Here is a 143,065-nt window from a genome sequence, read left to right as displayed (position 1 = left end):
GATAAAATATTAATTTCCTCATCCTCAGCCCAGTTTAACATCAAATACAGGAGTATTGACTTGAACCTGAGTTCTCCTGGGTTGAATGAGAGCGACATTACAACTGTTCCTTTGGTATTATTCAGTGTTATTGTTGTAAGATTGTCTTGCATTGTCATCAGTAACCTTCTCAACATGTAAAAAGGGCATTATATCATGTGGATCACAGAACATATTCTGTCTGACATTAGCAAAATGGGGTATTGTATTTAAATGACAGCACATCTTTCCAGAGAAATAAGAAAGAAACCATACTGAAAATAAAACCATCTGGGAAATGGTCCAACCCACACCAGATATTTTTTCCAGGAAGCTCCCAAATGATATTTTACTGCTCACCTTGGAAATTGTGTCATAACAGAAAGAACCGATTCATGCACCACAGCTTTCCAGGTCACAAACACTAGCATGAGGGGAATGCCTGATAATCTGGTGTAATACTATAGCTGACGTGTGTGCCAGCTGTGACTATCTGGGTGACAACGCCCTATCAGTCCCTTCCTGTTGGCCACTGACAAGCAAGTCCTAGTGGTCACATGACAGGCAGCATGGCCAGCTGGACACACCATAATAGAGAGTTAATGTTTCCTTTTCCTGCTGAAGAAAAAAAAGGCCAGTTTCTCCTCTTTATCCTGGGATAGAGTGGAATTTAGCTCAAAATATGTCTCATTATGTATTTACTTTCTGTGTATAAGAATCTGCCAGCCTGTGTGTGTTGATAAAGACTGGGTGCCTGTGTGCATTGCTGAGCTTGGCTTAATAGTAATAATTCATCTGGAAGCAACCAAAAATTGTTTTGTTGACGTACTGAATATAAATGTTTCCAGCACTTTCGTTGACAACAAAGTTCCATTCTTTGAAAGCCATTTTCAATTCTTCAAGAAATTATTGCTAAAGCTATTGCTATAAAATATTCAAGAACCCTAATCATCCAAAGCTCTTTAATAGATGTTCGATTTATGGCCACTGCTAACTCTTTGGCATATACTGTGCTGAGTAATATCACAAGCATTATTTAAATTGTTTAAAGTTTTGTTCTTAATTAAAGTGCTCATACTGTAGAGTGCTGAATCAGTGGCAGTAACTTCTTTTTGCATTGAAACTACAAAGATTTGATGGCCACAGCTTGTCGAATGTGAAGATTTGCTGCTTTTCTCTGTTATAGCACCACGATAGCCTTGGCTTTGAGAGATAATGAGGGGCCTTTATCATATTTTTATAGGCTAATCAATGAATCAATTACCCAAAATCCAAAATTAGTTTAGTAAAGATGTAAACACAATAGATATAGCCTTAATCATTAATTTAAACTTTTTGTGTGGCACCTTTTGTACAAATTCATGCAATTCAAAGTGCTTTATAGAGGATTGACAGGCTGATAAGACAGAGCAACCGAAACAGTGAACACTATTTGAGTCTAATGCACACACAAAAAAAAATGATAAAAATGTAATAAATCAAATATACTGAAATAAAACGGGACCTACATTTTAAAAAGTCAATAGTACAATGACAAATAAAGTAGGTTTTAAGCATGGTCCATAATTCTACTGATGTATAGAAGGTTTTTTTCACCCATTACCATCAAAGTGATTGGATGACTTTCATCATGGATCACCTCACCTGCATGTGTGTGTTAACCCTTTAGGTAAAGGGGAGCAGTCGTACCCAGACCTGCTGGCGCTGCTGATAGCACTGATAGTGACAGTGATAGTGGCTTTGGGGGTGAAGAACTCTGTGGGCTTCAACAACGTGTTGAACGTCATCAACCTCATAGTGTGGGTGTTCATGATGATCGCCGGGCTGTTCTTCGTCAACGGGGAGAACTGGGATGAGGGGAGGTTCCTGCCCTTTGGCTGGTCTGGGGTATGCACACACATGCACATGCAAACACACACACAAAGTTACAAACTCATCTGGTTGTTTCTTTTATCTAGACCATCATTTTTTATGCTTTTTTTCTGTTCCAGGTGATGCAGGGTGCAGCCACATGTTTCTACGCCTTTATTGGATTTGACATCATTGCTACAACAGGGGAAGAGGCCAAGAGTCCAAACACCTCCATCCCCTACGCCATCACTGCCTCGCTCATCACTTGTCTCACTGCTTACGTCTCTGTGAGTTACCCTGGAGACCATTACACACACAAGACCACTGTATGGACAAACATTATATGCTTAATTTGCTTCCAGCTAAATTCAATTATAATTTTTCCTCATTAGCATTTGAGTGGTTACAAGTGGTACAAGTCCACCACTGCTGCAGTGAAGCTAATTTGATTTTTAATTTGTGAGTTTCTAATGCATCGAGGACAGTGATTTCCAGCTGGCCACCACTGTGATACTTATTCTTAATTTATGCTTTGAGACGACAAAAACTGTATCTGTTTTAATATTTAGCTCATCTTCACACCCTGAAACTGAGCCGTATGTTTCAGGTCTTATCGACTTACTTGTGAAAACAGACAGACAGAAATTGTATCGAAAAGTTTGAGAAAGTGTCTGACAGTGAGATGGAAAGATCAAACATAAAGATGCTTCCCTCTGCATTCCAGCTGTGTGGGTGTATATCTTAGCTCTGATCTTTACGTATTCTGCTCGCACTACCTACCATACTTCTTACTTTGACACGTTCGTGCTGGATGGCTGTTGCTATGGGTACAGTGTAACAGCGGCCTATCAGGAATGAGAATTTTTAGGCATTGCCTGAGGCAAAGATTACATCAACTTCAAAACCCAACTACTTATTTTTGAATGTGTTTTTCTCTCTCTATCCATCTGTCTTCTCGTCACATCCATTCCTCCATATTATTTTCTCTTTTTTCTCACCCTCTCTCCATCTGAATACACCTTTGATCTATCTCACTTTGTTGGGATCCTCTAGCTGCTGTTTAACATTCAGAATCCCTTTAATTATAGTGACATTGGTTTTACAGTGCACTCAGTAAGAGAGTGTGACTCTAGCTTTGTTTAAAACTGTCCCTCAATATTGTAGTTGGGTTTCTCACACCAGTGCTCTTAAGTGGGCATTATAGCAGATTTACTAAATATGTTTAATAAAGATTTTTAGGAACACTGAATCACAGTGGGGGGGGGCCCACAAATGTGCAAAGTGAGCACAAACGAAGTTTGTAAGTGAGCTAAAGTGGGCGTAGCTATGAGATGCTCTCTCAAACACAGATTTTTAAACAGGATTGGCTATGGGATTCCCTCTAGATTAGAATAGTCGCTGTAGTCCGGTTCACACACAGTCGGTTAAAGGGCACCAGGCAACTATGGGAAAAATGATCCCTTTGTCTTTTTGTCCGTGAGGGTTAGTCTTTTTATTACTCCTCTCTCCTCCTGTAATCTGTTCATGCAAATCCATCTGTGTGCAGCACAGTATCTGTGACAGATGGCTCTTCATGATTTCACACATCAGATGCAGAGGATCAAAAATAGGCTCACACACACACACACACACACACACACACACACACACACACACACACATACACATATACACACACACACACACATACACACACACACACATGCACAGATAGATTAAACTGAGGCAGGAAAGAAAAGGAAAGAAACAAACATGACTAATGAACGTTTTGAATGTGATGTGATGTGCAGTGTGCTGAACATGCTAACGGTCACAGTTAGGTTGTGAGACTAGCTCAACAGTGGGGTAGAATAATAGAGTGTATGTAGTTTTAATGCAAGGGTAATATAGAGTTTTGATTAAAGATTAGGCTCTGTCAGTATATAAAACTGAATATGAGTAGTATGATTTTATTTGTAGAAAAATCAAGTGGTTTCTTTGAAAATTGGTAGGTATTAGTTTGCATTGGTGCCTACCACAGTGTCTTTTTTGATATTGCCACTGGAGAGCGCCAACATTGGAACTATTCTAAACATAGTGGCTTTGAATAATGCAGCAAAACATTTTTTTAACAGTTCAACTTTGACAATGAAAACAAGTAACTATTTCATAGAGCATGTTCATATGCTATTCATATTTTGTCTATTTTATGGCAGGTTACCATTTTTCTTTTCAAAGTTGCTATTTTTAACATAAAACTCTTTATTGTCAACCAACTCTGTTTGCATTCTTAACAGGTTTCTGTGATCCTGACCCTGATGGTACCGTACAATGAGATTGATGCAGACGCCCCACTTATGGAGATGTTTGCCGTGCACGGCTGTATGTTTGCAAAGTATATCGTGGCAGTTGGCTCCATAGCTGGACTCACCGTCTCCCTCCTGGGGTCCCTGTTCCCCATGCCCAGGGTCATCTATGCCATGGCTGGGGATGGCCTGCTGTTTAAGTCAGTCCCCACTGTTATTTATGGTTCATTTTTCATATCCATCTGGATAATGTGTGACATTGTGTCTTAATCTACTCATCTTTGTGCATGTGTAGGTTCCTGGCCAATGTGTCCTCCTACACAGAAACCCCTGCTGTTGCCTGTGTGGTGTCAGGCTTTTTAGCTGCCCTGCTGTCGCTCCTGGTCAGCCTCAGAGATCTCATTGAGATGATGTCTATAGGAACCTTGCTGGCCTATACCCTGGTGAGTGATGGATAATGATGGTTGAAATGTAACATATAGACTGGAATTTACCTATTTTTGCAAACAGTTACAGATTCAGATTTGATGAGAAAGCCTCTGCTCTTAGAGGGAAATTTTGAATTTTATGCAGCCAGGGACTCTGCTAGGAAGATAAATTCCTCCAACACATGAATTATACAGAATTAATAGATAGCTTTAAACATACATAGACAGTATATCTTACTGTAGCAAAGTCAAGAACACCAAAAGCTATATGGGTTACGGGGATGATGAAAGCTGCAGCAAGTGATGCTGACATGACGGTATCAGCTAGGTAATAGTCTGTCAGGTTGCATTTCTGTAAAATTGGATATTCAGCAGCTGATAACTCACTGATACTGACAGCTGAATAAAATAAATTAACTACTCCAATGCTTAATACGTGTAGTGACTACGAAAAACGAAAATTAAAAATTGTGTAAAATTCTTGTGGGTTTCAGTGAGTACTGAGAAACGAAAAGTATGTTTGAGAGGTATATGCAATACCACTACAGTTTTCTTATATTCTGTGGCATAAGCCTTTCTGCTCTCAAGTAAATTAACTAATTCCTAACAAATTCTTCTTGTAGGTGAGTCTGTGTGTGCTCCTGTTACGTTACCAACCTGAGGGTGACATCCACGGCTTTGTGAACTTCCTCTCTGAGGAGCAGAACAACAAGAGGAAAGAGGGTGTTCTGGCTGAATGTGAGAAAGATGCCTGCTCACCAACTAGTGAAGCCGATGAGTACGGAGGTTTGCCCACAAACACCTGTGGAGCCAAAAACCTGCCGTCATTGGGTGACAACGAGATGCTGATTGGCAAACCAGATAAAACCGCCTACACTGCCAGCCACCCAAACTATGGCACAGTGGACATGACCACTGGCATTGAAGCTGAAGAGTCAGAGAGTGGGATGTCCCGCCGGTTGAAGAAGCTGATTGGGCCACGCTACTACACTTTAAGGATTCGACTGGGCCTCCCAGGAAAGATGGACAGGCCAACTCCAGCGACAGGGAAAACTGTCACTGTGTGTGTGCTGCTCCTTTTCATCTCCATGTTTGCTTTCTGCTCTTTTATCATTTTTGGTGAGAACACATTAACACATTCAGAATTTACAACATAGTGTAACTATAAAATAATTAATTAATGAATTCTTTATTTCTTCTTTTTTTCCCCCAATACCTCTTCTTCCAGGAGCAAGCCCGATTGGTGAAGGTCGCTGGTGGGCGTTGCTGCTATTAATCTTTTTCATTATCTTCATCGCCTTGCTCGTCATCATCATCCTGCAGCAGCCAGAAAACCCTAAGAGGCTGCCCTACATGGCACCCTGTGTACCCTTTGTACCTGCTTCAGCCATGCTGGTCAACATCTACCTCATGCTTAAACTGTCTGCCATTACCTGGATACGATTTTCAATCTGGTGCATCGTTGGTAAGCTACCGTTTTACAGAACAATAGTTTGGTTTTTGTGCATTTTTATTATTCTACTTTTAAGACAGGATTCATTTCTATCATTCTGGACAGATGTTTTAGTTGCAATATCTTAACTGAGCTGACTTTAAATAATGAAGGGATGCATTTCATTCCTTTTCTTTCCTGCCTCAGTTTCATCTATCTGTGCATCTGTGTGTGTGTGTGTGTGCATACGTGCGTGCTTGAATATAGGTAATCTTGCCATTAAAGTATTTTAAATGTTTTTCTGCTTATGTTGAGGCAGAATTAATACTGGCATTTTGTGTTGATACATAGACATCTGTGTGTTTATTTTTACTGTATGAGTAGGATTTCTTCGTTCTTCTGACTCACTCAGAGTGGGATGAATTGTTTTTAAATTGATAGAAAATTTACTCTCTTTCTGTGTGCTTTTCATTTTGTGTGGTCCCTTAGGTGTGCTGATCTACTTCGGCTACGGCATGTGGAATAGTACACTGGAGATCACAGCCAGAGAGAACGAAGTGCACGCCTCCACCTACCAGCGCTATGATCAAGGCGTGGACGAAGGCTTCTGCGGCTTTGATGACGATTTCTACCCACCTACCAGTGACCCCTGGGGTGCGCCAGAGGGGGGATCGGGACTGACCCCACCACCAGAAGCAAAACCAGAAAGTGACGGGACGCCATCCAAAGGGGGAGGCAGGACCGTTGCCAATCATGGCCTCGCAGAGGAGGATCCAATGGATTTCTGAAGGGACTGACTCTGTGTTACCCTGAATGTACTGCCTTGTCTGCTGCCTGGGGGAAGGGAGGGGAACAGTAGTATGAGTGCATGAATGATTGTGTGTGTGTGTGCGTGTGCATGCCTGCATGTGTGTGGGTAGTTGTTTGTGTGTCTAACCCTTGGGCTAGATTGTTTCTTGGCAGTGGAACGGCTTTACTTTCACCTTTTTCTGCCCCGCCTGGCTCCCCCACTAACACAGCAGTGGACATCAAGGTCATGAGTGTCTTGTCACAGTAACTTGTTATTCACTTACTGGAATCCACATCCCACACAAAGAGACGTAAGATAGGAGAGTGCAGACTTAGCAAGAGATACAATTTGATGCAGTTCACAGACTTGTGAACCATGCAACATTATGTACTGTAGCAATCATTCAGCTGGTTATACCGTAGAATTTCACAGGATATGGGATGAGATAGTGATGAGTGAGGGAGGGATGAATCTTCCTGTTTCAGCACAGTCAGACAGGAAAAGTAAAATGACAACATGTTAACCCAAGTTATTTCCCATGCCCAGGTCTGACTCTCTCTTCTTGTTTTACTCTCAACAGGAAAACAGCTACAGATGCTCATAAGAAAACACAAAAATACTTTCTTAAAACTAACTTCCTCTAACCCCAAACATCTAGCCCAAGGGATTTAAGAGTGGAATGGGAAAAGGGTGTTGATGTTTTCTGTCACAAATAGTACTTGGACTTTGCTTGCAATAGTGCCTTCATCTACTGTATGTGTGTTTGGATTATGTCTGTTTTCTACTTTAATTTTGCCTGTGTACGCGTGAGGGTGTACGTGCAATCAAACTCCACCTTTTACATTGATTCTCATGTCTGTGTGTGTAGATATAAAATGTGTTCTTCAGGTTGTTTTGTGTACGTGTAGGTATTTGTTTCGTTTTTCTGTTCCTCCCACTCTTTGCCCCAGCATGAAGCTCAAAAACATCCATCCGCAACAAAGCAGCTCACGGTGCAACATAACACAAGCTCGTCGGCTCATCAGTGTACCTAAAGAGAGGAGAGAGTAGAGGTTGTAATGGAGAGCGAGAGAGACAGAGAGAGAGAGAGAGAGAGAGAGGTTGAATTCAAATTGACAACCTGCATGGTTTACTGTGATGAATGTCATATTTTCTTTTGTGTGCTTGTCTCTTTATTGATGCGGTTCTTGCATGTTAACCAAGGGAATTTATTTTTCAGTTCACTCCCGTTACTTTATTCTTATATAATCTTATTCAGAAGTAAGGTTGTTTGAAAACTAAGTGAACTGAAATCTAATCCCTCTTCTTCTATTTGTCTCCTTTTCCCCCTCCCTTCAGTTGTTTCTTTCTCTTCCACTTTCCTCTACATTTTTTTCATCCTCTACTTCCACCACTTGTTTGCTCTTCCAGCCCAACTCTTCCTTTATCTATTTGCCACCTCACTTTCCTCATGATATCCATGGGGCCATGCCATCAGGGAGAACCCACTTTAAGTCACAAGTGATAGAACCAGGATTGGTTTTCAGTCAGGATTTGAGACAGCAATCCATTCAAGGCCTGAACATCCATTAACTCCTGTTTCACCTCAGGGTGTCTGCTATCGCTCTTTTGATTTCTCACCGAAGCATTTACTCCTCTCCCTGTGGTTCTGCTCCGACCCAGGTCAAAACCAGTCTGAGTGAACCTCCCTGGTGGTCCTTCCCTCTTCAGTTTTTTTATGCATGTAGCTAGTGTTGAAGTCCCACTCTTTACATGCTACCTACATTGTTGCTGCATGCCTGAAGAGGTATTGTGAAAACCAATCAAATCAAATCATGGTCCTTTATAGCTCAATGTGTGACATGTAAGCTAATGCTGCCAAGGTTAAGGGTTTGATTGCATATTAAGATTGTATGAACTCATGGCACTGTAAGGGATTCTGGCATACACCAAATAGCATTTTGCATCATTATGTTGAGGGTGGGGGCACTTCTACAATAGCTGCTGCTGTATGCCCTGATTGTCCTCCTTGTACCTTTTCCTCGTGCCCCCTGTTGCTGCATCAGTCCCTTCCAGGGAAGCCTTATTTGTCTAATGCACTAAATCTAAGGATGCCACGCTAAAACCCCCACCCTACCTCTGCTCCCATCACATGCAGTCACAGTAACAAAAAAAAACTTCCCTCGTGTAGGAGTAGGCCCTGTGATACCCATCCCACCCAAAAATGCATGGTATCTCTAGGAATGATGCTGATATTGGACGATTCTGCTGTGTCCCGGTGACAGGCCAACCACCAAAGATAAGGACAGATTTCTGGGAATTTGGCAGTTTATTAGACCTGGGGTAGTTTAAACTTACCCATGGTGGATCCTTTACAAGCTGACTCTAGAACTTTTATATTCAATGTATCTAAATTTGACCATTTTTAGGCCAATAAAAAAACATCAAAAAAGGATTCAGTATTTCCTGACCCAAAGTCTGTCTTTGGTGGTGTGGAGAAGGCTTTGTCACAGCATTCATATAGATAAAGAAAAATAAGAAATCTGGACATTGTTTTGCTGTCTAAGGGACTTATTCTCACTATTTCTAAAATCCTGGCTACGGCCCAGATCCCAACAGTAAAAATTGCCTTTTTCTTACGTGCTACAATATGCATGGATGTTGCAGAAATAGTTATTTTAAAAATTGTTGGTGTTGATGGTAATCTGATGTGCAGAATTGTCTAATACCAGCATTCGGTCTAAGGAAAGGTTTAGAAAAAACAGAGCACATCCTGAGCCTCACACACATCTACTATATAAACCCATTGTTCTACAATTCAGGCAAAATACCTTACCCGCCTAAATCACCTCCCGACTCAGCCAAACGAATCCAACCGCTTTGCGTTCATAGATCAACCAAAACACAAAGGCGAATTCAGGCGTTGGCCTGCCTCAGACACTGGACTGTACAGTCAACTTACTCTACTATCTGCTCTGAGTGTATGCATAAGAGTGTGTGAGTGCATGTTCAGTATGTGTGTATGACTGATGTGTGTTTGTGGTCTACGCCTGCGCCTCAATGTGAACGTCTGGTGCATGTGTAGCATGCTCTCATGCACGAGGCCCAGACTGTAAATGTTGTACTTGCATGTGGTGACTGATCGCAACGAGACATAATAGAACACTAAACCAAACCAAACGCAGACTTAGCTCTTATACCTGGGAACCTCTGAGCTCCAAGTGGATTAAACAGGTGTATTACAAGAAAACTCAGCTTCAAAAACAACATTGTTCAAGAACCGTACCAGTGAACTGAGCGGTATTGTAGTCATTGGAAACCGCTATCATTTCTATTCAGATTCAAAGCTAAACCTTTCTTATATTTTTCAACTCAATATTATGTTAAATTAGAAATACACTTTATGAGCTAAAAGGAGATTATTTGCTGGATTCAATTCAATTTTTCACATATTCTCTCTGATATTTCAATCAGTAATCTCCCCACCCAGGTATGGGAACCAGGGCTCCGTTGGAAAGGGGAGTAGAACATGTAGCAACACACTGTTATGGGGGTTGATTCCTCTCCGATCCTCCTTCAACTACTTACAGTATATCTACTTTCTGTATATCCCTCTTCTCAATCACAACCTCTGCAAGCCAAAGTCCACAATGTTTGTTTACTTTTCACGTACAGGAGACAATAGTTTCTTCAAAGTGAACACTTAAGATACAACAGAGCTAACGTTTTTTTTCTTGGGGGGTGTCTGCTAATAAGCTACTTGGTTTATCACAAGAAGACTGATTTTGTTTTAGTTTTTTCACAGTGAACAGTGCAATGATCATTTTTAAAATCCAAGTATTTAAATGAAAGAATTGATAGTATTGTTAGCCTAGACTCCGGCGACTACAGCAGACGCGTTCAACCAGCGTGGACATGACGCAGTTAAAAAGTACAACACTGAAGGGAGGAGGGAACGAAAACAAAAGTATTTTTCTACAGCTGTTTCCCATCCACAGGCCCTCCTCGGGTCGGTGTGCACAAGAGAGCTGGGTGGAGTTATCGGCCTTCACTTTCTGTGTTTTTGTTCAATCACAAGGAGGCCTGGGAGAAACTGCTAAAAATCTATTTTTAACGACCGTAGTCTCTCTAGAGTGATAAAGTTCCTTTATAATCCTTAATCCTTTCCTTTGAAGGATTTTGAAATGGTTGCTCTAGACGTCAATAGGACAGTAGAAGGTTTAGGAGTAAGAGTACTACAGAAAACATGCAGAAACTATTTTAATACAATTCTATAAAGGGTAAATTACAAGCATAATGAAATATTGCCACTATTGCTTTTAAAGTCAGCTACTATTTGTTTATTTTGTCTCGGAGAAGGCGCCATGTTCTTCCTGTGCTCTGTGTTTGCAGTGGCCAAGTGTCCAGTCAGTGTGTGTCGGACTTGTTGAGATTGGCTTCTCTCGCAAAACCTAGATATTCCTTTTTCTCTTCTGTATATTTTGGCACAAAGCTGTATAATGTCGTTGTTTTTATGTTCATTTTTTAATGGTTTCTTCCATATGTGTAGTTATTTTGGTCCTGGGTGCACTGTTTTTGCTGAGTTGTTGATATTGCTTCCATGCAACAATGAAAGTTATTTATTGCAAATACCAAAAAAAGGCTTTGTTCATTTTTTGGAAGTTTTCCTCTCTCTGTCTGACTTTCTACACATTACCTTCAATGACATTCACCAGTTAATTTACATTCAATCACAGAGTGACATGCACATTATGCTGTGCCATTATTCATGGTTGTAATATGATAGACAAGAAGAAATATAACCCAGATGTTTTCAATGTTTTACCAGCTAATGAGGGGCTTAGTTTCCCAAATGAAAACGATTTCAGGTACATTTTGGGCTGATTAGCTAATGCTGGTATCCAAAATCTTTTCTTAAACTCCTTGAAGCCTCCTAAAGCTCCTTAAAGGTCACACCAACCAGCAAAATTTTAGAGCCAAATAAATGCATCTCTTTGGAATCAATAGCTGCTTGAAGGGACAAAGTAAATCTCTCATGTCGAGTTCACCTCTGCTGAATTTTGATTTGCCAATTTATGCTATTGACCCACAGCCATCCATCTAAATTGTGCTGACCTTAGATAGAGCAGAGGACAGGATAACAGGAAGTTACCATGACCTATTAGCATATCTTGCATCAACCCTGTTCAGTTGCTGACCCCACAGCTAGCTTGCTAGGGCTACAAGCCCGGAGAGGTATTGTTACTGACTAGTGTGGCATGTGTCCCATGGATGTATAATAGGAACTGGATACTGGTCTCAAAGATGGTGCCTATTGAAATAGCTCGCCTGTCACATGAGCCAAAAATGTGTTCAAGCTTCTGGGTTTGCTTCCATGTTTTACAGAGTGGTGTTTCTCCCGCTGGCCCCGGCCATGGATTCCTTCACTGCCCATAGATGTTACATTGGAATGACACCACTAATTTTAAAACAGCTCTTCTAGCAAAGTTTCACAAATATAAACTTTTCCTGCATTAAAAAATCATAATACAAAGACTAATAATTGGCCTTATTTGCAGTTTGAGGTTTGAGATTTTTTTTCTTTCCTGCAATGCTGTAGGCCAGCCTGAGTGGCTCTCTCAATTTGCTCATTTATGATGTGTCAGTCATTATCTTGCCAAGAAAAGAATTTGCTAAAAGCCCTGCAAGTACTGCCACCACATTTCTAACTCAAACTATCTTGTCACCATCCTTCAAACAAAAAACTCTGCTGATCCATGCACTGCTTTTGTTCATTTTTGTTATTAACCTGGACAAAACATTGTTAATGATGAAACATATTGTGTAGATGATACTGTATGACATCACTTCAAGATATATGCAGCACAGACAGGCTACAAAGGAACTGTAATTTGGAAATATTAAACCTATATCAGTGACTTAAAAATACATACTAATTATTAATAGTAGTTTTAGTGTCTCACTAAGAATTAGAGAACACGTTTCATTCTTCAGCAACATCAATCAGAGTGTGCAAAATCTATCAGATAAAAGACAGAAATACCAATTTGTGCACAAGCAATGTAGCTTCAAAAAGCCTAAACACAAATCAGCCATAGAATATGTTGTGTTTTAACTCACTCACACCCACTCTCAACTGAAACACTCTACTGTATCCACTGTTACATTAATATCACCACCCACACAGAAATACACAGCGGAAGGGGAGAAGTTTATGGTTGTTCTGCTGGGTGTGTCACTAAATGATATTCTGGGAACTGAATCGGAAATTTCAACCGCAATAGAAATAGACAGGTCAGGTTAATGGAGAGTGGATATACGAGAACAGAAAATTAAATACTGAAATAAAAATATTTGGTGGAAAGGATTGAATATCTCAAAGTAATGAAGCAAGTTCATGAGAATATACAAAAACTGAAATTCAAAGTGTCATCCTCTGTTCACACTACCTCTTATTTTATATCATTATTAAGACAGTGTTATATTAGCATAGTAACACTTCCTCTTTGAGCATTTGAGGACAGCTTGGTTGTCCACTGGCCTCCTGTGGACTGGATGGCCCGATGCCTGGAAAAGCATCACATTTCAGGGAACACACAAATACATGATCACACACAGACAAACACCTGCACACATAGGCGTGCCAGGAAATATGCAGAATGTAAAGTGACGGAATGGTAAAAGAGGAAAGAGTAGCTGAGTGGAGATAATTTAGGCCAAATGATTGTCTATATCTGCATGCCTGTTTGAAGATAAGTTGCGGACAATGAAATAGCACAAATTGTTTCCAAAGTATCATGTATTATCTATGATATGACTTCATGACGTTCATATGGACACAGTGGAGCACACAGACGGACACACAATGAACAAACTTATCTTTCTCTGTGGATACTGTGTGTACGTTTATGTGTTTTTGTGCTGAACACCAATCTAAGTCAAGGTCACTGAGTCACATTACAGATAAGATACACTAGTAACAATTTATGTTTTGCACATATTCCCATAAAAGCCGGTGCATAAGACGCATAACGTAGTATTGTGGGTTGTGTCCTTTACACTGGTGAGGTTGGATCTACATATGATGATAGGTATGTAAAAGCCTGTTCACACTAAGAACGATAACTATGACAATAACTCTAAACGTAGCGGTGTCAAGCAGGCTCTGCACACTCCAGCCTTTTCAGCAGCTGATGAAAATAGACTATTGATGACCTGTTAATGCTGTATATTGTATGGAAAATGATTGTGTGTTGATTAGAATTATTTTGGTACACTAGTTGCTGTGATGATTCAGTATTTACAGACCAAACTGTAATAGCTACTGGTGCATTCAAATAAACCAGTCTTTAATAGAAAAGTGTTTTTCCCAGCTTGACACCCCCCAAAAAAGACTGTGTTGTATACACTGGTGTGACTTATACACTGTTTTTTACAGAATATAGACAGCTTGTTCCAGGGCAATGATTACCATACATCATACACAGACACACGTCATATACAGTGGGATGAAAACACCTTATCAACTAAATGTGACATTAGGAGTCACAACTCAAGGCAAAAGGCAGTTTTAATCATTTTGTCTTTATTATAGAAAATCAAACAAAGCACATCAGTAAAACAATAAATAATCATAGCTAACACTGCTTCCACAAGGATCTGAGTGGAAAATATCAGATTCCATCTGGTTGGATAATGTTGTATCAGATTGTCTGTGTTCAGAGCATTTTTGAGATATTGAGCATTCAAGTTATCACTTTCCTTAAAGACAAGCTAATCTACATAACACTGATTTTCTTTTGTACACACTAAGCTACAGATCTGTTTAAGAATTATTCTATGTGAAGATGTTAAATGAAAATGTATAATTCCACAGTTACAGGATTAACTGTTTTTCTTTAATCACTCATTTGTAATTGAAACTTAAGATAGAAGCATATTAGTCACAGAGAAATGTTTCTGTATAATTCATTCGTTTTGCCAAGTCAGTGCACATACCATGACTCTAAAGGAGTGCACCCATGCCACAAGATATAACATTCTGCCACAAATGATAGAGTACACCATTTGGTGTTAATACAGTCTATAACACTGCTGGCTAGAGCTTTCCTGTGAAATGTATGTCCCCATCCTGCAGTGGCTACGTTCTATAATCAAATCTATCACTCAAGAGGCAAATGCACTGGAGGGTTATACAATACAGTCAAAGAAAAAATCAATGTACACAAACAATGTTAGTGAACCCATTTTCATTTCCAAATGTAACACTTTCATACCCTGCTCTTATTAAAATAACAAATCATTATTTCATATGATTTAAAAAAACATTTTTTAACAAAGGCACTCGTAATCTCTATGAGCATTTGCATAGAAAAATATAAGTAATATAAAAGATCAATATCTCAGTCCACAAGCCTGTGGTGATTAGGACCTCAGGCTGCAGTGCAGGCAGTTACTCAGGAGCTGTACTGTATGTAACAACAGGGTGAGTCCATACCACACCCAACATGAGGAGGCTGGAAGATGAGCTCTGCGATATAAAAACAATCCATTGGCTAAAAAGGAGCTCCAACAAAAACAGCCTTTGTGTGTTTGGATGTGTGAACTGTTTGTTTTCTCATTCAAGAATTTGTGTATTTTCCTGCACATAAGCCAACATGGATGATTGCGCACATCTGTCTCTGCCTCTTCCAGTAAAGGTTTCATGTAACTGTAGTTGTATGTGAACATATATGTTTGTGAGTATGTGTGCTTGTGTGTATCTCTCCCTATATACATACAGTCCACTACACATCCACTTGGGATTCAGAATCTGTTCCATGTCAGACATGGGCACTCTTTGCGTGATTGGCAGAAGTAGTGGCTGCCAGACTGTCGCCTCCCGGTTTGGAGCTGTAGAAGCGCTTGTTGTCGTGGTAGGAGCGGGATGAGGAAGAAGGCTCTGAGGAGCAACAGGTGAGAATACACCCACCCACTAGGGTGAAGATGGTGCCCACCCAGCCAGTGTAAAGGGAGAAGCCGAACGACATTAGGCCATACAGATGGTGGGCCCCGGTGGGAAACCACACTGTAGACACCATACCACACATTGCTGTAAGAAGACAGACAGAAATACAGTTAGTGGGAACATAAAATGCCACTGAAAGCAACATAAACACATACAAATACAAGTTACATCAAAAAACACACAAATTCAAAGTATAATTAAATTAGGAGGGCAAAGTGGTGCTGCTGGTTATAATAAACACACACATGTCAAATTACTTAATAAAAATGGGGTGGCAAAATACCTACCTTATAATTATCACACTCAGGGGTTACAAAGAGAGAATAACACATTAAAATGCAATTAAACCAGGGATGCAACATTGTGCAGCTGCACGAATTCACACACATGATTAGGAAGACCAATGGCTATTTGCTGTTGTCAGTTTACATCACAAACACACACTGCAGACACTTCCTGTTAAGACCCACAAGGTCTGAAACTATGAGTAAATGCATTTAGTGCAGTAAAAAGATTTAGCACTTTAATTAACTAGTGCTTTAATACATCTATTCTATATTAGTGCTGCAAGATCTTTGAGAATTTATAGTAACGGAGCACTAAAAAGCACTTATAAATAACGCTGTTGCGGGTTTATCATCTTTATATATTCCACTCACATGCAGGGCACGTGGGAGGGACAGACTGGACAAAAGAATGGGTAGAATAATATTAGTGAGCAGGGAGACTTAATGTTGTTACACATTATAAGCTCTGCCTTGAACTACAGAAGAGCAGCTTAGCTTAACCTCCTCAAAGACCTATACAAATATTGTACAGCTGACAGGGACACATCTAGTATATGTTGGGATCTTGCCAAAATGCACCAGAAGCTAACACAGAATATAAGTGTGAAATCATTGAAGCACCAATGAAATTTGAAAATACTACACCAGAATGGGTAAAAACCAGAAATAATTTGTGGCTTGAAAGCTTGCTGACTGGTACTTCAGAGGACACAGTGAACAAAAATCATTAAAGTTGGACTCAAACTAATTGTTATCGGGATGTTTACTATGGCAGTATGGACGCAGCGATAGACAATATGGCAAGTGGATTTTTACTCAGCTGTCCAACAAGCACGCAAATACTCAAACAAATCCTCCCTGATGGTAAAATATCCCCAATAACAAAATAGAAAATCTACTAACAAAAACAGGGCTTTAACTATTTTGTATGAAAGCAATGATCATTTGGATGATGTTTGTTGATGCTAGTGAAATTGTTTCCATACAGAAAAACATGGAAAATGGAAAAGTCAACTTATGGTCACAGGTACTGAAATTTCATTTGAGGAACACATGTGCTGGAAACACAGCAGCACCAGTCAAATATTTATAAGCACAATAAATTGGGCATTTCAGGGAGTGAGTTTCCATGTGGTTCAGGACAAAAGCAGGGTGTGGATGAGAGTAGGTGGAGGAGAGGAATGTGATGAGATCTGGGGGGAAGGGTTCAATGGAACAGAAACATATAAGTGTGTGTGTGTGTGTGTGTGTGTGTGTGTGTGTGTGTGTGTGTGTGTGTGTGTGTGAGTGTGTGTGAGTGTGTGCGTATGTGACCACCCCAGGGAGGAAGACAGTCGTATTCCACATCCTCTGCTCTGAGCACCTCGTGAGCATTTGAGGTGGGGTTAACAGAGGTCAGAGTCAGGGAGATTGGTGTTTGCATGTGAGCGCAAAACTATTTGACCTGCTCTGATTTTCATTTTTCCTGACCATGGCATTCAGTCTATTTCCTCTAAATTGTTTGGGAATTAAATAAAGTTGAGCCTCTTACCAATAATGAGTATGAGGACTCCTCCCAGGATGGCGCGTTTGTTCTTGGAGCTCTGTGGTTCGCTGCCCAGGTTGATGCAGGGCATGGACATGAGGAGTATCCCCACTGCTGGGAGACCCAGGATCGAACCTGTGACCATCAGGGCACGAGTTACCTGGATGTGGGCTGGAAACATATGAAACACACATGATTAGGCTATCAATAAAAAAAAGTGGGAATAAATATCAACATAGAGCTAATAACTATATTTATAAATCAAAAAATGAATCATTAATGAGGAATAACGTCTAATTTTACATTGTAAAGGAGCAGTTAAGATATGAAAAGAGAAAAGGTGTAATAAAGTTTGTATCACATCAAAGAATCAATTAAGACAACACAATAAATGCATCCGAATGTAATTCTAAACACATCCAACTACTGTCCTATTGTGATATAAACTACACAGAACAATGTTTACCTGGCAGGTCCATAATCTGCGTTAGCACTATGCAGTGGTATTGTCCTGTGGAAAGGACACAGTCCGCCCAGGGTCCCTTGGCTTCCAGCTCATCCATCTTTTTGCAGGTGTTCAACCCGTATTTACACATGTACACCCAGTCATTGGTGGCTGTCGCGATCACGATGCACAGCCAGCCGAGGCAGCTGAGGAGACAGGCGGTCAATTGGAGACATGGGTTCGCCATGGTGCAAACTGTGCGTAAAGACCAGATCTGTCCCGGGTTCAGAGGCCGTTATAAAGCTCAAAAGTAAAGCTGTGTAAAAATTTTAAAAATGAAATAAATGTTGAATGGTAAAACACCAACTCTGACTTTATGATTTATATTCCCGCACACAAATTAATCCAGTGTTAAAGTTGACTCTTTTCTTCCAGTTCAGTAATTCCATCAATTGGGCTCTGTTGCGCACTTCAAAAGACTGAAGCTTTCACTTCATCATAGGTTTTTATAGAGGGACGTTCAGTGGAAAAAATACCCGAAACGGTTCAGCCAATGAAATAGCTGCCTTTAACGAGAGAAAACACACACATCCACTATTTATTGTCTATTCAAAAAGTCGGCGTGCACTGCCCACCTTTTTTTTTTTGCATCAAACGATACAACGTGCCCTGCCTGGTTAAGTAGATTGTTGAGTGAGGAGCTGAGGAAAATTATGTTAGATAATCTGCTGCCATCTACTGGCCACATTACATTTTCGTAAATTAAATGCCATGCATGTGTATCAACGAATTGCCTCTATTGGTTCTCTGAAATCAAATGGCATTGCAGGCAATTCTGAATGCAGTGATGGAAGAAGTAGGCCTATAACTTGAGTAAACTATAATATAATGTAAAATTAAGTCTAAATTCACAACAGTGGTATCAAAAGTAAGAGTGCTTATATATACATATATTATTGTTCTGGTGAACTGCATTAAAATGCTGTTCACACATGGAGTCAAAGTGGAGATGTTACAAATAATTTGAACTACTTTAGATGCTGTTATGAAATTAACAGCATCTTAAGTATAAAAATGTAATTTAATTTTGCCCTTCAATTCAGTAGAGTACAAGTAAAATGTAACATAAATGCAAGTGTAGTGGTAGATTTAATCCCCACCACTGTCTAAACATATCTGAGAAAATTGTAACTTATTTTTTTACCAATTGGTAAAAAACAAAAAACCACCCTGCCCCCCCATCAGTCATGCTCTTTATACTTCTCCCTCTTAGTGATTACCCTCTCATGCATGCAGACATACATACTAATGAACCTGCTATTGCAAAAAGACACAGCCCAGGCAATTAATTTTCTGACCTTTTTGCTCAACCCTTATAGATTAATCTTGTATGTTCGCATTCTGCTTTTGATTGGTGATGTTTTACCATATGGCAATTGCTCCTAGGGGGTCACAGGATAAGTATGAGCGGTCACAAGATGATTAACAAGGGGAGGAAAGCATAAACAATTTCTGAAACACAAATTTTGCCTTTAAAAGAAAAAAGTTTTCCTTTTGAATGACTGGATAGTTTGACCCTTTTAGCTCTGAAAATGTATTCACATAAAACAGGGGCAAATCACTGTCAGACAAACTGGCCGCACACATTATATATATTTAGGAAGGTTGCAACAAGTAGCTATGGCTTTGTTTTAAGGTGTCACATAGAGGTTATGAAGCACTGCTACACGTTACAATGGTCAAACAGTATGTGGTGCAGTCATTAGGAAAGTACTGAATAAGCATGTATGCATACTAGATAAGCACAGAGAGAAACCTCTTATAAAAACAATTACACAATTTCCCATACTTATATTACTTTTCTCTTTTCCCCATATCACCAACTGGGGGCGATAAAGCACAGCAATAGCCGACAGTTGACATTCAAGGTATTGTAGGACATATTGTATCCTTCCCTCCTGTCCTTCGTGGATGGAGTTAAGTAAGTCCTCCATCACTCACATTAGTCCAGTGAGGCGGCAGCAGCATAGCAATCAGTCTGAGAGGAAGACAGACACAGACTGAGACGCGTCACACAGTTCCACAAGGTCACGGACTGTAACATCATGTTTGGCCCACATCCTTCTGTCATGTCCTGCCCTGTGCTGTTGTGTCCGGTTGCTCATCTGATCGTATCAAATTAATTGTTTACAGTGGGACTGACACAGGTGATATATGACCAAGTCTCTTTTTTTCCCCCTGTGATTCAGACAGGTATGTGTTATGAATACCTAAACAGTCAATAGCATGTAATCTGATATTTTCAGGTCTGTTTTCTTTCCTTATATGGACACAGCAACAAACAAACAAAATCCAGACAGGTGAGGTAATATTCATCTGAATGCACCTATCCATATTTTCAGGCCAGTACAATTTATTTGGAGTACCTGCAATTTTTCACTTCAGTGGTATCAGTATTACCTTACCTTGCCTATCACAATCTAACATTGACTTCCTTTTTTTCTAACCAGCTGTACTGAGAAGAAACAGAATAAGGAGAGAAACGAGAGTACTGAGAACCTGTGGAAAACAAAAAGTTGCAGCCAGCTGTTTTAAAGGTATCTTGTTAATAAAAGTCCAATATACCGCTGCTTCAAAGTGAATACGTTGTACTGAAGATAATCAATTATGGCTTATACTGTGGATCCACATTCATTCAGTGTAGCTTTGTTATGTCTTAACAAAGACTACAAACTGTTCTAAATCAATATTTATACTCTTTGACTCTTTTTTTAAAAGTTAGTAGCTAAGGTGAAGTGCTGCAGGCACTTAGTTGAGTTTAGGCAAATACAAAGCTCAAACACACAATCTGCAAGCACCGGACACTTGTCTGCCCTCCAGCTCTTACACCAACCCAAGCTGAAAGTCAGGCATGGATGATTATTTCTGTCTTTTTCTGGTCACTGCAGATGGCAATTTGGCAGTGCTTTTATTAAAGGTAAGTGTCTTGTGTCTTGAGATTATTCATGCATTTATGCAAGGAGTGTTGAGTGTCAGTAAAATAGAATAAAAATAAATAGGAAAGAAAATGAACATTTTGACAGGCCAGTATCACATTTAGGCTAAAAGTAGTAAGAAATAACCACATTATAGATCATTGGGGTAAGTGGTTTGAGTCAATCAGCCATGTAGACAGACAGTGTTGCACTTCATCTCTCCCACCATTACTCTGTATCTCTTTCATATGCTGTATCTCTCTAGACAGACATGTCATGTATGTATGAGAGTGGGTTAGCAAAACGAATAGAGAGAGAGTCACAGAAGAAGTAAAGTCGCTTTGAGCAGGGCACATCCCACTATGATTCCCAGAGCAGTTTGTCTGATACAGGAGGAGTGAGGCGGCAAGGGAATGGGAATATTATGCTAATGGGGTGAGGATTGCAACAGCGATGCTGACATGGAGGGATGATGGGATTTTAGCTCTCCTGGGGAGGGAAAGTGTGTGTATATGTGTGTGTGTGTGTGTGGGTGTGTGTGTGTGTGTCTGTGGGGGTGCATGGGTATTTGAACACAGGGGGAAGTTTAAAGCACAGCGAAGCAGAAGGGAGAGAGGAAGCACGGCAGAGTAACTCTTCTTCTACCCTTCATGCTGTCGGAGCTGTCAGTCAGGAAATTGAAAGAGATGAGAAGCAAGACTAGTGGTCCAGTTCAGAAGTGGAGGGGGGGTGTCGCACTGAATGAATTATGAGCAGGAAGGTGAAGAGGTGCAATGATAGAGTGATTGGAGGAAGAAGGGGACCTTTTTAGGGCCAGCCCACTGTGATGGAGCGGCAGTCACATTGGATGAGTCATCTGGCTGAGAGAAATGATGGGTACTTTTCAAATAGTTGTTAAGTCAGATTTTAGTGATTAACAGGAGGCAGATGCAGAGGAGAGAAGGATCAGTTTATGCTCCTGTGCAGCAGTGACGTTACTGTAACTAATGAGGCTTCTCTCAAAATGCCACATAGTATATCTGTTAAGAAAAAAACATCAATTCACCCTGAAATACACATAACATCATTCAGTCTGCAAATGCAAGCAGGTAGAATATCGGATTTCTTTCTTTAAACAGCTGGCCTATTTACCTTTGTTCCTTCAACTGCTGATTCTCAACATGCCCTCTGGTTTAGTGTTTCTCATTATTATTTGAAACAAGAAAATCAATTCAACTCTCAGGCTCTGATTCTTTTTTCCCCCACAAAAGCCTGTCTCAGTTGGGCTTTAGTGGGTTTGGTGGTCATTTAACACAACACGTAGTTGACAAAGTGTTATTGAGTTGTCAAATTATGTGGAGGTTCTGTTGAATAAAAGAGAAGCTTGCATATTAGGGGAGTTTTGCCATAGTTTTTGCTGACATTTCTATATCTGAGAATGTATGGAATTATCACATATTAAAGTCAAAGTTTGAGCAAGTACATCTCAGAAATATCCTTCCCCACAAATGTACTGTCAGTGATAGTTCCTGTTCCCTCCACTCAACGGTAGTTGCTTCTTAATTAAGCTGGTGAGAACTATTTTGCAGCTATAGCTCTATGCTCGGTGTTATCATGCATCTCTCGTTTGGATTTTGCATAGACATGATTAAGATGGATTACACTTACATCCTCCTTTCTTTTGTAATATGGACATCCATCACTCACACCCGTTCTTGTCATAATGTTGATATCAGAGCTGCCTGCCACCTGTTGGGTTTTCTGGACAGTTATGGATGTGAATAATTGCACATCTTCTTTTTGGTGAAGAGACTGATTTCTTTTTCAAATCTTACAAGAAGAATCTTTTTAGGCATCATATATTTCTGGGATTTTTTTTCAACAGCTAACTTTTCTTGAAAGCCAATGATTTGATGTTAGCCACTAGGTTGTCAAACTGGACGTCACAGTTTGGAAAAAGCCCCTCCAATGAAGCTCACATCTAACGAGTGGCAGAAGTGCTGCTTTATGGTCCCACACAGATCTTTTTTGTTCCAGACTGCACTGTAGATGACAGAGCAGACGGTGCATGTTGCTGCAGTGGGAGCCGAGTCGCAACTTGATTTGTGTCTAATCCTCCAGTTTGTCTGCGGAGTAGCAGCCATCACTCACCACTAACTGTGTTAGCCATTAGTATCAATTAATCTCAACAAATGCTGTTGGCCATTACACTCAATACATCACCACAAGCTCTGCTAACCATATACTGCACAGAATGCTAACAGTGCCGCACAGCCCCTCCACTCTGTGGGAGAGGATGAGAGATACGTGTGTCATTCCCCATATGGCTAAGCGGGAGACAAAGAGAGTTACAACTAGAAACAGAGGCAGGGGGAGAAGAATGAAAAAGAAAGTGATGTATAACTCACTCTGGCCTTCTGGGACTGAGGAGCACAGCCTCTGTCAACACAGTAAATATACTCTTGGTGTTTGTCATAATAGTTCATTAATGCTGAGAAGAGATTTACATAGGTAGCAGGGGCGAGGAGAGTGGATTAGCAAAGGGGCATTTTGTTTCCCAAAATACATGTCTCATCTATAAACATATTTCAGAACTCCTCGACAGTTGGCACCTTACCACACACACTTATTTCCATTAAGCCTTAACTCCCTCCTTTCCACTTACCCCTCGCTCTCCAGCATCTTCAAACTGCTTAAATTAGCCTCCTCATCATTCTACTCTTTATAATCCTCCACCCCTCCCCCTTTCTCCTCTGTTGTCACCAGGAATAGAATAATCTATTGCTCTTTACATGGTGGGCTGTGCATTATCTAATACAGGAGATGGGGATGTGTTGGGCAGTGAGACAGAGAGAGAGAGAGAAAGATGGAGAGATATAAAGAGAGGGGGAGACGTCATGACTCGTACATCATTTTGATGAGAGGCTCTGCAGTCTTGGACTGAGTTGAAGTTGGGCCATATGTGGATCATACACCATAACAAATTTCCCGGTAAAATTACAGTAAACTGCTGGCAGCTGTATTCGTCACTATTTTAACATTTTTTACAGTGTCACTACCATATTTTAACAGATAATTACAGAAAAATTATTATAATGCAATAGTTATAGTTTGATACTGTAGCTAGACCTGCATTGATATACTGTATTTTTACAATGTTGCTATTGCAAACTACATTATCTTACAGTAAACAACGTTTTCATTTATTAATAAAAACAACTATAAATTGTAGACATACTGGAAATTAGAGCCCAGCCAATACTGGATTTTGGGGGCCAATGCCAATAACATTCAGTAAAAAAAAAAAAAAAAAAAATCCAATATCGATATATCCGCTGGTACTTATTTTCATGGGATTATATTCTTATTAAAATATACTTATGAATATTATATTCCATTCATGCCAAGTCCATTCTGCTAGATGCCACTAAATTCTCCACATTGCACCTTTAACTCTCTTTCAGTTGATTGTTTTCATTTTATTGCTTTAACTTTACTGTTTGGTTCACTCTCACTTCTCTCATTTTCAGTCACAGCAGGCAGCTGTTTCCAGCAAATAAGCTTTGATAAACACTCAAAGTGAACATAGTGGAGCATTTATCATCTAAAAAGCCAGATACCTCCCTCAGTGGTCGTTGGTGGAGACCATAAAAGGAGGATAAACATTGAACAACATTAGTTAGGTTGCCAGATACTTGACTCCAAATGCTTGCTAACATTGCCATGTGTTTTCTGGATGTGTAAATAGGCAGGTGGTTGTTGACAAGTTAACCTTATCAAGTTTGTGAAATGATATGTCAATGTTGTGTTTTTAGTTTATTCTGCAGCCCTTTAGTAGCTGAAGAAAATCCATTATTGTAATACTGATTCAAAGACAGGCAGGAAGACTGACGGACACACAAGTTGGCAGGTTGGCTTGCAGGCAGACAGTGATTCTTTGGTCAGTCAGGCACTTAAAACAGCTGGGCCCGGTCCTTATGAATCAACTAGCTTTTCCTGCGTTAAAAGGAAGCAATCGACACTTCTTAGTATGAGTGCTGACACATTGGCACAAGTGCTGGTCCACTCCAGGATTGCCTTATAGGTGAATTTCATTATTTATTTTTCAGATTAGATTAACTATAATGGACGGGGGGTCAATGACCCAAGAAGATCATTACTTATCCACTGACTCAGGCACCTTGCTATTCCTCAATTACCAGCTGACAGACAGGCGTGTAGAAACAGGGTCATGCCAAAGCCCCAGCCTCCCTTCGTACTGTATATTAGGCTAAATCTCCTTCCTCTCACCCCGTACCCCTCTCTGGGACTCTCCAGGGAACGTGGAAGAGATTGAGTGCTCCATTGTTTCTGCTAATGCGGTTTAGCTGCCTGTCAAATAGGCAGTTGGGAACTGCTCCAGTCTTAACCACCGGCTTGTCTCTCACTGTCACTGTGTATACATGTTTGTGTGCATGCATGTGTGTGTCTAGTTGTGTGTAGATGCTAATGCGCTTTAGTGTGGTAGCATGCACTCATACAGTAGATGAAATATATGCATTTCTTTGTGCATGCATGCAGCTATTTATGTCCTTACTTGCAACTATTTATTTCATTACCCACCTTCTTATCACGGTTTTCTTATGGCGCCTTGCTATAAGTTCCTCTGCTTCTGTTATCCTGCTTCAATTCTTTAAAACTTGCATTTACTGGCTTTTATCTAACTTGTAACCCCCCACCCCCATCCCTCCCCCCATTCCATATGTATGCTCAACCATAGAAATGCATTTAAATGTATTTACCCCCTATCTGCCTTTGCTCCTTGACTGCACACCCTGCTTTCCCCTCTTAAATAAACCAATTTAATCATGGAGACTTCTTTGCCCTTGTGCATTTGTGTGTGTGTGTATTTTTGTGTGTGTGTTTGCTTATTGGTGCCTAGAAGTGACAGCATATGTCTATGAGTGTGCACAAGCGATAGAGAGTGAGATCCCCACAGGCATGTGTGTATGTGTTTGCAAGCGTGCCTGTGCATTCCCCTGTCAGTGCTGGGTTCAGTGATGCCCAGTATACTCATCCAAAATCTGCGTGACCTTGCCAGTCAGCTAGTCAGTCAGCCATGGCAGGGCATCTAGTACACCTGCCCTCTTATGCTGTTTCCATGTGTGTGTGCCTCAGTGTGTGCCTCAGTGTGCGCCTCAGTGTGCACCTCAGTGTGTGCGTGTTTGCAGTATGTGCAGTATACAGTATGTGTGAACAATTGTTACTCCTCCGTCCTGTTTTATTTGTGTAGCTTCAACTGTAACAGGCAAACAAGACTCCATTTTGTCCCCTACGATCAGATGATTAGCATCTGATTGGGCCTTTAATCCTAATGACTTTTTCCACCACACGCTTTAAGATCAAACTGGCTTTGTCACTCAGTTCCAGCCAATAAAACATACTCCCCTCAGGCCTGTCCTGAAGTGACTGCAGTGATAGCATAATGTCACATTTTGAATTTACTTGAATACGGAAAATCACCACTTGAGATCAGAAGACAAGCTGGGAGTACCAAGGCAGCAAAAATTAAAAAGTAAATGCTTTCTTATCCCAAAACAACAACTGCTATTAAAATGTCCTGAAACATTTAATCCCCCTTTGTTTCATTTAAACTGTGCAGCAGGTGACAATTTATAACTCTATTGGTTCCCCATATTAATGTTTTAAAATCGCTATATAACTGTGGAGCAGAGTGTTACTTCAAAAAGAGCCTGAGTGCTGAGCAAACCTTCCCTGGATAAATAGAGATTAGAAACACACACACACACACACACACACACACACACACACACACACACACACACACACACACACACACACACACACACACACACACACACACACACACACACACACACACACACAGCCAGAGTTGCCAGCCAGGTCTTATGTGAAATAGACCGGGCCCCAGGCAAATACCAGACAATATAGCAAAGGAGTTGCTATACTGTAATTTTGAGACAGACCTGAGTAATTTTTCCAAAGGAAATCCTGATCTTGCATCTCATCAGTCATTTCTGTAAGAACAGTTGCACCTGCGTCTGTTTTGTTCTCATTCTGTTTAGTTCTATATACTTTCTGCCTCTTGTGAGGGGGGCTCTGAGCTCAATTCATTTTTCTAAAGAAGTAATCTGGCTCCGGGCCCTTCAGTGGAAAACCACAGCAGTGTCTCCATCATCCTTATATTAAAATGGCCTGCATCCCTCCCTCTGCCCCCCATCCACTCTACCACACCCCGGGGCCGTTTGTCACACAAACAGCATCTCATATGAGAGTGCGCTTGACACCGGTCCACCAGGAAAGACAGATGACACATTTCACTACACCTTTATACAATTGCAGAGGCATGTCTGTCAAACCACTGCAGAGATGAGGAATGAGTGAAAACCCAGTGGGTCAAGACAGGATTAAAATAAATATTAGCTCTGATTCTTCATTTTCCCTTTTTCTCTATACTTTACTCAGCTGCCATCTTCCTTCCTCTCTTCTCATTCTGTTGATGTAATGGTTTATGCAGACCGAGCACAAGCACTCCACAGTTGGCTCAAACGTTGTTACATGTTGACGCTTAATGTGTTCTAGGATGAGGCATCAGAGTTCATATTTAATAATAATCCGGTGCTGGAAAATGTAATATTAAAATTACCCTCAACGAATTAGCTCAGTGAACAGTAGTGGCTGGGAATTTGAACTCATCACTACTGATGTCTTAATCAATTAGCCGCCTTGTCAAATATTGTAAATCTGTAATTTTGGAGCCCCAATTGCTCAATAATGCAGGTTATTCACGCACTTTTACACCTGTGAGAAAAACTCTAATTACTGACCTCATTCAATACTATTATGTTTTTGAGTCCAGATTTATAAAGTTCTCATCACTGTCTTACACAACAGGTTACTAAAACTGAGCTGAAATCATTTTTTTTAAAGAAAAAAAGACAAGAATTTGACATTTGCATGACTGTCCCTGGTGTGCACCTGACATGTTTTTTTTTGTTTTTGTAGAAATTCTTTTTTTCCCCTCCTCCTGCAGGCTGAGATAACTGTTGGAGGTGATTTAGCATCAGACGAGCTGGTGGGGAGGAAGAGAAAGAGCAGAGGGGGAGAGATGTCTTGAGGGGGAGTAATAGATGGACGGGCAGGGATCACGAGAGGACGCAGAAGGGCTGCCGAGCTGACATGGAATCGTCTGAATAAGGGATTCTCAAGGACTTTTGTAATTCACAGTTTGCTCTTGGCCTGAGGGATAGTGGTGAAATGAATGGAGGAAAGGTAGAGGGGAGGAAAGTGAAGGAAGGAAGGAAGGGAGGGAGGGTGGGGCCCTTACTGGAGCTGAATAAATTGAGAGAGCAATTTGGTATTTTAGGAAGAGTAGATGGATTAGTATCTGATACGGTGCAACTACGATGACAAATGGGCCCTGTTGTTTTTCAGTACCATTGAAAGCAGCTTGGGTGATACTTGGTGCTTCTCTGTTATAAAAGTGTGTGGAGAGGTGGCCAGTGTTGACAATTAATGAGACCGGGGGGACTGTCCAACACGGGAGATTAATGTTAGATATTCAAGCAAGCAGTGGATAAATCAAGCCTCAAGCTGCCAGCTTGAACCACATAAATTAATGAATGGCAGCAAAATAAACTATTCAGTTAAAAACAGCTCAATTGTTACTTGGCACACCTGTTACAACAGTACTATAAGACCACAGTGACAACAAGTAACCTATCATCATACTAATTCAATAGTGTCTTCTGTTTTAGCTGTGCAGCAGCAACTTTATTGATTGTAAAACAACAGAGAACTAATTGTCTCTTCAATTTGCAGTGTATTTAAGTCTTGAGAGGATCGCATCCTTATCAGCACTGAGCCAGGCACCAGGAAATGGCGCCGGAGTCTCTCACACAGAAGCACACTCCAATGAATGTATATACACATATAAATACACACATGCAAACACAGGCCATGCTCATATGTTTGCATGTACATGCATACACATATGCTTGTATGGACACACACACAAACATTTGTGAATACACACAGCCCTACCTGCAAGTGGAGAGGCTGTTTCATCTGTCCAGTCATGTATGTGTGTGTTTGAATACCTCAAAGACTCGTGCCGTAGCCCGCCACTCCGCTCGCTCTGCAGCCCTAAGCCGTAAGAGTCAGAAGAAAAGGGATTTGTGAGTTCACCACTGACTGCTGAAATGACTGCGATGCTTTGGCGAGTTCTGCTCATGTGGGATTTAAGTGGCTGAGAAATTCGAGGACAGTTTTTACTCCTTTGATTCAATCCACTGACTGATCTGTCTTTGGCAAATTTAATACATGAATGTAAGATTTAAAACCTCAGGGGAGAAAGAGGCACTTGACTACTTCCTTTTCAGCATGTTGTAATAAAAAGTGTCATTGTGAGGGAAAACACTCTTCATAGGCCTGCGGGTGCAATTCACAATATATTTGTATATCATGAACCATGCATACACAGCCAATCCGCAGACTTGGAATCACACATTTCTAACACTGTGTGTTTAAGAGGTAACTACAATGCATTGTGAAATAGCAGAGTTCATCATTTATGGCTTGTTGAAATTCTATATTACAATTTTTTCCTAAATCTATCCAAAGTGTCAGTTCCAGTGGTTTGCTTATCCTTAAGCCAGGACCGGCTTAGACTGATAAGAGGAGTTAGCCGAGGGTCATCAGCTGCTTACCCTGTATAGCCCTGTATGTGTGTATGTGTGTTTGTGTGTGTGTGTGTGTGTCCATATACTGTATGGACATGTGTATCCTTGCATTTCAATATGATAAATGCAACTTTGGTTGCGTACATATGCATGTATTTATGTGTATTGACATTCATTATGTGCCTGCATATATGCACATATGTCAGCAGTGGCGATATGGACTGTATATGTGCAGAGGTGTTCAGGGAGGTTGGGGGTGTGCTTTATCTCAGCCCTTCATTGCTGTAAAAGAAATCCTTTCCTGACCATTTTCAGGGACCAATCCTATATTCAGTACCTGCACCTGCACTGATATATGGCCATGCAGGTAAATAATATTATGCCTGCTCTGCTATGTTAAAATGTACTGATTTGTGCATTCCTCAATATTACTGTGGTTGTATTCTGCAATGTGCTTGAGGACACTTTTTGATTTTCATTTTTACACAGGTTTTCTGTTTCTACTTAAGTCTACTCTCCATCTCCTTGTTTCATCTTCTTCAATATTTCTCAGCTCATCAAAATTAAATTAGGGGGCAAACAGAATGATGAAAACTTTGGAAAAAAATTATAACAAGCTTTACTGGCCAGCTTGTGCACATTGTAGTAATCAAGGCCATAGTCAGCACTTCTATTAGGATTCAAACATTTGTTTTGTCTGTGAGGAGCCATAACATTTTTTTCTTTAGTTTAATTTCGAAAGTTCTGAAGAGAGTTTACCCTAAAAGTTAGTTAGAAAAGGGCAGAGACCTAGTTGGCTGTGTTTGCTTCACACCAATAGAATTATGTGAGGACAGACTTGTTTGAACTCAGTCTTACAAACAACTAGCTATTAGTGCTGTTTTCAGTGATGGAGAATTCAAACTCATAACCAATCAAATGGCTTCTTCTGCGGGTCCAAGTTCTCCATTATTCCCTTTGTTTATGGAACATCTGCTTTCTTACTCTAATATACAGCTGAATATAATCACTTAGTGAAATCATATTTTTCATCTATGGATTGATGCTGTATATTCAAGTCGTAATCCCTTTCTGATATTTAATGAATAGAAATATGTTTCCTTTGAAAGATATCTTGCATTACTTTTAGCTCTACTCACTTATGTCTAACATGAGCTGTACTACGTGCACATATAGAGATGAGATGATAGAGGAGAGGAGAAAGAGCAGGTCCTCATATACTAATGGAGTGCAGCAGAGAAGAGCAGCAATGGCTGTAAGAAAATTATGTGGCTTTTAGATGATTTAGAGTTCTCCCTTTTATAGTTTTTCAGGACTATCAGATTCTTGTGTTAAAGTAGTTTACAGGACACTTGTAAATATCTTGCCTTATTTACTGTGCAAATCCATCTAAGGCTCAAAGTGTCATTATTCTTGGAGGATTATTATCTGAGATGTAACGAGGTCTGAACCAACTTTCCTGTTTGCTGAGCTGAGGCTAAACCTTTCTTTCCCTGCATATGGTAACACAACATAAATTACATCTTGCTCCTCTGTGAACAAAAAACAGGAGCAATAAGCAACACACAACTTTATGGAGCAATGAAGATCATCAGATATGAAAGTTTAATATTGGAATTTATGCCAGTGGTTGATAAACGTGTCTCAAAGTGGTGGTAACTATTTCTGAACTGCAGAAATTAATTGGATTGCTGTAAAAGAGTTAAAAGCACATGTCAGCCAGATAGCTACTTTATATTCCTTACAGTTACAGAAATGTCTGTCTTTGATGTTAGATTTTCCATGGCAGGATTATTGATTCCCTTTAATTCCAGCTGTGAATCAGTCCGGCACGGAGGAATAGTCATGAATGAAATATGACGAACTTTAAGATGCATACAACTCAATCTCATGCTCATTTTTAACATGCACCTCTACACATGTATCTTAAACCTGTTCTATTTAGATTACAAACTTTTTTTTTCCAAAGTCAGGGAGATTCTCAAATTGGATTTACTGGGTCGGAATCATGTTTCTCATTAGATGCAACTTTAATCTATTAGGATCAGTATTTTTTCCTGTCTGTGTGACTGAGTGAGTTCACACCAGTGGATCAATAAATGTCTCTGTTTACTATGTGAAACAAACACACCCAGAGCAGGCCATTATTCTGTCCCTCACTGTGATAGTTAAAATACACCACAAACATCTTCCAACTGGCCTGATGCCTGGAAATTGATTATGGCTTTATTGATGCGCACAGAAGCATGTCATAGCGATGGTAATGATATGGAGGCATATTAGGCCGATAACAATATAATCTTCCACTTGTTGTCCAAATGCTGACCTTGATTTGTGCGTATAGATACACTTTAGATCACAGTAAAAAATGAGTCAGGGTATTGATCTCAGAAATAAGCGTGATGTATTCATGTTGGTCATGAATGGAAAGCATTGACTATTATTCCTCCTGTGAGATCAATATTCATTACTTGTCAGTTTAGAGGTTAATTATGAATGGTTATAATTAATGTTCTGCGTGTGTGATGAATGGTTATCATTGTGTGGGGTAGTGCCATGCGCCGGTGGCAACAGCAGTTTACAATATCATTTTTCCTCTGAGCCCTTGGCAAGTTCATACCCTGTGACCCTGTGCCCCCCATGCATTTTGTGCTCTGCACACTGACAGTTAATCAATTATCTATATAGTCTTATACATAAGAATGATGTGGTAGCACCTTAAGGTGATGTATCACAACTACTTAGGGTTAGAGAATATACAGGTTTTATTAATTATTTTAGGACAAAACAAATCATCCATTCACTGGAAATGTTTTGGTGCTTTTAGCCACATCTTACAGCCTCAGTTGATGGGTTTTAGCACAGTTGTTATGGAGATAGTTCAATGTTGACACATGACCTATGTATGACATTTCAGTCACTTGATAACATGTGGTTCTGATTACCCTTCCTGTCTTTCTACTCTGCGTGCTTTCTTCTCTCCTCTGCTTGGAACATATCCAGCAGAGTTGAGGTCATTGGCGAGAGGAGGTTCACCTCGGCTGCTTGTTTTGAAAGCCTTTAAAGTGCAACTGAAATGAAATTGCCTTTTTTTATCTATTACAGCAAACATATCTACTCTGTAAATCACTTGAAACACGTCATGTGTTCACCTTTATAATTTATATTTTAAATTTTCTCAACACAGCAATTAAATTGGCAATAACTTGGCATTCTGTTGTAGGCAGAGCAGTCGGTCACAGTGAGCCTGATAGCATCCTGCTACCACCCACATTAGCTTTCCTGCAAAAGTCTCCTTATCTAATTTGAAAAACATGAATGTACGTTTCTGCACCTTACTGAACAAGCTGCCAGACAAACATTCACCAGGGAAAAGTGCACTGCTAATGTCACTAACATCACTAATGCATCATCATATAGGCTACATGAAAATGTCACTTCTGACACATTACATGCTGGTTTGGTCATTGCTCTTCAAAATCCCTGTTAGCAACACACTGTCTGCTCTTATCAGTTTACTTAACAGCAGCCAGCTAAAAAGAAGTATTGATATTTCCCCATTCTTCAATCTAATGATACAAATGTACTAACAATACATTTTATAAAAGATGTTGCCATTATTTTTGACTGCATACAGGGATGCTTCAATGTGATCTTCAATGTGATTTCAGTTGGACTTTCAAGCTGGCCAGCTCAGTCTGCTTCTCCCACTCAGATCCCACATACTCTCCTGTGTTGGTTTATTATTGTTTTCATTTATTCTATCACCCAACATCTTCATACTATTCTCCACTCACCCGTGCACTCACCTACATTACCAATTTCTCACACATCATTGACTTGTTTTTATAAATAATTGCACTTACAGTAATAAATTATTTTAGTTTTTGACCTCCAACAATGTGTGTGCTCCCCACCTTCTTTGAACCATGAACCAGCAGATGAGTTATTTTTGGGTAAGATGGTCCATGATGGTGGTCCTTTGATTTAAAAAGTACACATCTATAAAGAAATATATAAGGAGAGAGGTCAACTAAGACTCCCACAAGCAATTCGTCGAACAACATCAGAGAGTAAAATTCTGTTGCTTCTCAGCAAGCTGAAGCTAAAAACCATGCTTTGAAGAAATCTGATAATACATTCAGCAGTTTAAATCAGCTTATTAGGGGGATTCTCAGTGTATTTTGGCTCATGAGTATTTAAAGCATGAATTTATCCATGATTTAAAGCCATTCAAAATATAATTTCTTAGAAACTAAACTGAAATTCTTAAAACCAATGGCCATGATAATATCATACAGCACTGTTCAATTATCCCAGAGACTGCCTTCTTTCTCAGTTAAGGACCATTGAGGTTATCGCCACATCACCACAAATATTAGAAGATTAGATATATTTAAGAAAAGAGATTCAATTAAAAAAGGACAAAGAAGGGACACTATTGCTTTAAAAATGATCTAATATTCATTTCCAAATTGCTGTTTCTAATAATTTAACAAGTGAAAGGGGAAAAAGAACATTTCCTTTAACATTAATCTCAGGATGTTTGTCTAGGCCAAGTATTTGAAAGCCAGGCTTGGGTAAACAAGAAGGTAAACAAGTTAATGGGGTGATGTGGGACTGGCACCATATGTCATGTTTCCTTCTCATTCTACTGCCTTAATGTTTTCCGTTGCTCCAAGTGAAGGGAACCGAAATCATTTGTTTTTCTTGCTTCTACTCATACTACATCTCTCGATGTGCGTTTTCCAAAAGGAAGCTTCATTTAGGATTGTCCAAGGAGATCTCTGTAACTTCTTTGGATTGAACAGAAGCATAGGTTTTCAAATGAACACTGACAGTCCTCCACCTCAGTGAGTTATCAGTCACCATCAGCTTCCCCTCGAGCAATGGGAGGGGTGAAGAGGTCTTTCTGGATCTGTATATGTGTGTCTATGTGTGTGTGTCTGTGTGTGACTGGTTATTGACACCAGCAGAAGGACAGAAATACCCCTAGGTTAAAAGGTGATGCAACCATCCTCTGATTTATTTTCATTTCTAGACAATACCTCACAGGAATATGCTATCACACTTATATACATTTACAAAGACAGCCACACACTGCTCAGTAAACACATATGCACTGAAATTTGAGGATTAAAAGCCTCTTTTTGGTCACAAACTATGAGTGTGCTTTTCTGTGTGTGAAAGAGAGAGAGAAGGGAGGGTGTGTGTGCTGAGCAGAAAGAAGGTTCAAGGCTCTGGGCTTTGTTTCCCCTCCCTGCTTCAGTATGTGTGCCACCAATGACCTCAATTAGCTCAGCGTCTGATAGACAGACACAGTGCATCCTCAGATCACACACACATGCGTACACTTGCAAAATACAGAGATATAGTGTAAAGAGAGAGAGGAGGAGGAGGAGAGATTGGGGACAGTAGTGATGATAGGATTAGTGGAAGGAGACCATTTGAATGTGTGACTCAAACATGTTTATGTACTTCTCTGTTTCATCTGTTTCATCATTAGAGATAAGCCCTGGCTTTCCTGACATGCCTTGCTGTCCGTCGGCCAAAAAGAAAAGGAGTGTGACAGAGAGTGAGAAAGTAACAGAAGAAGACAGAGAATCACAGATCCTGTCAACAATGAGGGAGACAAGACAGTGAGTAGAAGTTGGGTCTGGATCAAAGACAACCCATAAAGAAAGAACAGAAGAGACAGAAGGGAGAATCACTGAGCCAAAAGAAGAAGAAAAAAAAGAAAAAGGATAGGTTTCAGTTCAAAGGCGCTTAAAAAAGTAGGGGGAACAGCATGGGAGAGGAACCAAGGCAAAAAACTTTAAGTGAGGGAAGATGAATGAATGAAAGGCAAAGGAAGGTAGGAAATGAAATAACAAAGAACAAGAAGATGAAGGAAGACGTATCAGCAAAAAGAAGAAGAATAAGAAGAAGCAGGTTGTGCACAGATGTAGATGGAGGAAGCAGGGATCTGTCAAACGGCAGGCATACTGAGAAACAGTGCTCTGACCTTCACGGGACAAGCTGCTCCCACTGACAAGAATTTATGCATGCTCTCACTTTGTATTATTGGCTTAGAACAGTGAGAGTGTATACGTGTGCACATCGATGCATGCATGCTTTTGTATGTGTGAGACTTTGTGTTTGTATTGCATAGCCTAGGAGAGGAGTGTGTACGCTTGCTGTGTGTGGGTGCGTGGCAGCCACAGTGTGAATAAGGTAAAGATTGAGGGTTTTCCCTTCATCACACACATTCTCCGCCCTTCCCTTTCATTTTTGCTCTCTCTTCCTCTTTCTCTCTCTCTGTCTGTAGCCCAATCGCTCTCTGGTCTCCACAGGAACTCCATTAGACCTTCCACTATGTTATCTTATCCTGGAAAAATAGCCAAACCGCCTGTGGTTCAGAGCAATTATTGTACACTGTATCTCTGGAGGTGTTACAAATTAAACATGGTTTGGGTCACGCACATTTAGCTTTGAGCAACAACATACAAGCAAATGTTCATACTGAAACATCCTACTATATTACATAATAATACAGCATTTGATAAAAGTGGCTGAACATCAGAATTTTTTCAATTTGTCGTACAGCACCTGAGGCATAGAATATATGAGAAGGTCACATAATGCTGATGGAGTTACAAAAACTTAATAAGAATTCATCATGAAAACGGGATACTGTTAAATACAAACAAGAGGTTAATATGAGAGGCTGTAGTAGCCTCTGGTTCCCAAACCAGCTGGGAAATGGTAGAGAGGGTGAATAATAGCCTCTTACATCAAAACTCCCAAGGCATTTAGTTAAAAAAAAAAGTGAATGATGAATGTTTTGTCCAAAACTTTTGTTCCTCACAGGGAAAGTGGCTGAATTAATTGTGATGTAGCAGCTGTCTTACATTCCTTCACATCAACGACTAAGGTGAAGCTACATCAGTTGAGCAGCTCAGTGATCCTCTCAGCGGTCAAGTCCACGATTTAAACCATTTATGTTTGAAAATGAATAAAAAATGCACAGTGGGACTGAAGAAACAGCGTGTGTGCTCGCTACAGCTACGATATTTCCTGGTAAAATTATAGCTGGTGGATTAAAGACAGAATGATTTTCTCTCCATAAACAAGTGGTTCACTTGTGATGAAAGCTCAAGATGGTCCAAGATATTTGGGGACTGAACATACATGACTGGTCAAGTTATGTGAATACTCCTTTCTGTGTATTTAATACTGCAGCATTTTTTTAAATTTATGTTCCAAATTCATTCTAGCTTATTCAGCACATTTGCTGGATGTTTTCATTGAGTTTCGAGGTTTATGGACAGTTACTTTACAGCTCAACATTACATAACTGAATTAAATGCAGCCCATGGGGATGAATACAGATGAACTAGGGAAGACATATTTTAGATGCTTTCCGCACCACTGCTGTACTTTCAGGGAATACTGTAACCAAAACAAATTGCTTCCTTGTAGTGATCCTGCAGCACTAATGCAGGATAGCTGCACGCTGAGCGGAATATCTACAATAGCCACCACTGCAGGTTCATTTTCAGCGAATTGAATAAATATTTGCTGTGCAGCTCAAAATGTCAGGGAACTTAAATAAATGTACAGGAGTGAAAAAGTCAGTCTGCAGACTCTGCTTTTTTATTATTTATTCCCCATCTTGTATCTTTTTCTGATCTGAGAGTGCATATGAGCACATGTCTGGATATTTATCATGCCGGAGGACTTGTGTGTATCTGAATCTGTGTGTGTGCATGTGATTTAGGATGTGTTATTCTGATTGCTGGAAGCTGGCACTCACAATCTGGCTACTCGAGAAGCATCTGCATTTATGACGGCAGTCATCCACCTGTTGTGTAAGCCAATGGTGTAGGAGGCTTTCCAAGAGCTTGGAGAGTAGGGGGAATTATCACAAACACAGACTGATAGCTTCTAATGTCTGGCCATGAAGCCAGTTGGAGATTCATGAGATTAGAAAAAAGTGGAGGACAAAACTTTTTGTTTCTTTTAACTTCTTCTCAAACACATGAAAACACACAAAAACACCTGGTGGCTTCAGTTTGATACAGCGATAATTGCACAGACTCAGCTGGGCTTTGAAACATACACACAGAAATAAACTCAACACACACAGGCCAAAGGCTGTCCTCTGACATGTGATTAGTGATGAGTCTCTGATTGCACACACATACACACACATACAGATGAACACACACACTGCACATACAGACAGTTGGGTTAAGTTAAAGAGGTTTTCTACCCTATGGTTGTCCTTGGGCAATATCATCACAGTGAGAATCAATATAGCCATCGCTCAGAGTGAACAGGAAGAAGGAGAGAGACAGAGAGACATTGAGAAATACAAAGGAGGGGAGGAGGGGGGTGCACAGAAAGATGGAGGTAGAGGGAGGATAATAGATGTCAGGCAGGGGAAAGGAAGGAGGTGGGTCGAAAAGCTGCATGGAGCAAGGAAGAGAGAAGTAGAGAGAGAAAAACACAGCAAAGTGGGCAGAAGAGTGTAGAATCAGTAGAAGGAGCGAGTGTAGACTAGTATCACAGAGGGACAAAAACAGGACTGGAGTCAGGTGCTGGCAAGAGTGTTTGAGGCAAAGGAATTCAAAAGGAAGCCAGCGACATAGTGACAAGGATGGATGAGGGAAGCAAGTGAAAGGAGAGCAGATGGAGAAAATGGGGGAGGGAAACAGGGAGTGAGGTAAAGGGGATGAGTGAGTGAGCAAAGCATGTGAGCGAGTAAGTGAGAAAAGAAAGGAAGGTAAGGAGGAAGAATATGCTGTAAGTGCACTGAATGAATGTGTTATTTGTGGAGAAAAAAAAGAGGGGAGGAAGCACAAGGGCAGGGGGGAAAGAAAGGAGAGAATATAGAAGTAAGGAAATTGTCTGAGTGAGCTAGTGATGAAGAAACAGGAAAGGGTGACCCTGCAATCAAGTTTCGTCATATTTATGGTATATTGGGCATGAATGACACTTTATTATGTCTGAGGATCAAAATGTGGTGTAATTGCTCTAATCAACATGACCAATCTGAGTGACACTTTCAGCATGAGCAGTGATGAATTTCATGCAACAGAGAGTAAAACACAGCTACAAATTTAGTACACATAGAAGAAGAAGTCTACGAGAGTGCCACAATTCTGTCTTTCAAAGGGTCTGGTAAGACCGACCCTTTTGATCATTAGCAAGCAATCAACATGACAAATGACAACTTGTAACTTGTTTTTTTCTGTCCTATTATTTTCTTTTGTCTTTGATGAAATACATTCACAAGCCCATGCAGGTTTTTGATCTCACCAGCACAATCCCTGTCAATTATTTATTATACATCTTGGTTTTTTGCGCCTGCGAAAACAAATGAACTAAACTCAAACCATGACAACATTTTGAATTTTTAAAGCTGCATGTATATTAAAGGTGTACAGAAGTATCATGATCTGTGTTTGTTCAACTAATAAAATGATCTGTCTCTGTGTCTGTATTTGGATAAAAGTGGGTGTGGTTCATACTAGAAGTCACATTAAATCAGGCAAATGTATTTTCTAACTTAATACTCATTGGCAATGCGATTGTTGTGCCTTCAAAGCATCAAATTGATTTATTATTGGCATATAAGTTATGATGAAATATATTTCCACATTCTCATACTGTACAAAACACTGCCCACACCCCCGCCCTTTCTTTCAAAGACCCTTCAGAGATTTTCTTAAATTAGAATCTTCCTTTGATAAATGAAGTAAATGACAAACTCTAAAAGCACCCATCTAATATACGGGTACAAATAGAACACATCTTTTTGCAATTACTCAAACTCTGCTGAGTTGTATTTGGTGAAAATCAGCTGCTGCACGGAAGCAGTCTGGAGAGATGAAGAGAAACAACATCTCCTGCTGTGATAAATAGTCTCTCTGATGAAACAGTTGTTCTAGGACAGGTCAAATACTCACAGCCACATACGTCAGTGCTGGATGTGTGACCACTTCACTTGAACAGAAGGTGACCAGTGGACCTGAGGACAGTGAGTCTGTGTTACAGTCTGCTAGGTAGTTATGTATTACACTACTGGAGGAGAAGAGTGTTAACAGAGATATCTCAGATGTCTTTGACATACTTTGAATAGATCAATAACTGCAGCAGCTGTAGCAGCAGGTTCTCAAGTCAGCTGAGTCAACTTATGATCCACCTCAGAAATAACGTCAGACATCAGCCTATAAAGTCTGACTTATTGAGAGTGACTTGGGCATCATCTTGAATCTGGGATCAAAGAGGATGGCCTTGAAGTAGGAGCCAGTGGGGTCATCAAAGACTGGCAGTAGCATTCAACAAACAGTGTCTCTAAGGATGTTGCAAGCCTGTGAGCCTCTGGCAGATCTTGTACTGTTTCATTTGCCATGAAGTTACCCAAGGAAGCTTTGAGAGCCTGCACACACGGGATAACTGATGACTGAGATGTAATGTCCTCACAGACATTATGGGTTGCTTCCTCAAAATGCTACGTCTTCACTGTGGCCTCCACTATGTGCCATCGGTGGTGCGAGAATGAGCCCCCTAAGTCCATTAGTGTCCCCATGGCAATGATTGCCCTTTTCTGCTCTAGCAGCTGCTAAAGCACGTGGAACGGATAATTCCACCTGGTGGACACGTCATTCACCAAGGCATTCACTGGGAGGCCAATCTCCTCCTGGATGCTGAGTTTCACATTGGCGTTTTTTGAGCGATGCACAAAACACTGTGATTTTCCTGCTGATGGTTCACTCCTTGGAACTGTTTCAGGAAGTGAGCCATGCACCTGATGTACACAAAGTCACCATCAGCAATGGCCTTCACCATGCTGGAGTCACTATCTGTTACAAAAACTGCACAAAAAACTGATTATTGACCTTATTTTGCCATGCTTCAACGAGGCTCTAGAGCTGACCTAGTATAGTCACTGCAGTGTGATCCACACATTGATCACGGCCATGTTGCGTAGGGCAGTGACACGTCTGTGTATCACTGCCCCACATCCAATGATCTCACATCATATCCAAGGATGAGTGACATATAGGCATTAGTGGAAAGCTTGCAACATCCAAATGACTGTGGTACAGTATACCATATCACCCTCCATGCTTAACAGGGATTTCCCCACCTTTGCTTTAACATCACTTTTTAGCACAACTGTACTTCAGAAATGACAGCATGTGGGTATCCTTTAATGTGGTGCAGTGACAGTTAGGAGCTTACGGAAACCCACATTTTCCACAATTGAGGAGAGAGAAACACATTTCACCTACAGTTTATGTAATTTACTTGGCAGTTGGGTGGTTGTCTGGATGCAGTGTTTTTTAATTTAAACAGCCAATATTGGTGGCTAAGAAGAATATGGTTGCAGCTGTGCAGTCCTTGCTGTGGAGGTCTGGGCAGACAGTCCCAACACGATGTTTTAAATGTATATGGTTGTGCATTACAGATGTTGATAAGTGGTGATGGTTTCTAAAGTAATTACTACCTGCAGCAGCCAGCTGTTTTCAGCACCAATCTCTGACAAACCCACTGCACACTACCTTTCCACCACCAAAAGACAGACAAAGTTAGAGTTATGAGTTGGTAGTTGGGAATTTAGCAGCTAAAAAGATATTTTTCTCAGGAGTTGAGTGAATAATGGGCTTTCAGTTGTTGGCATAAATTAAGAGTAATGTTGCTCTGTATCTACTGGATTTCTAAGCAGGAAACTGTTTCACCAACTTAAGCTTATAATACACTGTGGCTTGTTCTGCTGTTGCCAAGTTGCCAAAAAGTCCATTAATTACACTTTAAATATCTGGCAAACAAGTACCCAATCCATTGCACTGTACATGGCTGTACTATGACTTGCCAAAGCTCCATCTTTTTACAGTTTTCTGACCATAAAACATGAATGTGAAGAAGTCAGAAGTCCAGACTTCTACAACTCAAGTGTGTTAAAGGGTAAAACAGAGGAGAAGGGGGTTAAGGTACAGAGCAGGTGTGTCTCTGTGAAGACATAATTATATTGGACCAGTCCTGGCCAGGAAGGCAGCCTGTCTGTCATCAACTTCATTAGCGTGTCCCATGTTAATGCAATGATAAATGGCCTACATGGGAAAGAAGCTGATTAGATTGGAATAGATCATAGAAGATACCGATTAGCTCATATTAGCCTCATCCAGGACCTCTCATTATTACCCAGCTGGCCTGTGCTCCTGCTCCGAGGTGAGCTCAGCTACCTAGCCCTCCTCCTCTCTCCCACTCTGCACATTGCAAAGTGCTGTGAACGCTTGGAGAAGGCATAGTGGCCTATATTAATGTAATCCCTTGCACCTAGCACTGCCAGCTCAGCACTGTACAGCCTCCCCTACGACAATGGGAGTAATGGGCACGGCTCTTACCTATTATCACAGCTCACTGTTAGCCAGGGAGACATTAACCTGTGGAACTCAACATGTACATCTTCCTCACCAGGACAGTCTGCTGCAGCTGATTTTCTTTTCCATAGCACAGCGTGAAGAAACTGATCCAAGAATGTTAAATGTAGGCCGCATCTATACTGCTGTTCTAGGGGATTTTCTATCTTAGAGACAGAGTATAGGATACATTTCTCCACAGCTGAGAAAATTGCAGTCGAAAAAAACAGTTGCAATGTATAGATAATCTTTTCACCCTGTATATTAACAAAAAATGCAATTAAACCACACTTCCTTCAGGCATTTGTGCTCACATCACCCTCGTATCACCCTGATCAAGGACAAGTGGCTCTCTGTTTGTTTAGATCTTAAAGATACAAATTTTCTACTGAAGCAATCAAAGCTTAACTTTTAGCTCAATCAGTCTACAAAGATTGTATGGAAATGGGCAAATATTGTGGATCAAAGGCTTGAATGTGATGATGAAATGAAGTGCATTATGATGAAATTAAGAAATTAAGCTTCTTGAGAAATATAAAGCAAGAACTCAAGTTGGACAAACTATTTTGAAAGACTAAACTTGGGGAATTTCAGACTAAGGGGATTCACAAAAAAATAATAAAAGCACAAAATAATAACTTTGCAGTGTATAGGTTTTATTTCAGACATGATCCTATATATGTACAGTCTTTGAATGTTAAACATCATATATTATCTATCAATTACGTCTGGAAGCCCATCGTAATTACCCCACATCTCATCCCATCTCATCCTGGTAGTCGCAGAGCTCTTGTGCTTCTCTAAATTAAGATCACATTTCCCATAAACCTCATTACTTACTAAAGTAAAGCGGCGTTGCTACTTGTCACTCCCTTCCCAGGGTTGTAAATTTTTTAAAACTGTTTTGCTTATGAAGATAAATAAATATAAAGTAATCTAAAAGATTTTCTGTCAGTCTGGCCCAGTGACATGCTGAGCAGCATACAATTTTCTTTTAAATGGTCTGACTGCCTGCTGCTACTGGAAACAAGTTTGATGAGAATGTGAGACTGAACCAAAACAGTAAATTTGTGGCATAGACCTAGAAAATGAGCTAAAAAGATTACTAAAAAAATCTCTGAGGGGAAAAGCAGAAATGCAGAGTGAGGTGATAATTCTCTGGATATAATATATTTTTTACTATATCATGCATATTTCCAGGTTTATATTTATAACCCTAATCTTAACCTTAACTCCTGATGTATCTTGTACTGGCCATTTATGCAGCCCCTCAGTTTAGCCACTGTCTCAAATAAGCCTTTTAGCTCTCTTTAGGGCCCACTTCCTGATGAACGGGTTAGTTCTATAAACAAATAGCAGTTGTTGGATTTCACTACTTCTTCTAGTTCTTTACTTGAAATGAAAACTACAAAACACAAATACTTTGGACATGTTCAAGCCGAAATCCAATCCAAAATGTGCGATTGAACAACATGAACAACCCATGGACCAACATCAGTGACAAAGGCTGAACAACCCTAACCCTCAACTGATATCCTCTTTAATCATATAAATAAAACATATGACCGATCACTATTTTTACAGCTGTATTTGTCTTGTAATTGTTACATTTCCCTGTGAGTGAATAATTCAGTGGCTGTCATACAATCCCACTAGCAATGTCATGATTAAATAAAACATTTAATGACATTAACATTTAATTTAACCGAGCCGGGTCTTTTCACAGCACGGTGATGTGTGCGATTGTCAAAGAGCAGAATCACCATGGGAGTTTTCAGTGGCCAATAAAATTGAGTTTGTGACAAAGAAGGAATGAAACAAAATGTCACCAGCCCAGATGTCAGTTTGGTGTCTAGACAATCTGTGTCATGTTACTGATGGCACAAAACCTGTCACTGATTTGACATGAGGCTTAGTTTTTGAACAATATGACATGTAGCTGTCTCATCACATTATTACAAACATTTCATACAACTCTTTAATACATGGCTCATATGAATTCTGTATTTCCGCCTGTTTTTCTATCTACAGTATATAAAAATGTAAAAACCTCAACTCGCTGTCTATGTTTTGGCTTACTACAACAATGCATCAATCTCTTCTTCTTTTGTGTAAATGAGCAACAGGTGTTATGCGTATGCAGAAACATAAAAGAGAGAGTAAATCTGCAGATGTCACATACATATACACCTTTCATTGTTACCTGCTGTTTGATTAGAACAAGGTTGTAATGTGTCAGAGGTCTTATACTGAGCACACTGCAATCAAAGAACAAGGGCGAGAGTAAGGAAAAAAGGGCTGATAGCAGGCTCAGACTTCCACCTTGGGAAGGTTTTAATGATTAAAGATCACAGTATAACCCCTCCACCATCCTTTTGCTCATTATGCATTGTGTCCTACTATTGGACCTCATCATTTTTTATAATTGCGCCCATTGGCCGCACTCCTATCTGGCCTATTTTGTCCCATTCTGCAAAGAAATTAGAGCATTCCTCTAGTGACCCTGACCTGTCCCAGGCCTCGTCGTTTGACTGACAGCCCATTAGCGGGCCATTGATTGGTTGAATCGTGGAATATGTGAGCCAACCTAATTACGACCGAGTCCCTCCTCTCTGAATGTCAATTGAGACCCTTGGAGGAAGCAAAAGTGCAGGAAAATTGGGCTTTTCTAATCCTCAGAATGTAGACTGTTGTTTTAACACAACAAGATCAGTTTAATTTACAGTATAGGCTGTACAGTATGTTTATTGACACACACACACACACACACACAGTCTTGGATAATATTATGTACAGTATAATATGCATATATTAATCAAATATGAAATAGCGTACTCTCTTGGGTATTGACTGTATATTTCTTATATATTGAGCTTTTTTAATCCTCTGAATGGAGACTGTTGTTTTTATATAACAAGATTATTTTAATTTATATGCTGTGCTGTGTGTTTATGGACACAAATTCACACATACACACACAGTCTTACATCACTTTTGGGGTATTTACATAGTATTATATTAATTTCCTTGAGATTCATCCAAAAACTAACCATAACCACAACTAAACTGAACTTTAACTTAACCCTTACCTGAACCTCTGATCCAAAAAAATCAGCATTTAACCAACTAGGGACACAGATTCTGTCACTGAACAACTGGTGTTAAATCTAGTTTATATCCCTGAAAGTGGCTTAAGTCATACCAACACACACACACACAGTCTTAGATAATGTTATGTACAGCATGATATGTACTAATTAAATAATAAAATACAAATACTCATTTGGGTATTGACTATATATTCGACACACACACATGTTCATTGAAAAATTGCCAGAGGTCCTGATTAACAATTCACCCTAGTCACCTGCACCAACCTTCAATGTCTCATAGGGATGGTGATTGAGCGGACACTCATACACAAGCACACATTTGCATGCATAAAAAAAACCCTCTCTTCTCTATTTCAAACACAGACGCTCAGTTTAGATGTGTGTAAGTGTACTTTGCTGTGTTTAAAACACACACACACACACACACACACACACAAACACACACACACACACACACACACACACACACACACACACACGCACACACACACATACATGCTAAGACACACAGTGGCTCATGGAGATGGAATCTGTGAGTGCCTGCCATTGTTGTTCTGGGAGCTGGTTTTGCCTACAGCATGTTGGGAGACTATTTGGGCTAATCAGTGCGCTTCTCCACCACAGATGGTCCTTCACTAAATCTACTACTATATTGCCATTAGTCATCTCTGCTTCTCCTCTCTGTTCATGCAACAACAACAATGTATTCCTTCCAAAACCTACCTTGACAGTTTGGGTTTTAATGGATTTGTGAATTCAGTCATGACAATGGTACCACTCGTGTGGTCACAGGAGTGCTCGAGAGGAAGTAAGATGCTAATGAGACATGTTGTTGATTATGCTCTTGTTATGAAAAATTGGTAGCAGTGTAGATGACAGTTTAGATTTAGAGTTAGAGTGATATGGATAGGCGATAAGAGAGGACAATCTATTAAACAAATACCAAACTACTGCATATTTCTAGTCATATTAAACCATATTTCTAGTATAAAGTGAATATTTCTGGAATTCATTTCTTTGCGTAGCAGCTGTTGTAGAGCCAGCCAGCACTACATATGAGTGTCTTTTGGTTTTGTATCTCAACACCTAAGATCTTTCTCAGGACACCAGCTTAACTTGATTAGCTGATCAGCTGGAAAACAGGGACAAGTGATCAGGATGTATACCTACACAATGCAAGTGTACTGTAAGTATAATATGATGCTCAAGTGACATGAAATCTTTACACCCTATTTGAAAAATACATACACATACACAAACACCAAGATTCAAGATTACTCATCTTTACTTTGCTACATTTTAATATTTCAGTCCTATATTCAATTATTAAAAAGCTTTTTGCATGAAATAATTTAACCTAAAAAGCATTTCTTTGTTGTGTTTGTCAGTAGTGTTTTAGATTTCTTTCTTGCCAACGTAATAGAGACAAGTTTGATTCAAACTTTAATTTGATGCTTTTTTCACTTAAATGTGTTTCACATTTGTAGCAACCCAGCAATTAAGAAAAGTGAGCTTACACAAGAGAAAACTTTATCAACTTTTTATATAAGATACTTCTAGGTGAGACATGCAACATATTTTACTAACAACTCTGTCAGCTGTGATTCTGGATTTGGGGTCATCTCCTACTGAGGGCAAAATAAAATTGCATGGGCAATACCAAGTAATAAAAAACATGTATTAATCACACCGCAGGGGCAAAATCTGTTCCCAAAATCACTTTAATCCTAACAAGGTTCACTATTGCATTTTACGGGTTAAGACTTGCTTTGGGCTGAGGTTAGGGTAAATCTCACAATAATTGATGTTGATCTATGCACGTGACAAAAAACAAATGTGTATTTGTGAGTCTAGGGAATGGAGCATCGAGACACATGAGTCAACAGCCGCTGGCAGCTCTGTGAAACTGTACTTTGAGTAAAATGTACTGCCAGCATGCAAACATGCACACAATGACTATACTAACATGCTGGTATTTAGCTAGGGGTGTTTACCATGTTCACCGTTTTAGTGTTTGCATGCTAACATTTGCTAATTAGCGTTAAACACGAAGTATAGTTGTGGCTATGGGGAATGTCAATCGTTTTGCAGGTATTTGGTATTTAAACCAAAGTATTGGCCAAATTTGACCTGAGGATGGTGCTACTGTAGATGAAAGATTGAGGGATGATCGAAGTTATGATAATCTGTCTGATCATTTTTGAGACATTTCACTCCAACCCAAGAACTTTGACTTTATGGTGGTGTGAAATGAAAAGTTAGGAGATCCCTTAGGATACATCCTCGGGCAACTATGGCCAAAATTCACATATTTTTCTCGATAAAGAATTAGGAAATGATTTAGCATCTACTGTATAAAACATCTCATCTTAGTAGCCTTCAAAACTCCAACATAGTGCAACTTGTTACCTTCACCTGACTGCTACCTGAGCAGTAGCTGAAAAACAAAACAAGGCCATGCTGGCACTAAAAGCAATGCAGACACACACACACACACACACACCAGCATTAACAATGCATTCAGTTTGCCACACAGACACATGTATGTCACCATAGACAATACACATACATTCCCAAACACACACATACAGTATACCACACACATGCACACACACACACACACACACACACACACACACACACACAGGGTGCTGCTGCTGCTTCCAGATAACTCTCTCTCTCTCTCTCCGAAGACCAGCCTTCTTTGTACATCAGGGGGTGCAGAGGGTGAAAAGAACCGAGAAGAAAGAACTCATGTCATTAATTTGTTTCAACTCTAAAGACACAGTACAAGCCAACGCCAAATCTTCCCTAAACATTCCCACTTCTCCACACTTCTGTACATTCTCCTGCTCCCTACAACCCTTTCTAGTTTTGCTACACTTGATTATTTATCATCCTTTCTTCTCTCCTTTCTTCCCCTCTATCCCCCCCCCCTTCCTCCTCCATCTCTCTTTCTTGTTCCTTGTTAGTGAGCATTGTGCTAAAAGGTGATATTAGTGCCTTTAGCTCTGTGCCAGGAATACTAACTCACAGCTTCCTGGCATTTCAGCAGCCTCTGTGCTACCTGGGTCTGTACTGCCAGATTATTCAGGATTACACTGACACACACGTACAGACAGAAATGTACACATGAATAGACACAGACTATTCCCCCTCATAGAAGAGCCTTTACCCGCACTAAAACTGGCAGTTATTGTTGGCTCACCCCTCAGCTGAACCACTATGTTCTCCAGCAGTCTTTTTACCAGTGTAATTGCAGTTTCGTTTCAAGAATGAATCACTGATGTGGTTTAATGGTGTGGGTTGTATGTTTGGGGGCAAATAGCAAATTTGCTGTCTACCTCAAAGGGACACAAAATATAAAAAGGAAGAATGAGGGAGTACGAAGAAAAAGGATGAGAGGTGGAAAAAAAAGAGATGAGGCTGAAGGCAGAGAGGAGCAGTGGAGGGGGATTGGGGTGGAGCCGTGTAGATAAACAAAAAAGGAAACGGATGAAGAGTATATGTGTGCACATTGAAAATGCAAAGACAGAGGGCAGGTAGAAGGAGGCACGGAACAAACAGGGCAGGAGGTGATGAGTGAACAGGAGAAGGGATCTCACACAGTGAAAAGAGAGACACAGCCCCCGCTAGCAGAGATGAAGGGCTACTTTAATTGGGTTTCTGATGCCTGCTTAATCCTATTCTCCATATTAATCCCTTACAATGTACACAATCAAAACAAATACACCCTTGGGGGGGCGGGGGCTCTTATTAGGAAACTGTAATACAGATAAAGTGTGCATGTGGGACACCTGTATACAACCTTTGGGGACAAACTAAGGACATGTCCCAGTCATCCCTCTCCCTGTGCAGCAACTGAGCGCCAAAAGGGGGATTCGTGATCACACTTGAGACCCATAATAAGCATCCTCCCGGAATGCATTGTGCTGCTGAAACATAATTGTACCAAGGAGCAAGGCTTGATATACACGCAACAGGAGCAACAAGTGGAGAAAAGTCACCTTGCCCAGAAATAAAACTACATCTTCTTCCTTTTTTCAGTTCAGTTTTTTGCCTGCCAATGAAAAATATCTATTCCCAGCGCTCCTGATGCTTCCATTCGTCATGCTGCCACCAACCAGCCTCTGTTGTGTCTGTAGACAATACTACAATGTTTATAATAATGTCATACTTAATTCTTTTCACTCTCATTGTGAACTTGACTTGGATAGATTTTGCTATACTATAATTGTAAGCTTTATTGGATGCCATCTAATTTGATGACAAGTAATGATTTTATTCATGTTATTTGATGATGTTTTGTATTTTCCCAGATACTGTCATGTGGGTTATATTGTTTTGTAAAAGCTGATCCACCTCTATAATAACCAACATATCCTCCAAATTAAACAACCTCATAGGTCATTTGACCATGCACTGTAGACCAACCCATAGGAGTGGTTTCTAATCAGGCGCCTCTATCAGCAGTAATCAAAAGGACAACATCATTTATCAAATCACTGTTCAAAATAATTATGTTTTATGATGTGACAACACTGTGGTTACGGTCTGCTTAGGTATGGGCACAAAAAACACTTGGTTAAGGTTAGGGAAACATCATGGTTTGGGTTAAAATGACGACTTAAAGCATGGTGTTGGTTAGACTTACTATTTCCCTAAAGTTAGGCACCTTTTTCGTCAACACAACAATAATCGTAGATACTTTGTTTTGTTTTTTTAAATTGTCCAAGCTCATGGTTGAAAATGAGACGCAAACAACGGTCTCCTGCAGTAAGGTCTACGTCTTTCAACCTGCACCCAACCTACCAATTCCAAATATGGACATTTTTCAACTTACATTAGTAGACGTCATCCGAACTGCACCACTTCTCTGGGATATCATTACCACAACTGCTAGATGGCGTCTGTCATTCAAATGTAAGTATAGGTGGTTTTTGGCGACTAGCATTACAACCCACTGTGTTGTTTTTCTACAGTTATCATATAATCTACTGAAGTAATAGATTAAAATATTTTGAACAAATTACATATTGTGATTTACATTATTCAACATATATAATGTCCTTTTTACCTTAGTATCAATATACAGTCAAAATAATAATAAGAACACCTTTTAAAATGTAGCTTCAGATTAACATGTAATAATATTATGTCACACCAGAAAAACTGCCTTTAACAATAGGTATTTTCTCTATGGATGTAATGTTTTGGGGAAAAAGGCATTTTAGTTATAGCACGCCTGATACAGCCACAAACTTTCACATTTTCTAAAGTACATTGTGATGAACTTGGCTTGACCTAGTGATCACTACATTCGACGACTTACACAGACAGAAAATATATTTGGAAACACTTAGTTTGTACTCAGTGTTGCCCAACTTTAACAGGTACCTGAGGGAGAGTTGTGAAGAGCCATGCAAGTTTAATGCTGCTGGTTTCTGCAGTAGAACACAGCCCACAGTGTTGGGTTTTCATCTTTTCATCGTATCGAGCAAGTGGAGCATGAGAAGATGGAGGAAAAGTAAGAAAACACTTTCTCTCCCAGCTGTCTTAGATTTGTCAGTAAACCGCACCGGTGTCACACTAGGTCACGCAGCAGGCTGTGAAATGACTTGTTGATCCCAGGAGAAGCGTGTGTGAGAGAGAAAGAGACACACAGACGGAGTGATACCTCTATCGCCTGTTAAACCTTTTAATGTCAAACTACACACTGAAATGGCCCCGCAGCTTCACCCCATGACAAAACCACCAAGGATGAGGAAGAAAGAAACAAAGAGGCTGAAAAAAAACAGGAGAGACAGACATTTGAAGCATGGAGTCTGACAAACAAGACATTTTTCAGAAAGAGTGTTGGGATCCCAAAAACTACACACAGCTGTCCAGATTTCACTCGATGGACAAATACATGTACCAAATTTTCTGTTCTACCGAGAAGTGAGTGCAAAATGAATGAAGGGAGGACTGAGTGCTGTCCCTTGCATGAAGCCAAATTAGCATGCACAGTAGATCTCTTTTATGGCACTGGCGCTGTCCATGGTGCTGAAAAGATGTGGTTACACAACGGATAATGTTCTAGTTGGACAGCAGTAAGGAAGTGGGGATAAATCTCTGAGGAAAATTGAGATTTCAGCAAGCCATTAGCTTTGTGTTGGCCAACCTGGCAAGGACATCAGTGGTCTTAGCTGTAAAGGTGGTTAAAAGCAGCCCATTACTTCACAAAAGAAATGACTAACATTAATAAAAAGACTCTATTTCAGCAAAGACTTATTTATTATATTCATAAAATCAGTCTGTGTTCAACTTACAGCAGTTTAATACTGCTTACTCTTTAAATGTGAGTTTTCTGTCATCATCAGGGCAAAGAAATAAGGAAAGATATGAGTTTGTATGTTCCACTAAAATGTAGAAATACAAAGAAGAAAACTAATTGGATTGTCTTATCTCAAATTAAGATTCATAAAATAATTACAAGCAAACATCTTAGCTTGCTTGTCTCTGAATGAAAACAGCAAATTCTCTTTGCGACCCGGAGAAGCGGAAGGAAATGTTACCCGACGAATTTTCATTAAAATTCAACAAGAGGCAGGCTCCGTGAGAGGTTAGATTATTGGCGGGCAGGCACATGGACACACACACACTCCCTCACACACACATACACACACTCAGAGACACACACATACACAGTCAGACACACACTCACACTAACTCACTCAGAGACACACACACATACACAGTCAGACACACACACACACACACACACACGCACACACACACTTCACAGCTGGTCTGCCTAACCCTTCCTCCAGCAGAGACTGACAGAAGCGGGGCGACCGCTCTAAGCTGTGAGCGCTCATCTCTCCTCTCTTCTTCTCCTCCACCGTGCGTCTTTTACTGTTGACATAAAAACTTTGAAGAGGTGAGAGGCAAAACCGCCAAACCGCCAACAGATCACCGTCGGCAGCGCATCAGCTAAGAAAAAAAAGGGGAGGAAAGAAGAACCATCAAGTCCGAGAAAAGCGGTGGAGCCGGGAGAAAGAGGGAGCTATGCCATCTCCCGCCGAGCTGAGCCCAGTCCTCCTCTGTTGTGTGTCGGAGCTGCAGCATGGTGTCTCTCTCTGGACTCTGGACCTACTGCCTCGCCCCCGGGAGACCTCATCTCCTTTTCCTCTATGCCAGACTGCTCCTGCTGCTTCTCTTATTAACCGTCTTCACTTCCCCCGAGCCCTGCTTACCGCACCCCCAGCCGTGCCACATCCTCGCCCGGATAGGTCATACCGTACGCCTCGGTGCGCTCTTGCCGACCCGCCAGCCGGCACGGATACAAAACGCGCTCAACCGCGCCCTGGCTAGCCTCCGGCACCAGAGCGGAGGGGCAGATTCCTCCACGACACCCTCTCAGGCACTACCCCTGCTGCCCTACAATCTGAGCCTGGAGATGGTGGCTCGATCGCCCGCGGGTGGGGACCCGGAATCGCTGTCCCGCAGCGCCTGTCAAGACCTGGTGGTCAGGGGGGTGTCCGCTATGCTCGCCTTCCCCCGCTCCAGGGAGGAGCTGATCCAGGTGGAGTTCCTCTCCTCTTTCCTGGAGATCCCCTTCATCTCCATCCTGGAGGACACAGAACCTCTTGTGACCAAGGTAAGCATGGGTAGTGTGTGTGTGTGTGGTGTCTGTGCACCTGTAGCAGTCATCTTTAAAGAAACAGAAATGCATAAAACACTACAGGTGATTTGGTGATATTTTATCGTTTTTATGCTGTTCAATAAGCACTAACCCATGGCCAAACATACTTTCATTTGAAGCGTTATCAGAGAGTTGACTCACAAGGAAACTTTGACTGACCCTGAAGCCTGTGGCAAAGATTTTGGTGGTTGAGCTGGTGCAAATCTCTTCACAGACATCTTTTAAGGCTGGCTGAAGGCAAAAGGAATAATGTGAGTAAAAGTAAGTATTACAGGGGATAATAAGAACAATCATTCTTAGGATCAACTTTAAGCATGATGAGAATAACTATCAAGAATAGAAACGATTGAAAAATAGCAGATTGAAATAGCAATTAGCGTCCTATAAGATCCTTAAATACCACTCAATGACTTCTGCAGAGTCTCATGTTCAGATTGATCTCAGCTGAGCTTTGCTGGTGAACCTGCAGGCCCTTCACATGCATGTTTAATATCTGGTAGCTCTGCCTTGGTATCGGACTGAACCCTAAAGCCCTCCGGCAGCAGAGGTTTAAAGTGAAATGCTTTTTTTTCTCCCTTTAAGCTTGCTCCTGTTGTGTGTGTATGTGTTCATGCATGTGTGTGTGTGTGCTTGTTAACAGAGGGTGGCTCTGTTTGAGTGTGTGTGTGTGTGTCTGTATTTGTGTGTGCATGAATGTGTATGATTGAAGACGACTGTTTTGGCACCTTTCAGAGTGAATCATTCAAACAGTTGAGATACTGATAGATTGATACTGTGAGGAGGTGTGGTGCCTGCAGCTCGTGTTATTTGTGTATGTGTGTGTGTGTGCTCATAGTATAAATGTTTATAGGTGTGTGTTACTCTGCACCTGTACAAATTTGTAGTTCGGCAATAAACACGTGTATGTGAGTGCGTGTCATGTTAGTATTCCCAGCAGTAGACGAGCGGTTTGCCAGTCACTCAATCCAGCTCCAGTCACATCCTCCTCTATCCGACTGAGCAGCCAACTGCATCACTTTGTCACACGCACATGCACACACCCATGCAGCCGTGCACGCACACACACACACACACAAGTTCAGATAGGGGTATGTGTAAATAAAAAGGACTTTTAACTTTCGTACAGGTTAAGCTGAGAGACACACACTCCCCTTGCCTACACACGCACACACACACATACAGAGACACACACACACACAGACACAGACACACACACACACACACACACACAGGCTGAACTAAGAGGCTTCATTAAGGAGACAGGGAGGGGAGAAAGAGAGTGGAGGGGGGGAAAGATGTATAGTTTAAGTCTGAAATCTTTGTTCTGTCGCATCTCTTTGTCAACAATGGATTGCTTATTAGATTTCAATAAAGCCTGCATGAATGAGACGATGAGAAGTCACACCACTTGACAAATGTGTCAGCCATGCAAGGAGATAAGCAGAATGAGGGAGAGAGAGAGAGAGAGAGAGAGAGAGAAGAGACGAGGGGAGAAAGAGAAGAAGGGGTGGGCCGGGACGGAGGAGAGGTTTCTTTTTTTTTTAAGCTGTGGGAGGCCTTTCAGTTCTACATAACTGTGCCAAGCAGTCACCGGGCAAAAGAGAAACAACATCACCCTTTTTCTGTGTGTGTCTCTGCCTCAGTCTGTTCAGTATTTTTAGAAAATTATTTTGAAGCAGTATATTCATATAAACACATCTCTGTTTTGAGAAGCTTTTGTTTTTAAAGCAACACAGTGATTCAGCCTCATATAAAATTCATGTAGTCATTTTTCTCTGTGTCAGGCTAGTCTTTTTTTAGGTTCATAAAAGGTGACGTGTCTGGCAGCGGTATTATCTGTTTGCATGTCAGCTGTAGAGCAGGATAGCTGTGATGAGTAGTAATAGCTAACAGGCAAAAGAAAATAATGAAATATGGCAGAAACTCAAAATGAATCAACAGAAAATCCATAGTTAAAGACACAGCATTGAGTGCAGAGTGTGACCATGGAGCAGCTTCTGGAAAAATTAAATGCAGAAAAATTGCAGCCGCTAAGAACATTAAGAGCATTAAGAGCATCACTCATGCTCTCTTTCTGCTCTTTTAACAGTGTATATTAATGCTTGGGCAAATATTTGAGTCAATAAATTGATCAACAGTTTATTAATTGACAAAAAGTGTCATTATCAGTTTGTCTTGTGAGACATTTATTGAACAAAAGTGAAAAACGTTTGTTGTTTCCATCTTCTCATCTTTAAGGATTTGCTAATTTTCTCTGTATATCATTGTAAATGGTCTTTTGGACCGTTGGTTTGACAAAAATTAGCAATTTGAAGACATCTTCTGAAAATTACACAATGAACGAGTGATCAGTTCATCAGAGAGATACTTTATCAAAAATTAGAATACTCATTAGTTATCCGGAGCCTTTAAACAGTATCGATTTTAGTTTATGGCCAGTGAAGGATTTTAATGTGTTCTCCTTCTCTAGCACTCCACTGTGCACCTCCATATAAAGGGAACAATGTGAGAAATAAGATAAAACGAGTCTGGCAGGAGGTGGGACAGGTTCTTAAACACACACAGAGAGGGCAGTGACAAGTGGGCTGGGTAAACAGGGAGGCAAATTGTTAGTTGCAGGGAATTGTACACTGGTTTCTCTGTTGATAGTAAAATATGCAAACAGAAGATAGAATTGTAATTAAAAATGCTATTTACATGTTAGCAGCAAGGGGGAAGGAGTGCTCCTGAGAGGAGGGAAGGAGAGCCGGAGAAATCCAGAGACAAAACAAACCCCTCTGCCAAAAATTTGCTGAATTTGTCACAGATTGATCCAAAAAAAGGAGGCTGAGTATTTTTTTTCTCTTTGTTTTTGGAAGGAGTTTCTTCCCCTGTGTTTTTGAAATTGTGGAGATTTTCTGCGGGGTATTGGGAATTCAGCCCATGTTTTTTTTCTGGTGAACAGATCCCTTCCCTGGACATCAGAGAGAGGTAGATAGACACACACATACACACACACACAGAGGGAAAGAGAGTGATGCTTGCAGATTTAGACAGAGACACAGTTTTCCAACAGGAAAGTGAATTAACAACAACAAAATATTTAAAAAATGTCACTGAAATAAAAAGGGACGTGTGTTTTCATCACAGGCCGAAGGGCGTAAATAGATGTCCTCAAGGTCAAATAATATGACCATGAGAAAAAAAACAAGGAGTCTTTCAAGATTTAATTAAAATTTGCTACAATATGAATTTTTTCTTTCCTGTCATATAATAATTTTCACATTCCATGTTTCATCTGAAGACCAAAAAGAAATGGCAGAGTCATGACTGGAAAATAATACAGCATGTGTGACATTTCTTGAAGGTGGTGATGTTAGAATTTTTCCAGACGACCTTTCAGCACATCCAAAGCTGCTGCATAAGGGTCGTCATCATTATGTACTGTGACAAGTAAATTCCTCTCATAAATTATTAGCTATCGCCAAAATATTTCTGTGTTGCGGTACAGGGGGAAATTCCAGCACCAGTGCAGACTGAGATAGAGAAGGACACAGACAGATGGACAGAGGGACAGAGGGACAGAGGGACAGACAGAGGCAGAGGTCGGTTGTCTCTGCTTAGTCAGACAGAGCTGTGGGACTTGGTGATGTGTCTTAGCAAGGAAGTGCTTATTCCTCCCAACCTACTTAAGCTAATTAGAACCACTGTGTGACCCCTAACTGTAAATCTCTGCCGTCCATCTATAGCAGGGAGGATGGGAGGAGAGGAGAGGGGAAAGGAAGAAGGGATGGTATGGGGAGGAGGGGACAGTAAAAGGAAATGGGCTTCTAATTCCCATTAGGGTCATTACGGGTATTTTGGCAGGTGATTTGTTCATCAGTAGATTTTGTTGAATGAGAAAATTGAAGATATTTGATCTTTAAGCTAAGGAATCCAAAAATAACCCTAATTAACCTAAAAAAAATGAATGAAATTGGTTTTTAGAATTGGTATTCCAGTAGCATGCTAGGGTGTGTTGGTAATATAGCATAGTCATTATAGCATGACATAATTTGGTTGCGCAATTCCAAACAGATATAATTGAAAAGGGACATCTATGCAATCTCAGTTCATTTCTAATGCGTCCGGCATTTTTTAAAGCGTCAGTCTCACCCAACAATTCTGGATTCGCTGATAATATCGCTGAAATTATTTTGTGGATCATGATTTTTTTCTTTTCTCTCTTCTTTTTTTTTTTTTTTTTTTATTCGGGAAATGTATTAGCAGGGGGGAACGGGAGGAAATGGTTTTGCTGATTCTTATATGTGATTAGGTGAGAGGGGTGGTATGGTGTGAATTCATTATTTGTCATTCTTCACAGTGGAAGCTGTGTTCCAGCAGCTCAGTCACTTTATTCCCAGCTTCACTTAATACTGTTGAAATACACCCTGAAAATGGCCCATAAAAGGTACAATATACAAGACTATATTTCACAGTCTCAATTTGAATGACATTCCTATTCTTTTCTCCCTGTGGTTCAATTAGATCACTTACATCCAAATTAAATATTAAATATTCTTTGAATACAGAGAGCATTTTATTCACACTTATGTCTATTTTTTACGTGCCCTATTTCTTAATCAGTCCTCTTCAATATGTATGCAAATTATAGGCACATTTCTTTGAATCCTGTTGCTCAGACCACTTGTAAATGGTGTGCTTTTGTTTGGTTGTAATGCTGATAATCTGATCTGAACTATCTAAATATATGTCTGATTTTGCAGCAGTAATTTGGGCCCCACTGAATAGCAGCATTAGTTGGATCATTGTGTAAACTGCAAATGTTGATGTCATCATTATCATCATCGCTACAATATAATCATTACAATAAACACTGCAAAAATACAAATATATTTATGCAGTGTATTATTCATGAATTTCACCGTCTTGTGATTCAGAATAACCTTTAACGTTCCGGTGGGGAACTATTTTCCCCACTGCAATCAATCCACCCTGCATTCTTTCATTAAGTCACTTCTTTTTTTAATGACATACCTCATTCTGCTTAGTAAAATGAAGATTAGTACAGTAAAAAACCCAATTTGCGACTTTGAATGAAATTACATTTTAATCCAGAGACCCTGCTGAATAAGACGCATTGTGGCTCTGAGCTAGCCCTGCTCTCAGAGGACACACACATATTCACACACGCGCACGCACATTCACGCATGCATGCACACAGAGAATCACCCGCAAACGCTCCACACGAACGTATACCTACATATGATTCACATATGCATACAGTAGAATGTATGCCCTGTCCTCACTAAAGGTTATTAAGCCTAATGAGGCTTTACAAGGCCATGCTGCCTTTAGTGTTTCCTTTGAGATGATGAGGGGATTTGTGCCCCAACCACAGTGGAATAAACGAGTGGAAAGAGAGGGACAAAAACTTGCGCCGAGCCAGAGCCGCAGGCGAACTGACAGTTTGAGACAAGCAGGCCACTTAATGCAAACAGCTCAAAGCTTTTTCTTTATTAGTGTTATGATGACAGTTCAGTGCGGTCTTGACTGAGCCAGATTAATTGAGCACAGCAGCAACAGCAGAGTATGTATTACCAAAAGGACTGTGGGCCTGTTTGAGCTGCTCAGTATGGCATTTGAGTTAGTGTTTTAATGGCTGACTTGTGTTTGGTTTGTGCTTTTGCCTCTAGTGAAATGTGTCCAGTAACTCCTCACCAGCGTTATATTTTGTCTATAGAGAAACAGAATGATGGCCCGTGATGGATAGAAGCTGAAAGGAAAGTAAGGGCTGAGTGTATCGGGGAGCAAAGAAGACGTGGTTATCATTATAACGATATAATTGAGGGATAGAGGGAGATATGTAGGGATCAAGGGAGAAAGAAGGTGTCAGTTGATGGGAAATGCAGGAGGGAGGGATCAAGAAGGAAGGGTGGAAGGAAAATTAGGAATCAGGTGATTGCAAGGCAGGAAGGGGGAACTGAGGAAAAGGAAACGAGGGAAGAAGGAAGGATCGAGGAAGATAATGGTTTTTCCCGTATATGTTGCTCAGAGGTAAGGGATAAAGGACGGAGGAATTAACAGGGGGAATGGGGTAAGGAGTGATCAAGAAAGAAGAAATCAGTAGGGGGGAAAGCGATGGAGGGATTGAGGAAAGAAAGCATGATAGGTAGGTAGTAAAGGACTTGGGAAGAAGGGATCAAGGAAATGAGGAAGAAATCATTAATAATCGAGGTGTGGAGAGATTAAAGAAAAAAGAATCAGGTAGTAGAGACGGAAGGATGTAAAAGGAAAGGAGGGATGATGGGGATGAGGGAAGAAGCCATCGAGAAAAAAAGGGATCAAGGACAAGACAGAAGAATTGGTTGGGAAATAGAAGGAAGGAGTGATCGAGGCAGGAAAGGAGGACTATAGTATGAAACAGAAGAAACTGATTAATCTAGTAAAGGAAATACAAACAGGAAATGAGGGATTAAGAAGGAAACTGTAGCTTTGTTTGATAAGAAACAAGGGAATCAGGGATGGGGTGATACGAAAAAAGAGGAGGACAGGTGGCAATCAAGAGATATGAGAGGAAACGGAAGGATGAAAGAAGAAAAGGAGGAATCAGGGCATAGGGAATGAGGAAAGTAGGGATCGAGAAGAGAAGAAAGAGATTGACGTTTGGAGGCGGGCGTGAGGGGAAGGATATATTGAAGGAAGGCAGGGAAGGATGACAGGAGGCTCGGGCCTTGGGCTTTTTCTTCCATTGAAGAGTTTGATGGAGGCAGTTTTATCTAAACTGTGCCGGTTCATTAGAGGATTAGTGAGTGATAACTTCAAGCTTTCTGTGATTGAAAAACACCCTCACACCTGCATGCACACACACTGATATAGATAGATGATTGCACATACACAGACTTTCCATCTAATGCTTACACACACTGTGCACCTATCGATTAAAGTCATGCAAACTCATTCAAAACTCACAAAGATGAAAAGGCGCACGCTGAAATACACGTCTCTGATTTCTATTCCACGTTTCACATCCACCTAAAGTTTCTTTCATCTTTCCCTTCCATAGATTGTGCAGCAGTCATTTGAGAATGTGTTCTATGGTTTTACAGTAGGTGGCAACTGAGGCAGAACAGCAGAAATCTAGGCCAGATGGGTTTCAGTGATAAGGGTAGGCCTGGAGACAACGCACCCATATGGTCTTATAGATGCTCCCACAGGTCACAGGTGAAAGACAAGCAGGAGGGAGAGGTAGACAGGAGGCGAGACAGGTGAGAGGAGGTGAGAGGAGGTGAGAGAGACGTGTGCTGATGTGAGATTAAACAGATGCTGACAGATGACTGTGGGACAAGGTTGAGTGAGTGCCAAAGCGACAGGTTAGCCAAACACCCAGGGGTGAAGACAAGAAAGTGGGGTAAACATCGAAAAAAGGGGAAGACAAAATTCTTCAAGTAACAGAGGATAAAGAGCGAGCAAAAGAAAGTGTTAGAGAAAGAAACAAGCTTAGACAGACAAACTGAACGATTCAGACAGGTAGGAAGGGGAGAAAGAAAAGGATAAAAAAGAGAGAGAAATAGACAGCAAAGTAAAATGAGCAAGCTAGTATGAGATAAAAGAGGGGAAAATGAGACTAGGAGGTGACAGAGAAAATGTGACAGAGAGAAAAGCTGTCAGAGAAGAAGTTATTTGAGAGGCGGGTACGGCATAGACAGGGGATTGAAAGATGGTGGACCCCAAGGTAACTTCTGTTCCTTCTGGGATATTTATGTTGGGGAGTTGGCAAGAAAAAGGGGATGATTTAGAGCCCATCTGGATGGGCTTCAACACCACCTGCCCACAGAGGAAAAGCTGTCTGTAAGGAGACACATATCAGTGAACCGGTGGCACCCGTGTAACACACATAAACATGCATTGTTTACACCGTATACATCAGTGCAGTCATTTCTCCCAGTTGGCTCTGCTCCAGCTTGTTGGATCGAAAATTAAATAATCCCTGTGACGTTAAAATGCTGACTTTCAGGACAATGCAGCACAACAATAATCCTTAGTACTGTATACTGACAAGTCGACCAAGGATTTTTTGGAACAGTGGTTAGTGCTTTACTGGCTGAGTCACCTGTCCTCAATCCAAAGGAGCATGTGTTTGACTTGCTAAAGAAGATGAAAGGACCATGAAACATGGAGGCGGTGGAAGTGGCTGCAGTACAGATCTGGCAGAAGAGTCTTCTGATGTCTGTGGGTTGTAGATCCCTGCACAGGACTTGCAGCCAAATATTAACTATGATGACTTTATTAAAGTTACTGAAAAGTATCCTTTGGACTTTTACTTTAAAAAAAAAAACCTGAATTCATTTTCTTCCTCATATAACATTTGTAAAGCATTACATCCTTGTTTGCAAACCAGCTAGCTAGTTCCTTTTGTTGGTGCATTTTTGCAAGTCTTTGATGGCATTAGGTCTTAAACATTAGGCTGGTGGGATAGCATGAAAATCAGCAGGAATATATATTCCTATGAATACTATATATGTATACATGTGTTCATCCGCAATGAAAGCAGGAGATACCAATAAAAATGGGAACTGCTCATCAAAACATACCTCAACTGGTGGTTAAAAGCTAAATTAGTACTCATCCAATTACTTTTTGTCACCTAAAATTGGGTATTATGCATAACAAAGGGCTACAACCCCTGCACTATTTATCTGGTGTGAATATAACATCACATGTCAAAAAAAGCTGAAAATTAGCCTGTTAAAATCACAGTCATTATTTCACTTTGAATTCAGTGTGCTTCATCACAGAGCCAACACCAAAAAACATATAATTGTCCTAATTGATTCTGAAAGGCATAATTGTGCTTCCAGTAAAGTGTTTGTTGGATTGTTTAAAAGCGTTGGAAAGTTGCTCTCGCACACACTTCCAAAGGTGGAACTGGGACGTTGCAACTGCCAATATTTTTAACTTTCCAAACTGAATGAATCTGCCAAGCACACAACCAGTGTCACACAGCAATTAGCCTAGCAACGGGTGTGGAGGTGGAAAAGTTTGCAAGACTTCAACTATGCACTGTTTTCTCCATCTGAACAATTGATCAAAAATCAATTAAAGTGTGGACGCTCAGAACAGCTATAAACACTCTGCTTTCAGGCTAATCAGATGAAACTAGTATGTTTAAAGCATGCTGAAGTCCCACTAGCTCACACACACACACACACACACATACAGTATGCACACATACAGCACACTGCACAATCCAATTCCTCCTAATCTCTTGTAACCACTATATACTACGTAGACATTGCTGTAGATGCAATCATACACACAGACCTGTACACAAAACACACTCAAAAGCACACTCAGACGTGACAGTCACGGCTCTACCCCACACATGCATGGATACACATACTCAGTCAAGATTGTATCCGGGAGCATCCATCATACAAGCAAGCGGTTTATCATTTGTTAGGAAGTCTGGTTTCAGGCCCCTCTTTCTAGTTTGTTCCCATTCTCTTTCTGTATTGACCTCTGTTCGAGATGCCTCCATAAAGCAGAGCGGAGCGGAACAACAGATAAATCCTGAATGATATCCCAGGCTGACTGCTGGTGCAGAGGAAACATCAAGACGATCTGATATTCATACGCATAACATCTAACACATGAACACTATTTATGAGCCGGAAGGAGACACGCAGACATGGTACAACTGATAGAGAGAGAGAGTGTGTGTCACTGCAAGACGTGGGGTAGCGAGGGAAAAAAAAGAGATTTGAAAGCAAGGATTGAGGGCAATGGATGGGTGAATGAGGCAAGGAGACGGTAAATGAGGGCGTCAGGGTGGGGTGACACAAAAAGAAAAGAAGAGAGAAAAGTTTAGGGATGAAGAGAAGAAAAACGGGATGTGATCAAGTTTCCTTCCTCATTGCCCTTCACAACAGAGGACAGACCGTCCTCCAGATAGCACTAAAGCAGCTTCCCTGTCGCACTTATCTCATGCCAAGTCACGCTACACAGCGGAGCAATATTTCACTCTAATTCAGGTCAGTAGCATGCATATATCTTGCTTCTGTCCTGCAGTCACACTGCTTGAAGAACAGTGCTTGAGTTGAAGAACATGATGAAATTACATAAAATGAGTTTATAACATTTTTGTAGACTTATTTTATGACCAAGACCAAAAGTGTTGTACCAAAAGCAATCCCAACTAGTCTCACCTGTGTGCTTACTGAGCTACCTACTATAATTCAAGGTCTTGGTTGGGTTCTTGGCTTGTGGATACGATATTGGATGATAAACAAGAATATTGTGTTTCTCCTGTTGTAAAGAGGCTGTTGCAGCAGGAAACGGTACAGATAGAGCATAATCAATACATTCTGAACTACCTCAGGCAAGAAAAACAGAGCTTATTAAAACAAAAAGGGGAATAGACGGAATTTGTTTCAGGTAAAAATGGCTGTGTAGCAATGCTTGTTTTTCTCTGTTTATGAGCGGTAGAATGGACTATACCCTTATGTTAAGGTTAAGGTGTTATTATAATATGAGTTTTTGCTCAAGGTAGGCTGTTTGTTTGTATTTTTGTTTTTTTTCCAGTCATGACACAAGATTGAACTGAGTGAGTGAACATCAGCGCATTCAGGTGTAATAGTTTGGTAGGAAGATTCTTTTCAGGCATGACAGCTGAGCGTAAGGGTTGAATGGTGATATCTTTTTCAGGTAACTCAGTGGTGAGGACTGTGGTGGAGGTTTGTCAGGCGAAAAGATTGGACGAGGTATTTCAATTTTTGGTTGAGATGCTGCAGAAGAGTGATGATTAAAATCTACTCTTGCAATAATGTAACAGATATTAGAAGCATAGAAAGAATCGGCTTCACTGTTAAGTCTCACCCACATGGCTTTGGGAAGAAGCACTTTGTGTCGCCTTTCTTCACTCAGCTGTCTACATCAAGAAAAGGCATTCAACATAGTGTCTAAAAATATTTCCCCACCCTTTTCAGTGCTGAGCGTTATCAGAGAGTATAAAAACTAAAGAATTCAAAAAATGTCTCTTTGCCTTTCTAGGATATTGTGAAAATTCCTGTACTTACTGTACAAGAGATTCACACTTCTGTCCATGTCCAAAAGGGCCAGCAGGTCACAAAAGTTGGAATATCATTAGCGATCAATAAATATAAATCAATCGCAGGCATGGAGTGGCCAAAACATTTAAATCATTACAGAACAGTCTAGGTTTGCCAAGATTATATAACACATTTCAAATGCATTACTGCGGGACTGACTAGTTTGAATAATCATCTCACAATTCTCCTGCTGGCAATACTACTAATAATAATAATAATAAAGACATAGGATATATTTTCCATGAGAGATGAAGCATGAAAATTGAAATTTCATGCTTTGAATTTTTGTCATATTTTCACTCACATTGAATAAACAGTTGAGTTTGCCATGTAAGTCAATTGGGAGATTTGGGATTCCATCTCATTTAGCCACTGGTGTAAATGGTTATCCAGCTATGGGGGGATATTTGTTGTTGTTGTTGTTTTGGTGGATGAAAAAAGCAAAGTGTATGCTTCAGCAAAGCAACCATTATACTGGACACTCCAGCTGCAGTTGCCCCCAGACTTTGTTAAACAGTGCTAATTTTCAAAATGGCACTGTATTACAGTCGCAGCACTTATTGGCAGCCTTGTCAGCTCTGGTGAAAAGATGCCCAATGGACCAGGCGGTGCCCGGTCTGTCCATTTCAGTTCTTTGTCCATCCTGTTACAGTCTGAGTCAGGCTGTCCTGACTGGAGCAATGCTGGGCTACAGATTCACTGCCAAGACTTTCCCAACAGTGCTGATGCTCTGCCAGTGTTACTATTTGTGTGCAAATGGGTCTATTATTGTCATAATGGTTGATGTGAAGAATGTTTTTTGTGTTTTGTGTGTGTTTAGGAGTATATGCATATGGTAATTAATCGTGTGCACTTTGGTGCCAGCCCTGTCTACTATTCATGTGTGAAGGTTGGGTTGGATGTGGTTCAAAATTGGTAAAATACCTTAATTCATAAGATATGAATCTCACAAAATAATCCCATTACATTCAAGAGCTTTCGATTAACTTCCTCAAAGGAAGGAGTGGTCAGGGAATTGCAGATGTTGAAATTTCTTTTCCTCTGAGTACTTTTAAGACTTCTTGTTCATGTCAGCTCAAAAGTTCAGTTTGATTTTTAGTTTTTAAAACTGCATCAATTGATTTTTTACCCAATTGAGGATATAGGAACAAGATGAAAACTACACTGAAATGAAAAAGTGAAAAATGTGTCAACAAACAGATCCCTATCCACACAGCCAGAAGACACTGAGTAATATTAGCATTCATCTGGAGTCATGTTTCTAGCTCTCTGATGAATGGAACTTCTTTGGTCTCCAACAACTCCTGTGCAGCACTGTAAATGTAAGATGCTCCATTATGTTCTTGCAGCTACAAATTGTGTCTTTTTGTGGTGGACGGGTAGCATACAGTAGGTTTATCTGACTCTTCTTGCTAAAACAGCTGCCTGATTCTGTGAGAAACAAGGATAATGGCGGTGGAATCTACCAAAACAATAATAACAATAAGCTAAAAATCCTAAAAGCAGAGCTGAGGGATTAGTCACTATGACTGGCATCTTTCACATATTAATTTGACTCGCTATCGACATAAAATATTAAGAGCAGCTTTTTATTTCTAGTTTTGTTAGAATTGCTGAAAGCTAAACTATGGATTTCAATTGGGATTTCAAAGCATTCACATTTAATAACCAAAAACAGCAGTGGATTCAGTTTTAATCACATTCTTAAACATATTAGTCTTTTAATACACTGTAGGTCTTACAGTACACAGTATGAGGAGTGCTGGTCAGTTGTAGTTCCTTGCTGGCACTTAAAGGATGAGATATTGATCCCTGTGCATACAACTTCTTTTCCTGCTTTACGTAAATCAGTTTGTGATTGACAGACCCTGGACACGGAGCTGTCCGTCCCATTGACTGTTCATCAGCATACCACAGTACCCGCCTCTGTTCTGCAGGAGTCCAGTGGGTTAACCACGCTTTCAAATCAGCATCAGCTGCTTTTCCTAGAGCATTTATTAACAGTGGATATTTTCTAAAACCTAATAATACAGCTGGTTTTCTCTCTATAGCATGCCTGAGATTGCACAAGCCTAAGTGATTAGTTTTGCAGCGGCACAAATCGCTTGGAGGTAGATTGTCAGCGGAGAGTGCAGGAGGTCCTAGGGAAGAAAGCATTCAGTCCTCCAGCTATTTAATTATGAGGGCAGTAGACCCCTGGGTGCATGGCTTCATTCTCCCACAACAGTGGCTCACTAACAAAGTCCGTTGAGTGCCTTTGATTGATCTAAAGCCATTTGAGGTGGCCGTGAAAAGACAAAGGCAGTGACAGAAGGAGGGAAGGACAGAGGAGGGGGAGAAGTGGGCAGGGCAGTTGGTAGGGGAGGAATGGAAGCTTAAGGGATGGAGTTAAGAAAGATGGAAGGAATGGAGCAGCGAGAGGGATGTCAGCAGGGAGGGAGACACAGAGGCAGGGAAAAGGAATGAGGGATGAAGGGGAGTAAGGCGTGGATGGATGACTGGAGGGATGACCAGAGGGGTGGTGGTGGTGGTGGTGGTGATGGTGTCTTTCTTGGCACAGCACTTTCCTGCACAAACAACATTCACACACTGACCCAGGAGGTGCACTGGGCTGGGCACATAAACATTTACACAGAGAAGCCAACACAAAATACACACTTTGTTAAAATGTTGTTAGGGCTTCCACAGTATCAGGGGAGCAGAGATGTGGATGTATTTGCATAAGTGGGTATTATACTCTGAGCCAGTGGACAGTAGCGATGGCTAAAGTAGATAAGATAAAGCTTTCACTCTCTTTCTCTTCCTCCCCTGCCCCATTACCACACACAGACTCTCCATTTATTGCTTACTCTCTACTTTTTCTCTTTCTCTCTCTTTCACTCGGGACAGAAATCCCCTACCCCCCGCCCCCCACCCCCTCCCCCCTGCTGACCGAACACACACTCGTTTGTTGTGCTGCAAACATTTTCGTTCCCTCCAACTTCTCCCCCTTATCTGACTTGCTTAACTCCCAGTGTGAGAACTTTTTCAATTATCCCTGCCTCTACCTCTGAGTGTTTGGGACGAAGGCACTGTTTTGGCAGGATAACAGTCCGCAGAGGAGAGAGGGAGAGGGAAAAAGAGAAGGGGAAAAATTAGAGTGAGGAGGGAGGGAGGGATGAGAGGTTGAAGGGAGAGATTCCGCAGTGACTCCGTTCCAACAAGTCATCTTTCATTTTTATGACTTCAATCAAGTGTCCTTGAAGCCAAAATATACTCAGATCATGCACTCTTATCCTGGCTGGAAGGCTATGATACGTTTAAGTATAATACCTGTGCCTGCCTCTCTATCCACTGTGCACACATTTTAATAACTGTCAGTCTAATGCTGTCATTTATTAGCAAACTGCGCCCTGTCACTGCTCTGCTTTGGCACAAATATCAGATTCCCTCTTTTTATTTTTTTCTCAATTGTTGTGTCTCACTGTGTCTCTCAGTTTCTCTCTCTCCCTCTCTCTCTCTCTCTCTCCCATATCCCTTCCCACACCTTTCATCTACTACCTCCACCTCTCTCTGTGTCTCTTTCTCTCTCTCTCTCTCTCTGGCACACACACTCAATTCCTCCCTTGGCAGGCGACCACTGCAGTTTGTCACACACTGTGCAATATGGTACAGATTGGAATCACTTAAATAATATTTCTATTTCTCTCTGTTTCTGTCTCTCTCTCTCTCTCTCTTTTTCTCTCTCTGTGTATGTGTGTGAGTAAGAGTGTGTGTGTATGAGGGTGTGAAGGTGAGACAGAGAGTGTGAACTTGCTAAGAAAGTAACCTTGCCCAGAGAACTTTCGCTCCAGAAAGTCAACTGTCGCCTTTGTGTGTGTTCCAGGACAGTTACAGAGTTACAGGAGTGTGTAATTCCATCTGTCAGAGTCTACCTCACTGGGATGCACTCTGTGTGTACGCTGTGTGTTTTGGGTGTGAATGTATCTGTATGTGTACTCATCCAAGAAAGCACACAGCGGGACTGCATCCTGCTTCTTCAGCCATTACGATCCCATGTCCCATTCCCATCCTTCTTTTTTCTTATTAAGACTTTTCTTCTCCGCTCTCTGTTTCTCCTTCTCTCTCCATTTTCTTATGCCCCCCTTCAGCTCCCACCCCATTTACCATTCTCTCCCCCTCCATCTGTACTTCTTGGGCCATCCATCTCCTCCACTCCTCCACTTTCTCTCTCCCTCTTATCGCTTTCCTTCCCTCCCTTTTCCTCCTGCTCATTTCCCACCTGCATGGGATTGCTGTTCGGAGCCATCGAGCCCAGAGCTTGTAATACCCTGACCAGAGTTATTTAGCCGCGCTATGACAGGTAGGGAAATGAAATCACCACTTGGCTGTTTGTGTGTGTGTTTTTCTTTTTGTTCCCCTTTACTGTTCCTCCCTTCCCATTTATGAGACCCTGCTGCAGGGTTATTTTTAGTCGATTGCCACCTTGTCACTGGCCTGTAAAATCCGACCGCCAGACGTTCACTTAGGCAGAAATTCTCTATCATGATTGCGGGATTGATGAATGATATTGTTATCTGCAGTTGTGTTTTGGCATGAATCAAAAACACCCCTCTCTCTCTCGCCCCCTCTCTCTGTCTTTCTCTCTCGTACACTGTCATTTTTTAAAACTACTTCGGAGGAGGAAGCTGTAAATAGTCCTATGGTTGATGACTGACTGATGATAAACTGACAAATTGATCAGTTGATTGATGGTCTGGGTCATTCATTCTGTGTGCCTGTAGTTTCTGATGAATACAAACTCAGCACATTTCCCATTTATATATTTCTTAACAGACTGTGTTAGGGACACAGAATCCATCATTTGTTGCGAAGGGTATGTTAAAAAATGTCGACAAATTACAACAACAAAAAGTGGGCAAACTGCCTGAAAAGGGGACACACTTGTTTGACAAATATTCACTAACAAAGGCCATGCCAGTTGGTGCTGTATTTAAAAGAATTGTTTATTATTATGTTTGGCAGTCAATTTGCGGTGGGATGATTGAGGCAGAGGAGAGGAACGAAGACGGTTGATCGCCAGGGGTGGGGAAGGTGAACAGGAACGGGAGGTGTGACGAGGTTGTGTATGGTGTATGGTGGGATGACAAGGTTCAGGGATTAAAGGGGGTTTGATTGGAGTTGTGACGTGGCTGTAGCATCTAAGAACCAGCAGGGTCGAGGCTCAGGGTGGAGGCATGTCTCAATGAGTTTTCCCCCAGTGGTTACTATAATGAAAGATGAAGAAAGAGATTTACTGAAGTGTTAACCCTAACATGTCTTTGATGGTAACTGGAGCACCCAGTAGAAATCCACATGAACACGTGGGGAACACGCAAACTCATCAAAGAAACAAAGAAATGACCTGGGACAGCTAAAGATGAAACCCAGGACCTTCTTAGTGTGAGGCACAATAACTTCAACTTCAGTTACAGACAGTAACTTTAACAAAGAGATTTTAAGACTAAGCAAGTTTTCCCAAATCAACCAAACCCAGACCTCTGAGCTCTGAAGAAAATTATTTGGCCAGTAAAGATTAGCAAAGATGTAATGGGCTGATGCTATACTTCAAACCAGAGAGCTATATTCTTCTGAGAACTTGTTTGAATCACAGTAGTATGCTGACATTAAACTGCTAACATGAATACATATTGAAATGTATCTAAGATGGTGCAGTTCAGCTAGTAGAAAGGTTTCTGTGGGTGCTGCTGAAGGTCGTTAGGTTCTTTCTTTCTTTGTCAATTCTCCGTTCTCTAGTGTAGTGTCATCCATAGCGTTTACGTGTGACAGGCAAGTTGGTCACCTCTCAAGCAGAAAATAGTGGATTATGTTCCCTTTAGTTCTCCCATAGCTCCATGTTTTGTGTCCAAACAGAAAAAAAATAAGAGGTGCTGATTCCTGAGTTCTCATTTTTCATTCAAAACATTTCACACTCTCTGAAAGGATCCCATACCACTCCTAGTACCATAAAACTCCTAGGTGGATCCCTTTGGTCATGCTTCCATAAAGAAGTGGGTGTTGTAGCCTTGAGGTCAGAGAAGCAGGTTTGGATTGGGCGGTTGCTACAGGGGAAAATGTGAGGAGAGTACTATGTAAGGCGATTTTTAAGGAAAGGAGGTGGAGGATGGAAGAAGACTGGTGTGAAAGCTCCAAAATGTAAATGTGAAGGAAGGAGGGAAAACGTGACAAAGCTCAGTTAACATTCTGTTACAGGTGAAAACTCTTCTGTCTACAAGGAAAAATAGCTGGTACTCTGTAGAAACCAATTTTTGTTTTTTTGACAGCACATTTTTCCATCTGCATGTTTTTTCCAAGCTCAGGGGCCCAGCTGAGGTGACAGATTGGTCCCAAGGAAAGGACAGACTGCCTGATGTTCAAGTATGAAAGACGTGTGAAGTTCTGATCCGTAAATGTCATTTTATCTCTTGGCTATCTTTCAAAAATTCATTTTCTCTCTATCTCTATTTAGGGTGTAGTTTTACACACACACACATATATACACTCTCTCTCTCTCTCTCATACTTTCTCTACCTCATCTGTCAGATGCTTAATCTGATATTAAACGTACTCCCAAATGCTACACTACCCTTCAGAGCTCCCATTTACCTTTGAGACACATGCGCACCTGCCAATGACACTCCCTCCTCTTCCGTCTTTGCTACCTCTCTCTTGCTCTCGGTTTCTCTCAAACACGAGGACACACCTGCCACAGACATTGATTTCTTACCCACCTTCTTCACTCTCTCTCTCACACACACATACACACACACACACACACACATTTCTCTTTGAGCAGCCTCCCTACAAATGTCAGGTGGGGTAGTGGGGTAGGGAGGTTGAAGGAAGAGGAAGGAAAGGTGGATGGGGATTGAGTGAGAGATGCACACATCAGACATGAGGAAGATTTCACTTTTGCGTGAAATCACGTTCTCAGACTGGCGCAGATATGCCAGCCGGGGAGAAGAAAGCAGTGGGAGGAGGGGCTGGGAGGCAGGAGGAGGGAAAAAAATGTGTTCTTGGCACAGTAGGTTTTCATAGCTATGAAATATATTACATATTGAAAAACACAGATTTTATATTGATGAAATTATTACTAGAAAGGCTCACATTCTTTACCCGGACCTGTTTAAGTGGTTCATTTGGACCTGGATGTGGTCCGGCCATTGAGATTGGGTGTCAATTTCACGGTTACTTTGTCTTGTACCACAACCTAAGCTTCAAAGAAATGTCTTAGATAGAAAGAGGAGCGTATAATCGCCAACATAATATGCGCTCACACATGCTCATGCATACTATACACAGGGTTGGCATAATCTCCCCCGCTTTGGCATGTGGATGCACACTCAAGACGTCCGCACACTTTTATGCATATGCTCCATATTAGACACAGCAGCTGTGCTTGCAGAACATGGGTAGCAGAGACATAGTATATGTTTTTAATACAAAGTATGCACATGTGGCACATACTTACACCTGTAGTAGATATACACATTCGCGCATCGTGCTACTGTATTTGTTTTTTTATTATTTTGTTATTCTTCTGTTTGCTTGGGTAATATTAATTATTCATTGCTTCTGGCAGCCCACAAATACCATCCCAGGAGATTAATATAAAATTTATCTGTCCCACTTCCTCAACAGCACGCAGACTTGGGTCCACAGTTTACCTGACACTGAGATAGAAGCCTATTTGCTATGCAGGGGAACCTCCGTCAAGCCGAAGACCTAAAGTTGAGTTAATTAAACATTAAGCATTAATCAAAATGAGATCGTTAATCTCGACACAATTATCTGTGATATTTCCTAAGTTATGTGCTCGTTCTGAGGCATACTGAGTGCAAGGGGACATGCACTCGGCCATCCACGCAAGCCGATGCACATAAAAGTATACACATAGAGAAGACTATTTGCATGGCCTTCTGCGTACTGTAGTCTGTGTGTGTCTGTGTGTGTGTGTGGGCTGACAAGCCACCTCTCATTGCTCTTTGATGCCCTTTACATGTTTCAATCAACATCAATCAGGGCTTGGGATGCAGCTCTTCATATTAATTGAGGGTGAAAAATGCAGGAGCAGAGCGAGGGAGGACATCCACAGATCAGTGAATATTGCTCTCCATTCAGTTAGAACATAATGGGGTCAGATGCCACTGTAGACCACAGTAACTTCGCTGACCTACGCACACCACACCCACACACGCACACAAATCATACACACTCACATCTGCTCCCTCTAATTGAAAGATCACACATCGCAGAGGTGTTTGCCAACTAAGGAAATTAAGTTTGGCTCCTAAAAGTCCCAGTACTTAGGAAGATCTGACTCATGCAATCTTCTTTATGAATCTAAATTGGAGGTGACTTTGTAGAGTGTTAAACTCTGAGCTGGCATTTAAAGAAAGATTATTGCCTTCTCTTTTTCCCTTTTCTTTTGCTCCTATTCAAGCTTTTGACGAGCAGAGCTGCGGTTATCGCTGAGTTTTGTCAAGAGAGAGAGACGAGGTTTCTGGCTCAGAGGCGAGTCTGGGCCTTATCACTGGCTGACTTTGTTTCTGGATATGCCTTTTAGTATGCGCACCACAAGAGCAACACATTCTTCCACACAGGGTTTTTGATACCTCTTTCATACACTCATAGAAACATCAAAGACCTGTGTTTTGTCACATACATGCAACACCACCCGGGCAACTTGTTTCACACACAGCTCACACTATTATACACATGTACACACACATAAACTCGACATTCAGAGATTCAGAGAAATTGCCATCTAATCCCTTTATTTTGATCTCTAACTGACAATACCGTAGTTGCTGAGCTCTAAGTGGGCCACCCTTGCGCCTATGTTGATGATAACACCAAGTTATTTTCCACAACTGCTCCAATTATACCCCCTGGCTGGAAGCCTTATTGGCAGATAAGTGATTAGGACCTAGTGCAGAGATTTGCACCATTTATTTGATGCAGCAATTAATACTGAAACTGAGGTAACAGAGATCCAGATTAGTGAGTTCATTTTCCTTTAGCCTAAAGAGAAGAGGAAAGATGCCCAGTGATGGCATAGTGATTACATTTATACATAAATGGGGGGTCTTAAAGTCCCGCAGACATGGAATCAAATGGATATTGCTAGAAAATTATCATCAATGTTTATCTGCCCTGCATCCAACTCAGCTTTCCAAAACAATGTCTCACAATCATAGAAGATGATCATGGGCTAAAATATCTATCACATATTCCCCAAGTGGCTTCAAAGGCTCCAGGTTGCAGTCACAAAGTTTGTGATCTGTTAAATCAACAAAACTTGCACTATTGTATTGCCTTTCGGGACCTCTTGAAATTTTACCAATCATGTAAGGAACCATGTGTATTACTGTGCTTTAATTTGATGTTTCATTTGTGTCAAAAATTCTGGGACTCAGAGCAAAACGCATTAAAGCTGGCTGTTGTAGTCTGTGCCAACCATTTCCAGCAAATTAAACGACAATGTGTTGTTTGTGATTGCCCTCTGGAACGATACTGTATAAGCATTTTCTGATCTGATGCCCTCATTGGCAGGAGGACATCACTTGTCAATGTCTTTCCAAACCAATACAAGTCACTGCTACAAAAACAAAACTGTTATATGATTCTACACAACTATGGCTAAGATTTGGTCAGGTCAAGCACAAACCACCGTGACCTCTACCCACTGCAGGCTTTGTGGCTCTAACATATACCCTCTACTACTAGAGATCCTTGTCTCTTGAATTTAACAAAATGCTAAAACTACAGATGCTGACTGATCGTTTTTCTTGGTATGACCTAATCTTTTTTATATGCTCTGTACCTGGTCTCCAGGTGTTTAAGTAAACAGGATGCATACATATGCAGTGTGAAGTGTGTGGAAGAAAGGCTGGAATCAAACAAAACAGTCCCACAGCTCATTTCCTCTCAGATGCTCCCCAGTGGGTTAATTGGCCCTGACATATGCAATGATTACCAAAGTGCCAATAAACAAGGTTGAATGTAAATAACAGGTTAAAACTGAAAAGGCAGATAGAAATATGTGTACGTGCTTTCATCAATCTATGTGTGTATGTATGTTTGATTCTGATGTCATGATGAAACAATAGTGTGTTATTTGTCTTGTACTGTAAATGATCCCGTGCATGTGCCTTTTTAAGGCTGTTTAAAGGTTACATCTGAAGGGAGAAGTTGCTGCAAACAATTAGACATCTATATGCAGGATGAGTCATCAGAATGACTAATGGCACATTTACAATGGAAAAAAGGGCTCAGGGGCTATGGTAAGTGCAAGGATCTTGTAATATTACATGCATTTTTAAAAATCTGTATCTTTCCCCTAGAGCATGTTAAGTATACCACTTTAGCCGTGAAAAATCTTTGTTTGTTTAATGGGTTCCTTAAGTGGGCAAAGCGACAGCTTATTATCTTGTTAAATGCCATCAGTTACATTCACCACTTATGCATTTATAAGGTGCAAAAATCAGGTCTACCTTTAAAAACTGGATGAGAAGGTAAGGATCACTGCTTTGCTCTCAAAAGGAAGCCTTATACTGCACATAAAGCTGGGGATGCATGAAAAGTTACTTCCTGTACTTGGGTTATCTGATGGTATCTGTAACCACTTGGGCATTGGACCAACTTTTTTATTACAGCAACAGAAAGTATAATATATCAGAAGCTTCACAGTAGCATTCTGCATCTACTGCAGGTAAACCTTACTCTACAGTGGTCTAACCCCTAGATCTACATAAGCTGTGAGTGAACTCTGGATGAATGATCAACCAACCTGTAAAAAAACACTGCCATTTTATTATTATCCAAGGAAGGGAACAGAACATTTTCCTCTTGAGAGCCATTTCCTGCAGTTTCACATTTGCATTTGACAACTGTAGAGCTGCTATTTATGTTTTGTAGTTTAGGTTCTGATAAAAAAAGGACATAGTATGATGGATGTATCATAATGTAGCATATAAATGTATTATGACCACTGTACTGTCCTTGAACAAGGCTCTTACTCCTGTGGAGCTACTCAGTGGTCAAGGTTAGAGGAGGATATGCTTGTGCTGTATAATTCTCTGAATATGACAAATGTGTGTGTAAATGTATAAAATGTGAACTATAGTGCATTGCCATAAATAAAAACATGCATGCTCAACAAACCATTCCATGATAAATACAGGCTTAAATATAGATATTACAATGGCAGCTACTGTAGGAAGCTTTCTTCATCTATCTTGAATTAGTGCTGCAACGGCCACTGCAAGTAAACCTGTCCTGAAAGTTAATCATTAGAACAACATTAGCCCAGTTTATTCACAGTTTATTGGCAGACTGAGCTAATGACATGCCCAGATGCACAAAATTTATGTGGGCAGGTGCCTTATGTTTGCCCATGTGTCTGCACAAGGAAGCCAGTAAAGGAGAGCCTAATCTTTAAGGAAAGGTCTACTTTAAAACAATTTGTGTCCTATTTTTGTGGTTTTGGTCATGATTGCTTTTGCTAAAGTATTAATAACATTGTATTCCCCAAGTTAGTGTAAAATGTAGTTCAACAGGGCAAGAGCGAGTCAGAATAGTCAAACTTTCATAAGGGCCAAAGGTAAATGTTGAAATGATTACTTTCACTACTGTTTGTGAACTTCCATCACTTCATAGACCGATTTCCTCCTATAACTTTGACATATCGTTGTTGCAGTTGCTGTGCAGTCATGCAGTTTTCTTGTGCAATGAAGGATTTTTCCTGACACTTTGAGGCCACTCACTTTCAGTTTTCTACCTCAAAATACAGTGTTTCAGATAATCTGGGTTAACCCGTGTTTACGACCTATCTTACTGTCGTACTGCTCGTTTCTTGCCCCAGTTGAACTTTGTTGATGTGTCGCCATGTTCCAAGCTCTCAGCAATAACTTTGATATGTACAATGAGAAAAACTACAAAAAGACCAAACTAGTAAACAGAAGTTTCTTTCTATAGTATCCTAGTTTCAGTGCAGTCATACTGCTTGCATAGTTTGCTATCTGACAATGTCCTTGTCCCCGGTTTTCTAATACAGAGCTTGTGTCTTTTTAAATTACCTTCTCTGAGAACTATTTTCTTGTGCCTTTAACCAAAAACGAAAGTTGACACTGAGAACAAATCAGAAATCTCAGAGCCATTCCCCTAAGGGTGGGTGGGGTACATAGGACAGCGGATTGGTTTGGAACAGTGACAGCGCATTGCAAGGGCATTTTACTGCTGCATTTCATTTCCTGCAAAATGGTAAACACAACAATTTTCCGAGCAATGGTATTCAGATGATTCATGTTTATAATAACACTCACCTGAAATGTGCCTCACATTGATACCTGGAATCATTTTCATGGTAAGTGTAGCATTGTTTTTGTTTTTTCCATATGATTGATACTCCTTTTTGGAATTACTTTTTATTTATACATATTCTGTTCCCGCAGTGGTTACTTCTCAGCAATGTATATTTGATCATGTAGCATCAAAAGTGGGCTGAAGCCAAACAACATGCTCATCTGTGTCCCAAATCAATTCACCCCAAATGGCATCTTAATCGACTGGAACTCACAGTCACATTAGAGAGGCACTTCTGGCGTTTGTCATACATATTACCCCAGATTCAGATTAGAGACTAATAGTCTTTTTGTTCACTTACACTGTCTCTGTCGCTCTTGCTCCCAAATGTTTCCCTCTTCTCTAATTAGCCTCTTTATGCTCGCTCTTGCACTTGAAATCGTTCACTCCCTTCTGTGCATGCTCTTCTCCTCTGTCTCTCTCGCCCTGCCGCTCCATCTCTTCGTCATCTCTCTCTTATAGAGATGGATGAAAGGGGATATCAGGGAGTCTGGGTGGAGAGCTCAGCTGATAGGCTGAATCAAGGCAGGTCATTTACTCACCGCAAGCTCATCCATCCTGGAACACACACATACACATACACATACTTGACTCCATACACACTCTTGCACAAACACACTGCCCCTCTGTCTCTAGGTATAATATTTTACTTCTGGGAAGTGTGGCCTGAGTAGCAGTGCTCCAGACGACCGGAGCACAGAGATTCTTTCCATTAGGAAGTTGTTTGTTTTTCTGAGTGTTGGTGACCAAACAGAAAATTGCTAGCACACCCTAAAACTAAGAAATATCAACCACATTCAGACATGCACCCAGTGCCCAAAGCTCTAGGCACCTCATTACTGGCATGATGTGCTTTCAGCAGTGGGGTATCATGAATAAATGTGTCCCCCCTGACGTTTTTGCTGTTTGCGCCTATGTTCCCCGTGGGTGGACTGTTAATGACATCACGCCACTTTGCATTTGTACTTGGGGAACTGTTGGTATCATTCTCCTGCTTACTAAATAATGTTGCCATCTCACTGGTCCAGCTGCCTGCTGGTGGAATTGCAACCCAGTGAGAGGCTATTTTCTACCCTGACAGCCTCTGTGCCAGCCCGGAACACCCAAAACAGCTTATTTTACCCCCAACATGATGGCATGATTACTGCAAATGCTTGACGCCACCTCCAGCAGGTTAGCAAGTGAGCGAGAGAGGAAGATAAAAATGGGCTGCAGGCAGGGAGAGAGAGAGTTATGATCTAGAAAATCGTAGTGATGGAAAACCAGCGGAAGGTGTTCACGAAGGAGCGGGCGCACTTTATCCCTCCATCGCACGGTCTTCATCATTGACAGATGTGCAGCATAATCAGAATACAGCATGTATGTGCTACTGTGGGACGGATGGATGAGTCAGGAAAGAAAATGCGATTACAGTGGCAATCATAACTCAGATTAGCCTTCCTCTGTACCTCTCTCCACTGTTCAACACGGGAATCAATCACCATCACATTCACTATGCCGCCTCATATCACACACAGGGCCGCACCAAGAGGACAAATATTATTCTCTCCGGCAGAGAAAACAACATTGTCTATAGAGCAAGGACAACAATCGCTCTTTTTAATAAATAACGGCAGCTATTATGATCATAAATAGCAAGGGGGCCAGAGGCTGTTTGTAGGGGGGAGGATGATACACGAATCCATTCAGCATATTTCTGCTGTGGGCTTGTATCTCTGCAACTGAGGGGATCAAAGAAGCTCCTGACAAAAGAGGCGCCGATGCAGCGTGCTGAGATGACAGCCTTCACCAATGCTAGCAGTGCACTCAGCACTAACATCGGCTGACTAGAGACCTGACTAACCAGTCCAGAGCAGCACATGCTCCGTCCCCCCTGCTGTGTCCTTTATCTGATTATTATTGATGACATCAGGACGTTCGCAGGCCCGTGGAGGCTCATTAAATCAGAAGTCAACTGATAATGAATGTGAATACAGTGCACTGGATTACTTCATTTACTTAACATTTACAGACTAGCAGGGAAGGATTTGCATACTTTGATATGCACTTGCATTTTAGTTATTCCCTTTGGATCACCGTTTGATTAAACTGTGCGACTTGGAGTCATGTAGCAAAAAAAACTTCTTCATGGCTAATGTACAAAGCCCAAAGCGCTGGTTTGAGTATGTAATCATTCTGTCTGTGTGTTTGTGTGTCGTAATATATGTGTGTGAGTGTCTGTGTGTGTAGAAGCAGCAGTCATTTGGTTCTTTCAGTTCTTAGTCCGAGGGGGAAAAATGCTAATGCACTCACCGACTTGATCATTGAAATTAATTTGGAGCCATGCTGAGAACAATATTCCATCAAATGGTTTGTAAATCACAGACGTTCGCATTTACACAGTCATGGACAGACTCAAATACTTTGAATACGTGGGCAAGTCTGTGCTCACACATCTACACAAATGTGTCTACCTCGATATGGTTGGTTTGATGCTGATGTACAAAATGAGCGAATCCCATTTTCTCTCATGCTTTTCCTCAATTCAGAATGATTGCTATAAACTCGAAGCCTGGAGGAAAAGAGGAGACATGGCCCATCAAGACGTTTATAGCTTTACCCACCCACTACAATGGCATTTTTATGATGCTACTGTACAACCGCCCCCCCCCGCCCCTCCCCCCCAAGCCACCACACCACTAAGGAAACTAACAAGGTCCTTATGTTTAACGGACTCAACAAACTCATACCACCAACAGTTGCCAAATTGTCACAGCTACGAGCAGCCTAAGCAACGAGTAACCATTCGCTCTAATCAAACCTAATTCCAAGTGTGCTTTACACTTTTCGCCTGCTGTTTCATCTCTTCTCCCCCATGGGCCACAATCTCCAGCATACTTTTCCGCTCAATAGCTGTATGGGAGATGGAGATGCGGAATTGGATCGAGTTAAGGTATTTGCATATGTAATTTAGCGGTGACAATCAGAGAGACATGGCACCAACTCCATCAACTGTTAACTGTGAAACAAGATTTAGCCCCTCTTTCAATCTGTGGCCAGTCCTGTGGTGGCGCCTAATAGTGTGTATCTTACTGCTTATCACTCTGTTTCTCTGAGCCAACAGGCTGTTATGCTTAGATAACCATAGTCATTTGCAGTGTTAAGTGGCTGATTGCCTCATAGTTGTACTTTACGTGCGTGTGCGAGTGTGCGCCATACTTTCATGCATGTGTAAGCGCATAAATGGAATTCGCTGCCCTCGCCTGTATATGTGTATTGTGGATTGGTGTGTGTGCATATGCGCGTGTATGTGCTGCAGCTTCTTTCTCTCCACCGAGCTTAGCTCCAGTCCCTGGCAGCATGGCTGAGTAAGATTAAAGTCACCCATATTACACTTAGCGCCAGGAGACGTAAGGAAATTAGGAGAAAATTAAACAATGCTATTTGCATACAATTACACAACAGCCCGGAAAACCGCTCCGTTAGCCACCGTCTGGTCAACTAAACAGTGCTGCTCAGCTTTGCTTCATTAACTATGCAAACAAATCTGCCTGGCCTTATTCAATCACTGCTGTTTATTTGGACTGTGAGAAAAAAAAAGTTACAGACATTCAACAGTTTCTTTATTCATTATGTATGAGCTAATGTATGCGTATAATGCTAGCTGCTTTTGTTTTGCTCTCCTCACAGGAAACCAGGCTCTGCACTGCAGGTTAATTCAAATCGCTTAGGTTGAATTCAGATTAGTTCACGCGTGCATGCAAGCTCACATCTGCTGTGACATTTTCGTCTGACATATAGGTTACAATATGCTCAGTTTTCATCTCAGGTCTGCGAAATATAAGACGTGCTTCCTGCTGAGAAAATCTTTCTCTGTCTTCCTTGAGACACAAGCACGCTACTATCTCTGATTTCTTCCACAACACGCACAATCACCTTTTTACTTTCTTTCACAAATACGGATATTAAACCACCTATCAATTTCCCTTCCATCTTTCATCTCAAACATATATTCACATCCACACATCTCTCTGGCTCACTGTCTGTCTCCCTATATCTCCCTCCATCCTCCTTACATACATACAACCAACTCACCTGGTGACAGCGCTGGTGAAATATTAATGTGTTCAGTGAAGTGTTGTTGTTTGGAGTGCTGGCCTGACCATGAGCTTTGTTTCTGGGCATAGGAAAAAGCTAAGCAGTCATTCAGAGGCTCAGGCAGGGGTCCACCCTGCTGGGTGCAACAGTGAGGACAACTCCGACCAACTCTCTTCATTGGTGCTTTGCTCGATGCAAATCATTCATGGTGAAAAACTATTAACTCAATAATCATACTGGCTGTTAAGCTCATCCGGGGCCACAGTGGGCTTTCTAAATAAGTCAAGCTGCAGCGAGTTAAAGAGATCCCCAGCCTGAAGCTGTGTGGGAAGGAAGAGGAGAAGATATCCGCTTTTTCAGAGCTTCAGCCTCACATCTAAGGCCTCTTTAGCCTTCCTCCACCACCCAAATCTTGAAACTCAAACACACGCACACACGCACACACGCACACACACACACACACACACACACACGCTCAAACAAGTCCCACCTCCAACTTGCTTTTAATAAGCTCTGAAACTGCAGGTGCGGCTGTTTCTTTTCTTACAGTTGTGTTTGTTTGTTTTTTTTCATACTGGGAAATATTTTCTTCTTTTTGGCATTATGCATTCGGTTTCACACATTCCAAGTGTTGATGCTTTTCTTATAGAGGCCTAAATAAGGAATGAGCATAGTAAGTGGGAGCTGCTCTTTCCTGTTCTGATTCAACGCACTCATGTCAGTTTGCTTACTCCACATTGCCCAAAGATCCCTCTGGGTTTATCCTTGAGTATTCGCTCCTCGGTGTGTTTGTACTGTATCTGTGTTCTTGCACGGGTGCCTGTGTGCTTGTTTGTTTGTACCTGCTTGTATATATATGTGTGTGTGTGTGTGTGTGTGTGTATGTGTGTGTGTGCGTGTGTGCGTAGGTTTCAGGGTATGCGCTTGTGTACATCCAGTTTATTTGAAGACCTGAAAAGGTTTGGACAAGCACATCAAACACTACTCTTCATTTGTTTGGTAGAAGCAGAGGTTCAGTTCAGGGCCTCTAATTTGCAGATGTGTGAGAAGAGGTATGGATTTTATATTTTATACTGTAATAATGCTGACATTCCTTCTAGCTGTGCTTATCTTGCATCCTTAGTTCAGAGTCTTTTCTAACCTCAGAGCTTGGCAGATGGAGCTTTTTACCTGGGAATAGAAAAAAGATAAGAGCATACACACACCAAAATACACACACACACACACACACACACACACACACACACACACACACACACACACACACACACACACACACACACACACACACACACACACACACACACACACACACACACACACACACACACACACACACACTCTCTGGAGGTCCTTACAAGTCGAAAACATGTACCTCCTTAGTGAAAACATCCATTACATTCCTAACTAAACCTGAAAGAGACCCGATCATCCTGAGTCTGGACCGACCTGAGCATCAGAGCTGGACTTAGACAGCACCATGGCTGACAGGATCAAGTCTGTTTGTGTGTACCTGGTCCCTGCACAGTGACAAATATTCCCAAACAGAATTGCCTCACAATGCTTTCAGGAGAAACTGCTGGTATTCTTCTAACGTTGCGGTTCTAGACAGTAAAGCCACCTTTTATCTCGTCTAGACTGTGACATCATAAAGAAATACTACCTGCATTCCTCTACAGATCAAAACTGTATTCAGGTTCCCTCAGGTTCAGTAAAAAAAAAGACATTTTAAATTCAAATGCCTGATAACTGCAGCAACAAAGTTGGGCCCGACCCAAAGCAAAAACACAGGAAGTCAAAAACAAACACAAATTTGTGGCGACAGCCTCAGTGGAAGATCTATCATAAGCATTCAAACACAACTATGCCAACATGCATAAAGACGTATATTAGTCACATGCATACATTATATCTGCCATGTCACAGGGATAAACATTGACGCTGCCAGCTTGTTTTTAAGACTTACTGGATTAAGCTCAGTGTTGACTGGCAGGGATTTTATTGTTCTTGATACATTTATATGTTTTAAGGGGCTATATGTAGGGTTTTGTCAAAGTGTAATTAAAGTGGCTATAATCAGTATTTTCAAATTAACAATGGATCGCATGACTTCCAGCATATGAAAAGAGTTGCTTGTAGTGGTGAATTCCACAGATAAAATATCCTCCCACTCCGCAATTCCACTCAACTCTACATAGCGTTTTTGCGTCTTTCAGCTTATTGTTTTGTTTTTACATCCTGCAGCTGTACTGTGTTTGATGTGCCCTCATCAACATAATTTCTGGCCACTGCAGGCAGCTGTTAAACTGTGATAAACTCACTCTATACTATCTGGCCAGCAACAAACTGCACACACACAAAGATAGCGACAAGCTGGTAAGCATAGTGGAGCATGTAGCATACTGAAAACAGAGCTAAAAGGGAATTAATGCAAGTCCAAGTGAATATGGGACTCCAAATGAATGCTAATGCTGTGCTGTAACTGCTGGATGTGCAGGCATCTGTTTGTTAACACCTTTGCCATATCAGCTTTACAAGGTGATAACATGTCAATGTTGGGCTTACAGCTTGTGTCCGCTTGTTTAAAGACTGTTTCAGACAGCTAATCCCTTGGTTAAAACACACCTACAGTTGACTTTACCAAATGTTTCCAATAATAAGATTGTAGGTGTGTTTTTATTCAGAAACCTTTTGGTGATCATCCTTTTTTGGTGCTTTTTTTTTGTTATAATGAATACAAACTATTCATAACAAAACTTTTCAGACAGTGCTGTACATCATGTTTTTACCTATAACCACAGCTAAGAATGCTCTTTTGGGTGTTATTGCTCTCATAGATCATGATAATTAATTGTGCAGAAACATTCAAATGCAGAAAAAGTGACTGCGGTTGTAATAGGTAATAACTCTCCTGATGTGCTGTTTTAAAAAAGATTTATTGGGTCCAATTTGGCGCTTGTCACATTTGATTGCCCACATTTTCTTTTTTTTTCTCCAAAACAGCAGAGTGCTTCCCCATCTTATGGGCTGGAACTCAAAAAAAGGCTCATATCCTCACAATCACATCACACATCCCACATCCCACATCTTCTTCCTCCATCGACTTGAATTTGCTTTCTCCACAAACGACAGCAAATCCAAATACAACTGGTATATTCCTCTGCTTAGCTCTTAATATTATTCTCACGTCCCAGCTCTTGGAGTAATTCTACGGTTGTGCTTATTTGTGAGTCACTCTGGATAAGAGCCTCAGCTATACACTTCAAATGTAAATAAAAATTGAAAGAGAATCCCTCCAAAACTCAATCGAGTTAGCCATAATTGTTAGTGCAAAAGAAATAATATAACAATGCTGGTACAGAACAGCTGACACAGTTGTGGGATGTGCTGCAGATGATAATTACAATTAATTTGACAATGATGTATTTAGGAAGAATCATTCTCTGGTTTTCTAACACGCTACATTCACTAGAAGCATCATTTACAGCTTTTTTACAAGATTCACACTCATCCACTGTGTGCCACATGACCCATTTTTGTATATTTTTGCCACTTTTTTGTCAGTACTGCAACATCATAACATATCCCAGCATACATTTAACTATACATTATTATTAAAGGGATGGGTGGCTCTTACCCAGAGCAACTAAAATATGAGAGCAGTTTTAGATTTACATACTATTTCCTCCAGCTGCCTCAAGGTTTTGATCTTCTATCGTCACATTTTGGGCTTTAACGAAATATGCATGATGTCAGTTTCATTCCCAATAGTGACATGCTGAATAATAGTAACACCTGTAGTAGGCACTTTCTTGCCATCTCTATTTCTCTGTGCCACCCGCTGCCATGTAACCACCCCACCATCCAGCATCCCTACCTTTCTGGCACCCTATTGAGTTCAAACGAAGACTTCTATCTTTGTTTGTTCCCTCAAACGCACCGAACCTCTCCCAGGAGGATAAGTACATACGCTCCATTAATTCATCCATGTCTCGGTGGACTTAAGTCAAATATCTTTTTCTTTCGCTCTTAAGAGACTCAAGGACTTTCAGCAGAGGGTCACTCTGTTTACTTTGTACTCCCGGGTGGGATATATCCATGTGAATGAATGTTTGCGAATGTGGGTTGCAGTTGGCTTTGGATATCTGATAGTCAGACACATAAGCGTGAGTGTGTGTATTCCATAAGTTTATCTACACATTCAATATGTACCTGCATGGATATACAGTATGTGCATATTTAATTAACTACCTGTGTGTGTGTGTGTTTGCACATGCACTTAAGATGCTCAAAATGTGTATGCATTTGTGCCAGAGGGTGTTTATGTGCATAGTGTGTCAAGTCATGTTAAGCTCAACTTTGGGGTTCTCCATATAAAAGCAGTCTCCCCCTCAACCTTGCCTGGAGCACTGATAGGATGAAAAATGGATAGAAGCCCCCAAAGGAAGGAGGGGAAAGGTCCATCTGTGAGCTGCATTCAAGGACAACAGTGTTATCCATTTTGGAACAGTATGAAACAAGCCAGTGTCTTCAGTGGGGTTTGGAAATGCAGGCTTCTGGATGAACTGTGGATGCTACTGTTGTCTTGCCAAGCCAACTGTGATGTTGCAGATTAGATGCGAAACATTGACTCCTTGTTTGAATCTGTGCAACTCTTCTCATTCAGGGAGAGAGAGATAATGAACAAATGTGACTGATTGTTTCTGATCAGTGTTGTGGTGAATTACTGCAGCAACAGGGATTGTTTTGCACTACTCTGGCTCTCATAAAAGCTGCGTTTAATGTGATTTTACGTTATTCAGCCCCGAGGTGTTGGGGCTTGGTTATATCTATTAATCTCCGTTTTGATCTTGTTTTCACTTTTCTCTCCTCCCTTTCTTCTTCTTTCTCCCATTTTTGTTCGCTCCTCCATCACTGCACTTTTATGTTTTCCCCCCTAATTTTCTCACTCATTTTTCTTTGTTTCTACTCTTTTTTCAATTTATTTTAACTCTTCCACCCTCTCTTTCCTGCACTCTTTGACAGAATCAGTTCCACCTGCAGATGTCAGCCCGTGTGCCTCCATCAACTCTGGGCAGCCTGCTGCTGGCAGTCCTGCAGGGGGGAGATGGAGAGAGAAACAGAGGAAACTGGGGAGAGAGCAGCTGGGGAGGTGCAGCTGTGATTTGCCCTGGGTGGGAAGAGGGCGGTGATGGGTTGCTCTCTCACCTGCAAAAGCACAGTGGTTCTGCCTGGCATTTGTGGGATATCATCAACCTGACTCACATCTCAGGGGCGAGGGATAGAAGAGGGGAGGCCAGCGAAGAGAGGCGAGAGGATCAGAAGGAAGAAGAGGCTTTGAAGATCCTTTCCACTCGTTTTCTGCGCTCCCCCTCTCCACTTTCCTCTGTTCTCCTCCTGGGCTCTGACCCCGAGTGTCTGTCCTCTGTCCTGCGTGCTGCTCAACGCCTGGCTCCAACACTACCAGCACTACAATGGATCATGGGTTACCCCCTGTCGCCAGACTCGCTACACACCTTAGGGGGTCCCCTTGGCCTGTTAGCCTACGGCGAGGTCGGCCGCAAACCAATCAGCTTCTACATCCGAGATGCTTTGCAGTTGATTGGACGAGCAGTCACTGCAGCGACCATGGTGAGGCCGGACTTGGCACTGATCCAGAACACAGTTAATTGTTACGACAAACCAAACCGACACGAGCTGCCCTCTTCAGGACAATACCTGGCCAGGTATATGCACACATACATACATACATACATACATGCAGAATACACACACTAATTTGTACCTTTATGTTCAATGTGTACTGTCTGTACCTGTAAGCTGATTGGTCAAAAGTTGAAGGTCCTACCACTCCTCCTTCTTACAAAGCCCAATATACAGAAATGCAACACGCAGTAAAGATGTCAAAAGACTCCCACTCGAATGTTTTGCCTCACAGGTCATAAATAGGCTTGCAGGCCTGTAACTGAACGCACAAACTTGAAAAATGTTTGCAGGCAGACACAAAAATCTTCTACCAGCGAGAATATATATGCAAGCTTGCAGCACAGAATTTACAGTTACAAACAGAAATGTAATACAAAACTCTGTTTTCAAGTACACCTTTTGAATTATTCTACACAGTTCACTCAATTTATAAACTTTTACCTCTCGTGGCATCTAGCTTTGCAGAGAAGTGTTGCTTTAAAGTCAAACTGTGATCATTTTCGCTACAATATCAGTATGCATGGTGTTTGTTTTGATGTGTGAAATTATTAGGAAGAAATTTTAAATACATTTTTGTGCAACAACAGTGGGGGGCACTCAAAGTAGGCTATAATATCATATCAATCCTAATGGCTAAACAGCCAGTAATCAGCTGTCAGCAGTTGGTTAACCTCATCTTCCTACAGTACATGTTACTCTGTGACTCCATATGCCAAGTGTCATGATTCAGATCATGGGGTGGCATACAAAGTGCTGAAAGAAATCCCATTTCCTGGGTGAGCTATGACAGTCTGCTCATCTGCCATTACCACATCTGGACTCCTGAAAGAGAGAGTAAGTGCTATCTTTCTGTGATGTAAAATGTAGGACGAACATAACCCTGATTGTGCAGGGCGGCCGATGACGCAGCAGGTGTGCATGGACATGAATGCATGAAAATCTACTGGGAATCAGTGCTAATGTAATTAAGCTAGGCCACCTAGCTTCCACTCTCCATGTTAGCTACTTGGAAAGTGGATGCAAGCTTAAGATGTTTGACTTTGAAATTTCTACTTCAAACAGATTTTGGTTTGTTGTGCCATCAGCATTGAACATTTACATTTAAAATGTTCACTGTGTCCATTATGTCTACATAATCCACTCTCATCACTGAAAAGATCTAAGGGACTATTTCTTTGGTAGAAATACCTTTATATATATTAAGATGAATAACACAGAGCAATAACTAATTAACAATAACATTAATAATGTGGCACCTCACTAAAGTTCCGGTACGGGGTCAGTTTCAGAGCAGTGTCACTGCAGCTGGTAAAGATTTGTTCACAGAAACTTCGGCAGAAGCAGGGTGACTTAAACCTCCTTCACAAATTAAATGTACTGCTTAAGGCGACATGGGATTTGCAATGATACAGTCACGGCTGGACTGGCCCTTAAGATAGTCTCTATACCCCCTGCAGTCACTAGCCAACTGCTTTTTCTTAATGATTCTTGGACACCTAAAATGTGTCTCACATTTAAACCACCCAAGATGTATGGAAGATGCTGACACAGTGCAATTAAATTACTATGGCCACACCACTAAATGTCTGTAAGCTCGTTAGCTTTCTGAGTGACACTTTGGCATTTTCGTGAGGAGTTGCTGGCTCCACTTGTGGTACAGTACGCTCCGGTTGCTGCCCTTGCCTGTCCTCTGCACCATGGGGGTGACGCCTTCTGAATAGTGCTGTCATATTGGTGGTTGGAGAAGAGGTTTTTATGGCATACAGATTTACAGACTGACACCAGAGAGTTTTGTCTGTTTCTTTTTGCTGTTGCTGCTGCTTCAATCAGATTTTAAAAGGGCCTCCGACAGCTTTCACAGGCTCTGTCAAGGTGTGGTGTGTGATAACAAATACACACACGCAAGAAAAAAGCCTATTGAGATACATATTAAACCAAAAATGTTTTCACTTATGGCAGAAAAAAGCCTAAATCCTCACATTAGTACAAAGCAAGGGGAAAAAAACAGACACATACTTTACAACCTTTCTTAAGCTATATGTGCCTGATACTGAATGATGCTGTGAAGCCCCGCGCAATAAACTCACTCCAAAGTTAAATATCTCTGCTCTGCCAGTTGACATGGATATTTTTCAAACATTGCAGTAGATAAAACAGCATGTATCCAACTTCTGTGGTCATGTGGTACTGTTAAGGGAAGGATTTGTGATTTGAGCTGAGCCCACAGCAAATATTGAACACACACACACAGGGTGCCTGCCAGCTGAGAGTGATCATCAACAACACCCACATAATAACAAGCTGGATTCTCACTGCCTTCCTTCTATCTGCAGTTTAGTCGAGCACAGGGATGCCTGAGCAAATTGGCATGAAGTGCTAGAGGCTAAAACAAGTGAAGTGGATATTGCGTTACAATGCTGGAATTTTGCCATTAGATTTCCGGAGAGTTTATTAGTTTTTGTGATTAATTGCTCAATTTATACTTATACTTTTATACTATTTTATACAACACACAAGCATGTTTTTTAAACTCACAAAAACTTCATAAGGACACTAGGGAACTCACAATCTTTCTGTGGAGCTCCAATTAGCACATACTCTTCACTATCAGAATAGACTATTTATAATAGTCCTCCATAATATAATGTCAGTGACCTTTGTTCCTGGCCTGTGAGAGACTGATAAAAGAGGTTCTTCTATCGCACTATTCAAACCAGGCCAGTTAAACTCCTAGTCCTCCAGTGTAGTCCCCGATTCTTATCCGTCCCCTGCAACAGCCAGACATGCGATTGCTCCAAACAAAGTTGAAGGAAGTGCGAGACTTCCACATGGAGAAGGCAATTAACAGCTAAATGCCCAAGGGACCGAGCGAGGATGGCAGGGAAGGGAGAGAGGACGTCTGGAGATATAAGCGAGAGAGGAATGTTTGAGGGAGGAAGAGAGCAATAATATTACTGTTTCAGATTCAAAGCAGTAGAAATATGAGCCACTTTTGATGTAGTTCTTCTAAATGTCCAGAATTTAAAAAAAATCCCTGGGTGCTTACTCCCAAAAATACATTAGAGAGAAAGGAAAAAAGTAGTCAAACACAAACAGACAGATGAAAGACAGAGGAAGTAGGAAATAGCTAAAAGGAAAATGGGAGTAAAGTCAAAGAAAAGGAAGAAAAGAATGTGAGAGTAGTGGGGGAGAAAAAAGGGAGAAAAGGAGAGGAAATAGATAGACGGTTGCTGTTATCAGAGTGAAATCTGCCAGTCTGCCATCTCACACAGCTGCCACACTGATTCCATCTCCCCTGAAGAGATTAAAACCATTGAAACAAGCAAGTCTCGTATCATCCCAGACACACAGAGGGAGTAAACCTTCCTCCAAACTAAAAGAGATGGAGTGATAAGGGAATGAGACACATGCCTGGGACTCTGTTATAGAGTCATCATTTACCGGCCACTCTGCTGACATTTACTCTGAGCGCGTAAACCGGGGCCAGGTGTTAGTGAGAAGAGACCATCCCTCTCTGACACCTCTGGCTGACTTATCAACCTGCTTTGACATCCACAGTCATTCATTAAATGCAGCTGCCCCTGGCCTGATGCAACACAACAACCCAGAGAACCCATAACTAAAAAGTGATGCTGCTTGAAAGTGTTTCTGCACTTTTCACGCCTCCTGTTCTCATCACAGTCTCATCTCTCACTCATATCGCTCATTCTTATCTCTTGGCATGAATAAAGGTGTCACAAACTACAGAAAAAAGGGTTTCGCACTCCTCTGCACAGATAGGAGATGTAAAGTGAAGACTGTGTTTAATTTCTTTGTGGCCAGCCACAGCTATACGAGTCTGGAGCGGGTTGGCTTGATGAATCTGCTGTCTATGGGATATGATGATTCAGCCGCCCTATTACCATGAGTGATTTCAGCTCAAGGCAAGGCTAGCACTTCCGCTTTATGGTCACAGAGACAGAGGGAGCTGATAAGTTAACGTGGAATGGGATGGGAATGACTTTCAAATCAGAGGCATTTTTAATCAGGTTCTTGAGAATTATGGCGCCAGGAATGGGTTTATAAATTGATATTGTGCTGTTGAAGTAAATCACAATGTGAAGAAAGAGGGCACTGAGCAAAAGCATAAGAAGAATACAAAAAGGCTTACATGAACTCAGTCCTTTCATCCTCTGTGCAGTGCAGACAGGCATTTGCCCAGGCATTATTTGAGGTGAGGTTAATAGCCATCATGATCAATTCAGTCTTTTATTTTGATAGGCATGTCCCATATTTAATGGGGAAAGTTCTTCAGTATTGATTATAGTCCATGCTCATCATTTCATATATATATAACTCTGAGAAAAGAGGCAGAGAAGGACAAAAATAAGTAAAGAGAGAATAAAACAAAGAGGGGAAGGGAAATGCTATTTTTCTTCTGAGAGAAGGCTACGGCCACAGCAACCTTTTCCATTAACAGGAAGGAAAACTTGCCATTTCTAGCTTTGACCCAGACATAATCAACAGTCCCTGCACGGTTCAACGCCCATACCGAATGCAGTGATCCCTGCATTCTTTAACATTTAAACAACCACCCCTACAATTTACAATGACCTCCTGACAATCCCCCACTAATCAAGACCTGATCAAACAGCGTTCATATGGGTTCACATTGAGACATCACCTGACAATGTCCACATGATCAAATGCTAAGACAAGAGCTAACAATCCCAGCGTGGTTCAAGAGGCCAGAGCAGATTTATGTGCGAACAGGGATTGCTTTTCCTAATGTATTCCGCCGTAAAGACCAATGCTGGGCCATCAGGCGAGTGAGACGAATAGCAATGAATGTCTGTATGGACTGGCTGATAGGAGGAGACCCTCACTGCACTGCATTAACTTTTAATTATGACTTTCTGGGAGAAGCAATTACTAGTGACTAGACTTGCTAAAGCTACACAACCAGACCATGTCCATCTGCTGTCGTTTGTAACTTTTCCTTGCTTTTTTTCTTCCTCATCTGACTAGTTAAGTGATGCGTATTACTGCATGTTAGATCCCTCAGCTGCAATATCCCCGCAAGGGTCTTGTTTTTTTTCACTGCACTGTTTCCTCTTGCTTATTGTCTGCTTGTCTCTCTGTGTCCCTTGAGGTTCCTTGCCAACACTTCCTTCAATGGAGCTACAGGCCTGATCCAAGTGGATGCTGGATTCTCCCGAGTCCTCTCTTCCCAGCTGTTTCATGTCTGGAGCCTTAAAAGGGGTGCTCTGGGCCAGCCAGCCTGGGTTACCGTAGGCCAGTGGTCCCGAGGCAGGCTGGAGTTAGAGGGCGGGATCCTGGGGCTGGTGGGAGGATTCGGGAGCAGCCAGGGACAAGGTCTTGGAGCTGGTGTGAGAGGAGGAGATGGCCAGGGGGATTTTAATGCTGGAGGACGTTGGAGGCCAGGACTTTCTGTTGAGGGAAACCGCCTGAGGGTGGTGACTCTGGTGGAGCACCCGTTTGTCTTCACGCGCGAGGTAGATGAGGATGGATTATGTCCAGCTGGTCAGCTCTGTCTGGACCCCAGAACCAACCGCTCAGACATAATCCAAGGCCTCTTCAACCAGCTGCACAACCCAAACGCTACAACTACAGACGGGGACGGCAATGGTGAGTTTTGTTTTGGCATATTACCTCAGAATTTAAAGCAGATAAATCATGTAGTGATGAAGTACTGGTATGCCTCAGATTTACTGTAATCCATCTCAAAAACATTTTAGCTTGTTGGAGGTCATGCGTAAGTCCTAATTTATGTCAACTCTGAGCTTCTCTTATGTAAACTCTTAGCTCTCTTAGCTTAGAACTCATTGCTATGTGACTGGCTTCATCTCTACTGCTCATCCTCCAGACTGAATCGGATTTTAGGAATAAAATCAATATGGTATCATGGTTGGTCAATCCAGTTCAAAAATATACAAGGTGCAATGTCAAGGCCTCAGCTCTACAGCTACATCTACGTTTTATGAATGAAGAGGATTAAAGGTATTAAAATCAATAAGAGATCAGGAATACCAAATCAGTTTGAAAGAAATACCAGGAATCTCTGGCTCAGGAAGTTATTGGGCAGCCATACACTATACTATGCAACCTTACCCTTTTTGACTTTGGTCAACAGATGGTGGGAAGTAAATAGAGGTTGACATTTGTATTCAAGATGACCCAGGAATTTGGGACAATAACTTTACTCAACAGTCAGTGGTTCAAGAGCTACAGATCTAATTGTATAATCTATTGTGGTCGTGTCCCCTATAATATAGTTACACTGTACCTCATCACAAAATTTCTATAAGCTGGTGCTTAGACAGAGCTATTACTCACACATTGGTGCCAAGTTTCAAGAGTAATTGGCACACACAAATGCATCTGCGGGCTGCTGAATTTTGATTGAATGAGTTTGCAAAAAATGTTTGCCAGAAAAATCAAAGTAGCAAAAAAGGCAGGATGTGTAACTTACATTATAGCATCTTCACCTTGCCAACTCTACTCTATCCCTACACATAGTTCAAGGGTTGTTACATCTAGTTCAGGATTTAATGTGATTAAATGTAGTCCTAGCCTGCATGCCAGAGTCATTAAAGACACAACGCACAAGTGTCCTGTGAGGAACCATCAACATTTTCCATTATCCATAGTCCATAGTCAACAGTTGTGGACAAATTCCCAAAAGTGAAATCCCTTAACCTCCAAAGCATGCATATGGATATCCAAATGGATGCATTTCACATCATCATCACTTCTTTCCTCTCAGACCTACCAGAGGACCTGAGGAAGTGCTGCTATGGGTATTGCATCGACTTGTTGGAAAAACTAGCTGAAGATATGGGCTTCACCTTTGACCTCTATATCGTGGGAGACGGGAAGTATGGGGCAATGAGTGGGACAGGACGCTGGACGGGGCTGGTCGGGGACCTGCTGGGTGGAACTGCTGACATGGCTGTCACCTCTTTCTCCATCAACTCTGCCAGGAGCAGAGTCATCGATTTCACCTCGCCCTTTTATTCCACCAGCCTGGGCATTCTGGTACAACTGCTTTAAATCATCATCAGTTTGTTAGAGTTTAGAGTTTGCATTTTAATGATTGTAGAGGACACAAAGCATGACCAAAAACGATATTACATTGTGATGCAAATGCAGCATTTCAATGTCGAGTGTTACTTTGATTTGTAAATCTCTCTCTATATGGCTGACAGTGTTTCAGTGTGTTTTGGCAATATGGTCTGCAACTTCTTAATTTCGCCTTTATGCCACTCTCACCCGGTCACCTGATGATGAACCGGAGATCATTAGTTGGCGAATAATTAGTTTGCTGAGATTTCTGTAGGCAGGTTAATTAGGAAAGTTCAAAATGAGAGTTTAAGAATGTATAATGAGTCTGAGAGACATTTTGATAGGACATCTTAACTGAGTCGCCAGACATGATGCAATCCTTCTTTGATTTGTTAAAATCTCCCTCTGTGGCAAACAAACTGCAGTGCATAATATGATCTGACAATATTTTTCAATTTGGAAATGAGAGACACATTGTTCTATTTTTTTGCCCTTAAAAATGGTGAATACCACAAAATAAAAAACAATGCATGCCATTTTTAGAGGCTAATTATGCCTAGGAGTGTTTAAGAGATGCTTACTAACAAGATGTTGCAGACTGGAGGCAGAATTATAGTCACGATTTTTCACTAAATCCAATACATGTAACTCGTGGCGAGGAAAATCAACAGTATCAAGTCAGTTTCTTACACAACAATGTTTTTGACCTAACAGGTTCGTAGCCGTGACACTGCAGCCCCAATCGGAGCCTTCATGTGGCCTCTCCACTGGTCCATGTGGGTGGGGATTTTTGTCACGCTGCACCTCACCGCACTCTTCCTAACCTTGTACGAGTGGAACAGCCCCTTTGGCATGACACCTCATGGCAGGAATAGGCTGCGTGTATTCTCCTACTCCTCCGCCCTCAACCTCTGCTACGCCATACTCTTTGGACGCACTGTCGCCACCAAGGTAAAGTAGCTTCCCTATGTGTGATAAATAGGCATCATGCAGGGTGGGGCCGGGAGAAGCAATTGCAAAGAGAAGGGGGGGGGGGGGGGGGGGGGGGGGTTGCATTATTGGAAAAAGTACACAAACAGTGAGTAAGAAAAGAGGAAGTTAGAGGGGAAAGATGCATGGAAAAAGATGATAAAGATGGCCAGCAAGGGAAGAAGATGGATAGGGGAGAGGTTAAGAATGTAGGCAGTGATGAAGTAGAGAGGCACAGCGAGGATAATGCACATACTGGGAGGGAGAGGGGAAAGGGTAAGTGAGCCGACAGAGATTGAAGGAGTTATGGTGAGGATGATGGGGATGGATGAAGGTGAAAACAGAGGGGGTGAGTAGAGGTTAACTCCCTAGAGTAGTCAGACACAAAGTTGCAAGCAAGCCTGAGTGCGGGTAGGAAGGTGAAGAGGGCAAATCAGGAAATGGGCTTAAAAAAAGGTAATGGGGAGGTTGACAGAAGGATGGTGAGATAGAGTTGAGAGGGTAAGTGGATGAGCAGAGATGAAAAAAAGCAACAAAATGAAGGTGACATGGAGATAGGCAGACAAAGGTTGATGTAAAGGGCAGAGGGCAAGTGGTAGGAGAGTTGGAGAGCCTAGTGACAAGGGATAGTGTGTGAGAGAAATGTATTAGACATGTGATCACTGAAGATAAATGGAAGCTAAATCTCACACACTTAAGCAAATCTGCCTTTAAATAAATACATGGCGAAATGAAAGTAATCATTTCTTTCCTTCTAAGATAAAAAAAATGATCTTTTTTATGCTGTCTGTTTGGTATAAATATGTTGAATATATTATACATATCTTTGCAGTAACAGCATTCTTCAGAGATCTTGTCAGATTTGACTGATTGTGTCGCATCCACAGTAAAACTGTCGCACATACCCAGCCTCTATGCAGATGAAAAACAACTCTGTCCTTTAGAATCTTTTTTTTAATTTTTTTAAAAGAGCAACATACTGTGCCAAAAATCCATCATTATGATAATTTATGCTTGCTTTTAAAATTTACATGCAGCACATACAGATAAATATCTGAAATATAATTTACTTGAATAATTCCTATCCTACCAGTGCCTCACAGTAAGCACGCACCCCATTATAATATTTCTTTAAAATGCATAATTACACTTTGTCCCTAAAGGAAAAAGCTCAAATGACGGGTGAAACAGGAGCCAAGTGATTAGAGAGACCTTCCCATAATTGAAAGGTCACAGGTTGGATCCTTGCAACTGGCAATGTGTCAATTAACAGGTTGTGTCCATTAGCAGCCTTGTGACCTGTTAAAATGTCCTTGAGCAAAAACTTGAACCTCTATGTGCTGGGTCAGAGCCAGACCGTCGTTTTTATTTAAGCTAACGGGTAAACAGAAGGCAGGTAAATTGATTACTAAACTGTAAATAATAGCTTAGTTCCCTGGAGTCACCATTAGTGCACCTTAAAAGTCTTTACAAGAAATGTGTCAAATGGAAAAATGCTTTTAAAGCTAGATTGCAAGATTTTTGTCTCCCCTTTCTGGCAGTGAGAGTAATTATAAAAAACGCTGTTGACACGCTCTTACATCATAGCGTACTGCATCGCTACTGTTGAGGCTGTAAAGCAGTGGATAAATCTGAGTGTCACACACAACCTCTGCAAAATGACTCATTTCATTATCTGAATTTGATCCAATTCAGACTTATAACATTTGGAAAGTCCAGAAGAGCTGCAAAGTGCAATTATTACATCCCCATTCAGTTTAGCAGAACTAGCCAGACGTTAGCTGCTTGGCCAGTGAAAATCATGAGCATGAATTAACACCTGACACCTAATTAAAAAAACTCTGGATTTATCTGGCAGTGATAGGCCTAATCAGCATTGTGTGAACTCATTTGGCTTGACTGTAATGGATGTTCATTTATATATAAAAGTTCTACACTGCAGGTTTAACAATTGTTTTTTTTGTTTTTTTTTATTTCCCAAACCAAAAGCACAAGAGAAGAAGTGTGAGAAATTGATTGAAGAATGTCTTGCTACTAGCTTGTCAAAATATTACTTCCAAAGCCAAGGGACTCTTTATTTGTGTGATTACAGCTTATATTAAAAAAAACTCTGTCTAGTGTTCCCCTACTGTGCAATAGCCGGTCGTGCATACTTTGCAGCTCTGTCCTGATTTTTTTTCTTCTTCTTCTCGGTTTTACACACCAGCAGCCCCAGCTCATGTTAACAGAGGTGGCATTACATTTGCCAAACTCATCTGTGAGTCCCCAGCCTCAAAGCCTCAACTCTTGTACTGTCTGAAAATATGAGCATGTTAGATAAGCTGCCAAATAGGCTTGTGTTGTATTATGAAACTTGACGAAATAGCACTACAATACGAGAATGTTTCTTTATTTCTTCTGCATGGTTTATCAGCTGGTACGGAGAGGAATCGCTGACTTTTTATATCTGGAGTGTGCAATTTTCAGTCCTAGCATATCATGTATGTGCCATGAAGTCCATATTTAAAGAGACCTGTTAAGGAAGTTTTATTTTAGTCAGCTTCAAACATTAACAAGCCAGCTAAAGACAATTTTTTCCAACCAATTGGAGCTAATATTACCTTAACGAACTACACTTAGCAACCATTGTCATTTCAGACAATGAAAAATCTGTAGTTAGTGGCTTGAAAAGAGAGAATGATTTGTTTACCTCTGTATGAAATCAAGGACCTACTGCCACTACTGCTCGTACACCACAATGTATGAAAATGGAAAGCTTGACATGACGTATTAAGAGTAGCGGACAATTACACATCATGTATTATAAGATATGATATTTACCGCACATCTTTCCTTAAATAGTAGGCTGTAAGCAAAATGTGAAATGAAAGATCACAGGCTATGTGGAAGCACTACGGGGCAACATGATTGATCATCATTTTAAACCCCCCTTTAGTTTAGTCTTCCCAATAATACTGAAGAATTTGTACTTATTATGTACATGCCATCCTTCATTTTTCCTCTTTCAATTCACAGACTAATTATACTTTTAGTCTGAACTTTGTACACCTTTGTAATAACGGGTTACAACCTTGTTTGTATAATTAATGTCTCATTATTCTAAGGCCATTAAAACACTAGAAATTCATCTCTTTGCTTCTGTTAAGTGGACTTTAATTGGTGAAATAAATAAATAAATCAGTGTTAAGGTAGATTTACACCCCTAGGCAAGCAATTTCATGGAAAGGTATTCCTGATGTGCCTCACAAACAGTCACAGTGTGTTAGACTTCATTTTCTGGTCTGTTTTGATTACCTTGATTATCTTTATTCTGGGGTTAAGTTGGGATTTTTAAGGAGGAGGAAGTGGAGAGCCTCAGGGGGACCTTTTCATTTAATGTCAACACCTAAGCACCATTTTTCCACACATGTTGCTTTTTTAATTGTTTCAACCCATGCCCTTTTTCCATGTTTATATTTTGTTATTTCACTCACTGTTCGTCTCGGTTTAATTTCTGTCTCGACTTCGTGACATTCTTCAGTTTTGATCTAAGTTATTTTTAGATTCCCTCTTCATCTTGATCTGCTGATTCTTCAGATCTCATGCTTCATTATTTTGTATGTGATAATATTTGAACAAAGTAAAAAACACAGCCAAACTATCTCTCTTTGCATACATCTTCACTCTGCAGACTCCTAAATGCTGGACAGGGCGTTTCCTGATGAACCTCTGGGCCATCTTCTGCTTACTGGTGCTATCCAGCTACACCGCCAATCTAGCAGCAGTCATGGTCGGGGAGAAGACCTTCGAGCAGGTCTCAGGAATTCATGACGACAAGGTTAGACTGCATACAAGGACACAAACTTGCAACGGCACGCATGTCAGCGCCCCACACATACACACACAAACAGAGAGGCACAGCTACATGTGCACACAAACTAATCTTACACAAGGACAGGCTAATGAGTAAAGAACGGAATTATTTGTGAAGGATTATCGCTTTCCATATCCCTAAACCCTGCTGGGAGTTCACAGCTACAGTGAATTTCATATGAGCCCTAATGTGATATCTATTGCCCCCTCTCCCTCTCTCTCTCTTTTTAACACGTCTATTGCCATCTACACCCTCTCCTCCACCCACTACTTCCTGTGCCGTGGATGCACCATTCCCAGCTACACCATCCCTCCCTGGGCTTTCGTTTTGGGACAGTGAGGGAGAGCAGTGCTGAGGAATACTTGAAGAAGAGCTTTCCAGAGATGCACGACTACATGAGACGCTTCAATCAGCCCACCACCCCTGATGGCGTACATATGTTAAAGTAAGACACACACACACACACAGTACAAAAACAAAATGATGTCATTTAACTCTTGTCATTAACATGTAACATGGATCTGATCAATTGTGGTTGTCTTGTATTCTGGGAGCTTGTTTTTCATGCTCACTGCACAACAATTGGGTGTGCTGACAACCAGAGCAAACAAACTAAAATGCAATTCTCATCCACACATTTTCCTGAGATTCTTCAGTTCAGTTTTGAATATCAGTCTGTACTCAAGAAGAAAAACAAACACTTAATAGGGCTCATGAAGTAATTTAGAGACCGATCCTGGAGCCCATCCACAGTCAGTGAATAATGGAACAAATCCTTGCGTATATCTGCACATTTTCTGATTCACCAGTTATGCCATCATTAATTCATTGTCAGTGGACAAACTCCAAAATGTGTCAGCTGATTACATCACCAATTCAATTTTAGACGCACAGATTTCCAGCTAAGAGAGCCAGTTGCTACTGACCATCCAAAAATCAATGTAATAGCCCCATGTAACTCCGTGTTAAGTTGTGCTTTAGGCTTGATTTTTGTCTACCTGCAGTGGTGTTGCGTGTAACCCATCAGCAGATGTTTCTTATTCTACTGAACACACTGTTTGCTTTTGCATCTGTGAGAGATAGGATCAAATATTCATCACTTTGTGAGGAGCTGCATACATTAGTCTGAGTTTTCCTCATCCAGAGATACTTACCTTATATCCTAAGGTGTAAGTGGGATGAAAGCAATGAATTACACACATTTTATTAACAAAGTCCTTTCCATTTATGAGTGAAAAAATGGTGTTCATCAAAAATAAAGTGAATGCTGGGATGTTTGAGGGTCAGGGACAGATTGATGAAATGAGGGCCAAGGACGAACAGATGAATTGGATGTTGAATGGGGGACAGCAAGCAGATGAAAGCGAGGAGGCAAGGCGTGGTTATTTATGTAACACCTTTAATACATTCAAGAAAAGATTAAAAAAGGTTAGAGAAGAGAAATAAAACAAAGTACTTTGGGATGTTTACAGAAGTTGGATGGTATTGAGAGTCTAAGATACAGTCAAGGGCAGTGGAAAATGTACAAGAGGCTCTAAAGGTAGCCGAGGTTAAGTCTTTATCTTTTGGGGAATAGTAACAGAATGCTGCCTCTCTGTGTTGAGTATGGACCTGAGAAGACAATGAGGTCATGTCAAGAAACCCAGGGAATAGAGATTCAGAGTGGGGTCAACATCTTGTTGAGTGTGACTGCTTTAATCTCATTTTATTTTCTTAAAAACTGAAATTAAAAGACAATAACTTCTGTTGTAACAACTTAAATAACTAGATTTAATACCTTCACATAGACTCATGATTACACAGAACACAATCTACAGATGCTACGAGAACGACTGACATATTTTTAATCTGGCTCACTCCAGTGCACATACACATACATACTGTACTACACACCCACAGCTGTAACCACATACACTTCTCAGACACAATACGCACACCATAGAGGACCAACCGAGATGCTGAGATAGTGCATGTGCTGACTTTGTGATACTAGGGAGAAGATACAAAGCGCTTGTTCAGAGAAAGAGGATGAGCAGGGAAGATGAAAGCAGCGTTTGTTTGCGTGCAAGGCAGAGCAGAAGTGGAAGTCACAGCAGTGCAGAGAAGCAGAGTGAGGCTGTAAAATACTGTGTTGGCAGAACTACTGACCCCAATACTGCACTCAAATCTAGGAAAAAATATCACAAGGCTTCTCCTGGAGAGACAGAATGCCAAGGGGCTACACAGGCAGCCCACTGCACGTGCACACGAATGTATAGGCTCAGAGGAAATAATGCACATACATACACAGAGGCTTATGATATACAGTGGTACCTAAACACTTTAATTCCCAGAACACACGCCACTCGGCCCAGTATCAGATAACTTCTGACCCGCTTTAGTCCCAGAAGCAGTCCCTATCGTCTCCTCTCCCTGTGCCTCGATTTTGACAGGTCTAGACAGAGAAAAGAGACTTTTCTGCTTTGCCAGCAGAGCAAAGACTTTATAAAGTCAACCTTTTGTTTAGCAGTAAACGTCCTGAATAACAACAAGTTTCAGGTAATTTGATCAGTCCAGTCTATTTTTCCCCCATTAGACAGACTACGTGGGTGTGCATGTGCTTTTTCGAAAACACGCACTTATGTTCACCTGTCTGCCATTCAAATTTGGGTATGTGTGTGTGTGTGTGTGTGTGTGTGTGTGTGTGTGTGTGTGCAGATATGTATGTGTGTGATTGTGTGATTATGAGCTTGTGAGTAAATCTGGATGTCTGGTTGTGTGTCAAGAAATGTGTATCTTTGTGTGTGTGTGTGTGTGTGTGTGTGTGTGTGTGTGTGTGTGTGTGTGTGTGTGTGTGTGTGTGTGTGTGTGTGTGTCTCCTGTTTATCCATTGTTTAAGTGTTAGCATGTCAAATCTGTGTTGTTATTTGTATCCTGAAACTTAATTTCTGGAAGCCGTGGTCAGCAGCACAGAGAGAAATGGTCTATAATTAGGGATCAATGAGGGTCAATTAGATCAATATTGCCAGAGTAGGGAAGTCTTCAGCAGTGTGTAATGCCTTATCAGGCTGCCACAGAGCCTGTTGGTTTAGGTAATGATGTATGTGTTTACACGGTGTATTAGAATGCAGTTAATCTCATGCTCTGTATAAATGACAAAGTGGGGTGACGGTCCCAAATACACGCTTCCTGCAGGGTTCTCAAGAGCCTGAAAAAGTTTGTAAATCTGATTTACAGGTCTATAAAAGTTTGAGTTCCTTCAATTAATACTTCTCTCTCACCTTTGTGATGTGTTTGTGTGTGTGTGTGATGTGTGTGTTGGTGATGAAGGACAGATCCTCCTACATTAGATGCGTTTATCATGGACAAAGCCCTGTTGGACTTTGAGGTCTCTATCGACGCAGAGTGCAAGCTGCTCACTGTGGGGAAGCCATTTGCCATTGAAGGTACAAACACAAACACACACAAACACGCACACACACACACACGCACACTCTCCCTGTGGGCATGTTTTTTAAGCATCTTATTTGTTTTCTTTGAAATGTTCATGATCTTATGACATTATTTTTTGTAGCTTGTGTCCTTGTTTTATATAGTGTATCTTTTTTTTATTTCCTTTTCCTTTTAGTTTTATTTCTCTCAACTGTGAAGCACATTTAAATGCTCCTTTTTAAAGAAACGGCTATAAATCAGATCTGCTTTCTTGCTTTGTTTACTTTTAAACTAAACACCAACCCTTATCATACTCTTAATATCCTAAAATAAAATGACCTTCTGGGTGAATTGAGTCCCTACAATCTGACCCAGTGAAAATATTTGTCCTCATAATGTGATTAGGTAATAAACACTCACACACAATAAAACAGACTTGTTTTGGTGTCTGTGTTGTGGTGGGAGGCTACTCTGCTCCTCTTTGTTAAATAGACAATTGACTATAAAGTTCAGTGCTTGTGTAATTAACATGGCCTTCCAGTATTTGCTCAAGCTTTTTATGTTTTTCTGTTTTCTTTCTGTATCCTTGACTGTAATTATATTGTATACGGATAATGCGTCACCACTTCCTACCACTTTTTAAAATGGAGCCAAAATATCTCCTTTCCGGGAGCTGCCATCTTGCTTGTGTGACATCATTTGGAGCCAGAGTCTGCACATCAGAGATAGGCGGCAGGATGCCGGTCCTCAGGACAGGCCCCCTCTGACAGAGGTTTGAGATCAAATGTCACAGCTGTCACTCATGATGTCACACTCCCAAATTGTCAAATAACTAGTCAAAATCAAACTTATCAGAGAAATGAGCACATGGACAAGCATCAGTATTAAAAGAAGTATCTAAAATGACAGAAACCATCTTTGGGAAAAAATTCTTTGACATTAACTTTTTTTAGTTTGGCCAATCCCATCCGTTGACACTGAAGGGGGACTTATTATCCACAGACGAGGAACAAATTAAAGCGAAAACCAAGATAAAGCTCTCATAGGTTTTCAACTAGGTTGAGCTATAGACTGTATAGACTGACTGTGAAGGCCATAGCATATGATTCACGTTATTTTCATACTCATCAAACCATTCAGTGACCCCTCGTGCCCTATGGATGGAGGCATTGTCATGCTTGAAGAGTCCACTGCCATCTGGATAGAAATGTTACATTACAGGATAAAGGTGATCATGCAAAACAACTTTGTATTGATTTGCAGTGACCCTTCCCTCTAAGGAGAGGGAAGGGTCAAACCATGCCAGCAAAATGCCCTCACTGTAGGGGTCAAGCATTCAGGCCTGTACCATTCTCTTGGTGAACACCACGCATGCTCTCGCCCACTTGCTGAGAATATGGTGAAGGATGACTCATCTGACCATATCACTTTTTTCCACATCTCTGTAGACCAGTGCTGATGGTTTTTGCACCGATGAACTCGCAAATGTGCATTCATCTTTGTAATGAGGGGTTTATGCACTGCAACCCTACTATAATATCTCTTTCTGTAATTGTCGTTGGACTATTCTTGCTAACAGTCTGATCACGTCCTGCATTCACATTCTGTTTTTATTTACATATTGCACTAATGCACAAGCATCACGGTCATCAAATGTGTGCCGTCAACCACAATTACCGACCCCATTTACTGATGTCTTTACCATACATCTAAATACAGGTGTCACTTAAGTCTGTTTCCATTGAAACACCAGCCAGTCGAGCAGTCTTTGTGACTGAAGCTCCTGCCGTCCGTGCTCCAACAATCAACCGTCTTTCAGTCACTTACATCTTTTTCTCTTGCCATATTGATAACAAAAAAAAGAATCAGAATCAACTTCGACTACTCAGCAATTTTATACATGCCACAGAGCATGACTGAATATTAATTGCTTGATTGTACCATGCAGTGTGGAAGCACCTCTTCATGTTTGTCCACACATTTATTCAGGTTTTTCCTTTATTTTGTCCCCCATCTGTGTACTGCAGCCAGCCACCAGGGGCAATCAATATATTTTGGCTTCACTTTTGGGGAGCTGTCATGACATTCATATTTATATACAGGTCTCTGTGTTTTGATCGCTCCCTGAGGTGGCATACACTCTATCGAACTGGTGGATTTTGGATTAACTAGAGTAAAGTACTACCCATCTTCTCTACTGGGATTTATGGATTTTGGATTATTCAACAAATGTGTTTCATACCGTCTTTACTGGAATTCCTGAATTATTCAATGTTATGTCCTTCCTACCTGCTCTTTTGGGAACCCTTTTCTCAGTAAGACAGCTGCTGTCTCATTCTCCAGAATGCCACTTCAGGTGTGTCACAAAGTTCTGTCCAGCTCCCCTGCCCCTACCTCCCCCTCCCCATCCTCTATTAGCACAGAAATTATCCTGAGCTGTGCTGTCACTGACGGACTCTAGTGACTAGGATTCTTCTTCAACTGGAGCTCCCCTTATGTTTGCTGTAATGATCTCAACTGTGTCTGTTACCAACGCTGCCATTCTGCCCAAATGACACATCTGATTTAATTACACTCCTACACTCTCAGACAGCTATAAAGTTGACACAACTTTCTAATTACACCCGACAAGGGGTTTAAAACCCACTGCCAAGAGTTTGGGATATTAAGAAACAGTTACATTCATCGAGCCATGGCTTCAGTCTGGAATACAGAAGCGAAACAAACTTGGGCGTCATTAACCTCCTTACTCCATGATGGTGCTTTTCATCTACTGCCCCTCCAAACCAAACTAATCTTTCCTTTGTGAACTACATGAACTCTAAGGCTCACTTTGCTTCATGTCAACCAACATTGTCATTGTTAGTGATATGAATAAACCTGTCGACACAGATCGTGCAGTGAACTTCCTGTGTCTGATTGGGTGTCTTGGGCTGAAGCATCATGTTGACTGACTCACATGACTGCGGCCCCATTAATTACCTACAGGTCTATGATCTGGATGTGTCTGACATCTCCATTCTCAGCCCCTTAATCACCCAAACTGTCAACCTCTCTCCTCAAACTGATTATGTTCCATTTGCCCTGATGGTTGCAGCCACCCTCCCCCTCCTAAAGTAACCCCTCTCAGTGGTGTTGGAAAAAGTGGTTCCTTTTGAGCTTCAGGACCACCTTAAATACAACTACCTGTTTGAAAAATTTCAGATGTTCATTCAGCACACAGCAATGAAATAGGATCATGAATGATTTGCTGATGGCAGCCGATGTAGGGTCTCCTTCTCTCCTGATTCTCCTTGACCTGAGCACTGCATTTGACAATGTGGATCACACTGTCCTCTTAGAAAGCCTTCACACCACCATTGGACGGTCAGACTCCACACTTAAACAGTTACAATCCTACCTTTCCAGTAGGACTGAGTATGTCCCACTGGGAGGATGCAGGTCTGATTGCTACCTACCATCTGTGGTGTTCGGCAAGGACCGATTCTTGACCCCATCCCAGTGTTTCCCATTAACTATATAGACTTTGGCGGCCCGCCATAGTCTAATTTGTGCCGCCACAGTCTCACAGTGCACTCTGCAAAACGTTACGTTGTTTTAGGGCTGAGCGGTATATTGAGTTTTTAATATGTATCAACTGAGATATAGGACGAGACGTTATCTTCTTTTGTGCAGATTATATTGTTAAATCACTGAGTGAAGTTGTGGCAATTTTCCACTGTCTGACTCTGCTGCAGGAAGGTTCCACCCCTCTGAGACAGAGAGGAGCAGCTAACGTTAGCCTCTACTGCAGTTTACTGTTACTTTTCGTTGCGTTGCTCTCTTCTGCTCACAGAGAGTCTGTTCAATGCGAGAATATTACATTTTTATTCTGCCTCGCTGTTCTGTTTAAAAGGTCCAGACACAGAATGGGGGGACAGAGTTGCTCCGCCAGTAAGCGGCTACAGGACGCTGTTTTGTTAGTTGTGGTCGAGCGAGCTAGAGAGTGAATGAAGTGAGGGAGCACTGATAGTAAGAAAGCCGTTGAATCAGATTAATAACACGTTATTTTCTGGTTGTTTTACAGCGTTTACGTTCAACAGCACAAATAAACTTCCCCACACACCTCCACTCAACCCTGCAGCTCAGTCTCAAACCTCTGAAACTGAATCTCCAGCGTGCTGTTTAAAAGCACAGTGGCAGCAGCATTATACTGATTTGATTGGTTCAAATTAAAAAAGCAAAATCTTAATGAGAGATCTTTATTTCACAATGTAGAAAAAGATATTTAATTAAAACGGCATAATCACCATTCATACCAGTAGTTCAACTACTAAAGCACACAAAAAACTTCTAGATATAACCTTGTGATGTTGCTCTTAGAGTGCTGATGATACCCAGCTATACATCAAAACTCCCTGAAGCCCTTCTGCAGCCATGTCATGCCTCACACCTTGAAGCGTGACATGGGGAAATCTTAGGGAAATGAAGGCCTGGATAAGCACAAATGTTAGTAGCAAAACTGAAGCTCTCCTTATTGGCACTCCACACCAGGTTCAGTCATACCTCATCTCACCTTAGACGGCCAAGACACCCCCCTTTCCTCCACAGTCACTAATCTGGGAGTTAGGTTTGCCCTTTAGCTGACTTTTGATGATCATATCTCTGCAAAGCCTCTTTCTACCATCTCAAAAACATCTATAAACTCTGCCCCTCGCCAACCCTGTTAGATGCAGAGAAACTGGTCCACGTCTGTATCTCCTTAAGACTGGACTATTTCGATGTTCCTTTTACAGGGCTCCTTGGCAGAAGCACCCAGAAGCTACAGTACATTCAGAGCAGCACTGTCAGGATCTTGATGAGAATGCGAACACACAACACCAATTCTGTTTTCACTGCACTTGCTCCCTGTCTCCTTCAGGATTGAATACCAAGTCCTGCTACTCACATACAAATTCATCAAGGGACACGTGCTTTCTTACCTACAGGAACTGATCATACCACAAACTTCCACCCACACCCTTAGATCTGCCTGCAACTCACTCCTCCACCGGGCTTCCAGTACTAAGCTCCACACCATAGGGGATCAAGTCTTCTGCTCTGCTGCTCCACACTTGTGGAACAGCTTTCCTAATCATCTAAGGGAAGCATAGACCCTAGACTCTTTTCAAAAGGACATAAAAACTTTTCTATTCAGGAAGGCTTATTTAATATTTTCTTCATGCTATGTATTCTATGTTAATAATACTGTAGCACTTAGAGTTTCAGATTGAATGAACGTGCGGTATACATTAAATGTATTACTATGATTATACTGTATGTGCATGCACTCATACACATGTGTAGACATACTATACTCACACAGTCAAATGCACTGTACAGCATTCATACACAACATATTGTATAAGCCCACAGGCTGTCTCTTTCATGCAACCCAGACAAACACACACACTTATACACACTATATACACCTTGAAGCATCCCCATCTACATACATGTATCATACATACGCAGATACACATATATATATATATTTACAGATATACACTGTAGAGTCCTATGCTCACACACACATTCAGAAAGGAGATCAAATACTGCTTTTAGCTCCATGACTGACAGAATAACATAGAGATCCACTGCATGAACTTGGAACACTGCAGGGTAAAAGTACTCAACCATCTATTATTAATAACAATGCCCAGTCAGAACATTTTGGACTTAACATGCACGTCAGACTGACTGCAACACAATCGTGAAGATTGATATAAACACAAATCCACTGCCATTCAAAAAGTAACTAATGACCCACACAGGGGTTATCATATCCAAGTTATTTACTTTGCTACATTAACGTGCATGTATGAGTGGCCACTAATGACTGAATCCTGGTGTGTATTCTAGTGCTATTATCAAAGGAAACTGTTTTCTTTTTTAAAAAAATGAAAAGGGAGGACATTTTTCTAAAGTAAGGTCAATGTTTTTCCTTCTATCTAAAAATCACTTTGAACAATGGCAAGCAAGGAAGAGAAAAAGAAAAAAAAACACATTATCGAGCCAAGAACCTTGCAACAAACATTTTATGCTGCTGTCATGCTTTCATGTTTAACAAAGTTGAATTTTCTCGCTCTTCTCTTTCTCCTTCTCCTTCTATGTTTGTATGCTAATGATGATAAATTACAAGTACCAAATCATGTTTTTAATACAGTTCATTGCTTTACATGATTATTTAAGACAGTTCTACATTGTTATGATTAGTTGCAGCAGAAATGATGGTAGCTGTAGAAGTAGTAGTTGTAGTCATACTGTAGTATCCTTTGCAGTGATATGTTTGTGCTATATACTTATAAAAGCCTGGTGCTCACTTTCATTGAGGTAAATAAACATCCCAGACAGTATTGCAAGTATTACAGTATTCTAGTCACATGCCATCTACACATATCCACCTTTTGAAGGTGACTTTGAAGTGGAATTTCCACTGGCAGAACACATTTACTGGATGTATCAAGCGTTTAACCTCTAACCCAAACCCAGCTTAGTCACCCGAAGGTTTTTAGAGGTATACAATTAGTGTGTGTGCTTATGCGTGGCCAGTGAGGTACATTTATGCACATTTATGAATATATACATCTGTGTGTGTGTGTTTTTCCATATGTATTTGTTTCAGCTCATCCTTTTCTCTTCTCCTTCTGTCACTGACACAGACATACAGATACGCTGACAGTAAATAGATACAAGCAAAGGTGCCACATGGGACCAAATGTTAACGTTGATACCAATTCTCTGTCAGTCAAAAGACCCCACTTCTACATTCTTTACTCACACTGTACGTCTTGTTCACTGGAGATTATCTACTTCTTCCTTCACTGCATAACACGAAAAGAGCCAAGAGAGACATCGCTGTGGGATTACTCATGATTGTTAAGATGAGAAAGCAGCTCTCACTGGTATGCAGAGTTGGTCAGTTTGATCACCACTTGATTCAATGTCAACATGAAAAGGGCAGATGAATAATCCACACTGTCTAGAGTAGCTATTTACGCCCCCCCTCCCTCCCCAGTCTGTGTGAGGAGGAATGAGATGGGATTGAATAACTCAATCAGTCTGAACGGTAGTGGAAGAAAGACCAGGAAATGGCACAGACAGGAAATGTGAGGGGGGGATATTATAAGACGGGAAGAGGAGATTGGGGGGAAGGGTGGGGGGGGGGCATTATATAAGATTTGATGGAAAAGTAAGTAAGAGCTGTAACAACAAAGGTAAAGACAGGAAGGGCCAGCAAGGGAGGTGGAAGGGAGGTGGGAGTTGAGCACAAGAAAGAGATAGAGGGCTTTCATTTGCCCACTGCCAGTTTGCGCCTTTCTGCACAGCTAGTGATAAAAGAGCCAGCCAACAGAGTCCCCTAATCAAGACAAACCTTCACCCCAAGCAGATGGAGTGAGGGAGGGGGAAAAGGGACCAAGAGAGAGAGAAGAGAAAGGATAGAGGGAAAGAAAGAGGGGAAGTGCCATTTGGTCCATATGAGGATGCAGGCAGGATTTATAGAGTGGTTTGTGGTTGGGAGATACAGAGAGATGAAGGAATTGGGTCTCTGGAGTCGCTGCAGGCAAGGTGCTCTGCTGAAATCTTCAGGCTACTTAAGTGGAGAGAGATGTGGGGGTGTCGCTGTGTGCCTGTTTTCGCTGAGTGCTGTTGGGAGATGTTTACGACAGCCTAGACACACCCCATTAATAATATTGCGACTGAACACTGCTTGTTTGTATGTGTATGTGGGTGTGGGTGTGTGTGTGTTGGGGGGGGGGGTGTTGCGTGTACGTGTGTGTCCCTGTGTGCATAAGTGGTCTACACAAGCTCAGTCAAGCAGGACAGAGCACGTCTGAAGATCAGAATGAGCCTGGCAGAAGATATTGTTGCTTGAGTGAGGCTGCAGTTGCTCGAGCAGCTCACGTCTGACTGGAGTGACGTACCCGCGTCTCCGTCGGCTTATGCTTGTACAGAGTGTGTAGGTATTGTAGGTTTAGAAATGTGGATAAAAGAGTTTAATTCCCAAGTAAGATTAAAGAAATATATGCCTATTTCTTACAAAATGTACTCTTAAAAGTAAAAGACTATGGTTTCATTCATGTAGAACATTTAAAAGGTATGCTACGCAAGATTTGTCTGTTGCACACGCCATTCAAATTAGGCCCCTCAGCCACGGCTCACCTGCTATCTCGATTTATTCATGACACAGACAGAGAGCAGGGGAGAAAGACGGAGGAAATGATGTAACCTGGTCACTACACTACAAATCCTATAGCCTCACATTGTGCACATTGTTATTGACTGGGGGCTACAATCAAAAAACTGCCCAAAGGTTAATGCCCAAAAAGCCTCACACATTCAGCAATATAATAAGAAAATACAGGGTCTCTGGAGATAAATAAACTGCAATACAACTCAAGTGGGTCATAAATGATAACTGAGAGAGGTTATTTTTCTATCTAAATATTGTTTTTTATGGAAAATCCTGCATCGATGCTTTTATTATAATTAATATAGTGAATGCTATTAAAGTGAATTTAATGAATCTCTGAACAAATTTATTAAAAAAAATACACATTTTCAATAATTGTATAAACTGACAAAAGCTTCAACTAATAGTAAAATCTATCATCAATCAGCCAACAGCCCTGTGTCTTTAACTCAAACTTTAATTGAAAAGGACAAACATATCGGAAGTACTGAAGCACGTCACATTCACCAAAAAAAAGCCTTATCTCATAATTGACTTCCTATCTCATAATTATGAGAAAAAATATATTATTATCTTCTCGTAATTATGAGTTCGCTGATCTTGTAATTAGTATGAGAAAAGGTTAAAGTGGTTAGAAATCATTGCTGTTTTAAAAAGCAAGGGCATGATGAAGCCACATGATTTAATTTGATTTAATTTCCTCCTTGGTTTCAGACAGTTGGAGATATAAATGTAAATGCAAAATGTAGATGGTATTATTACTAGTGTGGTATTCTATGCTTTGAGTGAGTAATCAATCAGATGATGGTCCTGATAACATAATGCTATTATATTGATATTATAATCAGTGCACCCTCAAGGGTACTTTTTTGATTGAAAGGGCATCCAATTTTGCACTTCCGTATGTTAGACTTAGGGTAACCCTAAATGGCACTTTTTTCCATTAGAAGGGCACCCATACAGAACCTCAAGCTTGCTCCATTACAATGGCATAATAGGGCAGTGCATTACATCCTCTTCAACTAAAGGGAACATCATGTTTTCTCACTATCTCTGAAAAGATACTCCAGTGGATAACTAGATTAAAAACTGGAACCATAAAGAGTCTGCAACCAAGTTAAGGGCACACCTAGCTTTGAGCTAGCAAACATCAGTATGCTATCATTTTGACATTAAGTGGATAAAATGAGAGTTTAGCAGGTTAGCGTACTAAAAATTGCTAATTACAACTAATTATAAACTACAGCTGAGAAAAGGCAATTGTATTGACCAGAGTCAGACTGGGAACTAAATTTGACCCTGACTTTTTCAAATTTCGACTGGACCTGCTCCATTTTTCTCCAACACAGGCACTTCTAAGTTGCATACATTAATATCAGGCTATTTAAAACATACATTTGCTAAGCAATAGATATCAAGTTGACACCCTAACAACAGGTGTACTTTCAGGGTTTCATGAAATAATTAATCAAATAAAGAAATAGCCAAGAAGAGGAAAAGTCAGCACAACAAGATTATTATTTGACAGTAGATATGGGCAACCCAATACTCATAGCGGCTATCTGATAAATTCACAAATAAAACTATAATCGTATGTCACAAATGTAGTCTATGATGAAATATACTCTCATCAAGAAACAAAGTAACCAAAACTTAATTTTCACACTGGGCAAAAGCTTTCCTATGATGATCTGGAAATGTCAGGGCTATTTATAGGCAATCATCCAGCACTGTAATTGTAGCTGATCTGATGCAATTCAAACGTCAGGCTTAACCGTCAGGAATTCAAACAACTGACACGATTAAGATGTTATTAATTGGTATTGACTGTGACAAGAAGCATGTCTGCACACTGAGTGGACCCAAATTTGAATTTTTGAATTGGAGGTGTACTGACCAGCGCAAGCAGCACTCCAACTGTTTGATATTTTCCTGACCTTGAAACGCATCAGGATCAGATCACAAACTGTTAACACCCTGACTACTGATCAATCAGATCACTGGGAAAAAATAGTCATCATTTCCACAAGATCCCGAAATCAACAAAAGTCATGAGTTTTCAATAAAGTGAAGAGTGAAAAAAGAATGATAAATATATTTTTATAGGTCACCGGAAATATTTTAATGTTCCAGGCTTTTTATTTCCACTCTGGTTTTAAACAGAGCTTCTATAAATGGAAAGATCCTTTATGACACTAAACACATAATGATGATTTTAGCTACATTTTAATTGTGCAAAGTTGATTTTATCCCTGGAGTGACAGCTGACAGTGTGGATGACTTTACACTCTGATTACATCACTTCAACTCAGAATAACATTAGACGACTGTGTGATGATAACTGGAAATATGGACGAAAGCTTGTCTTTTATTAGAAAAAATAATCCACACACAGTTAATTGGCTCCCATGATTATAAATGCAACATTTGGGTCAGATAGACTTCATCAGTCATGAACTACTTTTCCACTCTTTGCTTGGTAGCAGAAACAGTCTGGCATTACTTGTAAAGGGTTTTTTTTTATGTGACACATTCAGAATGATTTCTTCATCGCCCAACTAGATGGCAAAAAATACTCACTCCATACTTATCATAAATAATACCTACATGTTTCATCTTCTTAATCTGTTGTATGAATACAAGCTGTCGTTTACATACACTTAGTTGAATATATATCTGAAGTTGTCTGCAGGCATTTGGAATCACCTTTTTATCTCATATTACATGTATTTCATTCATGGTTCTGATTATATCGCTCTGTCATGTGATTGCTTTTGTAGCTGGATAGGAAAACCTGGAGTTGACTGAGGTGGCTGATAACTGTTAGGTTCAGTGAAGTCAGCCAACTTAAAAATATCCTGGGTATGCTGAACTTGCTTTGTAGTGCAGGCCCCAGGCTACTACAGTATAACCACACACTTCAGACTGGTTGGTTATGTGACTGGCCGAGAGAGTATTTAATAATCACCACACAGCTGTTGGTCTATATTCACCTTCAGCCTTACATATTGCTGCTGAGCCGCACATGAACCATAAGAGCAGGTGCCGACGGAGACGCACATAGAGTCCGTGCGCCGAAACACACCACTCCGCGCTTGTTGTGGCACTAGGGGGGGTAAAATAGGGCCCCCAGAGTGACTAACCAGCTGGCATCATTAAAACAAAACAGCAAAGCACAGTGGCCTTTAACTGCGCATATAATAGCGTCTTACCTGTGAGAAGATGTGTCATCTCTTCGCTGCCATCTTGTCTATTATTCCCTCAGTGTCCAAAGCCATATGAATGTCTTCTTCTGTAGCCTTATGAATACATCCAGATGTAGAGCTCTCAAGTATATTCTCGATTAGTTTTAAAGTTGAAAAGGTGCACTCGCATGCAACTTGCGTAATGGAGAGGTTTACGTCCGGAGCTCCGCTGTTGACGTGAGCTCGAGTTAGTAGTATCACCCGATAGAAAGTTGACGTGCACCTTTCACTCATCCTAAAGCAGCGGCCTCTTCTTCCTGAACCTGCTCTCCACTGGGATCAGCCAGGTCATCTGTCCAGACTTTCCTCCTCCTCCTCTTCCTCTGGCCTTGGAGTGGTAATGTTATCACTGCTGTTTAACTTTAACACTAACATGATTTTGCGTGACAGCGTCATCGATATTAACTTATTGCTGTTAACTTAAAAATATATTACAGCATTAGCCTCGAGATTTCTTTTTTCTCTTTGACATTTTCTGCACCACATTTTTGCTTTTTGTGACCTTTATCCATTTATGTAATGCAGGAGGGTAATTTCGACGCAAATTCCTCTCTGTCTGACTTGATTTGATTATTTCCCGCTTGAATGGACGCATCCACTTGAAGGGGTGGGCGGAAGAAGAAGGTGATAGCACTTCAACTATCTGCCTCTCAGTACAGGTAGCCTAATGACTGTGCATCCCCTAGTCGGATGGGCTGATCCAACATCCGGCAGGTTTCATTTTCCCCTCACATTTTTTCCCACATTGCTGGAGGCCTTGCTGCCCCCCCCCCCCAGGTGGTCCAGTCCATCTGCCATTTACCTGAATTGCCAGATTGCCAGCCCTAATGGGGTATTGGCCACATTTGATATATATACTGATATCATTGGTTGCAAAACAGATTCTGGGTGGTATGGTTTTTTTTTTTCTTTTTTCAAATAATGTAGCAACAATTTAAAAAACTTATATAAAACCTATATAAAGTGTTTTAGTATAAAACTTGATGTGCACGGGTGTGTCTAAGTGAGTAGGTGTGTGGGGGATTTGAATGACAGCTTTGGGACGTGAAATTTGTGACGGAATAGGCTATCTGAATGTCTGAAGGGAAGAATGAAAACAAATGACAAGTGGCTGCCCACTTGTATTTCCTTCTTTGACTGAGTGCTCTAAAGAAATTCGGATGGAGATCAGCTGATGACAGAAAAAAGCTGTCTGTCTGCTGAGAAAAAAAGAAAGAGGAGGAAGACGTGCTGAGACAAAGCAATGGGCTCGGGAGAGAAGCCGCAAGATAAAGAGAAGAATGGAGTGAGGCAGAAATTGAACGAAAGTGAAGGGATGGAAGAGATAAGGAGTGGACTAAATGAAGAGGAGACTAGCGGCAATGATGGGAGAGAAATGTCCTCGGACAGAGAGAGGGGAGGGATGAGAGGGAGGGATGAGTAGAGAGGAGAGGAGGAATAACGGAGGAAAAGGGAATGTAAAGGAGGGCAAGAGCAAAGGGAGGGAAACTTCGACAGTCTTTGTCATGTAGGAAGCAGAGTGTGACAGTTACGTGAACCTTCGCTATTCTCTGTTTCTGTCCGCAAACCCCATCAGGCTCATACACCTTGACAGCCCCAACACACAAACACACACACACAAACAGCTGCCAGGTTCAGGAAAATCACACACGCACACACAAAAACGATTTTGGCATGTCTGCGTATTTGACTGCAGAACAGATGAAATGAAACAAACAACCCCAGCAGGTCTGGTATAGCAATACATTTCTGAGAGGGTCCTTTTATTTTAAACTGAGAGAAAGATCTCTTTCTATTTGAACCTGTGGAAACGTGGGCTGTAATGCAAAACAGATGCAATGTCAAAGTCTGGGCAGGGTATAGGGCAACATATTTCTCTAGCTTTCAAGTTGTGTAATAATACTTCTGTAAGAGTGTGCCACTTTTGGATTAAAGCAATGAAAAGTGGTGGGAAAAAAGCACTTAAACCTGTTACTTGCTTTAAAATATTATGGTTGTATAGTTGTATTGCTCTAACCACTCCGATCTGCCACAACAGTAAAACCACTGACAGGTGAAGTGAATAACATTGATTATCTTGTTACAAAGGCACCTGTCATGGGGTGGGATATACTAAGCAGCAAGAACAGTCAGTTCTTGAAGCGGATATGTTGTGAACAGGGATATGACTTTGACAAGGGCCAAATTGAGATGGCTAGAGAACTTGATAATTTCCTAAACGGTAAGTCTTGTGGCATGTTCCTGGTTTCCAGTGTTCAGTACCCAACTGGGTCATGGGTGCCCAAGGCTCACTGATGGACATGGGAGTATAGTCCATCACAGAAGAGCTACTGTAGTACAAACTGCTGAAAAAGTTAATACCGGGTATGATAGACAGGGGTCAGAACACACTGACCCCTGTCCACAGCTGAAAGTGCCTACAATCTGATTGATGTTCTGCTGGGAAACCTTGTTGCAGACCAAGTAAACCATTCATGGCAACAGTATTTCTTGATGGCAGTGGCCTCTTTCAGCGGGATAATGCACCCTGTCACACTGTACTTGGCCTCTAAATTCCCTAGATCTCAAGCCAATCGAGCCCCAACTCGCAACTTACAGGACTTAAAGGATCTGCTGCTTGTCTTGGTGTCAGACACCAGAGGACACCTTCAGAAATGTTAAGTGAGCATGGAGAAGATGGTCTGCATCATGGACTACAGTGAGTGTTTTGCAACTGACTTTCTGGTAATGGGGTCAGAGCAGGTGAGGAATAGAAAGTCTAATTATTGTTGGTGTGGTGGTTGATTACAGAATCTGGAAGTGTGGTGTCAAAATAGATTCCATGTGTAATGGCACATATTACAGGTTGATGGCTGACCTAGTATCATGTGTCCTGTCATATCCTCCACGTGCGATTTAGGGGAACCTTTCTGAATGCACAGACAGAAATGTAATAAAGTCTGACAAAAAAATTTAAAAATAGTTAAAGTAAAAAAAAGAAACCAATGGCATTAATTGAGAGTGACAAGGGAATGGTATACAAGTAAGGATAGAGTATTAAAAAGCTTCTTTATATAAAGGTACACAACAAAAGGTACATGTACATTGACATTTCTTCATCTAAATCTTGAGGTACTCCACCTAGCAGAACCAAAGGTCCACGGGGTTGTGTTGGACCTACTCCTCCATGTAGTGTTTTCATGTGTATAAGTGATTTATAATACGATAAGAAATCACCTCAGGGTGAACACAGCCATGTGACTATAACTTAGGGGAATGTAACTGTCTGCATGAAGCACAGTCAGGTAATGTATGAGCATATTTGAATCCAAACCCCCCTGCAGCAAGTCTAGAAGGTAGAATCGAACTTCATCCTATTCCACCACTTAAGTCAGGATCAGTCCAAACTGATAGGAATTGGAAAATGGGCATGACAATTTGTCATTCTATATCACTTACTAGAGAAAGACAAGTCCAAGGACAAGTTGATGACATGCGTCATGATGCCATAAATGTTGACATTTATCCTGGAAGTCTAACTCCAGCCCAGGGATGGGCCAGTCCATCTATTTCTCTCCCAGTTACAATTCCAATACCTCAGTTCAGTGTATATTTTAGCTTTGATTCAAAACCAAATTTTCCCAGATGTAAAATCTGTTAACCTCACTCATAGAATAATGTCCATATAATGTAACATGAGGCCTGGGATTTTAGTGACACTAAAACTGAGTTGGCAGCCTACTGTACCAGAATAAATTTATCTAATAGAGGAATAACTTATTCTTTATAATGACATTGAAGAAACTATATTCATTTTCAAGGTCACATTTGACCAATACCTTATCTACTTAAGGACTGCATAGGCCCTGCTACTGACCCAGTGTATCAGATTGGTGCATCTCTCCTCTAGCTCTTCCTGTCCTTGCACTTTGCACCTCACACGGGTTATGAAAGACCACATGCAAACATTTTTTGGGGTCTGACAGGGGGTCGGGAATGTTTCAGCATGCCATGATGCCATGGCAGGAACATAATCTCCTACTGATACAGTGATTATCTGCAAAGACATAATTGTCGTCTAGCCTAATCCTGCTTTAAGATTTGCCCACAATTTTGGAGTGAGAATCTTCTCAGACTGCGGCTGTAATTATCGAAAGTGATAAAAGATGGAAAGAGAACTTGATCCTCTATCTTTTCTGTATCACAAGGGACGCCCCCACCAGCTTTAGCAGTTTAGTGATTTGTTTACCAACACAAATGCTATAGCAGAAAAATCCAAGGATCATGTATTTGCACAGTATTTGCTTTGTACTTGACAAAAAAAAGTGGTTGATTCTGATTCCAGTTGAAGCCTAGTAAACCCATAAATCTCCCTTTTCCAGAGGGCATCTTCCCTTTGGCTAACTACAACTGCCTCACTGCAATTTCCTATACAGAAAGCACCAAGTTAGACTTTAGTCTCCTCTTCAGGCTGTTGCTTCCAGCTCTGTTATCTATAGCATATGTATTTACAATTCTGTGTGTCTCCTCTTCCAGGCTACGGTATCGGCCTACCCCAGGGCTCTCCTTTAACCCGTAATGTGTCAGAGTTTGTGAGTCGCTACAAGTCAGACGGCTTCATGGACATGCTACATGACAAATGGTATAAGGTTGTGCCCTGCGGGAAGCGAGTCTTTGCAGTGACTGAGGTAAGTCATTGGTGGGAGAGTTTGTTCATTTATTGTGTACGTGTATTGTGTGCAAAGCAAAGCCTTCTGCCGCTGTACTCCTATAAATGAGTCTCCCTTTGGGACACAGACAGGATTGCCTGCCAGCTATGCACACATACACTGACAGACACATTTATACACACACACACACACACACACACACACACACACACACACACACACACTCACAATGACAAAGACATACAATCACATAAACTCAGGCCTATTTACCAACCTTAACTAGAGTTTCCGGCACATACTGTCTGGTTGTCGATACTTGTGTATCTTGTGCGTGCAGCAGAAGAGTACTCTTACTTCTTGCCTTGCCTTATCTTTCCACTCTTTTTAAACAACTGGGAATCAGAGCCCACTGTCTGTATCTATATCTTTTGTTTGTGAAAAGAGAAACTATTCAACTCCCCTTGGCCATCCCTTTTAAATCCCACTTGAATGAAGTTGAATCATATTATAGCAAGAAATGCAATTACACAGTCATAGGTTTCTTTAATGTAATGAAAACCTTAACTTCACCCTGCATCAGGAAGTTATTACTATTCCTCTCATTTGAAGCCCAGAGAGTGGGACACTCTCAAACAATGTGGGCGTAAGTATGATCTTGCCCTCTGGATTGGGAGCAAAAGGAGGTCAGTTTTGTCACTGATGAATTTGTTGAGTCAGCACAAGGCTAATTGCCATCAGAGGCAGTGCAGAAATGAGCTGGGTGGAGAAAACATGATTAGAGCGCATTGGAAAGGCTGGATACTGTCTCTTCCACTTCCTCCAGGCTCATGAAAGTCTCATAAGAGATAAACGTTGTGTCAGAGGGGATGTGGCCAAACCAATGGGAACAAACTGCTCTTGAATTAACAATCGGCTCTTATTACCATCTCCCTGCTAACTGCTGTTTCCTTCTATTACTTTAAGTTTTCCTTCGCCCCGCAGCTCTTTGGGCTTGTTCTCGCCCCTGCCTTTCTTCTCCATATCCTTTTCTTACCAAACATGTCTTTTACGCTGTTCCCCTCTCCTTTCTTTATTCTATTCTTATGGGCTTACACAGCCAAACTAGATAAACAACAGCAGAATATCAATTGCACACTCACAAAAAGTGGTCTAAATGGTAATTATGTAAATACAAATCATCAATCTCTTTATTTCCCTTTCTGTCAGCTAAGTCTCTACTAATCTGTGTCACTCCCACAACCTCTCTCTGTCTTTATGTGTCAACACCACCCCCTCAGACTCTACAGATGGGGATCCAGCATTTTTCAGGCCTTTTTGTGCTGCTGTGTATGGGGGTGGGTGGAGCCTTACTGACCTTGGCAGGTGAACACACCTTCTATCACCTGGTCATCCCTCGCCTTCGGCGCACACACACATTGCAATACTGGCTACACACGAGCCAGGTGAGTAAAGACACACCCACACACAGATAAAGTGTATTATGCTGGACTTGTCTCTTATGCATGCACACTTTCTGCATATCTGCAAAGTCTCTCATGTGCACAAGCACACGCCGAGACGCTTCACAAACAGATTTCAATCTGCCATCTAGCCACAGGTGTGTGTGCACACGTACATGAGCACAATCACACACATTCTGCTGAAAGTAAGAAGCTTTCACCCCCTGGTATCCACGCTTTTCTCGAAGGTGACATGCGCCCTCTACTGTTAGAAACTCATCATGGCATAAATATCTGTTAAAATTGAGTAATATCATGTTTTACAGGACAAGTTCCAATTAAAAGTTTTGATTTTAAGCTCAGTGTATTAATAAACCAATTAAAATTTTAATTAGTTAAATAATGAATGCCCTGTGCTCTATAAACAAGTTAACTTTACTTACTAATTTTAAATACAAGTACATTAAGTGTTCCCATCAGCAGTGCTTTACTTATCAGTTTATGACTCATTATGGAATTATGCATTTTTTTCTCTTATATATAATATATTCTGAGAGGATTTATAAACCTCTTACACATCATTAAATGCCCTTTTTTAAAGTCATATCTTCCATCATATATACCTCTATGCAGAATTAATGGGAAAAGAAGTTTTTTTTAATCACAAATTTTTCAGATCTACATATAACGTTACAAATGGATGCAAATACAGTGAATAAGATCTGTAGAACTGTATTCTCTGTCTGCAAATTAGACTGTAACACACACAAAACCAAAGAATCCACACATTTGAGATTTAAAGGTCAAATTTTTGTTTGTTTTTTGTGAAACTCAAGCAGTTATCAAATGAGGTGCCTTATGGTGATATTTTTGAATGAAAAATGGATCCAGAAGTTTTAATATCAAGACTGCTCACATTTGTTTGCCGCATCTTCTAAAAGGGCAACAACCACTCTTGGGCTGCCTCTAGCATTCATCACATTACCAGCTCAGCTATCTCTGAGGATGACATCTGAGTTACTTCCTATATCCAGAATGAAAGTCTCCTGTTCCTTTGGATATCCTTTGACATACTGTATATACACACAGGTAAAAATGAAAGCGTAGTCATTCCCTTTGATTTAAGAGCTTGGTTTTTGGTTTCAGTCTAACCAGAGCACTTCAAAAAGGGCTTAAGCAACTGATACCTCAACCTCTCTATCGGAATTTTAAGCAGAAAAGAATAGTCTCTTACTGAATTACAATCATTTGATTAAATTATTCAAAGGAGCACTACAGCAGGATTTGTGAGTAATAGCTGTCACAGATGTTCTGTGCAATTGGTTAAAATAATGGCTCTCAGAAATTCTAATTTATCATCTCTCCTGATTTATTTCAGAGCTGATGAAGTGATCACAAAATTTGCATTACTAATCAGTAGTTTTTTTCTTTCTTCTCTAATTACAGAAAATACACAGAGCTCTCCACACCACATACGAGGACGTAGGGAAGGAGCTGACTGGCCTCGATCAAAAGTAAGACCAACGTGCACATAAATCACAAAAAAATGTCACAGCCAGAATAAGCCAGTTTAAATGCATCAATATATTGTTCAGGATCAGTGTATGAGGATATATTTAATTATTTATGCCTGGCAGTAATTTTGTTGAAGGATTAAGCATTTTACCCTTGTGCCACCTACACACCTGGCAGTATTTCAGAAAATATTCTTTTAAATGCACGCTATTTCATCTTGGCACAACACATCATGTTGTCTCCATGACTGTCTAGAGTAAAATGTCAAAATCTGCCTCATTCTGATTCATGAAACTACATCAACTGTTTGGGGATTTTTTTGTGTATGGTGGATCTCAAACAGATGTAATCCTTGTATTTAGTTAAAGAAATGAAAATCAAATTCCAACACAATTTTTTACCTAAAATATAAAATAATTCCACTTAAATATATCTGCTTTTACTGTTTGCTTGCAGAAAAATGTATCCTTGTGTACTGCTGTACTGTATATCTCACCGGGTGTATGTCCTTTGTTGTGATCTTTCTCTCTTTCACTAGCCCCTCCTCTTGTATCTCAGAGAACTGCACCCTACACAGGAAACAGCATCAGCCTCCTCCCCCATCTCCTCCCACATCCCTCCCTGCTTCCTCTACAGCTGGGGACACTGTAACCTCCTCCTCACCATCCCATGAGCCCAAGGAGAAACGTGTACACTTTGACCTGGAAACCCTCCACAGCTACCGCCTGCGCACACACACCGCCTCAGTGCGCGGCAGGCCCGGGATGGTTGGCCGTCCAGGGCTTGGTCTCGGAGGATTAGGGTTGGGCAACTTTGGGAGTTTTACCTCCCCTCCACAAATTAGCCTCCATGCCAACGGGGGCCCTGCATCGGCATTGGCTTCTACAGGCTTGGTGCTCTCTCCCCTGGGGAGCAGGGCTGCTCAGACCAGCCTGTGGGAGGGGGAGCTCCAGGAGCTGCAAGGGAAGATTGAGATATTCCGCACACAGCTGAGAGAGGCTCTGGCGAGGAGAGCTGAGATCCAAAGCAGCCTGGAGAGAGAGAGGAGTGGACTTGTGCGCAGGGATACCAGTCTGGAAAGAGAAAGGGACAGACAGAGGATACAAACTATTAACACTGACAGAAGTAGCTCGACTCAGTCAAAACTCCCTGAGAGAGACAGGACCAGCCAACTGCAAACCCTGAATAATCAACAGACAGGGAGGGCTAACCAATCAGGGGGTCCTGGGACTCTAGAGCATGGGAGGAGCAGCCAATTAAACACAGTTAACAGTTTGGACAGAGGGAGAGACCACCAACTACGATCTGTTAATACTCTAACAGAAGAAAGGACTGTCCATTCACGCACCTCCACCAGTTTGGAGCGGAGTCGTGTCACCCAGCCAGGTGCTGGAAACATAAGCGTCCAGTCACGGAACACTTCTAGCCTGGACAGACAAAAGGCTAACATTTCACGCACTCTGAACACTTTGGAGAGGACAAAAGCCAACCAATCAAGTGTAAGCAGTGGGACTTGACTGTCTTTTCGAGCCCCTGATGTGTAGGTTTGCGGAGGGAGGAGTACATTTGGTGCTTGCATAGCCGCGGGAAGATGGCTTCAGTTATAATGGTTTAAGTTTGTGGGGCTCTTGCTGAAAAATTACAGTATATGTTAACTCACACCATTACTTACCGTAACCTAATAATTTTCACACAAAATTGTTTCCACACTCACTTAAAATTGCTACTAAAAACCTTTAACTACAACAAGAGCTGATAAAGAGCTGATAAAATGTTTACATCATCCATGAAGTCATGAATAAGCAATGCCATTTTGTGAAATGAAAAGCAAAAATGATTTCAGTAACATAATACATCATAATACAAGATCAGCTGAATTGGAATGAGCCCTTGGTAAATCTAGCAATGAAAAATACACAGTGCTTATTGTGGAACCAGTGGTTCACATGAGGAACCGTGGAACACAGTTATCTGGCACATAAAAGCCTATCAGCTGCATTAAAAGATGGTGTTTTTCACTGACTGAAAAAGCCTGCAAGCACATACAGACATCAGTGACAAGAGCACAGAAAAATCAAAGTTGGCCCAATGTGAAAAAACAGCAAGGAAAACTATTTGAAAATGCACATGCAACAGCTGTGTTAACAAAGTGCCAGAAGAAGGAGTTATGGATGCAAAAAATATATAGTATATATAGTATAGTATATCTGAAGTGATTCAAGTAATAGTTTCCCAAAAATGTGAGTGATAAAGAAAGGAAGAAAACTGTGAAGAGTTTCTCAATCCTAAAACAATTTACTTGATCAATATCCCAAGAAACTGGAAAAAATGCCTTTTGTGTATTGACACCTTGTGACTTCTGTATATTGTACACTGTCATCATTTCTCCAAAATAGTCAACAGTCATAGCAACATCCCACCCTTCTCTCTTTTAAAGTCTCAAGATTGAAAAGTTTCTTGCAAACTGAACCATTGGGACTGTTGAGAAGGTCATTTTCTTCTATGATGACATAAGTGGCACATAAAAAATGGGATGCTGGGACAGAATTTGACTGGACTTTTTTGAAAATTCATCAAAGTGGAAACATGTTTGTTATAATGTCTGTAGTGGAATGGATCCAAGCCATGTGGACCCAAACAAACACCTCCAAACCATGTTGTGGCTGGTCAGTTTCATTAACTTAAAAGGTACCATGTCACTCAAACAGTTTTTCCTCCTGCATTGTTACTTTGAATCACGTTCATCATAAGCAAAGCATAGATCAACATTATATAATAATATAATAACTTTAACATGCTTTTTTGGAGCCATGCTAAAGTACATGCTTAAGTACATAACAAAATATAGCCTTGAAGCTATTTCATGGGACCTTTAATTATCAGATTAACCCAAATTCCTAAAACACCTCAATACATAAGGAGGTTTATTTCTTATTAACATTTGCACATCTGCATGGCCTTTGGCTCAAGTAACCAAACAAGTGCCATTGATTTGAAGAGAATTTTCCCAGCATATTCATGTTGAATTAACTGGCAACATAAGTCTGGATACAGTTTTGAGTCCAGTGACTGCATCTTGCATGAAAGCAAAATTACAAGCCACTAGTACACTGCAGATTTGAATAAGCTCTGATATTTGAGACCTCATGTTTTTGGTTTTTCATTATTTTATGAATAACTACAATAGATGTATACTTTTACACTGCTTTCACTCAGACAAAGCATAATATTTTTGCATTCTACTAGAACAAAATTAAGAAGGTTTTATGCTTCATGTTGATATTTTTAAATATACAGTAATTTATTTGAATGAACAGGGTTGTCTCTCAGAGGCTGACTGTACTGGGACTCTTGTTCAGTTATTAAGTCAACCACCAGAGGGAGGTGTATTCCTGCTTCCCGCGGCTATGGACACTGAAGAGTTTGTGGATGAAGCTTTTATTCTAGCAAAATCACATAAATAAATACATTAAAGCAATTGACTTATCAACAAACAGTGACAGATGTAAGCTGCATTTTGTCCAGTTTGTGACCTTGGCAATTACGACCTTTATAAAATCACTCCAGCACTCTGCAATGCAATGTCACCCAATCCTATTGTGATACTCAATCTTATGTGAGTCTCTCAACACTTTAAAAAGCAGGTGTTGGGGGTTTTGCTGTCCCATAGGTGCAGACAACTGATATCACTGAAACAGAACGTTAGGCTTTTATGATGGTACTGATGTACATTTAAACGTTTCAAACTTTACTGTGGTGTGAAGTGGTTGTGTTCACATGCCATGGTGTCTATGAGGAAAAAATATTTTAGGTATTTATAGAGAAAGAGCTTGTGGTACTGGATATTTAAGCAAATACTTTTAAAATTACCCCTTATAAAAATTGTATCAGCATTTATTGAAATTTTATCATAATGATCATTCTCATGTTTTGAAATAAACATTTATATACGTATTCACTCGCATTTTTGACTGATTGATGACAGAAGGGATAATATACTGAAGACTTGTCTTGTCCAAGTTATTTAGAGGATAGTCATCATGGTAAATCTCAGCCCCCTCAAACCCATTTTAAATCCATTAACTTGCTAATTTTACTGCCAGTGTCATTAAATCAAATGTTGTTTTAATGCTTTTTGCATTATCAAAATTTGTGTCTTCCTAGAGGAGTCCAAACACACCTTGGATCTCGGTTCAAATGTACAAGAGCATTAGCATATCAACCTCTCAGTTCAGCAACAGTGTCAAACAGAGCAGCAGCATCAACCAAAACTTTTATACTGGATGAGGTTTTTTTGGGAAGGATTAACAGGCAAGTCTTCATGAATGCTTAGCAGACATGAAGGAGCATACCTGATTCAGCAAAAAAGACTAAATAACGATAATAGTTAATGATGATAGTCATAATAAACAAAGAGCAAATAAACTTTTTGATAATTATTTTTTATCATTAAGTTTGTATTACATTTGGTATTGTGTTATTGTCCTTGTTTATGTGGAAATTATGTAGATTTTTGGTTTTAGGATTTGTCTCCTCGCCCACACCTGTGCCCTTTTAGCTATTATTGTGCATCCAGTGTAGAAATGTGAGTCTGTGCTGTTGCATCTTTTAGCAGAAATATACACTTAAAGGTAGAATATGTAGAATGAGCAGAACAACGCCATCTAATGTCTCGAGATCGTAGTCGCAACAACCAAAAAGTAATTCCAGCAGTCGGGTTGCCAGGTCCGGTGCCGGATTTTATTTTAGCTCTAACTCTGTAAATATACCACTTTATCCACATGTCTAACCTTTTTAGGTGAGAAAGTAGCCCTTTAGATCCACAATGTGATGCTAATTTGTGCAAATAACATCTGCTTAAAGTTTTGTTCCTGCGAATTCGGAGCCACTCAAGTTAGCCGTAGCGAGTAACGCACTTCCGGTCATTTTCACAAAATAAAACACCCGTTGCCTTTTATTATTAAGAAAACCATAACAATAGAGTTGGTGCTTTTATTTTGAAAACAGGAAGCGAACATACCCTCGCTGTAACTGACTTGAAACCACCGAGGTACATTACATTGTAACGCCAGTGGGAGTAGCAGCAACGTCTCTGCATGTACTGCCTAATCCTAAACACCGATTGGCTTGTGTGTGGTGTCTTCAGAAGCAGAAGAGGCTCACGGTCGTAAACATCTAGTCACGTGTACTCTGAGATGGACGCGCAGGTCAGGAAATGACGTAAACGGACCGTATATGGTTTGTTATTTGTGTTATTACATTAGGTGTTGGACTAAATACATGGACATATTGAGGAAAATATTCCGGTTTTATGGAAACGGATTTCATATTTCACAAGAATGGATACTTGGCGAGCTGTACAGAAAGTCCTGTGTCATAAGATGATCGTTGTGGATAAAGGGAAGACTTTGAAGGTATGTAGGCATTACAGCTTTTCTCACTTAGCTGAGTGGCTAGCCGAGCTAATCGCTAATACTATTACGGCTGTGAGCAACCATGTAAATCGTGAGTGGTCTTGAATGAATCAGAACAATCTAAGCTTTCCAACAATGTACGGCATGAGTATATATGTTTAAGGGTTGGTGTTTAAAACATTCAGAAGAACGTGTGGCTACCTCCTAACATCCGTCCCGTCCCGTGAACGGAACAGCGTGCGTTAAGAGGTTAATGATCGAATGTCAAAATCCGAATAGCGTCAGAAAGTCAACCCACTCTCCACATTTCCATTGCTACTGTTTTGATACTTCATGGTACACAAACAAATAGCATCTCATATGAAAGCTAAGACCCTGGCGAGTTCAACAGTACCACTATTATTGCGCTAAAAACTCAGTGAACCAGCAGCCAAAGAATACAAAGGTAAAAAACCACTTATTTACAGCGACTAACAGATATTCTGTCTTACCTTCGAAGTTTTGTGATGAAAAGTTGTATTTGAGAGCAAAAAACGCTGGTTTTAGTGAGTCCAACACGGCCGTGTTTGTTTACAACTCCATTTCACCCAGTGCCAGCCTACAGTAGCTGCGCTGGAACAACAGACAACCCTGGCAACCCGCAATTCCAGCCGCTAAATGGCTGGTACAATGTACACAGAACGTGTCAGAACGTCATTGTCGAACCCGTCAAAAAATTTTAAAAATATTAATTCAGACTAAATTTTTTTTTTTCATGGAAAAGCAATACTTTCATTCTGTACCCCTCAAAACGCCCCGTGGCTGTATTATTTTTTTTTAAATATAGCTTTTAATAAATATTCTACATATTCAACCTTTAATGTGTAACTACATTGAGTTTTAGGGGAAATGTTATAACGCTCATTCTAATGAGAATCTTATGCTGCGTTTGTATGGATATTTCTGGTTTGGTCTTAATCTAACACTGTGGTAAACACTGAAAATCAGCTCCCTTGCTATTCCTGCTCCCTAACTCTCATTTCCAGTCATTCAATTAGCAATTTATTTGTAATATAGGTTTGGTCTCACAAGAAAACACCAGACCAATTGTGTCTCCAGCAGAAAATCCTGAAGCACAGTTGTATGCAATGTGCTATTTACCCACTCAATAATCTATATAGTGCATCTTCAGAAAATGAACATTCTCTGATCCATGCAAGCACTACACTGTACTGCACAGTAATAGAGTTGCATAGAATTACCTCAAGTAAGAAAAATCTAAACAAGCTGCTCTAAATCAGCCTCAAAGACTTATTTCTATCCGGTGGTTTTTGGGGGATAGAAAAAGTTTTTTTTTAAATTGACAAATTAGGACTCTAGGATCAAATGCTATTGCCAAGTGAAAGGAATCTAAACTGTCTAAGCTTCATTAAGTTGGTATTTGTCTTGAATGAATAAATCCACACCTAATATAACACCCACTATAACAAAGTGTTATTGTGGAGCACTTAAGCAATTGATCTGCGTGGGATTTGTCAAGGATTATAGGGTTTTTCCTGGTCTGGAAATTGATAAAAATGTTAAGCCCCCCTTCAATTACCTTATTAAATTTTAACTTATTGGAGTCTATCTCACAAAATGATATCTGCATCAGACACAGGCCTATTGAAAATGTAGGGCTGCAGTGCAAAGTTACAAGCGGACAGGTGTTATTGATAGTTTCTTGTCAGTGTTTGTGAAGCCACTTAAGATGAGGTTTGAGAACTACTCCACCCAAGAGCATAATAGTATTGTTTAACTTGTTGTGTAATGACAGCTTTCAGCCACACAGCGGCACTTGAAACTGTGCTTCAGCCCATGAATGTGGAGTGTAGAATGGAGACACCTGCAGAGATGGTCTTCACATTATAGACATTTTTTTGAGTGTGATGGACACACACGCTCATCCAATCATTGTATGTATATGTATGTGTCTGGTTCATTTGGTATATAGTTACATAGCCTAGTTGTATATAGTTGTGAGTCAGTCACAGTTGACGATCATCCAATGATGTGGTGTGGCCTAGATAACACAGCAGAGCAAATTATTGTTGCACATTTCATCTGCATTGATTTATAGTCTCGTATTTATATTACAGGGGAATGTTTTCTTAACCACGAAATCATAGTATCATTAATCCTCTTTTAAAATATAATTTCCTGTCTACTTTACCGCTAAATATTGAGTATTTGTATGAAACCTGATACACAGTGGAGGAAGAATTGAAACTGATACCACAAAAGATTATTCTTCAATACAAAAATGAGAGCTAACAGTGTGTGGGATGTTTGAAGAGGATGAGAGAGACATGGGAGTTGCATGCTGATGATTTAGTGCCGGTGCATCGACCAGACTGTATAAAGTGAAGATAATCACACGGTGATAAAGCCAATCAATCACTCTTTCTCTTCACTCACACATGTTTGGATTCTCCTTGTTGTAATAAAATAAACAATGGGCTATTTGTCAGGTGTCTCAAGTGCTCTCTGGTTGCACTGAATGGGTTATAAAAAAATCAATCAGAAACCAATCACAGAATTGTGTGGGTTTTCATAGATGGCTGAATAAATGTGTCAACATGCAGAGATCTACCTAACAGGGATGCTTTCATGCAATAACAAACGTCATGGGTGTGTTTTCCTCTGTGCTTACCGTGGAGCCAAATCTGCACATGCATGTAGTATGTATGCACTTGCATATAGCCTTAGCCCTGCATCATCCATGGAAAACAAGCCATGTGCCGCATGTGTGAGTGTCTACATGTGACTGCGTACATGCATAAATGTGTATTTCTGAATAGGGAGACAGTCGGCCTTTTGCTCAGATGAGGTAATTGGGTCACATGTGTGAACAGCAGTCAAGAAGAATTTTAATCAAACTTAAGAATCCCCAATGTACAGCCCCCCCGGCAATCAATTATGATGCAGATGGGGTTAATGGTAAAAATGTGCTGATAGTGTGCTTACTCTGTATTAAAGAAAATATGATTGTGATGATGTCTGCATCTCACAGGTAACAAAGTGTACTTATAATGATCAAAAATTACCATGTAGAGTGGAGTATTTTACTCTGTGGATGAGGGAAAAAAAGAGTCCTGAACCACCTCCACCTCACATGTCTCTCTCCCACACTCTCTGTATCGCTTTGTCTAGTAGGTAAATAGGAGCCAGGCATTGTTGTGAGTGATGAGTTTATTAGCTCCTGCCAGCTGTGACCAACCCTTGGGTATTATCGGCGGGGTGGTGGTGTCGATGTGTATGGGGTGGGAGCTCTGGGCAGGGCAGGGAATGAGGAGGGAAGCAGGAGGGGTGGGATTCTGAGACGAGGGAGTACCCCATGAGAACCAGAGAAACTCCCTGGCAACCAGAGACAGGATCAACACTAAATGGGGCGCCCCCATTCATCTAGCACTGAGCAGGGACACAGAGCCAAATGACAGAGATTGAAAGAAAGGAGAGGGAGGCGGTGTGGGTGCTCCTGTGTGCAAATATCTGAATGAGTGTAAAAGCATTGGAGGCTGGTCAGTGGGCGACTTCCTGCTCTGTGCCTACTGAAATTAGCCTGCACAGATATTAACATACATTACAGCCTGCATGTCCCTGAATGTGTCATCACACTTTTATACCAGTGATTGACACTGTGGAGAGAGGGGGAAACATGTGATTGCTAAATGGATGTTTAAAGCCAGTTTACCCCTCATTAAGAATTGATAACTGTGGGTGCAGAAAATATCTCCTTCAGGGAAGACTAACATGCACACACGCACCTCAAGCACAACATATAGCCTACACGTTGTGATGTCGTTCATGATGAGTCAGGGAATCACAGAGCTGTTTGTGAATCTGTGATTCCCAATGTGAATGAAGAGCTATTAAACGGTGCGCACCGGATCCTCCTGGGGAATCCAAATGCACCACAGTGGTCAGACGCCTGCCACACCCTTCAAGAGTAAACAAAGGCAGGGACATGTGAGCATTCATCCCTGGAAAGATAAAGAAGTTCAGGGTGAATCTGATGGTATTTACATAGGCATGATGTCTTACAGGGATCATCACATTATAATTACAGTTAAAGTGGCTCTTGCTTATAGATGAGAGGTTATCAACAAAACCGACCCCTCGTTTTTTAAGCACATAGGTTCATGTCGCGTTTACTCCACACAGACAAACGCATACATTCCAAAATCTACCCCTTTGTCTTGGTCGCCACACGGCGGTAGCCCCGAAACAGGAATTCAGCAGGGTAAGGAGGAGAGAAGTGTGTGTGTGTGTGTGTGTGTGTGTGTGTGTGTGTGTGGACCAGACTGTCTCCTCCCCCCACCATAAGCGCACACACCACACTCTCTCCTCCCCCTGTATCCCCCCCCCCTCTCCTCCTCCTCCTCCTCCACACCCCTGCTCGTCCCCCCTTTCCCTCATGCCTTTGTGTGTGTATGTGCGCGTTGTGGAGCTGGCTGCATATCCGAAAACCGTGTGACGGATGCTTTGCATAGAGAATAAGCATTTGGGGAAATTCTTATTTATCTGTGTTATGCGCTCTGGAAATAAAAAGAAAACCTTCAGGTGCAAGTTAAGAGGAGGAACCGGGTGACGCACGTGAACCTCACTCATTCAAAGCCTGGAAACAGAAAGGAGAGGGACGCGCTACCAGCAAGTGCAGCAAATTGGACTTTACACCATCAGCAACCCTCCTCTCTCTCCTCTCTCCTCTCTCTCTCGCCATCCCTGCTCCTCCTCTCTAGGTTCCCCCACTTACTCCCATCCAACCTGAGCTATTCTCCCAGTCTCCTTCAGTGATCCCAGAATAGCCGTACACCGGAGCGCTCTCTGTGTATCAGTAGGGGGGGTTTTTTTGGATTTCGGGGGTGACATAGGAGAAGCTGGAGATGGATTAAAGGGACGGTGCACCGCAAAACTGGAGCAGCACGCACGACCACGCCGGGGGGGAAGGGGGCGACGGGACTCGGTCAATTCGCGGAGCCCCCGGGACAGAGGTGAGTGCTCAGTGTGTCCGGTAGGGTAGTGACTTCTCAGCCGCATGCAGCCCCCCCCCACCCCTCCAGCAGACTACCTACCTCTCCTCCTAGCATGAGCTGGGAGGCGAACGAGGAGAAATCAGCACATGGTTTTCACGTTTCCATAATTGATGATCTCATACGCAAGCTGCTGATTTCTGCTTGTGGTGGAGTAACAGCTACAGTAAGGCTATCAATAGCCTCTATAATATTGTTTCTATCTCCTTTGATGTAGTTGCACATAACAAATGTGGATATAAGATCAAATGTGATGATCTTTAGCAAAAAGCAATTGGAAGGAAATTGCATATTCAAAAAATAATTTGCCATCATCATCCATTTTTATACCAATTCTTAAAATGTACATAGAGTAAAGATTAAACAGCTGACAGGGAGTAAAGTCTATAATAATATAAAGGAGTTGAGTTGGTTTAACCCTCCTCCACATCCACTGGAACATATGGCCCTTTATGTCTCTCTGGCTGTTTAGGGCCCTGCAGTGGACATGCTTTGCAGTAGCCAACAATGTAACTTTCTTTATGAATGAATGAGTACACAGTGAATAAAAAATGGATCACTTGTACTATAATACTTTATGTTCTTTTCTTTCATTTTCAAGATCATTTTTGTAAAACAAAAAAAAAACAATATATTTTTGTACTTTGTATTCAGATTTTTAATATTTAGTTGATGGCCTTTTCAGGGACACTATCCATCAATTAATTTAGTTCTATACTATAATATATTACCTATGTAGTATAATACTACACAGCATGAGAAATGTACATTTTTAGAGGAAAATCAATGTCTGATGTTCAGAAATGATATGTCTAATCAACCAAAACATTTTGTAATTGGACATAAGTGGGTGCTTTTGCATTAATTTAACTACAATACAAAAATTCATAATGTTATAGAAAAATAGGACTGCCACTTGTACTTGAGTACGATAAAAGAAAAATATGTTGGTTTTAAAAGTGATCAAACATTTATATGAACATTAGGGGTCCCATCATGGGGTCCATTTACAGACTGGTGATTGATAAGCATGATAACAGCTGAACGGAAATATTTGTCTTGTCCTCTTAAATCAACTCATAACCTATACCATGCAGTTCTACGCAATGATATAGTGCCACATTAATGAGTCAATAAAGTCAATAAATATTTATTTGGTCTATTTATATTCACTTTTTTGATTATTGGTTCATTTTTAAGTAACTTTTCAAGCACAGACGTTAAATGATTGCTGGGTCTTCAAATGTAAGGATTTACTGTTTCTCTTTGGCTATAAGAAACAATCATGGACATCATCACTATTTTACAGACAAAACAGTTCATTGGTGAACTGTGAAAATAAATGGCAGTAGTTGTTGCAGCCCTACAATAATAACTACCAAAGTATGCTAGAATATACTGACGGGTGTCAAATTCAAGGAAAAAGCCCTGAGTTAACAACTGGAGAAACCTTACAAAATTTGCTGACTTTATTTAATATAGGGCACAAGGGTTACTGAATGGTTTACTATAAGTACAAAATAATGTGATTCATATGCTTCCATCCTCAACTCAGTTAAATAACTATGAGATTTTGGGATGTCTTTTGGAAAACAAGTATCTGTTGCTCCAGTAGACTTCAGTGAATCAATGCCAAAGAGCGCTGAACCCATTCTGGGTCTTGTTACAAATGCACTACTCCATGTTACAATATAACACAGCATATAGGTCTGCTAGTCTACTTGTATCTGTCTCAAACACCCCACCCCCACCCCCCGTGTTGGTTGGTCACAGAGTCGTGTATCTTCCTCGCCGTCTGACAGACTGACAGACTGTTTCTGTCCACCACAGGCTATACAACTCACCTCATACACACAAACATGCATACACACACTACAGATGAGGTGTACACACATTTATTTGACTTATACACACAGTCAGATGCTTCCATGATGTTTACACGAGCAGAAGTGCACTGCAGCTCCAACTACACACATTTTGCAGTCACACACATATGATGTGCCCCAGAGGACAAATGCTGTTGTGATAGATAAACGAGCGCTTTTCTTCAGTAAAGAGGCTCATTCTGTCTGTGTGTGCATGAGTTGGGGTGAGGTTTAAGTGCTGACTGGAGTAGGTCACTGAGACCAAGCGGCTGTGAGAGTGAGATGCAGGACCTAGCGTCTTCCTAAGCTGCTTTCAGCCACACTGGAATCAATCCATCCCTCCCAATATCCTCCCATGTCTCTGATCCTTACACCCCCCTTCCTCCATCCCATCTCCCACCACTACCACCACCACCACCACCACCAGGCGTACACATTTACACAGACACTTGAGCTACTCTTTCGCTTTTTTTTTTATCATTCTTTTTCTTGATGTCTTTGATCTCCGCTTATCTTGTCCCTAGTCCTCTCCTCTCCTCTCCTCTCCAATACATTTCTAGCAGTCATGGAAATTAGACTGTAGAAATCTTTGATTCTCTGTGCCTTACACAGCCTCAGGGTCAGGCCCTCTTATCTCAGAGAAAAATAGAAACAGACAGAAACAGAGACAGAATGGAGGATGAAGATTTAAAAAAAAAAAAGAGGAAGAGGTAAAGGTAGAGTGAGAGGTGTGAGAGAAGAGAAGAGAGATGGGAAGATGGAGAGAGGTAGAGAAAGCAGAGACTAGGATTTTTGGAGAGATAGTGAAGAAGTGAAGAAAAGAGCTGCCAAAGCAAAACAAAAACTGCACAAAGGACACAAATGACAGAAAAGAGAGGCAGAAGATGACAGATGCAGACAGCGATTTTCAGCAAATATGGCTTCTTTTTTTAATGTGTGATGGGTGATATTTTTAGAAGCTTCAAGACTAGATGATTTTGTGTTCATATTTGACCATTTGTGTGCCTAAAAAAGGGGAATGCAACAAGATAAAGGCCAAAAAAAAGCTCTCTACTGAAACCCATTCTGAATACATCGTTTTAGTTGGGTCAGCAGCTCTTTGACACAGCAGGTTTCACTGCTTGTTTTAGAGACTGACAGCTCAGAGGCTGAGCAAAATTAGATCCTCGCTTTCATCATATCGGCCAGTATGCAATTTATATTCAAAAGTCGAGACTGACACGACCACAGAAAAAAGGTATATCATTCGAAAAAAAACAGTAAGATATAGAGAACTGGAGGTAAAGTGTGACATGAGAGAGATGTAGAGCGGAAAAATGTGGGTAAAATGAAGGCAGACTGGTAGGATAGATGGAAGGTGATTGTGAAAGAGCGATAAGTAAATTGGGACAAGGAAAAGGACAGAATTGGATAGAGGACAGACAAGTGGAGATAGGCAGACAGGCAGAGAAGGGGAGAAATAGGGAGCTCTAGCAAGAGCTGTGAATATTTAACTGTGTTTAGTTTTCCATTTGGGCCCTTGGCTCTTACTCTCTGAGGCCTTCTGTTCGCCTACAGGTTACTGATGCCACAAGATGCATGTATTTGTTTAAGTCGAGGAGTTTGTGAGAAGGAGGAACTAATTGAGTGTTAAAGCTTCCTTTTGAATAAAACTTAAGTCTTTTTCCGGTTGAGGAATTCACCATGACCTAGCCTCCACATGTGAGTAAAATAGAGAGTGCGGTTATTAAATGTGCATGTGCAGAGTTATAGGCCTAATTACTGATTGTGTATGGGTGTGCATAAACTAATAATGTACCTCATTACCAAGCAACACTATAACAAAATTGCTCAGAATACATTTTAATCTGCATGAGTGTTTGTTAACACAAGGTCACATTTTTCAAATGAATGCACTAAAAGCATTTTAATGGTCTGCTTTATTTTTCAAAAACATATCCTCACACCTGAATATGTGACGGGTACATCAGAAGAAGGTACAACTTGAAAACAAAGAGAACGCCTACACACTGTCTCTCTGACTGCTGGAATATTTATCAAGTATATGGGCAGCATCACAACAATACAGTACCATAAATATATATATATGTATGTATATACACATATATTGAGATATATGTATATATAAATGTATGTATATATGTATCATACCAGTCAAAAGTTTGGACACACTTTTTCATTGACGTGAATGGGAAGATGTGTCCAAACTTTTGACTGCAGTAATTAATTTGACTGATGAGCACCTTGAGCAACCCTAAGCATGCACATGAGGGAGATTTAATGTTTAATGTATGAGATTTTTTGATAAACTGACACGTTTGTCCTTTTTGACTTTTTGATAGAATGGGTTTATTATGGTTTTTGCTAATATAAACACTGTAAGATTTATGATATATCAGTAACCTACTCTTGCTACTCTACTCTTTAATTCATTTATTTTCTGCTCTTGACCTTTGGAAAGTTTTGGGGTAGTACGAATGTTGCTATGATGTATTGTAAGATTTATTGGCATTGTTACCTTTGTGTCATTTTACATTTTTCCAATCTTTTTAATGCTTTTTGCTGACCCACATGGATAGTTCAAGGTGCTCATCAGAAACTAATCTAATTTCTATAGTCCTTTGATTGGATGATTGAGACAGTTTCTATGAGTATACGTGTATGGAAGTTATGTAATGCTGCCCATATACCTGATGAAAGTCGAACAGACTGAAACGTGATTTAATAACTATTCCAGCAGTAAGTGAGACATTGTGCAGGAGCGCTATATAAAGTCTTTCAGTCTTTGAAAACTTTTTGATTGCAACATCCGTCAAAAAATACAAGCCTGGCAGAAGTTTGAACATATTTTTGATGCTTTCAGAAATATTGTGGGTGGGAGTGCCTGAAAGTGTTCTGACACTCTTCTCTGACATCTCTTCGCAATCTGTCATCCCAACAGGCTGTGACTGGTCCCACCCCAAGATGACGTCCCCTAAAAACAAAGCCAAGAAGAAACCACCCAAAGACAGCATGACACTACTGCCATGTTTTTATTTTGTAGAGGTATGTTAGTGCTTGTGTGTGTGGTGGGATTGTTGGGTTAGATTGGATCTGGACCATCACCTGTTTAACATGACTCAGTACATTTACTGAATCAATAACAGGCTGAATCACTCTTTTCTCTATAGTCATACCAATATTGAGTGTTTGTGTTGATTGCATCTGGATGCATTTGACCTCTATTGAAAGCAGAGTCTGATGTTTTTCACCAGTAAATTTAACAGCATTATCACTTTTTCCTTTGCCCTTGTGTGTGTGAATTGTAATGTGTTTATCTATGGAAAGAGTGGAGATAAAACATTAGATAAATTACCCCTTCTAATAGCAAATATGAACTGCTAGTCACTCTTTGCTTTGTCCTTGCCCTTGTCTGTGTGTGTGTGTGTGTGTGTGTGTGTGTGTGTGTGTGTGCGTGTGTGTGTGTGTGTGCGTGTGTGTGTGTGTGTGGCTGTTTAGCTCCCGATCGTCCTGTCCTCTTTGGTGTCCCTGTACTTCCTGGAGCTGACAGATGTGCTGTCCCCGGCGATGGTGGGCTTCCGTTGCCATGACCGTGACCTCTCCATGCCCTACGTGGAGACCGGTGATGAACTCATCCCTCTGTTGATGCTGTTGAGTCTGGCCTTCGCTGGTCCCGCAGCATCTGTAAGTCCATCACACATTGTTAGATAGCGTGTAGGTGATTGAGCCCCGTGAAAAATGAAGGAGAGTTAAAAGGAATGCTTTCATATTGGTACAAAATAATCTGTAATGTAACTGCATACTGCAGTTTGAGGGTGTGTTAAAGGGTGATGTTAGGCTGAATTAATAGTCATGTCTTTTTATCAATTGTCAAATTCTCTAAAAAGTGAGACAATATGCTTTCAATTTTCCAAAAGATGAAATATGTTATATATAATAACCAGACATGATCGCTTTTTGTTTTCACAAATTCACATTACTATTAACAAAGAAATGAAATAACATCAAGCCAATAGACTTACTGTTTACATATACACACACTGACGCATAGCCAACACCAGCCAAAAGTTGTAAATCATTAGCCCTCACTCAAGAATATGTATCCTTCTCAAAAGGGACAGTAGGCTACTTGATCCCATAAATAACCACAGATTTTAAGCAACATTTTGAGCATTCCTTAATGTCATGTCCAATGAATTCTTTTGAAACACATCATGCATGTTAGAAAATGTGATCTATTTAGGACTCTGTATGTAGTAGAATGTGGAGTATTTCACCATCTCTGTGTTCAGGGTTTAGTGGGTGGGCCTAAAACAGCTGCACCATGATATAGAGGGGTTACGAGCATATACCACCCCCTCCAAAAAGACCTAGGGTGTACAGTCTGTTGTTTTCTAATGGCAGCCTGCAGCACTTTCAATGCAAGCTTAGCCTTAGCATCCTGATGTATGCTGCAGTCACAACGGCTGATATAAACTCAATGGGCAGATAGAAAGCTCTACACTTAATTATGAGATATTCTAGGTTAACAGAGCAGTGTCTCTCTATAATGGCATTGTCCGTGCACTAAGCTTTGTTATTAAATGCACAGTCCCCATGCCCCTCTGGTCTTACCTGAGTCATTAGCTGTTGTGTCTGTCCTGAGGATTCAGCAGCTGTTAGCTCAGAGACTAACAACTATCGGGATTCTGCTGTTAAGCCACATTTCCTCAAAATAATGAAGTTGCAGTCCGTAATCCTTTCATGAGTAGTGATCTGCAGTCATGGTTCATCCATGTTGATCAAACATGTTAGTCAAAAGTTGTACTCAAGAAGTTACCTAAAACCCAGGTGAAGTGCCCGTTGAAGGTTAGTAGTCAGTGTTAAAGGTCTTGTCCAACGAGAGGATATAACCATTGCTGCAGGAGTCGTGCCTGTGCAGCGGCCCTCTCTGCCTCTCTGTCTGGGCTAAGTTACTCCGGTACCTTCGCCGTCATGCGGCTGCTACATCCATATGTTTCAATTTGTCTGATTTGGGAATCCTTTCAATTTCACTATTGTATCATTTTACAAGAAAATATTTCACATCCAAAAAGTTACAATGACTGTTCTTTCATGGGTAGCTATATATTCAAACCCAAGTCATTTCTGACAAGCTCCACAACTAACTGAAAAACACATACCTCAGTCATTATTACCTTAAAGAGCTGTTTACAAGTGGTGTTTTTGGTTACCTAATAAATTAAAGTTCAATATCTGCTCTACTTTGAGCTCTGCTTTCAGCTTTAGAAAAAATGTTAAGATCTAGTGTTAGTAAATGTTACACGCTAACATTAGCTAATGTTACATTCTAACATTGCTGGTCGATGCTGGGTGGGTAGGATACAGTTGGTTTATCTCATCTGAGGCAAGCTGAGCTGGTTGGACCTGAGTGATCATTTCTTTCCAGGTTTGTCACTACAAATGACACCTTTAACATTATCTATTGTTTGTATAAAAATATTGACAGAAGAATAAAAATCTTCCAGTATTGGAGTTACTAGGATAAAATCTTAAATCACAGAGGGTCAATGACCTTATGTGTGTCTGGGGGTTTGGGGATTGTACGCACATACATTAGACAGACACACTTGTGTAAAGACAGATTCATAGATCACCCAAATACTCAAACGCACAGCTTTTCGAACAATCACAAAGCAAATTCAATCTCCCCTCAGAAATACAGAATCAATGAACACACAGATAAATACACACCTGACATTCCAATACACACCATCAAACACAGCACCGCCCCACCCAATCAATAGACACTCACATACAGACACACACTGCTAATCCATCAGCAGCATGGAAATGAACAGACCTCTCCAACACTCATCTATCACTGTGATTGGAAGTGATCACTATTCGATAGCACCTTGCCTCCATTCTCTCTTCGTCACTCTCATTCTCACCATAGATCACAATCACAGAAATGGATATCATTAACGACACCTTTTACCTTTTTCCTTTCTGTCCCTTTCTGTCTTTCATTCTTACTGTGTAAGTGTACATTTTACCCACATCTTTCTCTTTGTCTGTAGATCATGATGGGGGAGGGCCTGATGTACTGTATGCAGTCCAAGCTAAAGACTTGTCCCAAGTCAGAGAGCAGCATCAATGCCGGAGGCTGCAGCTTCAACTCTTTCCTACGCAGAACTGTGCGCTTTGTTGGTAAGTCCAGCAACCAATCTTCTTGGGGGGTTTTTTTGGATGGGGAGTTTTAGGAGTTAAGCTCACATTCCTATTCACACTATCTAATAGTGAGTTAGTAGGGTTTATAGTTTTCTCAAGGAACATTTGACAGAACAGATGGCAGCTTATGGACGAAGCAATAGTTGTTGTGTTGTGTAGCTGGCACCAGGGACCAGTAAGAGGGTTTAATTAACCACATGACTTGTCAAACAGTATTATTTTCACAGACATGATAATACTGCAAGTGAAGAGTAGGTCTCTAAAACAACATTTCTATCAAATGATCCAAAAACAAACCTTTTTGTCTTTTATCTCTGTCAACATAAATAAAATGAATAGGCCTGGTCATAGATACAGTGGACTAATCCTTCTAAGTAAGGACAGAGGATGATGTGTCCCTATTGATATTTTACGTAATGGCTTGGGTTACCTAGAGAGTCGATATAGCTGCTGTCAGCAGCAAGTAACATAATTATGTTGTTTTCAGGGTGGACGCCAGTTTAGGCTCACACAAATTATTCAATTTACCCCCAACTTTATTCCACTTTTTAGAGTAGATAAATAAGCTAATTACATGCATTAAGTGAAGGGTGACTTAAATTGAAATAGGCATGATATCATGCTCCACAGGAAATATCTTGAGGCAGACTTTGAGCTTTGAAGTGAAAAGTGTAATTAATTCACCTTGCCAAATATCACTGTCTGGAAAAGCTTCATAACGTAACAAACCGAAGGCTTGTGGGGTTATTTCTGTTTTTTGAAGAGAAAAACCCACCGTTGTTTTCCAAACTGCAGGTGTTAAACGAACAGCTCAATTGGAGGTTGTCACCAGGGACTTCTAGATCATTTACCAAGGTCGCTTCACCGTCTCACCATCTCTGTCTCTTACCTCTCTCTCCCTCAGGTGTTCATGTATTCGGTCTCCTGGCAACAGCCCTGGTGACAGATGTCATCCAGTTAGCTACTGGTTACCACTCCCCCTTCTTCCTCACTGTCTGCCAGCCCAATTACACAGTGCCAGGAGTGTCATGTGACAACAATGCCTATGTCACACAGGACATATGCATGGGGAAAGACCTGTATGCTATTATGTCAGCAAGGTAAAACACGTGCATACTTACAGAGCTTAAAAAGACTGCAGATATACAGTGGGTTCTTTATAATGAATCAGTTTATTTCAACCGCATCTCAGCTATCTGCTTCTCAACCTCTTGCTTGGCTCGTTAGCACAGAACCACTAACAACAAATATGCATATTATTAATATACATACATATTTATGCATGCAGTTGAATATCTTACAAATATGTGCTTTATCAGATATGCAACTGAATATGTTTTAATAAATAGATTCACAGTAGTTACATAGTATACTGCTACATATCCTGCAGGACTATTTTCATACTAGTTCTGAAGACGAGCAGCCATCAAAACTTGATTGTCTTTCTTTTAGCATGAAAATGCTAAACTAATTTGCATGTGAATAGGATTATAGAAGATTAAAATAGCTTAGGAGTAAAATTGTTTTTGCAACAGTTGGATTCTTAAAATAATGCATTATTTAGTGAAGTTCTTAGTGTTTATTTGTACAACATGACTCATAATACCCTTACAAATTCTCATTGTGCCAAGCTGCAGCATCTCACAAACAGGTGCTGTGGCTAAGTTTGGTCCTTTAAAGATGCTCCTTAGTAGCACAGTGTGTAACAAACAGATATACTGTTGGTCAGACAGGCAAACAAGCTCTACACACACAGAGGAAGGAAAGATTACTGTTAAATACATCGGGTTGAGGAATAAACCTACTACAAATGCATGCATGTTTGTACTTGTATATACTTGCAAGGTCCTTTATTTACATAATGCATTCTCTAATACTAACAATCACGGCTTACTCTAAACAATTCTAACCTTACCCTAAAACCAAGAATTGATCCCCAAAGAGATGTACAACTTTTTCAAAAAAAAACGAAATGGGTCCTCACAAAAATAGACAAATACACACAAACACACACACAAACACACACAAAATAGCAAGACACCAGGATAAACACACACTCAAAATGAATGAATTAAAAAGGTTAATTAAATGAGATATGTTATGCACTTCTCTATAATCTAAATTAGTGGCTTTGACCTCAAATCACTGTCATGTTCCCACAAATGCCTCATAGTATTCTGACTGTGTTTATTAATGCTCACATCCAAGGACACATGCTTAGCTTGACAAACACACTCAGGCAGGCACACAGGTTTTAATGTCAAATACAATCCAAACATCACAAATAACAAGAGTAACTGTGACAGTTTTATTCTGGTTTATTCAAGAGGCAAGAAGCAACACTCACACTGACACACAGGTTTTTTGTTGTTGTAAATTTCAGTCTCTTTCCCTTGTTCTCTCTCTGCACCTCACTCTTTCACACCTAACTGTCTTTTCTCTCCCCTCAGGAAAACATTTCCATCCCAGCATGCAACGCTCTCTGGCTTCGCTGCTGTCTATATTTCCGTAAGCACTTCCTGTGTCTTACTAGTCTTGTGTGTTTGTGTGACTCAAGTATGATGTATTTGCATATCACATATGTTTGCATGGTGCTTTTTGTTTTTCTCATTGCATGCTTGTGTGAGTTATTGGGCATGTCTCTGTTTTTGAGTTTCTTTAGTGTATCTTTAAAATGAAAGCTAGTGAAAAAAATGATGATAGTTTTCACAGCACATTCCCAATCCTTTACCCTCAAAATATTTGTATTTCATGCATTTCTTTAGATCATTTTCTTTACTATATTAGTTCAAATATGAGTATGCTTTTCTATTTTCTCATAGAAAAAGTTGCTGTTGACATTAAACTAGTTTCTGCATATCAGAGGATTTCTCGCTTGAATGAAATCACTGTCCACATAAAGCAACAATTGCATTATACTGTTTACTCACTGAGAGATTTCCGGATTGCTGATTAGCTTCAGGCCAAAGAGCCATCTAAATCGCGCATTAAAAAAATAACAAGAACTGCCTATTAAGGTCGGATCTCAACGTTCAGTGTAATATCCATTTATGTTTTGGCTAGCTTCTTGCCATTCTGGAGTCTGCTGCTGACCCCAGTAGTATGTGAACTGTAAGGCAATGTAGCACTGTCATTTTTCCATGAGGTAACACCCACCCACACACACACACACACACACCCGCACCCTCCTCCACCAATGGCTATTGCAAGCTACTGGCCATATCACTGCTGCCTCGCTGAGCCCAGTGTGTGCTCATTAAAGCTCATCAGACAGATATGATGAGAGAAAATGCAGGAGAGGAGGAAAGCAGCTGTTTATGTTGCAAGAGTTACAATATTGTGTTTAGTCTTTGCAAAGTTCTGCTGCAACTCAAACACAATGCAGCACACAATTTATTTTCCTCAATATTGGTCTTTAATTAAGCTGTTTATTTACAGTTGAAAACCTTGTTGGAAAAATACAGTAAGGTGAAATAATAGAAATTTGTCGAAACTTGAATGATAAGAAAGATCACATAACAAGACAGACAATTAATTCAGGAAAAATTTAAATTTAATCGGAAATAACTGAAAAATGTCACCCCAGCAGTTTTTTCCTTCTTGCTTCAAGGAGAGTAGGATTTGTATGTGCAGTGCTAGATCGACAAGCTTGTTAAAATGGATATTTTTGCAAAGCCTGCTTTTCTGTCACTCAGCTGTCCTCCACTTTATATAATAGAAATATGGTGTGCATGCTGAGAATGTGAATATAAGTGTAAATATATTCTCTCTCCTTTTGTTTTTACCCCCTTCTTTCTACTGTCAAAGAATAATCATCTTAGTGTCCCTGTTAACCTTGTATAACACAAACAATTTCATTCTAAAAGGGATAGTTAGACATTTTGACAATTTGCTTTCTTGCTGAGAGTTGGAGGAGAAAATGGATACTTTCTCATGTCTGTATGGTAAATGTGAGGCTGTCCACCAGCTAATTATCTTAGCATAGCATAAAAAT

General features: G+C 40.8%; 4 protein-coding genes across 4 annotated transcripts in view; 3 read left to right on the top strand and 1 right to left on the bottom strand.

The window, feature by feature from the left end:
* slc7a14a (solute carrier family 7 member 14a) overlaps window positions 1-6,802 on the top strand; it is an 8,281-nt gene extending 1,479 nt beyond the window's left edge. The window contains exons 3-9 of the mRNA XM_053335056.1: window positions 1,688-1,905; window positions 2,010-2,156; window positions 4,146-4,354; window positions 4,450-4,597; window positions 5,206-5,701; window positions 5,811-6,047; window positions 6,504-6,802. Of these exons, the coding sequence (XP_053191031.1) occupies window positions 1,688-1,905; window positions 2,010-2,156; window positions 4,146-4,354; window positions 4,450-4,597; window positions 5,206-5,701; window positions 5,811-6,047; window positions 6,504-6,802 (1,754 nt within the window). The remainder of the gene's footprint in view (window positions 1-1,687; window positions 1,906-2,009; window positions 2,157-4,145; window positions 4,355-4,449; window positions 4,598-5,205; window positions 5,702-5,810; window positions 6,048-6,503) is intronic.
* Window positions 6,803-14,407: 7,605 nt separating this feature from the next.
* Window positions 14,408-18,506, bottom strand: cldn11a (claudin 11a). Its single transcript, XM_053335064.1, has 3 exons — window positions 18,069-18,506; window positions 17,609-17,773; window positions 14,408-15,874 (listed from the first exon to the last, which is right to left on the bottom strand). Exons 1-3 carry the CDS (start codon window positions 18,292-18,294, stop codon window positions 15,606-15,608), a joined length of 660 nt encoding a protein of 219 aa, XP_053191039.1. The 5' UTR covers window positions 18,295-18,506; the 3' UTR covers window positions 14,408-15,605.
* A 33,828-nt stretch (window positions 18,507-52,334) lies between these two features.
* LOC128374832 (glutamate receptor ionotropic, NMDA 3B-like) lies at window positions 52,335-122,045 on the top strand. Its single transcript, XM_053335053.1, has 12 exons — window positions 52,335-52,868; window positions 85,490-86,190; window positions 91,302-91,798; window positions 92,937-93,208; window positions 93,950-94,186; window positions 97,875-98,021; window positions 98,357-98,502; window positions 101,367-101,482; window positions 117,441-117,592; window positions 118,852-119,016; window positions 120,460-120,527; window positions 121,067-122,045. The coding sequence occupies exons 1-12, from the start codon at window positions 52,335-52,337 to the stop codon at window positions 122,043-122,045; spliced, it is 4,014 nt and encodes a 1,337-aa protein (XP_053191028.1).
* Window positions 122,046-135,822: 13,777 nt separating this feature from the next.
* The window catches only part of LOC128375403 (phospholipid phosphatase-related protein type 3-like), an 11,376-nt gene continuing 4,133 nt past the window's right edge, over window positions 135,823-143,065 (top strand). Inside the window, exons 1-5 of the mRNA XM_053335750.1 lie at window positions 135,823-135,903; window positions 136,357-136,542; window positions 138,921-139,050; window positions 139,976-140,171; window positions 141,522-141,579. Coding sequence (XP_053191725.1) covers window positions 135,823-135,903; window positions 136,357-136,542; window positions 138,921-139,050; window positions 139,976-140,171; window positions 141,522-141,579 — 651 coding nt within the window. The remainder of the gene's footprint in view (window positions 135,904-136,356; window positions 136,543-138,920; window positions 139,051-139,975; window positions 140,172-141,521; window positions 141,580-143,065) is intronic.

This window comes from Scomber japonicus, chromosome 16 (assembly GCF_027409825.1).
Source record: "Scomber japonicus isolate fScoJap1 chromosome 16, fScoJap1.pri, whole genome shotgun sequence".
Lineage (NCBI taxonomy): Eukaryota > Metazoa > Chordata > Actinopteri > Scombriformes > Scombridae > Scomber > Scomber japonicus.
This window is presented reverse-complemented; position numbering and strand designations above follow the sequence as displayed.

Coding starts and splice junctions, on each gene's coding strand:
- cldn11a (XM_053335064.1), bottom strand. CDS start 18,294: ATGGCGAACCCATGTCTCCAATTGACCGCCTGTCTCCTCAGCTGCCTC. Junction 17,774..18,068: donor GCAGATTATGGACCTGCCAG/GTAAACATTGTT, acceptor ATATGTTTCCAG/CCCACATCCAGGTAACTCGT. Junction 15,875..17,608: donor AGTCCTCATACTCATTATTG/GTAAGAGGCTCA, acceptor GTCTTCTTACAG/CAATGTGTGGTATGGTGTCT.
- LOC128374832 (XM_053335053.1), top strand. CDS start 52,335: ATGGTGTCTCTCTCTGGACTCTGGACCTACTGCCTCGCCCCCGGGAGA. Junction 52,869..85,489: donor CAGAACCTCTTGTGACCAAG/GTAAGCATGGGT, acceptor ACTCTTTGACAG/AATCAGTTCCACCTGCAGAT. Junction 91,799..92,936: donor TACAGACGGGGACGGCAATG/GTGAGTTTTGTT, acceptor CTTTCCTCTCAG/ACCTACCAGAGGACCTGAGG.